This window comes from Amphiprion ocellaris, chromosome 16, assembly GCF_022539595.1.
Source record: "Amphiprion ocellaris isolate individual 3 ecotype Okinawa chromosome 16, ASM2253959v1, whole genome shotgun sequence".
Classification (NCBI taxonomy): domain Eukaryota; kingdom Metazoa; phylum Chordata; class Actinopteri; family Pomacentridae; genus Amphiprion; species Amphiprion ocellaris.
Window position 1 is genome coordinate 34,347,736 of NC_072781.1, and position 124,439 is coordinate 34,472,174.

The window sequence follows — 124,439 nt, forward strand, 5'->3', positions numbered from 1 at the left end:
TAAAAGTATAAAAAACTTACTGTTTAAATGACATTTAGTTTTAATTTATTATTGTCATTTTTCCTTCTGCTGTGATGAGAAGATTCATCTCTTTCTCTCTTTTCAACGAAATCACATTCAGAATGTAACTAAATCTGTATTAATTTGGCTTTTTAAATTTTTTATCTGTTGATTAAATTCAATTTTAAATGATCTTTCTGTTGTTGTACCGCTGACCTCCGTCCAGCAGGGGGAGACCTGCTGCCGTCAGAAACACGGTTACCGGAACTGTTAGAAGCGGTTCTGCTGTTTGTTTAGATCAGACTGGAGACTAAAGTTCTTGAGATGTTTGATCAGCAACAGCTTCTGGTTTTTATCCTTCAGGAGTTCAGCTGCAGAGCGGCGACGGAGATCTGGAAACACACGAAGAAGAACCGGAACAACACGGAGGTACAAGTACTGCATTATAGAGTACTACTACTGCATTATAGAGTACTAGTACTGAATGAGAGTACTACTACTGCATTATAGAGTTCTAGTACTGCATCATAGAGTATTAATACTGCATTATAGAGTACAAGTACTGCATTACAGAGTACTAATACTGCATTGTATAGTATTAATACTGCATTATAGAATACTAGTACTGCATTATAAAGTACTAATACTGCATTATAGAGTATTAATACTGCATTATAGAATACTAGTACTACATTATAGATTATTAATACTGAATTATAGATTATTAATACTACATTATAGAGTATTAATACTGCATTATATAGTACAAGTACTGCATTATAGAGTACTAATCCTGCATTATAGAGTACTGGTACTGCATTATAGAGTACTAATCCCGCATTATAGAGTATTAATACTGCATTATAGAATACTAGTACTGCATTATAGATTATTAATACTGCATTATAGATTATTAATACTACATTATAGAGTATTAATACTGCATTATAGATTACTAATACTGCATTATAGAGTACTAATACTGCATTATATAGTACAAGTACTGCATTATAGAGTACTAATCCTGCATTATAGAGTACTGGTACTGCATTATAGAGTACTAATCCTGCATTATAGAGTATTAATACTGCATTATAGATTACTAATACTGCATTATAGAGTACTAATACTGCATTATAGATTATTAATACTACATTATAGAGTATTAATACTGCATTATAGATTACTAATACTGCATCATAGAGTACTAATACTGCATTATAGAATACTTATACTGCATTATAAAGTACTCTGTAACTCTGTTTATTAATCTTCCAGTTTTATTGTTTATTTCCTCAGATATTAAATGTTGTTTCTTTAATTTTGGTTTTGTTTTATTTATGTTTGTAGTTTTCATAATATTCAAACTTTTTTATTTTCATACATTTTTAAATATTAAAATTAATTTTATTTAGTTCCTTTTAGTTTTACGTTTTTCATTTGTGTTTTTACTGTAATATTAATATCAGTTGTCAGTGTTAATAATATATTATCAAAAATATTACTTCTATTTTTACATTTTGAATGTTTTTTATTTGATCGATTCAGTTGCAGTTAGAAAATAAAACGCTGCTGCTGCACTTCTGTTTGCTGCAGGAGGAGCTGCAGGCGCTGATGAAGGAACTCTGTGAGGCTCTGATGCAGCAGCTGCAGCGGCTGCTGGAAGGAAAACTGCAGCTGCAGGAGATTAAAGATGGTGAGCTGCAGCAAACCTGCAACACAAAACTGCAGGACAAACCTCTGATTTTTCTGGTGTTTCTGTTTTCTCTGCAGTGGAGCCTCAGTCAGACTCCGCCCCCCCTGCAGCAGAGGAAGACGTGCAGCTGGAGGTGAACAGCCAATCAGATGCTCCCATAGGGGACACTGGCCAATCAGAGCAGGCTCCTGTGGCGTGCGGTGGGCGGAGCTTCAGCTGCAGCATCTGCAGCAGCAGCTTCTCCAGACGCTGCAACCTGCAGGCTCACCTGCGCATCCACAGCAGAGAGCGTCCATTCAGCTGCAGCGACTGCGGCCGCAGCTTCTCGGCCAGCAGCAGCGTGCGCGTCCACCAGCAGATGGTTCATCGCCTGCAGCGACCGCACCGCTGCAGCCACTGTGGGAAGTTGTTTGGTACCCGCAGCCACCTGCAGATGCATCAGGCAGCCGCCCGGCAGCCGCTGGTGTGTGCGTCCTGCGGGGAGACGCTGGCGGCGGCGTGCATCCTCAGGAAGCACCGGCTGACATGTCTGAAGGCCCGCGAGAAGTTCAGCTGCACAGACTGCGGGAAGGAGTTCTCCAAACGCAGCTACCTGTCGGCGCATCGCAGAGTCCACCTGAGCCACAAACCCTTCACCTGCTCCACCTGCGGTAAAGGCTTCACGGCGCGTCGCAGCGTCCACGTGCACCAGCTGACGGTGCACCGCGGCCTGAAGCCATTCAACTGCAGCGTCTGCGGGAAGTCGTTCACCCAGCAGAGCGGCCTCAGAGCGCACCAGCGCACACACAGTGGCGAGCGCCCGCACGTTTGCGAACACTGTGGCCGCAGCTTCTCCAGCAGCAGCAGCCTGACGGTGCATCAGCGCGTCCACACCGGCGAGAAGGCCTTCAGCTGTGACGTCTGCAGCAAGAACTTCAGCGTGGCGGCTAACCTGCGACGGCATCGGCTCATCCACTCGGGTCACCGGGCATTCAGCTGCAACGTGTGCGGTCGCAGCTTTACGCAGGCCGGACACCTGAAGGTGCACCGCGCGCTGCATGGCGAAGGCTGGGCCTTCATCTGCAATGCCTGCGGGAAGGGCTTCAGACAGCGCAGCGCGCTGCTGGTGCACGAGAGGAGCCACGGTGGCGTCAAACCGTACGGCTGCAGCAACTGTCCCAAAACCTTCTCGTCTTCCATGTCGCTGCGGCGCCACCAGCAGGTGCACGACAGCCAGAAAGCACACACCTGCCACGAGTGCGGGAAAAGCTTCAGCAGCAGCCAGGTGCTGAAGACTCACCTGCAGCTGCACGCCGGCAGCAAGGCCTTCTCCTGCGACGTGTGTGGGCGGAGCTACAGCTCGCTGAGCTACCTGAAGATGCACCGCCGCAGCCACTCGGAGGGGAAACTGTTCGGCTGTAGTCAGTGTGACAAGAGCTTCTCCACGCAGACCAGCGCAGCGCTGCACCTGCGCACGCACAGCGGAGAGAAGCCCTTCGTCTGCGAGGTCTGTGGGCGGAGCTTCAGTGTGTCACAGAACCTCGTCAGACACAAACGTGTCCACAGCGGCGAGAAACCGTTCGAATGCGACGTCTGCGGGAAACGGTTCAGTCAGAACAACAACCTGAAGACACATCAGCTGGTCCACAGTGGACACAAACCGTTCAGCTGCAACGTCTGCAGCCGCAGCTTCACCGCCAGTAGGAGCCTCAGGGAGCATCGCTGCATCAGCTGATCGTCGCTGCAGGACTCAGGTGACCTGATTGGTGGTCAGTCAGCCTCAGAACTGACTTTTTTTTACTCTTTTAATAAAAAGCTGCAAACATCTGATTTGTGCGGAGAGGAAATCCTGTTTCTCCTGCAGGAGGAAAAGTTTCATCTCTGAAATATTTACTGAATTACTTCAAACGTCCTGAAATGTTTCTGATGTTTGTTGATCCAATGCAGGAAGAAGCTCACTGCATTCATCTTGAATCAACTCTTCTGTAAATTAATTCCACCTGTTTAGTTTGGGTGCTTCATTTTCTGGAACCTTTTAAAGGTTCTCTCAGTACCTTTTAAAGGATCATAGAGAATGTTTTAAAGGATCTTAGAGAACGTTTTAAAGGATCATAGAGAACGTTTTAAAGTACCTGATCTGAAAAATGCAATTATTAACGCATGGGACAGAATTGATGAAAAATTGTTCATTCAGAGCCAAAAAGGTGCAGAAGTGACTTGCATTATGGGAGACGATAAATTAAGAAGTTCTGATCTTTTTGTCACCATTTTAAATAATATTTAATCAAATTTAGCCCTCAAAGGAAATATAAAGAACTATCAAGACTTGAACAAAAAATGCATATTTCGAGTAGTGAAAGGACTCAAAAAAGCTCAATCTGAAAATATCTGATATTCTATATTTAAATTTATACCTGCTCTTATCTTTATGCTGTGGACTGTATATTGTATAGGATTAGACTTTGCTTGTTCCATATTCAGTGTTTCAGTAAGACTTGTTTGGGTCCATATAAAATGTTCATTGTTTAATTTGGAGGAAGGTTTTTTTCAATAAATGTCAACGTTAGCCCGCGGATTTGTCCAAGTTTTAAATTTGTGTTTGAGTTTGACAGCCCTGCTCTTGTGTATGACGCTGTAATGGCGCCACTCCTCCAGCAGGGGAAGACTCACTGACGTCAGCCGCCGATAAAAGCGTCACAGAAGAAGAAGTCGGGACTTCCTGGTTCCTCCCGGGACGGTACTCACTGCTGTGTCTGCTTCCGGAGCTCCGTTCCAGGGATAGACTCCTCACGGCGCCCCGCTGCAGAACCAGAACCAGAACCGAGCAGAGTCCAGCATGAACGAGGCGGCGGGTCTCCGGTTCCGGAGGCTGCACAAACCGACGGTCATCACCGACGAACTGCCGGAGCTCCGGTACAAGGGGGCCGGGTAAGAACCGGGACAGGGCCGGAGGACCGGCCGGTTATCGATCAGAAATGATCAGAAAAATTTTTGATTTAGCGGCGGGTCAAACTGAAAACAATAAATCACAGCAGAGATTTGAGGCCCAAATATATCTGGGTTAGTCTATAATGACTAAAAAATTATCTATAATTCCAGAAAATTTGTCCAGAATGAGGAGAAACGGTCCAAGCTGACATAAAAGTTATCGAAAATGATCAGAAAATTCTAATTTCTCTTTTAGAAATCTGTATTTCTATTCAGATGATTGATCTGCAGTCGTCTGTTATAATAAACTAATAATTCTAGAAATTCTCAGAGACGTTAGAACATTTTGACAGCTGAAAAATATTTTAATCATTTTAATATTCTGAAGTCAAAATCAAACCGCATTGATTATAAACGACCAGGAAGCATCCAGCTTTATTATCAGCTCAGTACTTTCACAATAAAAGCCTGTTTCCTGTCCGTCCTCCAGGACCTACAGTGGGAAGGTATTCCAGGTGACGCTGGTGTCTCTGGGAGGATTCCTGCTGCTTCCTCTCCTCATCATCATCCTCATCCTCGAGTCTCCGATTCAACCCGACGTCTTCAGGTCAGCTGATATCAGCGGTAGCTTCTCCACAACATCTGGAGGGTTAGAGAATAATAAACATCTGGAGGGTTAGAAAATAATAAACATCTGGAGGGTTAGAGGATAGTAAATAAACATCTGGAGGGTTAGAGGATAGTAAATAATTAACATCTGGAGGGTTAGAGGATAATAAACATCTGGAGGGTTAGAGAATAATAAACATCTGGAGGGTTAGAGAATAATAAACATCTGGAGGGTTAGAAAATAATAAACATCTGGAGGGTTAGAGGATGGTAAATAAACATCTGGAGGGTTAGAGGATAGTAAATAAACATCTGGAAGGTTAGAGGATAATAAACATATGGAAGGTTAGAGAATAATAAACATCTGGAGGGTTAGAAAATAATACATATCTGGAGGGTTAGAGGATAGTAAATAAACGTCTGGAGGGTTAGAGGATAGTAAATAAACATCTGGAGGGTTAGAAAATATTAAACATCTGGGGTCCGTTTCACGAAGCAGGTTCAACAAACTCTGAGTTTAACCCTGAACTCTGAGTTGATCTACTCTGAGATAGAATACTCTGAGTTTTCGGTTTCACAACGGCTGATTTGAGTTGGTTTAATCAACTCGGAGTAGTTTCACCCGGAGTTAAGCGCGTGCACCACAACTCTGAAAAGCCAGTATCAATGGAGCGCCGATTCGACGAGTCACCATGGCAACGAGGAAGCGGAGGACTACACCGTTTGAATTGGAAATCTTAATGCGCTTATATAGCGAGTTTGAGCACGTTTTTAGAAAGAAGTGCAACACCTGCAGCTGCAAAAGAGAGGGAGACGGTGTGGGAGAACATTGCTGCCTGGGTCAATGCGTAAGTTTAAACTGTTTGACTGTGCAGTGGTTTTATCCCACACATAGCCTAAATGTCTGCATCCATATCATGTTCTGTTAAATAATTAACTCTATTTAAGCTAACACAGACTTCTCCTCAGCCAACAATATGTGTATATATATATATATATATATATATATATATATATATATATATATATATATATATATATATATATATATATATATATATACAGAGAGAGAGAGAGAGAGCCTTGATGGTTCTGACAGGTTTGTGTCCAGGGAAAACGACAAAGATGGGTAAAAGTCGTTTCAGATCCAGACACACATTTCTGACCGTCCTGCATACAGTTGTCTTACTGAAGTGCTCTGCATCTCCGACATTATATAAAAAAACTTCCATTGCAAAGAACCGTAGCACAACACACAATATCTGCTGGGATGTGAGAGCATGACTGTGGTTGGTAATGTTGTAAATGTAAGGACGGATGAGGTTGTATGTAGATTATGGACTGTGACGTAAACAGTACCGCTCTAAAAGATACTTGTCCAGAAATGCGAGAACATCTATGCGCTGATAACAATCTCCTGACGAATATTTAATTCTCTGTGCAGTAATGCTGCTCCTTCATCTACTGGATCGTTAATAAAAGGACGTCATTTTGACACACGGCAGAACTAGACTTCGCCAAAACTCGCCAGCTGACTGAATGAATGAATGAGGAAATCAAATAGCGTGTGACTGAAAGAGGGCGGAGACAGAGAGAAACTCGAGGTTTGCTGAGATAAACCTGGTCCCGACCAGGTTAGATTCATAGACTCTGTTACTATGGTAACTGACCGAGAGTTTAAGTTACCTCTCTTTGTGAAACAGGCTAGAGTTACCCCTCTGTCTCGGGTTTGAGTTACCTCCCTTTGTGAAACGGAAAACTCTAGTTTCCCTCATTTCAGGGTTAACAAACTCAGAGTTTGGCTTCATGCTGTCATTTGCGAGCATTTCACTACAAATAACAGAATTCTGTCTTGGCCTTTAATAAAACCAAATTTAAGGTAACTCTCGAAGTATAGCCGGAGTTTTTAGGTACTGATGAATCTTCACCTATTGTGCGTTTTTCAGACATCGTTCCCGTCAGTAATTTTCTAACTACACACAAACTAATGAATCTGGATGAACTAGAAGCCAACCTGAAGAAAGACCAAATAAATGTGTTTTAAAAATGTTTTATAGGTAGACTTGTGATGACACAGTGAGTCTGTTACTCTGATTTTATCCAGAATGTAAAAATCTATTTTTTATAACATCACAGCCTCAGAGCAGACAAAACTTCACGCGTCCCTACAGATCTCTGGCAGCCCCCTGGGGGGGCGCGGACCCCAGGTTGGGAACCAGTGGGTTAGAGGATAGTAAATAAACATCTGGACAGTTAGAAAATAATAAATAAACATCTGGAGGGTTAGAGGATAATAAATAAACATCTGGAGGGTTAGAAAATAATAAACATCTGGAGGGTTAGAAAATAATAAACATCTGGAGGGTTAGAAAATAATAAACATCTGGAAGGTTAGACGATAGTAAATAAACATCTGGAGGGTTAGATGTTCATGGAGGTCTAGATGCTGAGGTAGATCCATGACCTCAGCAGCTGGATGGAACAGATCTCCACCACCGACAGGAAAACCAGTTCAGACACCTACCTGGAACAAACATGAAGCAGCTGGAACCAGACCTTCTCAGCACCTCTTACTGCTGCTCTACCCAGAACATGTGGTTTCTGCTAGCAGAGAGCCGGGTCCCTTAACAAGAACCAAGGTTCTGGAGCCAACGTCTGGACTTGAATCCAGCTGAGCTTCTGGTTGAAGACCTTAAAGGTCAGCTGAATATCTAAAACCATCTGAATGAAAGTGTTCTCCAGAGAAGGTGGACCAACGTTCCTCCATGGATGGAAGAGATGATCACAGCTGAACAAACCAGTTATCAGGTTGAGGAGGTTCTCAGTAGATCTTCTAGAAATCATCATTTAAAACCTGCTTCTGCTGTTTGATGCTTTATCTGTTTAAATACTGATGATCTGGAACATTTACACAAAAGGTTTCTGTCGGAAGTACAAACTTTTCCACAGTTCTGTGTCCAGATGTAGAGAACCTCCTGAGGTCTAGAAGAGGCGGACTTCAGTCTGTAGACAAACCTGGAGATGATAAATGAAGTTTGATTTGAACTTGTTCTGGTTAATAATTAATGCAGAGAACAGAAAAACAGAACTTTATGTCCCTGAAAGGCCAAAAACACACAAACCTCTTTTCATTCAGTTTGAGGAAAGTTTCGTCTTTTTTCACCATGAATCAGCATTTTTAGACAATCTTCTAGAAATCATTTCCAGGAATGTAAAAACATCACACTTCCTGAAAGAAAATGAAGAAATAATCATTAGATTGTTTCACCAGTTTATAAAAACAGATTCAGAGAATAAGGAAAGTTTGATTTCTGAGGAGAACTTTTTTTTCCCTCAAAGACAAATGTTTAATAAATCAGACATAAATTTACACTGGAGTAATAAATGTGATGTTTTTAAAGTTCTGAGAGGAAATGTTCGTCTTTTTAGTATGTTTGCCTGTTTAAAGTTAATATTTCGTGAAATAAAAACATTCTGAATATATGAGTGAAAAAGTCTTTAATTAATAAAATCTAACTGAAAAATGTCATATAGATTATATAACAATAAAAATAAGAACAAATCCATCAGATTTTAACAGTGAAGTTACGAAGTTTTATAAAACATTTTCCCCTGTTGCCTCATGTTGCCCTGTTGCCTCCCGTTACCTCATGTTGCCCTGTTGTCTCCTGTTGCCTCCTGTTGCCTCCTATTGTCTCATGTTGCCCTATTGCCTCCTGTTGCCTCATGTTGCCCTGTTGCCTCCTATTGCCTCATGTTGCCCTGTTGCCTCATGTGGCCCTGTTGCCTCCTGTTGCCTCATGTGGCCCTGTTGCCTCCTATTGCCTCACGTTGCCCTGTTGCCTCATGTTGCCCTGTTGCCTCATGTGGCCCTGTTGCCTCCTATTGCCTCACGTTGCCCTGTTGCCTCATGTTGCCCTGTTGCCTCATGTGGCCCTGTTGCCTCCTGTTGCCTCATGTTATCCTGTTGCCCTGTTGCTTCATGTTACCTCATGTTGCCTCATGTTGCCTCCTGTTGCCTCATGTTGCCCTGTTGCCTCATGTTGCCCTGTTGCCTCCTGTTGCCTCATGTTACCCTGTTGCCTCATGTTGCCCTGTTGCCTCATGTTGCCTCATGTTGTCCTGTTGCCTCATGTTGCCCTGTGTCCTCCTGTTGCCTCATGTTGCATCATGTTGCCCTGTTGCCTCCTGTTGCCTCATGTTGCCCTGTGTCCTCCTGTTGCCTCATGTTGCCCTGTGTCCTCCTGTTGCCTCATGTTGCCCGGTTGCCTCATGTTGCCCCGTTGCCTCATGTTGTCCTGTTGCCTCATGTTGCCTTGTTGCCTCATGTTGCCCTGTTGCCTCCTGTTGCCTCATGTTGCCCTGTTGCCTCATGTGGCCCTGTTGCCTCCTGTTGCCTCATGTTATCCTGTTGCCTCATGTTGCCTCATGTTGCCTCCTGTTGCCTCATGTTGCCCTGTTGCCTCATGTTGCCCTGTTGCCTCATGTTGCCCTGTTGCCTCCTGTTGCCTCATGTTACCCTGTTGCCTCATGTTGCCCTGTTGCCTCATGTTGCCTCATGTTGTCCTGTTGCCTCATGTTGCCCTGTTGCCTCCTGTTGCCTAATGTTGCCCTGTTGCCTCCTGTTGCCCTGTGTCCTCCTGTTGCCTCATGTTGCATCATGTTGCCCTGTTGCCTCCTGTTGCCTCCTGTTGCCTCATGTTGCCCTGTGTCCTCCTGTTGCCTCATGTTGCCCTGTGTCCTCCTGTTGCCTCATGTTGCCCGGTTGCCTCATGTTGCCCCGTTGCCTCATGTTGTCCTGTTGCCTCATGTTGCCTTGTTGCCTCATGTTGCCCTGTTGCCTCCTGTTGCCTCATGTTGCCCTGTTGCCTCTTGTTGCCTCCTGTTGCCTCCTGTTGCCTCATGTTGCCTCCTGTTGCCTCATGTTGCCATGTTGCCTCATGTTGCCCTCTTGCCTCCTGTTGCCTCATGTTGCCCTGTTGCCTCCTGTTACCTCCTGTTGCCCCATGTTGCCTCATGTTGCCCTGTGTCCTCCTGTTGCCTCATGTTGCCCTGTTGCCTCATGTTGCCCCGTTGCCTCATGTTGCCCTGTTGCCTCATGTTGCCCTGTGTCCTCCTGTTGCCTCATGTTGCCCGGTTGCCTCATGTTGCCCCGTTGCCTCATGTTGTCCTGTTGCCTCCTGTTGCCCTGTTACCCTGTTGCCCTGTTCCCCTGCAGTCTGAAGGAGCCCCCCCTGATGAAGGGCTGCTGGGAGCCCAACCTGAAGCTCCGAGAAGCTCAGAGGATCTTTGAGGATCAGATCATTGGACCAGAATCCATCACCAACATCGGAGGTCAGTGGGCACATGATGAGGTCACAGGTCACATGATGAAGTCACGGGTCACATACCGGAGTCCAGTCCAGCTGTTGGTTCTGAAGATCAACAGATGTTTTCTGTCTGCAGATGTTTTCTTCTCTGGAACAGCTGACGGCAAAATCGTGAAGCTGATTGGACGAAGAATCCACACAGTGACGAGACTGGGGAAGCTGCCGTGTGGTGAGAACACACCTGTACACACACCTGTATACACACCTGTACACACACACCTAAACACACACCTGAACATACCTGTACACACACCTGTACACACACCTGAACACACACCTGTACACATACCTGAACACACCTGTACACACACCTGTACACACCCAGATTTCATGTAAAATGGTCCTTGGAGAGAAAGTCTCATTGGTCTGTCAATCTTCCTGAAGGAGGCGGGGCCAGCAGCAGCTCATTTAAAGCTACAGAAGCAGATTATAGAGTCTCTGCTGACACTTTATTCTGAAGGAAACAGGAAGTAATGTGGAGCTCTAGGTTCATTCTTTTCATAAATGTTGGGTTTGGTCTAGATGTTCATAGAGGTCTAGATGTTGGTGTTCATGGAGCTACAAGCTGCTTTCATTGAACCACTCATGGGGCTGATTCTACTGAATCTTCTCACACAGATACTGAAATAAAGTGAAGATTATTCAACACATCACAGTAGATCTCATGTTTATTGAAACACATCATGGCAATGAAACAGGAAGTCAAAGCTGCACAAACAGCATCTGTCAAGTTTTATTGTGAAACAGGAAGTCAAAGCTGCACAAACAGCATCTGTCAGGTTTTATTGTGAAACAGGAAGTCAAAGCTGCACAAACAGCATCTGTCAGGTTTTATTGTGAAACAGGAAGTCAAAGCCACACAAACAGCATCTGTGAGGTTTTATTGTGAAACAGGAAGTCAGTGCAGGTTGTTCACCTGTTGATGTCTGATGGTGTTCCAGGTTCCAGAGAGGAGGAGTCCAGCTGTGGTCGGCCGCTGGGCCTCAGGGTCGGACCCAACGAGACTCTGTTTGTAGCCGACGCCTACCTGGGCGTGTTTCAGGTCAACCCCACCACAGGTGAGTCTCCATACCTGACAGACCGTCTTCAGCGCAGACATCTTTTCTGCCTCCTTCAGCCTCTTTGTGGTCGTTTTTGTCTTGCTCAGGTGAGGCGACCCGATTGGTTGCTGGCGGTCAGGTGGTTGCCGGGCGGCGGCTGTCGTTCATTAATGACGTGGCAGTGACGCAGGACGGAAAGAAGCTGTATTTCACTGACTCCAGCAGCAGGTGGCAGCGCAGAGACTACCTGAACCTCATCATGGAGGCCACCGCTGACGGCAGGTACGAGGCCCCGCCCACCCTCCCATCTGGTGTTTCACAATAAAAGCTTCCCGCCGCTCACGTGTCCTCGTTTCAGAGTCCTGGAGTTGGACATGGAGACCAGAGACGTGACCGTCGTCATGGAGAACCTGCGATTCCCAAACGGCATCCAGCTGCTGCCGGACGAAGAGTCGGTTCTGGTGGCAGAGACCACCATGGCCCGCATCCGCAGGTATGCACCGGACCCACTGATGATGTCATAGAACACACCTGGCTGTACGTGGAGATCCGCTCTCTGTTGCCATGGAAACAGACTTCCTATGATGGCGGCCTCGTTTTCCTGAAGTCAGACTGATTGTAGATTTTAGACGAACCCGTCGCTGAGGGCAGATGGTCCATCACCTCAGAAAGAACCAGAACCACAACCAGAACTAGAATCAGAACCACAACCAGAACCAGAAGTAGAACCACAACCAGAATCAGAAGCACAACCAGAACTAGAATCAGAACCACAACCAGAACTACAACCAGAATCAGAAGCACAACCAGAACTAGAATCAGAACCACAACCAGAACTACAACCAGAATCAGAAGCACAACCAGAACTAGAATCAGAACCACAACCAGAACTACAATCAGAAGCACAACCAGAACTAGAATCAGAACCACAACCAGAACCAGAAGTAGAACCACAACCAGAATCAGAAGCACAACCAGAACTAGAATCAGAACCACAACCAGAACTACAACCAGAATCAGAAGCACAACCAGAACTAGAATCAGAACCACAACCAGAACCACAACCAGAACTACAACCAGAATCAGAACCACAACCAGAACTAGAACCAGAACCACAACCAGAATCAGAACCACAACCAGAACTAGAATCAGAACCAGAACCACAACCAGAACCAGAAGTAGAACCACAACCAGAATCAGAAGCACAACCAGAACTAGAATCAGAACCACAACCAGAACTACAACCAGAATCAGAAACACAACCAGAACTAGAATCAGAAGCACAGCCAGAACTAGAATCAGAACCACAACCAGAACTACAACCAGAATCAGAAGCACAACCAGAACTAGAATCAGAACCACAACCAGAACCACAACCAGAACTACAACCAGAATCAGAACCACAACCAGAACTAGAACCAGAACCACAACCAGAACTACAACCAGAATCAGAACCACAACCAAAACTAGAATCAGAACCACAACCAGAACTAGAACTAGAATCAGAACCACAACCAGAATCAGAACCACAACCAGAACTACAACCAGAATCAGAAACACAACCAGAACTAGAATCAGAACCAGAACTAGAACCACAACTACAACCAGAATCAGAACCACAACCAGAACTAGAACCAGAACCACAACCAGAACTACAACCAGAATCAGAACCACAACCAAAACTAGAATCAGAACCACAACCAGAACTACAACCAGAATCAGAACCACAACCAAAACTAGAATCAGAACCACAACCAGAACCACAACCAGAATCAGAACCACAACCAGAACTACAACCAGAATCAGAAACACAACCAGAACTAGAATCAGAACCACAACCACAACTAGAACCACAACCAGAACTACAACCAAAATCAGAACCACAACCAGAACTACAACCAGAATCAGAAACACAACCAGAACTAGAATCAGAACCACAACTAGAACCACAACTACAACCAGAATCAGAACCACAACCAGGACTACAACCAGAAAGAGAAACACAACCAGAACTAGAATCAGAACCACAACCAGAACCACAACCAGAACTACAACCAGAATCAGAACCACAACCAGAACTACAACCAGAATCAGAACCACAACCAGAACTAGAATCAGAACCACAACCAGAATCAGAACCACAACCAGAACTAGAACTAGAACCAGAGCCACAACCAGAACCACAACCAGAACTAGAACCACTACCAGAACCAGGGATCTTCTTACGAATATAGACATTAAATAAAATAAATATGATAATTAATCAACTACAGAGAGTAATTAGATTACATTTACACTCTAATACTACATTTACTATCTAGTACTACATTTACCATCGAGTACTACATTTACCCTCTAGAACTACATTTACCCTGTAATAGTACTACATGTAGAGTGTCCTACGTCTCTAACAGGAAGTCCCTGCAGTTAGAATGTCCTCAGATGTTCCTCTAACCTCCAGCAGATCCTGGTTCTTCTGTCCTGGTCTCTAGGGTCCATGTCGCTGGTCTAAATAAAGGTGGGATGGATACCTTCATGGACAACCTGCCCGGTTTCCCCGACAACATCCGTCCCAGCTCCAGCGGAGGCTACTGGGTGGCCATGTCCTCCGTGAGGCCCAACCCCGGCTTCTCCATGCTGGACTTCCTGTCCCAGAGACCCTGGATCAAGAAGCTCATCTTCAAGGTGAGGAGACGACCAGAGAGGAACGTCCAGACACTGAACTAATGGTGGAACTGGATGGAGACCATAGAAGCCAGTTAGTCTGGACCTCACCTGGAGGACAGGAGACACCATGCAGTGGACTGTCGTCTGATTACCTCTCAGTGTAATCTGATTACCTGAATACCTCTCACTGTAATCTGATTACCTGTCACTGTAATCTGATTACCTGAATACCTCACTGTAGTCTGATTCCCTCTCACTGTAGTCGGATTATTTGATTACCTGTCATTGTAATCTGATTACCTGAATACCTCTCACTGTAATCTGATTACCTGAATACCTTTCACTGTAATCTGATTACCTCTCACTGTAATCTGTTTACGGAATACCTCACTGTAATCTGATTACCTCTCACTAATTTGATTACCTCTCACTGTAATCTGATTACCTCTCACAGTAATCTGATTACCTGTCACTGTAATGGGATTACTTGATTACCTGTTACTGTAATCGGATTACTATCTGCAGACTGGATGTCCTGGAGGTTTCCAGATGGATCTAGTCTTGACTTTCCCTCGGTATTATTAAAGCATCCATCTAGAGGAACCTGGTAGAACGTGTCCATCTCCTCCATCTAAATGAACCTGGTAGAACATCTCCTCCATCTCTTGGTTCTCTGACGTTCCTCCTTCTCTCCTCTGCAGCTCTTCAGTCAGGAGGTTCTCATGAAGTTCGTTCCTCGCTACAGTCTGGTGGCGGAGCTCCACGATGGAGGCGTCTGCACCCGGAGCTTCCACGACCCCAACGGCCTGGTGGCGGCATACGTCAGCGAGGTTCACGAGCACGACGGGAACCTGTACCTAGGGTCCTTCCGCTCGCCGTACGTCGCCAAGCTGAAGATATAGAAGACCAAGGAGGTGGCTGGTCCACCTGATGGACATCATGAACCTGCTGGTCCCTGTAGGGCCCCCTGCAGGACGTCTGAAACATGGAACAAACTCTGAGGATCAGAAACATTCAGTGATCAGATGTCCTCACATTTCTAAACTTTATACGTGTTCTGCCTGAAACCCAGCGATGGACGGAGTTTAAAGTTTGTGTAGGACTGAGTTCAATCTAAAGTTTGATCGACTGAGTTTAATCTATAGTTTGATCGACTGAGTTTAATCTAAAGTTTGATCGACTGAGTTTAATCTAGGGTTTGTTTTAATTTGAAGCTTCTTCTTGTTGAGTGAAAATGTTCCTGTCAGCTTTAGGAGAACGTCTCGTGGTGTTTGGTTCTCTGAAGGTTTCCATCGACGCTCCGTGTCACTAAAGGTCGCTTGCTACTTAGCGCGGGCTAATTAGCTCATAGACTCGCAAACCCGCTTCCTGTTAGTGGGTTAGCTTGTTAACTCTGTGAGTATAGCACCTAATAGTCGACTAGCTAGCCTGTTAGCCTGCTTTTGTTTTCCTGTTCTCGTTGGCTAACCGGTGACCTCACAGTGTTCTTAGAGCTAACACTAACATGCTAGCTGATCTGTAGATAAAAGTGTTTCCGTTTTATTTCTAACTACTGAAAATGTGTGAAAACTTCCTGCTGATGACTTTGATCTTCATTTTAGTAAACCCAGAAACTCATCCGTTAAAGTTCAGACAGTTTGTTTGTTTGTTAGCGTGACATCAGAAACCGGTTGTTGCGGCGTTAGCATGTTAGCAGCTGGTGGTGATTTAACAACAATTTGTTCTTTTCTGACTCAGATGTTTGATTTCTGACCAACAGTAGAACTCTGGAGTTAGTGAAGGTACCTGCACAGGTGTTCATGCCGCTGCTAACTGCTAGCTAACCGCTGCTAACAGTGGATCATTCCTCCTCCAGTAACTGCAGCTGAATGTGGCTGGATGCAGTTGAATGCAGCTTTTTCACAGGAATTCTGACTTATGGTGAAAATCAGCTTTTGTCGATTTTCACCATAAGTCAGAACTCCTGCATTTAGCTGCATTTAGTTGCATTTAGCTGCATTTAGTTGCATTTAGCTGCATTCAGCTGCATTTAGTTGCAGCAGATCTACCCAAAGTTCATCCAACATGCGGAGTAAAGTGAGAGCGTTGCTGTTTCTGGAATGTCCTGAGGGTTTATAGTTTTGTCTGGAGGTCATTAATCATCACATTAGTCTCTGTCATGGTGCCCGACAAACTCCCATAATGCTCTCTGCTACACAGAAACCTCCTCAAATCCACATTTAAAGAACCGAGCTAACAGACGCTTGAACATTCAGAGCTGCTGAAGGTTCCTGAAGATTTCTGAAGGTTGGAATCATCCACTGAAGCTCCGATGGTGTTTCTGGTCTTTTATCTATTTTAAGGGCATGTTTTGTCTCCCGTCGCCTAGCAACACCAAAGAGGACTGATTGGTTGTGGTCCAGTCAGACGGTTTAAACAGGGTCCCTTCATCTGAAGATCTCATGGTTCTACACCTGAAAACCAGAAACAAACCAGTGAAATATTTCAGGTTTAAACAGAGACAGAACAGAAGAAACGTCCATCCTTAGTTCAGCTTCTTCAGCTCTTCTTCGGGGATCTCTGCCTCTAATCCAGGTCCATCTCTGATCTCCACCTTGAGCAGAGCTCCTCCATCTACCAGTGTGAAAGTCCAGCAGAAACAAACCTTTAAAACCTCTCATCTGAGGAACTGAAGATCTCTGAAGGGTTCCTGCAGAACGTCGTTGAGTACCTGAGTCAAACTGGAACAGATTTAAATGAAACTGAAACAGATTTAGATGAAACTATAACAGATTCAAATGAAACTAAAACAGATTTAAATGAAACTAAAACAGACTGAAATGAAACTAGAACAGATCTAAATGAAACTAGAACAGATTTAAATGAAACAAACAGATTTAAACGAAACTGGAACACATTTAAATGAAACGAACAGATTAAAACTAAAACAGATTTAAATGAGAAGCAGATTTAAATGAGACTAAAACAGATTTAAATGAGACTAAAACAGATTTAAATGAGACTAAAATAGATTTAAATGAAACAAACAGATTTAAATGAGACTAAAATAGATTTAAATGAAACTAAAACAGATTTAAATGAGACTAAAATAGATTTAAATGAAACTAAAACAGATTTAAATGAGACTAAAACAGATTTAAATGAAACTGGAACAGATTTAAATGAGGCTAAAACAGATTTAAGTGAGACTAGAACAGATTTAAATGAAATTAAAACAGATTTAAATGAAACTGGAACACATTAATTTGAAACGAACACATTTAAATGAAACTGGAACATATTTAAATGAAACTGGAAGAGATTAAAACTAAAACAGGTTTAAATTAAACTACAACAGACTTAAACGAAAGTCGAAGAGATTTAAATGAAACTAAAACAGATTTAAGTGAGACTAAAACATTTAAATGAGACTAGAACAGATTTAAATGAAACTAAAACATTGAAATGAAACTAAAACAGATTGAAATGAAACAACCAGATTTAAATGAAACTAAAACAGATATCAATGAAACTGGAACACATTTAAATGAAACTGGAACAGATTAAAACTAAAATAGATTTTAATGAAGCTAGAAGAGATTTAAATGAAACTAAAACAGATTTAAATGAGACTAGAACAGATTTAAATGAGATTAGAACAGATTTAAATGAAACTGGAACAGATTTAAATGAAACTGGAACAGATTTAAATGAGACTAAAACATTTAAATGAGACTAGAACAGATTTAAATGAAACTAGAACAGATTTAAATGAAACTAAAACAGATTGAAATGAAACTAAAACAGACTGAAATGAAACAAACAGATTTAAATGAAACTAAAACGTTTCAATGAAACTGGAACACATTTAAATGAAACTGGCACAGATTAAAACTAAACTAGATTTTAATGAGACTAGAACAGATTTAAATGAAACTAGAACAGATTTAAATGAAACTAAAACAGATTGAAATGAAACAACCAGATTTAAATGAAACTAAAACAGGTTTCAATGAAACTGGAACACATTTAAATGAAACTGGAACAGATTAAAACTAAAATAGATTTTAATGAAACTAGAAGATATTTAAATGAAACTAAAACAGATTTAAATGAGACTAGAACAGATTTAAATGAGACTAGAACAGATTTAAATGAAACTGGAACAGATTTAAATGAAACTGGAACAGATTTAAATGAGACTAGAACAGATTTAAATGAAACTAGAGGAGATTTAAATGAAGCTAAAACAGATTTAAATGAAACTAAAACAGATTTAAATGAAACTAAATCAGATTTAAATGAAACTAGAAGAGACTTAAATGAAACTAAAACATATTTAAATGAAACTAAAACGTTATAAATGAAACTAGAACAGATTTAAGTCAACTTTACTAGATGTAAATGAAGCAGCTGATCAGTTTTACAGTTTGAAGCTTCATCAGATGTTTCATTCAACTGAAGCTTTCTAAAATATTTCAGAACCATCCCGGGTCATTTCTGCTTTAGTCCTAGAACCTGTTAGTTTCTAGTCCAGGCTGAGTTTATTCCAGGTTTAAATGAGCTGCTGGTCATTAGAGATGTTTGAATCCTCTGCTTTGTGTTCAGCTGGGGGGGTTTTTGCACTAAAACTGATGATTTCTATTTCAAATGTTTTCTGTTGAATAAAATCTGCTGATTGGTCGGCGTTCCACCTGCTTCTGTTCAGAGTTTTAATCCAGAGCATCACACGTTCTTCAGAAAACTTCAGAACTTCCTGGAATAAATCTATGTTTAAAGGTAGAAACTTGTTGCTGAGTTATCTGATTTATTCTGTTTGATCCTAAAACTCTGAACTTGGTCTCTCCAAGTTCCTCTGATGTTCTGAGAGGAGCTCTGATGATTTTTATTGATTTATTAAATTAAAGGCAGGAATTAAAATAATCTGCTTCAATAATCATTAAATAACTTCAGGAGTTTTTCAGGTAAAAACAGCAAAAATTCAGATATTTTCAGATTTCAGCTTCTTAAAAGAAAATCTGCTGTTTTTATTCCAGTAATCTGAAAATTTATCAGATCTGAGAACATCTGAGGGACGATTTGAATCCACTGGGTTTTGTCTGTTCTACGTTCAGTCTGATGTCCTACACTTTAAATACTTCATGAGCTCCATCAGTGTTTTATATATACATACTTATATTCTATATGCAGCATTACAGGAGTCAGGAACATTTCTGTTATATATCATGTTCTATTGTGATTAATAGGAAAATGAGTAGGGTAACTTGTATTCATATATAATGTTTATAGAAATTAATCTATAATATTCTTCATATTAATCTATAATATTCTTTATATTAATATAATATTCTTTATAATAATCAGTAATATTCTTTATATTAATATAATATTCTTTATAATAATCAGTAATATTCTTTATATTAATAGAATATTCATTATATTACTTTTTTTTTCAATTGCTAACAAGCATTGGTCGAAACTGAAGTAACATGTTCAAAACTCTTAACACAGCCTGCATTTCCATCATGCATCTCAGCTAAACAGTTAATCTCGTCCGCAAAACTGTTTCCCACCAACAAACACTTCATACATGTCTCAAAATAAGCCCATTCAACCACAACACTAGCAAATAGTCTCACTTTGGAAACAAACACTGTCACTCTCAGCACACTGAACCACAAAATAACAACAACAGAGCATTACATGAAATAAATTTTCACCTTTCAAGTTAGAATGATTTATTTTTAGATAAATCAGTATTTTATTATAAAATAAGATCTTTGCACTTTGAGTGTTGTAAATTATTGTAATATATTGCAACAAGAATGAATCAGGAATGCAGCAATTTACTTCAAGAACATTGACGTATTTTCTCTGTGCCTTTGCATAGGTACTTTGGGACCTTACAAAAAATGCTGAACCGGTGCTGTCTGATCCATATTTCCTAAGGAAAAACAATCAGAAGCTACTCCTTTTATATGGTTTCTCATGAGGCCAAACACAGATCACCTGAATCGGTTTTCAGCTGACAACTACACTCAGCTGTGTTTGGAATAACATAATCTTTTTATTTATTTTTATTGGCAATATTTTACATGATTTTCAATAGATTTCAATGTGGCTGCAGCAGAAATTCCCTATGTTTTTTCCCCCATCATTTTGGTTAGATTGTGTTTTGAACTGTTTTGAACAAAGTGTGTTAGCATTTGAAAAATGTGCTGTAAAAGTATAGTGTTTTGCAGGTGGTGAATTAGTAACTGAGAAAAGAGTTGATGAATTTTGGTGACTGTGGTCACTGAATGCATTTTGTGTGAAAGCAATGGAATGTGATTCACAGTTCGGTCCACATGGACTTCTTCTTTTGCAGACTGTGTTAAGAGTTTTGAACATGTGACTTCAGTTTTGACCAATGCATGTTAGCAATTGAAAAAAAAACTGTACTCTATAATATTCCTATATCTTCATCTATAACATTCTTTATATTAATCTAAAATATTCTTTATATTAATCTAATATTCATTATATTAATCTATAATATTCTTTATATTTTTCTATAATATTCTTTATATTAATCTAAAATATTCTTTATATTAATCTATAATATTCATTATATTAATCTAAAATATTCTTTATATTAATATATAATATTCTTTATATTAATCTAAAATATTCATTATATTAATCTAAAATATTTTTATACTAATCTACAATATTCTTTATATTAATCTAAAATATTCATTATATTAATCTATAATGTTCTTTATATTAATATCATATTCATTATAATAATCTATAATATTCTTTATATTAATCTATAATATTCATTATATTAATCTAAAATATTTTTATACTAATCTACAATATTCTTTATATTAATCTAAAATATTCATTATATTAATCTATAATATTCCTGTATCTTTATCTATAATGTTCTTTCTATTCATCTAGAACACTGCGTCTTAAATTTATCTTTTTTTTCTCTGTAGTACTCTTCACACTCTTCACAAGGAGGAGGCAGAGCCTGAGCTGATTGGTCAGCATCAGCAGGTCCAGGAACCAGGAAGTGGACAGGTGCAGGAAGAGCGTCTGATGAGGTCACAGAGTCTGACAGGAAGCAGAAAGATGAAGACGCTGCTGCTGGTCACTGTGATCGTCTCCATCGGTAACAAACGTCTGTCTGTCTGTCTGTCTGTCTGTCTGTCTGTCTGTCTGTTTGTGTGTTTGTGCATCTGTTTGTGTCTTTGTGCATCTTTTTGTGTCTTTGTGTGTCTGTTTGTGTCTTTGTGCATCTGTTTAAATCTTTGTGTGTCTGTTTGAGTCTTTGTGTGTCTATTTGAGTCCTTTCAGGTTTCCAGGCGTCTTAGAAAAAAAAGATGAGTTTATCAGAGAAGCTGAATCCACCAGCTGTCAACTGCAACGTTTAGAGAAGCCGAGTTTCCTGACTCAGTGGAGAGTCCCTGAACGCAGCGTCACCACCACTTATGAGGCAACAGGAAACTACAGAGACCACAAACACAACGCAGAGTTACACTGCAACACAAAGACAGAAGACTGCAACACAAAGACAGAAAACTGCAACACAAAGACAGAAAACTACAACACAAAGACATACAACTGCAACACAAAGATATAAAATGACAAACATCTTGTGTTTCATTTTTGTCGTTTTGTGTCTTGTTTTTGTCTGCAACACAAACTGTCAGTTAGAAAATGGTCAGAATCAGTCCAGGGGTCCGTTTCATGAAGCAGGTTTAGTGAAAACTCTGAGTTTGTTAACCCTGAAATGAGGGAAACTCAGAGTTTTCCGTTTCACAAAGGGAGGTAACTCAAACCAGAGACAGAGGGGTAACTCTAGCCTGTTTCACAAAGAGAGGTAACTGAAGCTCTCGGTCAGTTACCATAGTAACAGAGTCTATGAATCTAACCTGGTCAGTAAACCTTGAGTTTCTCTCAGTCTCCGCCCTCTTTCAGCCACACGCTATTAGATTTCCTCATTCATTCATTCAGTCAGCTGGCGAGTTTTGGCGAAGTCTAGTTCTGCCGTGTGTCAAAATGTCATGTCCTTTTATGAACGATCCAGTAGATGAAGGAGCAGCATTACTGCACAGAGAATTAAAAATGCGTCGGGAGATTGTTATCAGACCACACACAGATGTTCTCACATTTCCGGACAAGTATCTTTTAGAGCGGTACTGTTTACGTCACAGTCCATAATCTACATACAACCTCATCCGTCCTTACATTTACAACATTACCAACCGCAGTCATGCTCTCACATCCCAGCAGATATTGTGTGTTGTGCTGCGGTTCTTTGCAAATGGAAGTTTTTTATATAATGTCAGATATATATATATATATATATATATATATATATATATATATATATATATATATATATAGTTGGCTGAGTAGAAGTCTGTGTTAGTTTAAATAGGCTTAATTATTTAACAGAACATGATATGGATGCAGACATTTAGGCTATGTGTGGGATAAAACCACTGCACAGTCAAACAGCCACTTAATATTTAGGCTACTTTACAATGTAAAACATGATCAAAATGAGGTAGCTCCATGAGATTATGCCGACTTCTTACCTGTTTTAAAAATGTTTTTATATTTCATCTTCAGCTTCTCCCCTGCAGGATTGCACCTAAATGAAATAACTTAATAGGCTACTATTCAAACAGTTTTCCTGTAATATTATTGTGATTTAAACTTACGCATTGACCCAGGCAGCAATGTTCTCCCACACCGTCTCCCTCTCTTTTGCAGCTGCAGGTGTTGCACTTCTTTCTAAAAACATGCTCAAACTTGCTATATAAGCGCATTAAGATTTCCAATTCAAGCGGTGTAGTCCTCCGCTTCCCCGTTGTCATGGTGACTCGTCGAATCGGGGTTCCATTGATGCTGTCTTTTTGTAGTTGTGGTGCACGCGCTTAACTCTGGGTGAAACTACTCCGAGTTGATTAAACCAACTCAAATCAGCCGTTGTGAAACCGAAAACTCAGAGTTTTCTATCTCAGAGTAGATCAACTCAGAGTTCAGGGTTAAACTCAGAGTTTGTTGAACCTGCTTCGTTAAACGGACCCCAGATCTCTCAGCGATTTTAGATTTCTGTCAGTTTTTCTGTTTTATTTGCAGAAAACTTCCATCTTTGTTTTAAACTTCATTGACAGCAGCAGGTATTTGTATGTAACTTTATTGACACTCCTCCAGCTGACGGCGTGGTGGGGGGCCTCCATCCTGGACCCTCCATGCCCGGATCTCCCTCCAACATCAGCAGCAGCGACCGCAGCCTCCGGAGGGTCGCCTTGGCCGCCGCCCACTCCTTCAACGACCAATCAAACGACGCCTTCCTCTTCAAACCATCAGCCATCCTCGGCGCCCAGCGACAGGTAAACTCACCTGGACACGACCGCACTTCTGTTAGAGGGTTTTATTAATAATAATAATGATAATAATAATAATAATAATAATAATAATAATAATAATAATACATTTTATTTATAAAGCCCTTTACAAGTAACTCAAAGACGCTCTACATAAAATACAATAAAATAAAACAAAACAGTTAATTTAAAATCAATAAACGGTAAATCAAGTTCAAGATAAAATACAGTATCACTTAAGGAAAGCAGATCTAAAAAGGTGAGTCTTTAAAAGGGATTTAAATGTGGTGAGGTTGGTGCAGTCACAGAGGGCATGGGGGAGTGAGTTCCAGAGTGTGGGGGCGGCGATGGCAAAGGCTCTGTCCCCCCAATGTCACCGGCTGGGCTTGTGTGGGATGGAAAGGAAGTTTGCGTGGGATGAACGGAGATTCCTGGGGGGGGTGTAGGGGAGGAGCAAATCGGTAAGGTAAGAGGGGGCAAGATTGTGGATGGACTTGAAGGTGAGGAGAAGCAGTTTGTACTGGATGCGGTGTGAAATGGGGAGCCAGTGGAGGTTCTGCAGGACGGGGGTGATATGGTCATGGGAACGGGTTCGGGTGAGGAGTCGGGCAGCAGAGTTTTGAATATGTTGAAGTTTATTGAGAGCTTTGGAGGTGGAGCTGAAGAGAATGCTATTGTAGTAGTCAAGGTGGGAAGTGATGAAGGCATGAATGAGGGTTTCAGCGGCTGAGAAGGACAGGAAGGGGCGGAGACGGAAATAAGCAGTTTTGGTTATCTGATTAATGTCGGGTTCAAAAGTGAGGTTGCTGTCAAATATCACACCGAGGTTGCGGATGTGAGCGGAAGGAGATAGGGTGGTGTTATCAATGGTAATGGGGGAGTGGGGAAATGGTGAGTGTTTTAGGTCCAATAAATGGTGAGTGTTTTAGGTCCAATAAAGATGAGGTCAGTCTCGTTGCAGATTAACAGGAGAAAATTTTTCCTCATCCAGGATTTAATGTCAGCCAAGCAGCTGGAGAGAGAGGGGAGGGTGGTGGTGGTGTTGGTGGAGATGTACAGTTGGATATCGTCGGCGTAACAATGGAAGTGTAGGTTGTGGCGGCGGATGATGTTGCCGAGGGGGAGGAAGTACAGGATAAAGAGGAGGGGGCCAAGGACTGATCCTTGAGGGACACCATGGGACGGGGGGGCGGTGGAGGATGTGCAGTTGTTGACCTTGATGAATTGTTGTCTATTGGTGAGATAAGATGTGAACCAGGTGAGGGCGGTGCCGGTGATGTTGATGGAGGATTGAAGGCGGGACAGGAGGATGGAGTGATTGATTGTGTCAAATGCTGCAGAGAGGTCGAGAAGGATGAGGATGGTGACTTGTCCAGAGTCTGAGGAGAGGAGGAGATCGTTGGTGACCTTGAGGAGAGCAGTTTCAGTGCTGTGATGAGAGCGGAATCCAGATTGAAAGGTTTCATACAGGTTGTTGGAGGTGAGATGAGTTTTCAACTGGGCAGCGACGACACGTTCTAATGTTTTGGATATGAAGGGGAGGTTGGAGATGGGCCGGAAGTTGTGAGGGGAGGTTGGATCCAAACCAGGTTTTTTGAGGATGGGGGAGACAGAGGCGAGCTTGAGGGGTGAGAGGACACAGCCAGTACTGAGGGAAGTGTTGATGATGTTAGAGATGAAAGGGGAGATGACAGGGAGGCAGTTTTTGAGGAGGGCAGTGGGGATGGGGTCCAGGCAGGATGTGGAGTTTTTAGTTCCAGTGATGAATTTGGGCAGGTCCAGGGGGGAAACGGGCGAGAAGTGGGCCAGGGGGGGAAGTTCGGAGGATTTGGTGGAGGAGAGGGGGGGTCAAGTGAAGTGGGAGAGGTGACAAGGCTGCTGTGGATGGAGTTGATTTTGTTATGGAAAAAAGAGAGGAATAGGTTGCACTTGTCAGTGGTGAACGAGTTTGAGACGGTATCCGGGGGGGCAAGGAGTTTATTGACAGTTGAGAAGAGGGACTTGGGGTTGCTGGAGCTGGTATTGATCAGATCAGAGTAGAAAGTGGACTGTGCATATTTCAGGGCGTCTTTGTATTGTTGGAGGAAGTCGGAGTAGGTTTGGCGGTGAACTGTCAGGTTTGTTTTCTTGACGAGACGTTCCAGCTGTCATTTATGGGCTTTCATGAGGTGGAGTTCAGGGGTGTACCATGGAGCAGAGTGGGAGAAAGTGACTAATTTGGATTTGAGGGGAGCAAGCTGATCAAGACAGGAAGAGAGAGTGTGATTGTAGTGGTTGATAAGGTCAGTGGGGTTATTGATTGATGGGGGAGGGGAGATGGACAATGCAGTGGTCAGTGAGGCGGAGAATACAGAGGGGGAGAGTGATCTGGTGTTTCTAAAAAAGATTGTCCGTTTTTCCTTGGGCAGGGGGGTGGGGAGGCTGATGTCCATAGTTATTGCTAGGTGGTCAGAGATGGAGAGATGACAGCTGGAGATATTTAGGACTGTGAGACCAGAGGAGCAGACCAGATCGAGGATGTGTCCATGGTTGTGGGTGGGGAAATTGACGTGCTGGGTGAGGTTGAGTGATTGTAGGAGGTCTAGGAAGTCAGAGGCAGATTTGCTGTGAAGGTTGTCCATGTGGAAATTGAAGTCACTGAGGATGAGGACTGAGGGAGATGTAGCTGATAGCTGGGTGGCAAAGTGGGAAAAGTCAGGGAAGAATGAGGGGTTTGGTTTAGGTGGGTGGTAAATGATAGCAGTGACCATTGGGGTGGGACCGGGTTGTTTAAAAACAAGGTGTTCAAAGGAGGGGGGAGCGGGGATGGAAAGTGGGATGGTTGTAAAGACCTGTTTGTGGATGACTCCTATGCCACCTCCTCAACCTTCTGGGCAGGGTAAGTTGAGGTACGTGTATCCGGAGGGTGTGGCTTGGTTGAGTGTGTAGAAGTCCAGTGGTTTGTGCCATGTTTCAGTTAGACAGAGGAAGTCCAGTTTATTGTCCAGGATGAATAATTGTAGAATGGGGCCTTTGCTGGTGACGGAGCGGGTGTTGAAGAGGGCAAAGTTCAGGTGAAGTGTGGATGTGTGATTAGGGGAGGGCTTCTGGGGACAAGGCTGTGGGGTCTGTGGAAGTGGGCGAAGGTTAGCAAAGTGGCAGTTTCTGATGGTGGGCTGCTGAGGTGGTCTGAAGCTGATGATGGTGGGGATTTGGCAGCTTGTTGAATTCTGGTAGAGAGGGGGTGACAGGCAGGGGGAGCCAGAGGGGGGAGGCAGTGGGTGCACTGGAGGGGATGATGGGGGGAGTTCCAGGTGGGGACAGAGGGGGGCGCTGTGGCTGGGAGGCGGTTCAGTGGAGCGTGAAGAGGAGATGGACGTAAACACTGGCACTAGTCAGTCTGAAGTGTGGACGGTGTATTGGATATTTGAGACTAAAAGTGATCTGCCGGACCTGTTTGGATGAATACCATCACTGTTAAAATATTCTGGCCTGTTCCAGAAACAGTTAAAATTGTCAATAAAGTTAATTCTGCTGGCACGGCAGAACGAGCTAATCCAGGTGTTCAGGCTGAGCAGTCTGCTGAAGCGCTCAGAGTTGTTGTTTACCATTGGTAGGGGCCGGCTAATAAAAATAGACTTTCCGCAGTCTTTCAGTAAGTCCGTCGGATTTTGAAAATCACGTTTTGTCTGCTCAGACTGGGGGTGCGCTGTGTCATTGCAGCCGACGTGAAGGATAATGCGGTGTACAGAGGAGGGGAGTGAGCGGAGAAGGAAAGGAATTTTGACAGCGATATCTGCAGCTGTAGCACCAGGGAATGACAGTGTGATAGCATTAAAGAACCTGATGTTTTTCATGATACTGTCGCCAATGATGAGCGTAGTGGGGGGCAAAGAGTGGGGCGAGTGGTGGATGGGAGGTTGTGGACTTACAGGAGAGGTGGTGTGGAGGGCTTCCAGCTGGGGTTGCGTTGGGGCTGGTGTGCAGAGGAGCCGCCGCGGGTGCCAGCTGTCCCTGTGGCTCGGTGTCGGTGAGGGGGGATGTGATGGTGGAGCGATGGAGACGTGGCGATGAGGAGTCCACAAACTCGTGTTGTAGACAGCTGCCATGATAGTCCAAATCTTTGCCAATGGACCCGGCGGAGTGGCGGCGAACCGCGTCCCGCAGCAGACGTTGTCGGAAGGTTGCGGAGGGTATCCGGGTTTGGGACCGCTGGGTTTGTTGCTCCCTGGAGGAGGACCGAGTGCTGCCGGTCGCCCGCGGAGGAGAGACCCTGCCGGTGGAGCCAGGCTGAGCCCGGGGGCCACCGCATGTTTGCGTGGAGGTGGTCTTTGCACCGGCGTCCTCCTCCGGTGACGAGGCCGGCCGATCCGCAGCGTCGGGGGGTCCAGAGCCTTTGGCGGTCCGTCGGCTGTTCGGATGGGAGCCGTGGAGGCTCCGGCAGCTGGCAGGTTGCAGGAAGAGGAGGCGTCGCCGCCGGTCAGAGTTGCGGCCGGTCAGTGTCGCCGCCGGTCAGTGTTGCCGCCGGTCAGCGTCGCCGCCGGGTTGGTGGGCCGGGGCTTGGCCGGTTGGGACAGAGCCGCAAAGCTGATGAGATTTGGTCGGGCTGGGGAGACGGTGTGGTCATTGCAGCTGCTTCTGCCACGAATGACAACCTCGGACCAGGATGGATGTTGGTTTGGGGTTGAGCAGGACGAGGGCCAAGGGCTGACGGGGACCCACGGGAGGGTGTCATGGAGGGAGGCCTGGACTGAAGCGAGGTAGCGGGACTGCTTGAAGGCGACGTTCATGCAGGATGTGAGTATATCTGATTTGATTTTTAGCTCCTCAGTTAGACGACGGATGTCTGCCTTCAGGCGGATGATGGTTGTGTTGGCTGCATCCAGTTCAGAGGTGTGGGGGGCAGACAAGGAGGAGGTGTCCGGTGGAGAGTCCCTGGCTGTGTCCGCCATGTCCTTTTCTTCTTCCCTAAAGACTCCTCAGATCTGATGTCAATGAAACGTTCTGTTCATTAATCAGGATTTTAGATTGAGTCATAAATGATCAGAACACTGAAGGTTTATCAGATGGAGAATACAAGCAACGGATTCCAGAATACTTTATGTCCTGTTTGACCTGCTACAATGAGACTCAAAATGGTCAAAAATAAGACACAAAATGGCAAAAATTAGACACAATATGGCAAAAATGAGACACCAAATATGTCCTATTTGACATGATCAGACAACCCTTGTTTTCTTCAGGTTCTTGTTCATTTTAATGCCTGGTACCACTAAAGGTATATTACCTGAAGAATCCAATGAACACAACTTTAAATGCAACTGATTCAATAATATTTTATGTCCTATCTGACATACTTCAGCTTCATTGTATTCCAGGGTATATAAGAGGACATTTCAAAGGCCTAGAGTGGTTTCCTGCTGATATTCAAGCTGTAGCATAACTCAGAAGTTGTCAGCTCTCACATAACGCCTGAAACTAGAGAATTATGTGAAGCCACAAAGGCAGCCATCATGAGTGAGAGACAGGTAGCCAAAAACCTGAAGATCTCCAAGACAGCCGTTCATTCCACCAAGAATAAACAAGCCCAGCATGGTTCTACCAAACTGCTAGCTGGTCAGGAAACGTCTTTCTACCAACCAGATGACCGTCACTCATCCGTTCCTGTCAGGAATCGTCCTCAGACCTCCAGGGACCTTAAAAATGAGTGGACACGGGCACCCGTATAGCTCAAAGTGTTAAGCGGGCGACCCATGTACAGGGGCTGGTCCCCGACGCAGCGGCCCGGGTTTGATTCCCGCTCACGGCCCTTTGCTGTATGTCTTCTCCCCAACTCTTCTCGCCTGTTTCCTGTCTCTCTCTCACTGCGCCTATGAAAATAAAGCCGAAAAAAGGCCAAAAAAAAAAACTTTAAAAAACAAAAATGAGGGGCGCTGCTGAGCAAGCAATGGAGTAGGACGCGGGTTGCAGAGCACCGCAGAGCAACTTTATAAAAAGTATTATTTTTGGCACAAATCAGTAAGGAAACTCGGTGGCGATTTAATCTCAAGTTGCCTTGTACTGAGGTAAACTGAAAATGACAGGCAAATCATCCAAAGGAAAACAAACAACCCTTTTAACCACGAGGCCTGCAACTCCTGCTCCATCCGCGGCCTCCACTGGGAGAGCCAACCCAGGTGAGGCGGACCAAGGTGCGGCCACACAGATGGACACCGAGGGTTTCAGAAAAGAGCTTCTGTTCTCCCTGCGTAAAGACTTATCAGACATTTTAAAAACCGAGATCCTGGCTGTGTTTGAGGGGGAAATGGCGGCCATCAGAACCGACATTGCTACAGTCCGAACCGAACTGAAAGAATACAGAGAATCAATCACTACCGAACTGTCGGCGCTGTGTGGCACGGTGAAAGGTATGGAAGAAAGTCTGTCTGTTTGCACGGATGATGTTTCATGTCTGCAGAAAGAAGTACATCGGCTCACTGCAGTGGCAGACGCATTGCAAAAGAAATGTAATGACTTAGAGGCGAGGTCACGGAGAAACAACGTCAGAATAGTTGGAGTTCCAGAGTCACAGGGCTGCTCTCCGGCCTCTGTATCGGCACTGCTAAAACAAGCATTTGATTTGAAAGAAGCGCCGCTGCTGGACAGGGCGCACCAATCATTGCTGCCGGTGCCGGGACGGGGGAGTCCCCCACGCGTTATTGTGGCCCATCTCCACTACTACCAAGACTGCACAAACATCCTCCGCCTCGCCCGAGAGAAACAAAGGATCAAGATGAGCGGCATGAACATCTCAGTTTTCCTGGACTACACCGCAAAAACAGCCAAAGCCCATGCTGCGTTCAATGACATCAGACGACAGCTTCGGGAGATAGAGGGGATGAAGTTCGGCATCCTCTATCTGGTCCGGCTCAGGATCACCTACCAAAACGTGGAAAAAACCTTCTCCACTCCGGAGGAGGCCCAAACGTATATAACGCAGAACATTACAGGACGTTAAACAGATGGTAATTGGGTCACTGACCAGGTAACAAACATGCAAATAAGAGTAAGCCTTTATAATTACAATTAATATTTTGTGAATTGGCAGAGTATGTACGTTTTATTTCTGTCTTAAAAAATATTACATTGCCATCTTATTTACCCTTTGCTAACTTTTTTCGCACATATAGTAGAATAAGTCTGAATGACATATGTTCTTAATCCGGTTGCTCTAATTCCAATCGATCATTTTGTGCTATTTTTGAGTTGAGTGAGGCAAAGTGAATGCAGGTAGTTCATCTTGTTAGCTCTTAATGCCAATACAGACGTGCCTTTATTTTCTCTCTCATTGTTGATGAATTGCTCTGTTGTGTTTAGCAGGGAAAGCAGCAGTTTAGCAGTTATCTCCGTGCACTTTAGTGCTTTTTTCATTTTATGGTAGAGGTGGGGGTGCGGCCTTCCACTGGTGTGGGGGTCATGCACGGGTGGGAGGGATATCCTTACTTATCATTTAATTATTTATCTTTTTGTGTTTTTTTCCCTCTCTTTCTTTTTCTCTCTCCTTTTTATCATCAAGGACACAATCTGTACTCAGGTTACTTACTAAATGAACAGGACCAATGCACTATCTTCTGGCCAAACATGTTTTGTTAGCTGGAATATCAAAGGCGTACATAATCCAATTAAGCGCAGTAGAGTTTTTACGCATTTAAAAACTTTGGGGCCTGATATAATATTTTTACAGGAGACCCATCTCCGAACTAACGAGCACTCAAAATTAAAGAAAGGCTGGATTGACCAAATACACCACTCCAGCTATGGGGATAGATCTAGAGGCACAGCCATCCTAATAAGAAAAGGGGTTCCATTTGTATCAGTGAAGACAATTTCTGATACCAAAGGCAGATATGTTATGGTTATGGGGAAATTATTTGGATTTGATGTAGCTCTAGTTAATGTCTATGGCCCAAACTGGGACGACTCACAGTACTTCTCTAACATTTTTTCAAATCTTCTCGATCCCAATATCTATCACTTGATTATAGGAGGCGATTTTAACTTGGTGTTAGAACCTAATATGGACAGATCCAATCCTAAGACCCCTAACAAGATTTTGAAATCTACAACCACAGTTCTGTCATTAATGGAAGCTTATAAATTATCAGATCCCTGGAGAATTGCTAACCCTTTTGTTACAAAATGTGAATATCACAGTATTGTGATTTCTGACCATTCTCCTGTTCAACTGGATATCAGTTTCCCAGATAACACCGTATCTCAACGTACTTGGCGCCTAGACCCACTATTACTATCTTACAAACCATTTCAAAAATTCATTTCAGATCAGATTGACTTTTTTCTTGATACCAACAGTACGCCAGGCATGTCATATACCACCATCTGGGAAACCCTTAAAGCCTTCCTTAGGGGACAAATAATCTCATATGCATCTCAGAAAAAAAAAGAACATGGCCACCGTCTGACTGAACTATCACAGAAAATACAATTGCTGGACAATGATTATGCTATTTCTCCCAACCCAAGTCTGTATAAAGAGAGACTGTTACTACAAGTCGAGTTTGACGACCCTTCCACTAAACATACAGAATGACTACTACTGAAAACAAAGCAGACTTACTATGAGCACGGTGATGAGGCTGGCAGATTATTATCCCACCAACTCTGACAAGCTTCTGCTAATCATATGATAACCGAAATCCGCACACCTGGAGGACTAATCTCTACCCATCCCACAATTATAAATGAACAATTCAAACAGTTTTACACCAATCTTTACACCTCACAGGCTTCTCCCAATCCCACAGAGATTCAGACCTTCTTTGAACGGCTCGAAATTCCAAAGATCAGTTTGGAAGACCTGACCATCATGGACTCAGATATATCAAGTGAAGAAATAGCAAAAGCTATAAGCTCTATGCAAAATGGAAAAACACCTGGTCCAGATGGATTACCAACAGAATTCTACTAGACCTTCTCAGCCAAACTGTCCCCTATTCTTAGTAAAGTTTTTGTGGAAATTCTCACTGTACAAAAATTACACCCGAACTATGACTCAAGCAACCATAATTGTTCTGCCCAAAAAAGGTAAAGACCCCCGTGATTGTGGCTCCTACCAACCAATAAGTCTACTCTGCTGCGACTATAAAATCCTCACGAAAGTTCTGTCAAAACGCCTCGAAACAATAATACCTAAAATAATAAATCCAGACCAAACAGGTTTTATACCAGGTAGGCAGTCCTTTTATAATATACGCCGTTTACTTAATGTACTGCATTCTTCCCACTCCACCCAACAGCCAGAGGTTGTAATTTCCTTAGATGCTGAAAAAGCATTTGACCGGGTGGAGTGGGAATACCTATTTACTACACTGGAGAAGTTTGGATTTGGCTCTACTTTTATTTCTTGGATTAAAACAATTTACTTGACACCAGTGGCCTCAGTACAAACCAACTCTCTGAGATCTAACTACTTTCCACTGTATCGCGGCACGAGACAGGGTTGCTGCCTGTCACCATTTCTTTTTGATCTGGCCATAGAACCCTTAGCAATTGGCTTATGAATGGATAACAGGATCAGTGGAGTGATTAGACATGACACAACACACAAAGTGTAGCTCTATGTGGATGACCTTCTAATATATTTATCAAACCCTGTGCAATCCCTACCTGTGCTCACTGATATACTCAATGCATATGGCAAAATATCTGGCTACAAAGTAAACTTTTCCAAGAGTGCTCTTTTTCCTGTTAATCACCTGGCAACAATAACAGATTTTGGTTCTTTCCCATTTAGCCAAGCTAAGGAATTTACTTACCTCGGAGTAAACATCACTCGTCATTACAAAGACCTTTATAGCCTTAACTTTAAAACCTTACTAGAACATACAAAACAAGATCTGTCTCGGTGGTGCTTACTACCAATTTCGTTGGTTGGAAGAGTGAATACAGTTAAAATGACAATTTTACCACGCTTCCTGTATTTCTTTCAAATGATTCCTTATTTTTTTGCCTAAATCTGTGTTCAAAGAAATAGATAACTTGATTTCTGCTTTTATTTGGAACAAATCTGTGCCACGAATGAGGAAATGCTTCCTGGTGGTGCCCAGGTCAGCAGGAGGCCTGGGTCTACCCAGTTTTATTTACTACTACTGGGCTGCAAATATAAGTAAGTTAACATACTGGATTTCCACATGGAAAAATAGCCAGGGCCCGGTCTGGGCAAACATGGAACTGAATAATAACTCAGCGGCTTTTCCTATTTCACTATTGAGCTCTACAATTCCTGTAGGGACGCATCCTCAAATCCCCAACCCAGTAGTAAAGCACTCTTTAAAGATTTGGTTCCAGTTTAGGAAACACTTTCAGATTAATCAGTTGAGCTTGTTTTCTCCCTTGGTGAATAATCATCTCTTTCCACCATCTCAGATTGATTCAACTTTCAAAATGTGGCATAAAAAGGGATTGGTATTTTTTTTAAAGACCTTTTTGTAAAAGGTACATTCATTCCATTTGAAACACTACAAAAAAACTATAATATCCCTAAAACTAATTTTTTTCGGTTCCTACAAATTAGAAGTTTTGCTAGTAAGTACTGTAAACCTCAAATGGCTTCAAGTAAAAATATTGACGAAATCCTGGCCTTAAACCCTTATAAAAAAAAAAGGTACCATCTCTAAGATATACACCATAATATAAAACATCAGCGCATTTTCATGGAGGAAAACGAAATCAGCATGGGAGCAGGACCTAAATATGGAACTCTCTGAGGAGTCCTGGCAACTTTGTCTACAAAATATCCACACTTCATCCATTTGTATTAGACAATGCCTGATTCAGTTTAAGGTATTGCATTGTCTACATTACTCAAATGACAAGCTTGCAAAAATATATCCTAATTTCAGTCCAACCTGCATAAGATGTCATCAGAGTCGAGCTACTACAGGTCACATGTTTTGGAATTGCCAGTCCTTGAATAGTTTCTGGAAGAATATCTCTGAGGTGCTCTCATACATGTGTAGAAAATTAATAGCTTCTCCATTCATTTCAATCTTTGGGGTTCCTCCTCCAGAAATTACTGTCCCTGCACCACAGGCAAAGGCAATAGCCTTTGCCTCATTAATGGCCTGTAGACTTATCCTTCTCCAGTGGAAATCAGATAAACCTCCCTCTTTTGACAGCTGGATTAGAGAAATGCTTTCTATGCTGCAGCTAGAAAAATTGAGATACAGTCGAGCCAACTGCCTGGAAAACTTTAGAGTGACCTGGTCTCTTTTCTTTGATTATGTGCAAAATCTGTGTCCATCTTAAAACATTCATATAACTTTGTGTCAGTGCAATTTACGATGCTATACAATTAAATGAAGGAGAACCTGTTTGTTTTATTTGTTTATTTATTTCCATGTTGACCTGATGCACTTAGTTACTCTTATAGACCCATTTATTTTAAATTCATGGTCACGGTAATCATTATTGTATCCTTCTTTTTTTTCCTTTTTTGTGTGCGCTTTTTTTTCTGTAAACCAGGGGTGGGTAGGAGAAGGGAATTGGTTCTTTGTTTATTGTAAATGTCAATGTAATGTAAAGAAACAAAATAAACTATAAATAAAGTGTTCAAAAAAATGAGTGGACACTGTGGAGAAATGGGATTTGTTTTTCAAGGACAGTTGGAAAGCGACTTGTTGAAGCTGGTCTGAAGTCCCACAGGGCAGGAAGAAGCCCTTCATCAAGGAAAGGCAGAGGAAAGCTGGTTACTCTTTGCTGGGATCACAAGGATTGGACTGTTGATGATTGGACTAAGGTTCTCTTCAGGGATGAATCCAGTTTTCAGTTGATGTCCATCCAGCCAACTTACTGGTTAGGAGGAAGCCTGGAGAAGCTACAAACCAGACTGTCTGCTCCTACAGTAAAACATGGGGGTGGATCAGTGACCATCTGCGGCAGTTTCAGTCTGGGTGGAACAGGGTGAATGAACCAGGTCATGTTTGGGGCTACTCTAGAAAACAGTCTTCTTCCATCAGCTGGAAAACTCTTTCCTGCCTCCAATGACTGGATTTTCCAACAAGACAAGGTCAGTTAAAGCCTGGATGGAGAACCAGAACACTGGAACCATGCCTTGGCTGCTCAATCACCAGATCTAAATCCAACTGAAAACCTGTGGAAAATCATCAAACGCTAAAAGGAGAACCACAAACCCAAAAACAAAGCAAATTAGTTAGAATGAGTGCAACAGGAATGGGCTGCTGTGACGGCAGAACAATGTCAGAAGCTGATGGAGAACATCCAAGACGCATGACTGCAGTCATCAGAAACAATGGTTATGAATCAGTACTAACTCCTGTGTGGATCATGGGACTAAAACAGACAGAAAAGAAAACATGGAATCCTAAAAGCTGTTTCTGGCAGAACAATGCCGTAGCTATTGATGATTGGTTATTATCTAGAAAACATGGAAAATGTCTGATATCAGCTCTGAAATTTAACTCTGATCAGCTGTTTCTGTTGTTTTCTTTATATTTGTCCAAACTAATGGACCTTTAGTGGTACCAGGCTTTAAAAGGAAACCAGAAACCAGGAAGTCTGATCATTTATCCATGACAGAAAAACACAACTTAGGATTTTATTCCAGAAAATGTTCTGATGTTCTTCTGTTCAGTGAACGGCTTCTAACTGGTCAGACTGGTCTGTTCCTAATAAACGGGTCTGTTCCTAATAAATTGGTCTGTCCCTAATAAACTGGTCTGTTCCTAATAAACTGCTCTCTCTGTTTCAGGTGGTTAAAGGTTTTCGGTATTTCTTAGATCTGAATATTTCCAGAACCGTTTGTCACAAACGAGACGAGAAGAAGCTGCAGAACTGTGACTTCCAGCCTGAAGGACCCCTGCAGCAGGTGAGTAATCTGATTACTGCTGCAGGTGAGTAATCTGATTACTGCAGCAGGTGAATAATCTGATTACTGTCTCCTGCAGACGTTCCGTTGTCACACTGACGTCTGGTTGGTTCCCTGGAAGAACCAGACGGAGACACTGCTGCTGCTGTGTAAAGCCTGAACATCTGGAGACATCTGGACATCTCTGATCTTCAGAACAAACTAATTTAGTTTCTTCTGGGTTCTGTCTCTGATCTACGATGGCACTTCTGAACTTCTGTCCTGAAAATATTAAAACTGTTGAAAATGTGAATCAAATGTTGAGGATTTTTCTAGAAAATTTGTTTTTTCTGAAAATATTTTTAAAACATTAAAATCTCCAACATTATGATTAAAATGTCCCAAAAGCATGAACGTAAAAAAGGATTTTCTGAAAATATGAACAAATAAATGGAAAATACTCGATGAAAATAGTAGAAACTGTTTAGTGTTCAGTGTTCAGAAAACGTTTCATTTCCCCAAATAAAGAAATAAATATTTGGAACCAGAACTCATGATCCTGGTCCTCATATAGGGGCTTTCGACCGGGGTGGAGCCCGTTCGGAGTCGGAGCCAGTGCCCGACTTGGCGCCGGTTTTTTGTCTTTCCACCACCGGAGCTGCGGCTCCGGGCTCCAAAAACTGGGGCTGTTTCGGGCACCAACTCGTTGCTGGGCCAGACTTGGCCAGAGTTGAGAGCTGAGCACGTCACGGGCAGGGGGCGGGGTGACATCTAAAAACATAGATGTGATCATCAACTTACTGCGCGTGTTTAACCGCTAAGTAATCAATGCAAGCGTAGTTGAAGCTAAGTAGCTAAGCTAACGCTAACACGTTTACTGTTAAGTATCCAAACGTCTTTGATAACTACCTTTCTTCTCAAACGTGATCGCCGGGCATTGGAACGGCGACGCCGATGGGTAACCCCTAACAGAAGGTTTTGCTGTTCAGCGATGGCGAGACACACTAGCAAAGCCATGAACACCACTCCAATGAAGTCCTCCATTGTTGTTGTGTGGGTTTCTGTACGGCGCGAACGCTGTTGAACGGCTACGTACGCAGTACGTACACACGTTTTGTGGTGGCGCAATGACGCAGCTCCAACTTTGCTCCTTCCGAATGGAAACACAAACCCGTTCTGGGGCGGCACGAGATTTGAACCAAAAAAGTACTGGCTCTCAACTTTGAACCAACCTAGCACCTGGTGCTCTTTGGTCAAAAGCTCCTAATAGATTCATCAAAAGGTTCTGGTCCTCGTGGATCCATCAGAACGTCGTCAGAAGGTTCTGGTTCCTCGGTTCTACCTTCATGGTTCTAGTTCTGATTATCGATCTTTAAATTCAGCATCAGGTGAGCAGATGTTGAATATGAGATGAATGAAAATGTTCACGAACATTAAGTAAATAAAGTTTATCTTTTTGAATTAAATCATAAAAATCCTTTCGCCTGAATAGACCGTTTATATCCAGTCACATATAAATATCTATATATAGATTAATATTTAGTCTTATATAAATTTCTATATATAGATTAATAACCATCCATCCATCCATTATCTATACCGCTCAATCCTCATTAGGGTCGCGGGGGGGCGGACTCGGGAGAAGGCAGGGGACACCTGGACACCTGGACAGGTCACCAGTCTGTTGCAGGGCTACATATACAGACAAACAATCACACACGCATTCACACCTACGGAGAGTTTAGAATCACCAATTAACCTCAGCATGTTTCTGGACTGTGGGAGGAAGCTGGAGAACCTGGAGGAAACCCACACATGTACAGGGAAAACATGGAAACTCCATGCAGAAAGATCCTGGGAAGGCCGGGAGGCGAACCAGGGATCTTCTAGCTGCAAGGCAAAAGTGCTAACCACTACACCTGTCATAGGTCTAGCCAGCCCCGCCCCCTTCCGACCATCTGTTCCCCTACCGGTGTGTCGCCGGTCTGTGAGGCTCTGCAGCTGCTGATCAGTGGATTCGGTGCAGCTGCGGGAGCCTCACACCTGCAACTGATTCCATCTGCTGCTATATGGACCGGCTTCACACAGCAGGGGACGGCAGTAATGCAGTACTGCTGGTCTCCAGTCGATGAGATGCCGCTACAGCGCGGAGCCACTGGAGCAGCCTGTTTCCCCTGCCTTCCTTAGTGGAAAGGACGAGGACCCCTGCCCCCCCCCCCCCCCCCCCCGGACTGCCCCGATCAGCCGGCATGAGCCCCGGACTGTTGCTCCCCTGGAGACTGACTTCCCCCTCCCTGGCATTATAGCTGTTTTGGAATTAGTTTTGTGAACAAAGACCTGTTTTGGTTGCCACCCTGCCTGCCGCCTGCTCTGTGTGCACTCACCTTGGGTTCAAATCCCCCCTCAAACCGTAACAATGCCACTGTGCAGTCCAGATTAATAACCAGTATTATATAAATATTTATATATAAATATCCAGTACATAATTAATATATAAATATTTATATATAAGTATGTATTAATAAAAGTAAAATCTGTATTTCTGCAGGATTAGAGTGAAATGTCTCATTTATTTATCTATTTATTTATTTATTTATTTATTTAATTTATTTATTTATTTATTGTTTGAGCTCAAATCTAAGGTCTGAGAAGGAAAACTATTTATTGTTCTAATGTGAGAGATCTACACAGAAATCAATCACCAGAGATTCGGATCAATAATTAAGGTTTGAATGATTGGTTTCAGTCTGAGATCTCCACACATCCAGCATCACTTACTACATTTAATATCACTCTGCAGTACCTGAAATACACAGAACTACATGGAAATACTGCAGTACTTTACTAGAAGTACTTCACAGCGTCTCTGATTCAAACTCTTCTGCTGAGTGAAATAAAACCTCCTAATAAAGAGTCAGTCAGTGTTCAGATCCGTACCGTCATCCAGCTGCAGGATGTTCTACCTGAGGTTCCACCGTCAGAGGAACCAGGAAACAGCCAGAAAGACAGCAGATGGAACCACTAGACCAGGGGTGTTCAACATGCCGCCTGCGGGCCAGAAGCGGTCCTCCAGAGAGTCCAATCCGGTCCTCAAAGTGTAAAAATTCCAGAGAAGACATTAACTGCAGATTGTAAATTAGTAAAACTATAAATTTAAAATCATTTCTAGACCATGACAAGTTGTTTGGATCATATAGTAAAATACTAGATTGTTCATTGTTCTTTTGTCATTTTGTGTCTAGTTTTTGTAATATTTTGTCTTGTTTTTGTTGTTTTTTGTCTTTTTTTGTCTATTATTTTGTGGTTTTGATCCTCCAGTAAATCCTCTCTGGTTCAGTTCCAGATGACTAAATGTTGTGTTCCTTTGTCCATACTCTGTGGTCTGGAAGTTGTAATGTGGAAATGATAAACTTGAATTTATTTTTCATAAATTTCAGGTTGTTCATGATGTTTCGAAAAAAGATAATTCCTTAAATGTTAACATTTTAGCACTAAACCAAAGGAACCATTAGGAGTTGAGGTTATTTAGAGGTTATTATGCTGTGGTTTTACTGGTTTTACTGGTCCAATGTGGAATCTAGACTAAGATGAGTTTGACTCTCCTGGTCTAGAAGCTAGCAGGTTGTGGTCCAGTAGAGGTTGGTTACCTGAGCTTCACCTGTCTACAGGTGAGCTCCACCTGCTACCGAAACTCTTCAATACAGCTCAGGAACCATCAGAAATCGAGAACCACCAGAGAACCCGGATGCTTCTGGGAGGTTCTGGATGGAGAAGAAAAGAGACGAGCTTTAAAGATGTGACGTCATGATGATGCCGGAGCTGTGATTGGTCAGCAGGTCTGAGGGTGAGAGCTAGAGTCGGTACCCTGATGGAGGCTGGAGAATGCTCTGGAGGTCTCATCTGAGGGGCTTTAGGACCATGAGAAGGAACTGAATGAACACACGCTCTTTATTTAACATTCACACACACACACACACACACACACACACACACACACACACACACACACACACACACACTCCTCCTCCAAACTTGCAGCTCTCTCTCTCTTCCTTCCCCCTCCTCCTCGTCTTCGTCTTTATCGTCTCCCTGCAGGAGAACCAGAGAACATCTTCGAGCAGACGGGCACCTGCCTGCCCGCCTTCCCCTCTCCTCTGTCGGCTGTCTCTCCCGGAGCTCCGGGCTCTACCAGCGGCCCCTCCTCGGCTCTGTGCGACGCTGGGAACGCGCTGAGGGCGGCTGGAGGACGGAGGAGGAGCCGCTGCTGCTGATGGATGTTCGGATGGAGGCTCCGGAGGCTCACCTTGGGAGGTGAGTGTGCGCGTGCATGTGTGTGTGTGTGTGTGTGAGATCACCGGGATGACGTCAGACCCGGTGACTGTCGGTATTCAGGTTCAAGATGAGATTTTAGCACATGCATGATTTTATATGTGGGCTGTAAACATGCGTGCGTGTGGGCTCGTGCACGTGTTGGTGGGATTTCCGGCGGCATTGAAGCTCAGCTTTATTATTAATGTCTGTGGATTATTGGATCAGGCTGCAGGCCGGTGGAATATTAACCAAAAATCACAACAGGAATACTGCAGATACCTGGAGTATGAGTAAAATGTCCCTCAGAGTACACGATATTACACAGGGAACTGTAGTACTACTACCAACAGGAATATTGCAGAACAATCAGCTGATTAACGGTGACTCCATCAGCGCTGTTCAGATAAAATGAGATTTATTACAGAAATATGAACATGAATTTATGTTTTATGAAATCCACCAAAGACATTTTAAAGTCTCACTAACTGGAAAACACACATTTAAATATGAAGTTATTTCATTATTTTTGTTTATTAAACAGGAAGTAAAATTAAATGCAGGATCAAAGTGAACAGAAAACTACAGAAATATTATCCAAAGATTAAAGATGCATGAAGCTGCATCAACTCTATGAGATCACAGTGCAAACATGTCCCCACAGTGCAGACATGTCCAGTTACCTGATGGTGTTTCATGTTGTTTTCCACTCAACCTGCTTTTACAGGAGAGTTCAGTCTGTGATGCCTGACTGCTGATGACCTCTGATGACCTCTGATGACCCTTGACCTCTCTGACAGACACCTCTGAGAGGAGTTGTGAGGATGGAGGGAGGAGAGGAGGCGGAGTCCTCATCTGGAGTGGGAGGAGCCTCACCGCGAGGACAAAACGGCCTCATCAATACCCGGGGTTTGGGGGCGGAGCCTCAGCTATCGGTGTACTCTGCGCCTCAGTACCAGGGTCTTGTGGTTAGTGCCTCCTCTCAGCAGGAGCGTAGTGCTGCTCCTCCTCAGCTCCTCAACCCCAGTGCTCTCCTCCCCCAGGTGGCGTCGGAGCCCTGCCTCCGGCCGGCCGCCAGCCTCCTGCTCTGCCCGGACGGAGTGCTGAGGGCCTGGGGGGAGGCTGGGGGAGGAGACTGCTGTGAGACCACCTTCATCGAGGGGCTGGGTCCGGACAGCTCCTCTGCTCCTGCTGCCTCCACTAAGGAGGTGCTGCTGTTCGCTGACGGGAAGTTTCTGGAGTTTTCTGGTGACAAAGCAAAGGTTCATACGCTGTCATACGACATTGACGACGACGAATTTCAGGAACTGGAGGTGAGAAGAGAGGTCGACGTTCCTGTCTTCATGGTTCTGTGATTAAAGTAGAACATAATTAGTTCATCCTGAGGGATTCATTCAGTTATCTGGTAGCGCCTGCTGCTGGTGAGCTGCAGGACTGCTGATGCCCACCAGGTGCTGCTGTGAACACCATATACACCAATAAACATAGAGTTAACTAACCTAGCTTAACTTCCTGTTGCTAGCATCAGTTCAGTTCATGTGTTTATTCCATTTAAATTAGTGGTTTAATGTGGTTGATAGAGTGTGAAAGCAGCACACTCTATCAACAGCAGCAGCTCTATTTAGCTGAAAACCACTTCAACCTAAAACCTCTAACTAGGCCTAACAGCTAACTGGAGCTAACTGAAGTAGGAGCTAACTAAACTGAGAAGCTAACTGAACCTAGGAACTACATTAAGCTAAAAGCTAATGGAGGCTAGCTGACCTTACTAAACCTAAAATAATCCTTGAAGCTAACTGCATATAAAGGATAACTGGAGCTAATTAATTCTATAAGCTAAGTGAACTTTAAAGTTAGCTGAACCTACATGCTAACTGGAGCTAACTAAACCTAGGAGCTAACTGAAGCTAGCGGCTATCTAAACCAAGAATCTAGCTAAACTTGTAAGCTAGCTGAGTCTGAAAGCTAACTGGAACTGACTGAACCTAAAAGCTAACTGAACCTAAAGCTAAATAAACATACAAACTAACTGGAGCTGAAAATGCCTAAAAGATAACTGAACATAACAGCTAACTGAACCTAAAAGCTAACTGAACCTAAAGCTCGCTGAATCTAAAGCTAACTGAACCTAAAGTTAACTGAACCTAAAGATAAATAAACATACAAAATAACTGGAGCTGAAAAAGCCTAAAAGCTAACTGAACATAACAGCTAACTGAACCTAAAAGCTAACTGAACTTAAAGCTAGCTGAACCTAAAGCTAACTGAACCTAAAAGCTAACTGAACCTAAATGCTAGCTAAACCTAGAAGCTAGCTGAACCTAGAAGCTAGCTGAAATTAGAAGCTAAATGAAACTGTTCGCTTATTATTCAGACCTTGTTGACAGTCTGAGCTCAGCTAAAGATAAGACCTGATGAACGTTTCCATACGTTGTAAAGTCTTCAGTGTTTAGCTTAGCTTAGTGCAATAATCAAACACCGGTGGCAGCTGTTAGGTTAGCTTAGTGTGATAATCAAACACTGGTGGCAGCTATTAGCTTAGCTTAGTGCGATAATCAAACACCGGTGGCAGCTGTTAGCTTAGCTTAGTGCGATAATCAAACACTGGTGGCAGCTGTTAGCTTAGCTTAGTGCGATAATCAAACACCGGTGGCAGCTGTTAGCTTAGTGCGATAATCAAACACTGGTGGCAGCTGTTAGCTTCGCTTCTTGGTGGTTAACAAGCTAATCCCAGGTTTTACTGAGCTTCTCAAACTCCACAGATTACATTTGGTTATGTGAGCTATTTACAATTTTAGCTTAGCTTAGCATAAAGACTGGAAGCATAGAAAAACTGTTAGCGTGAGACACAGGAAGCTTCCAGCGCTGGATGCAGAATGAGAATGAGCGCTAACAGCCAATCACTTTAGAGACGATTAGCTGCACCGCTATGGTTCCAGACCAGGAACCAGAGAGAACCTTCATCAGGTGTTAGAAACAGACCAGGAACCAGAGAGAACCTTCATCAGGTGTTAGAAACAGACCAGGAACCACAGAGAACCTTCATCAGGTGTTAGAAACAGACCAGGAACCACAGAGAACCTTCACCAGGTGTTAGAAACAAACCAGGAACCAATGAGAACAGACAAATTTTACCTCATTTTGACCATTTTTAGCTCATCATTGCTGCTGGAGGAACAGCCAATCAGAGTGGTGCTGGGCGGAGCTTAGTGTCCCACTAGACAGATGGTTGTTTCAGGAACTCGGTCATTGAAATGTGAGGTTCTGGTGGCAGGTTTCTACGTCAGACGTGAAGTTGACATCCTGAGTGCTGATTGGCTCCTGCTGTGTTTCATCAGAGTGATTACTCCAGCGAATCAGAGAGCGAGGACGCCTTCCTGCTGATGCCTCCCAGAGATCACCTGGGCCTCAGCGTCTTCTCCATGCTCTGCTGCTTCTGGCCGCTCGGCATCGCTGCCTTCTACCTGTCGCACGAGGTGAGGATCATAATCAGTAACCAATAATCTAATCAGTAATCAATAATCAATGATCTGATAGTACAGTAAAGGTACCTGGTGGTACTTGGACCTATCTGAGTACTGAGTGCAGTACTGGAAGGTGTTTTTACTGCAGTACTGTCTGAAAGGATCTTCTGCTGTTTATTTTAGAATTACAGAAAGTAAAGATTCAGCTTCCTGTTTGGTTTAAAGGCGTCACAGGAGGAACCTTCAGGGTTTCACAGCTTTTATTTACTCTGAGCAGTTTGTCTGGTTCTAACTCACCGTGGTTCATCTTTAAGTCCTGCAGCTCTGAGGAACCAAAAGGAAGAAGGAGAACTCAGAGACGTCTTGATGGAAACCAGAAGGAAGAGACTTTTCTTTAGGTATTATTGAACAAAAACCTGGAACCATCACGTCTACCATGGTTCCTCAGGTGTTAAACTCTTAACTAACGTCTCCTCATGCTGTAGATGTTGAACTATGTCTGTTTTTATTATTTCTACAAAAGGTCTAACTCGACTCTGTGACTTTTCAAAGTAAAACATGCCTTTAAAACCTGCCAGCGGGTTTTAAAGACATGTTTTACTTTGAAAAGTCACCAAAATGTCTCCATTTATCAGCTTAAAACTGTAATAACAGAAGAAAAATGCTCATATTTTCTACTTCCAGCTGGTCCTTGAATGCATCATGTGTGGTTCCTTCAGAAGAATGAACCACATCTGAGCTTTAAATGGTGACATTTCATTAAAATCACCAACTACCTCCATGTTTCCTCTCCAGACTCATCATCTGTAGATGTTCCTCCATGCTGGATGGATCTCCAACTACTTGAATTATATGGAAAATTATCTTTAAAACATGTAAAACACATCTTTAAAACCCACTGGCAGGTCTTAAAGACGTGTCTTACATGTGCTGGTATCTTCTGCTTGGTTCTGGTGGTTTCTAAAAATGTGTTGGTATCTTCTGCTTGGTTCTGGTGGTTTTTGAGGACGTGCTGGTTCAGAGGGTGGATGTTGTCGTCCTCCAGCTGACTGCAAATCAGTTATATAAAGTGTGTAGGAGATGTTCTATTAATGTCGTCTCTGCTGCTGCCTCATGCTTCCATACTGCTGGATGGGGGTCAACACGAGGTTCAGGGCCCTGCAGAGGGTTGCCACATGGTTCCCATCTGATCCCCACAATGACAGCATCAATCAGCCAGAGAACATGTGGAGAACATGTGGAGAACCAACAGACCAGAAACCACTGAACTCTTTTAATTTGACAGTTCCAGATCATTTCCTCCTGGAGGCTTGTTGGGATCATTAAACCGTTGCAGTGATGTGCAGCAGAGTTTAAAAACACAGACAGGCTGAAAACATGGAGATAAAAGAACATCTACAGGATGAGGAGACCACACTAGCTCAGAGTTTAACACCTGAGGACACCTATAATAATAATGGATTTGATTTATATAGGGCTGCACAGTGGTGTAGTGGTTAGCACTTTGGCCTTGCAGCGAGAAGATCCCTGGTTCGCGTCCCGGCTTTCCCGGGATCTTTCTGCATGGAGTTTGCATGTTCTCCCTGTGCATGCGTGGGTTCTCTCCGGGTACTCCGGCTTCCTCCCACAGTCCAAAAATATGCTGAGGTTAATTGATCATTCTAAATTGCCCGTAGGTGTGAATGTGAGAGTGATTGTTTGTCTCTGTATGTAGCCCTGTGACAGACTGGTGACCTGTCTTGGGTGTCCCCTGCCTTCACCTGAGTCAGCTGGGATAGGCTCCAGCCCCCCCCATGACCCTAGTGAGGATTAAGCGGTGTATAGATAATGGATGGATGGATGGATAGATTTATATAGTGCTTTTCTATTAAGGCATACTCAAAGCGCTTCACAACGAATCCATTATTCATTCACTCACACAATCTCACTCAGCGGTGGTAAACTACGTTTGTAGTCACAGCTGCCCTGGAGCAGACTGACGGAAGCGTGGCTGACAATCTGCACCTACGGCCCCTCCGACCACCACCAGCATTCACACGCATTCATACTCCAGTGTGAGTAGCAGCACTGGAGGCCAGGTGGGTAAAGTGTCTTGCCCAAGGACACAACAGCACATGACTAGGACAGAGCGGGAATCGAAACGCCGACCTTTCGATCATTGGACGACCCGCTCTACCACCTGAGCCACAGCCGCCCCGAACCTGGACTGTGGATGATTTTTAACAGTAGTTTTCTATATAATTCAAGTAGTTGGAGATCCATCCAGCATGGAGGAACATCTACAGATGATGAGTCTGGAGAGGAAACATGGAGGTAGTTGGTGATTTTAATGAAATGTCACCATTTAAAGCTCAGATTTGGTTCATTGTTCTGAAGGAACCACACATGATGCATTCAAGGACCAGTTGGAAGTAGAAAATATGAGCATTTTTCTTTTGTTATTACAGTTTTAAGCTGATAAATGGAGACATTTTGGTGACTTTTCAAAGTAAAACATGTCTTTAAAACCCGCTGGCAGGTTTTAAAGGCATGTTTTACTTTGAAAAGTCACAGAGTCAAGTTAAACCTTTTGCAGAAATAATAAAAATAGAGCTAGTTCAACATCTACAGCATGAGGAGACAACATTAGTTAAGAGTATAACACCTGAGGAACCATGCTAATAATAAATAATAATGACGCCGATAATAATATTAATAATAATAATAATAATAATAATAATAATAATAATAATAATAATAGTAATAATAGTAATAATAATAATAATAATAATAATAATAATAATAATAATAATAATAGTAATAATAATAATAATAATAATAATAATAATAATAACACAGCGTTTTTATGCTGTGAACATGGCATTCTCTGAGCCTCAGTCAGCAGCATCTTGTTGTGGACAAGGTTTCCATGGCAACTACACACCTACAGCTGGGAGAGGAGGCAAGCTGGTCGCCGTTGGCAATGCTTCCCACTGTGACATCTGTCAGAGAGCCGCAGGAGGCCCCGCCCACTCCGGCCACAGATCTGACGGCTGATTGGTTAGAGAGTGTAATTGAATCTTGCCGGAAGAGAAGAAGCAGCTAATCAGGTTAAAGAGTTAATGAGCTCGTTAAGAGACTCAGACCGGCTAATGGAGCCCAGATAGACGGATGGACGTCAATGAGCAGACAGAGTGCATGAAGGCAGCGTCAGAACATCTTCAGGGTCAGTTAGATGAACTGCAGATGGAGATGGAGGCAGATCAGTTTACCCTGATGGATGCTACCTCGTCTTCTTCTCTGCTTCAGGCTGTTTTTAGTCTGACTTGTTGATTTGATCGTCCTCTTCGTCAGAATCTGTTTCATCCGGCTGCAGGTTGCCATGACAACGGAGGCATCTTTTTATTTTTAAAGTTATTTTTTTGGCCTTTTTGTCGGCTTTTTATTAGATAGGCGTAGTGAGAGAGAGACAGGAAACAGGGGAGAAGAGTCGGGGGAAGACATGCAGCAAAGGGCCGCGAGCGGGAATCGAACCCGGGCCAGCTGCGTCGGGGACCAGCCTCTGTACATGGGTCGCCCGCTCAATGCGTTGAGCTATACGGGCGCCCGACAACGGAGGCATCTTGATAGATTTCACGTTAATAAAATAAACAGAACGTAAATAAAAGCAAACAAACATCCAGAAATCAACGGGAGACGATCAGTAGGTCCATCTAGAAGTCCATGGGATATATCTGCAGACATTTTATTAAATGTAGAAAAACTAATGTTTTTATGTCCATTATGATCATGTCTTTACAAATTCCAGCATTATTTATTATGGAAAGAATCATTTATTAATAAAAAATGACTGGATATCTCTAAAACATCAACTAAATAACCCTCTGAATTTAATACCAACCACCTTCTAATGAGCTAAACAATAATAAAATGAGCTGATTCAGAAATAGTTTGGATTGTGTTCTTTTATTAAGTTGAGATAATCATGACAGATATTTCTTTTTTGGCAATATATCAAATTTTATATTTAAAATAACAGATGAAATCCTTTTCCACTAAATTCCCCGTTACAAAAACACCTCTCCAGGAAGTCACATGACCTACTCTACATGATGTCATTTCCTCCTGAAGAAAAGACTGGCCAGACTCCAAGGCTTTCTGACTTACTTAATATAAAGGAGTCAAAAGGTTTACTACAATATGTTTAGAAATCAGTTGTATTTATAATATTTAGAAGACTCTTTCTCTAAAATGCCATGTGGTGTTTAGTTATAGGCGGCCATGTTGATTTTAGGCCTGAAAACAGCAAAAATGTTGACTATGATACTAAAAGTCCTGCAGTTATATATTTACCTGGTTAGTTTTTCTTCACCCCCCGTCGAATCGCCACCTTATCGCTGTGGAGGGGTTTGAGTGTCTCTGTGATCCTGGGAGCTATATTGTTCGAGGCATTAGCCCCTGGTCGGGTCTCCCAAGACAAAGTGTACCTGGGGGAGAGACCAGACTACAAGCGATTCAGAAAACCCCCATGAAAACACAGTAAGGTGAAGCCGCTACCTCACCCAGGTTAGGGAGACTGGGGCCTTCCCCTGGAGCCAGGTCTGTGGGGGGAGCGCATCGGAGTGCATCTAATGGCCGAGCCTTGGGGCCCCATGGGGCCCGCTTGGGCACAGCCCGAAGAAGAAACACAGGGCCACCACCCAGTAGGTCCACCATCTGCAGGACAGGAAATCGAGGTCGGCTGCTATGCCCACCAGGCAGTAGGCAGGAGGGGGCGTCTCAGCGCACCGCCCCCTGGTGGCGTAGACTAACTCTGGGGATGTGGAATGTCACCTCACTGGTGGGGAAGGAACCTGTGCTGGTGGGGAGGAGGAGCGATATCAGCTAGATGTAGTTGGGCTCACCTCCACGCACAGCAAGGATTCTGGAACCAGAATCCTGGAGAGGGGTTGGACTCTCTCCTTTTCCAGAGTTGCCCAGGGTGAGAGGCGCCGGGTGGGTGTGGGGATACTCACGAGCCCCTGGCTGAGCACCGCTTTGTTGGAGTTCTCCCTGGAGAACCAGAGGGTCGCCTCTCTGAGGGGAAACTCTGACTGTTGTCTGTTCTTATGCACCGAACAGCAGCTCAGAGCATTCGGCCTTCTTGGAGTCTCTGGGTGGTTCCTGGAAGGGGTACCACCCGGAGACTCCATAGTTCACCTGGGGGACTTCAACGCTCACGTGGGCAACGATGGAGAAACCTGGAGGAGGAGATTGGGAGGAACGGCCTGATCTGAACCTCAGTGGTGTTCTGTTATTGGACTTCTGTTCTAGCCATAGACTGGTCATAACAAACACTATGTTGGAGCATAAGGTTCTCATAAGTGTTCCTGGTACCAGAGCACCTTAGATCAAAGGTCGATGATGGGCTTCATAGTTGTATCGTCAGACCTGCTGCCGTATGTTTTGGACACTCGGGTAAAGAGAGGAGCAGAGCTGTCAACTGATCTCCACCTAGTGGTGAGTTGGATCCGGTGGTGGGGAAGACTGCCGGACAGACCTGGTAAACCCAAACGTGTAGTGAAGGTGAACTGGGAACATCTGGTGGAGGACACTGTCTGTGGGGTTTTAAACTCCCACCTCTGGAAGAGTTTCTCCTGCATCCTGGGAGAGGTTGGGGACGTGGAGACTGAGTGGTCCATGTTCAAATCCTCCATTGCAGAAGCAGCAGTTAGGAGCTGTGGCCTGAAGGTCCCTGGTGCCTGTCGTCCTGGCAACCCAAAAGTGAGGGAAGCCATCATGAAGAAGGAGGCCTTTCAAGCATGGCTTGCTCGAGGGTCTCCTGAAGCAGCTGACAGGTACCGGTCGGCCAAAAGGGCTGCAGCTGCAGCAGTTGTGGAAGCTAAATCTCGGGTGTGGGAGGAGTTTGGAGAGTCTATGGATAAGGACTTTCGGTTGGCCTCAAGGAGGTTCTGGGAAACCGTGTGGCGCCTCAGGAAGGGGAGGCAGGGCTTTACTCAGGCAGTCTACAGTAGGGGTGGAGAACTGTTGACCTGTACTGGGGACATTGTTGGGTGGTGAAAAGAACACTTTGAGGAACTCCTGAACCCTGTAAACACATCCTCTGTGGAGGAGGCAGAGCCTGAAGACTCGGGGGGATCTTCATCCACGGCCGTGGCAGAGGTCGCCGAGGTAGTTAAGAAGCTCCTCGGTGGCACCAGGTGTGGACGAGATCCACCCTGAGAGGCTGAAAGCTCTGGACATTGATGGACTGTCTTGGCTGACACATCTCTACAATGTGGTGTGGACATCAGGTACGGTACCTGTGGAGTGGCAGACCAGGGTGGTGGTTCCCATTTTCAAAAAGGGGGACCAGAGAGTGGGTTTTAACTACAGGGGTATCACACTCCTCAGCCTCTCCGGAAAAGTTTACTCTAGGGTGCTGGAAGGGAGGCTCCGACCGATTGTTGAACCTCAGATTCAGGAGGAGCAATACGGATTCCATCCTGGTCATGGAACGGTGGATCAGCTCTTTACTCTTGTGGAGCTGCTGAGGGGGTCATGGGAGTTTGACCTGCTAGTTCACATGTGCTTTGTGGATCTGGAAAAGGCCTATGACCGTGTCCCCCAAGGGGCTCTGTGGGGGGAACTGAGGGAGTATGGGGTACCAGGCTCTCTGATACGAGCCATTCGGTCCCTGTACAACCAAAGTGAGAGCTGTGTCCACATACTCAGCACAAAGTCAGACTCATTTCCAGTGGCTGTTGGACTCTGCCGGGGCTGCCCCTTGTCTCCGATCCTGTTTGTGATCTTCATGGATCTCAAGGATCAGTCGGGGTGAGGAGGAAGTGTCAGGTTTGGGGACCTCAGGATCTCGTCTCTACTTTTTGCAGATGATGTGGTTCTGTTGGCTTCCTCAGACCTTCAGCAGCACTGTAGCGGTTTGTGGCCAAGTGTGAAGCGGCAGGGATGCGGATCAGAACCTCCAAGTCCGAGGCCATGGTTCTCTGATGGAAACCAGTGGATTGCTCCCTCCAGGTTGGGAGGAGTTTCTTCCCCAACTGAAGGAGTTCAAGTATCTCTGGATCTTGTTCATGGAGCATTAGATGGACAGGAGGATTGGTGCAGTGTCAGCCGTAATGAAGGCGTTGTACCAAACCACCGTGGTGAAGAGGGAGCTGAGCCTCAAGGAGAAGCTCTCAGTTTACCATCCATCTACGTTCAAACCCTCACCTATGGTCATTAGCTCTGGGTAGTCACCCAAAGAATGAGATCGTGGATCCAAGTGTCTGACATGAGCTTCCTCCGTAGGGTGGCTGGGCTCAGCCTTAGAGATAGGGGGAGAAGCTCAGACATCCAGAGGGAGCTCAGAGTAGAGCTGCTGATCCTTCACCTCTAAAGGAACTAGCTGAGGTGGTTTGGACATCTGATTCAGATCCTCCAGGGAGACTTCCTTTGGAGGTTTTCTGAACACGTCCTCCTTGGAGGAGACCCCGGGGTAGACCCAGAATCCTCTGGAGGGATTATGTATCTCATCTGGCCTGGGAAACTTGGGGATCCTCCAGGAAGAGCTGGAAAGTGTTGCTGGGAGGAGGAATGTCTGGAATGACCTGCTTCATCTGCTGCCTCCATGACCCAACCCCAGATAAGAGGAAGAAGATGGATGATGGATGGATGGATGGATGGATGGATAGATGAATGATGGATGGATGATGGATGAATGATGGATGGATGATGGATGGATGGATAGATGGATAATGGATGATGGATGATGGATGGATGGATGGATGGATGAATGGATGGATGGATGGATGGATGATGGATGGATGGATGGATGATGGATGATGGATGGATGGATGATGGATGAATGGATGGATGGATGGATGGATGGATGGATGATGGGTGGATGAATGGATGATGGATGAATGATGGATGGATGATGGATGAATGGTGGATGGATGATAGATGAATGGATGATGGATGGATGAATGGATGAATGATGGATGGATCATGGATGGCTGATGGATGGATGACGGATGGATGATGGATGGATGAATGGTGGATGGATGATGGATGGATGGATGGATGGATGGATGGATGATGGATGAATGATGGATGGATGATAGATGAATGATGAATGGATGATGGATGGATGGACAGATGGATGGATGAATGATGTGTGGATGATGGATGCATGGATGATGGATGGATTCCTTCAGTTTGTCTGAATCGCTGCTTTAAAAACACAACCACAAACTTTTTAACCTCCGAATAAACGGTAAATGTTCCGTGTTTAAATGTTCCATGTTTAAATGTTATGTTCCGTGTTTAAATGTTCCGTGTTTCCGTGTTCCAGACCAACAAGGCGGTGTCTAAGGGGGACTTCCACCTGGCCAGCTCCAGCTCCAGGCGCGCCCTCTTCCTGGCCGTCCTGTCCGTCACCATAGGGACGGGGATCTACGTGGGCGTTGTTGTGGCGCTCATCGCCTACCTGTCCAAGAACCACCACTGATAACCATGATGACACAGAGAGTCCCCAGCAGCCCCTCCCTCCCCCTGCTGTCAGGTGGAGGTGAGGTTCCTCGGCAGGTCGGCATCCTGCGTGGAGGCGGATCGGCGGGTCGAGAGCTCAACAGGTGGAGCTCTCACCTGCAACCTGTCGGCCAATCAGATCGCAGGATCTCTGAGGCGGAACGAAGAGGAAGTTTGTTTGTTGTGATTTAAAGAAATGACTGAATTTATTTAATCTGCATGAAAACCGAAGACATTAAATCCACAAACTGTCCTAAAACACTGATTACAGACACGCTGTTTACTCTGTTTGTTGTTTACTCTGTTTGCTGTTTACTGTTTGTTGTTGTTTATTCTGTTGTTGATGACTTTAAATTGATGCTTTAATCAAACTTTCACTGTAAGAAGTCATAAATTTGCATTTTCTATCAGCTGATCATTTGACGAGTCATTTCTGATGGTTTGGGACCAGAATGTCAAAACAACATCGACACAACGTCCTTCATTGATTGATTGATTGATTGATTGACTCATTGATTGATTGGTCGATTGATTGATTGACTGATTGATTGATTGATTGATTGACTCATTGCTTGATTGGTGATTGATTGATTGACTGATTGATTGGTAATTGATTGATTGATTGATTGATTGATTGACTCATTGATTGATTGATAATTGATTGACTGATTGATTGACTGATTGATTGATTAATTGATTGGTGTTTGATTGACTGATTGATTGATTGATTGATTGATTGATTGATTGATTGATTGATTGATTGATTGATTGATTGATTGATTGATTGATTGACTGACTGATTGTTTGATTGATTGATTGACTCATTGATTGATTGATTGGTTGATTGATTGATTGATTGTGTGTCTGTTCGGTGAAACCAGGACGTTCCTTCAGTCTCCATGACGATGTCCAGAACAAACTTCTTTGATGCTGCAGCTCAACTCCTTCTGAGTTTTTTCTTCATTTCATTGACTTTTTTATTGATTAATTGATCATTTGATCGGCGTGTTTCCAGTGAAACCAGACAGAAGGAAAACATCAGCGTGTGATAGAACCCACCCAGCTGGGAGCGGAGCGTGAACGAAACCAACGCACCATTAGATGATCAGCTGACATTTAACCCCCGCTTCTCCCATTGACCACAGTTCCATTTCACAGTTAGCTCGATGCTAAGCTAACGTTTCGCTAACGTGTCTGTCTGAGCAGCCAGATGGAGCCACACCTGAGTTCACTAAACATCTGATACAATCATCCATCCATCCATTATCTATACACCGCTTAATCCTCACTAGGGTCGCGGGGGGTGCTGGAGCCTATCCCAGCTGACTCGGGCGAAGGCAGGGGACACCCTAGACAGGTCGCCAGTCTGTCGCAGGGCTACATATATAGACAAACAAGCACTCTCACATTCACACCTACGGGCAATTTAGAGTAATCAATTAACCTCAGCATATTTTTGGACTGTGGGAGGAAGCCGGAGTACCCGGAGAAAACCCACGCATGCACAGGGAGAACATGCAAACTCCATGCAGAAAGATCCCGGGAAAGCCGGGACGCGAACCAGGGATCTTCTTGCTGCAAGGCGAAAGTGCTAACCACTATTCCACTGTGCAGCCCCTCTGATACAATCAGTCAGCAGAATTATTTTATTTATTCAGATTTCACTGAAACATGAAGAAATAAAGAATTCAATCTGTCTGCATTATTTCTACATCCTGAATGTCCAACTAATGTTTCAGGAACTAAAGAAGAAGAACACCAGAAAAAATACAAGAAAACCAACACCAGATTCAGAGCATCAGACACAGAACTCAGAGAACCCAGCAGAACAAGAAGAACCCAGCAGAAACCAACAGAACCCAGCAGAACCCAGAGAACAAGAACATCCACTTGAAAACTACAAGAAATAGAACAAGAAAAAGAAAAAGAACCTGAAGAAAAAGAAATAGAATCACAAGAAAAAGAAATAGAACTACAAAAGGGGGAAGAACAAGAAAGACTACAAGAAGTAGATACACTAAATTGTTAGCCTAGCTTAGCATAAAGACTGTAAACAGGGGGGACTGTTAGCCTAGCTTAGCATAAAGACTAAGCAAAGGAACTGTTAGCCTAGCTTAGCATAAAGACTGTAAACAAAGGAACTGTTAGCCTAGCTTAGCAAAAGACTAAACGGGGGAACTGTTAGCCTAGCTTAGCATAAAGACTGTAAACAAACGAACTGTTAGCCTAGCTGAGTATAAAGACTGTAAACAAAGGAACTGTTAGCCAAGCTTAGCATAAAGACTGTAAACAGGGGGGACTGTTAGCCTAGCTTAGCATAAAGAATGTAAGCAAAGGAATTGTTAGCCTAGCCTAGCATAAAGACTAAACGGGGGGGGACTGTTAGCCTAGCTTAGCATAAAGACTGTAAAAAGGGGGGACTGTTAGCCTAGCTTAGCATGAAGACTGTAAATGAAGGAACTGTTAACCTAGCTTAGCATAAAGACTATAAACAGGGGGAAATGTTAGCCTAGCTTAGCATAAAGACTGTAAACAGGGGGACTGTTAGCCTAGCATAGCATAAAGACTGTAAACGGGGGGACTGTTAGCCTAGCTTAGCATAAAGTCTAAACAGGGGGAGACTGTTAGCCTAGCTTAGCATAAAGACTGTAAGCAAAGGAACTGTTAGCCTAACTTAGCATAAAGACTGTAAACAGGGGGAACTGTTAGCATAGCTTAGTATAAAATAAATTATGTTGTATTATAATACAATATTAATCAAAAAATGAATCCATAGAAGAAAAGGCTAGTAACAGTAGAAAAATAAAGACAAATAAGTAAGAAAAGTGTTTAAAGCAAAGGAAAGTCACTTTTCTTATTTGTCTTTCTTTTTCTACTGTTACTAGCCTTTTCTTCTATGGATTCATTTTTTGATTAATATTGTATTATAATACAACATAATTTATTTTATACTAAGCTATGCTAACAGTTCCCCCTGTTTACAGTCTTTATGCTAAGCTAGGCTAACAGTTCCTTTGCTTACAGTCTTTATTTTATTTTATTGATTCATCTTTATATAGCCACTTTCATCTGCTTATTCTTTCATAGATTTATTTTTGTAATTTGGCGCTCTCACTGTTCCATATCAACCAACAAACTCTAAACCAAGTCTGTCAAGTATGTCTTGTCGTTTTGTGTCTCATTTTGTAATATTTGTCAGATTTTTGTTGGTTTTGTATTTTATTGTCTGACTTTTGTCATTTGTTCATGTGTTTTTCGTTTTGTGTCGTTTTTGTCGTTTTTTGTCTAATTTTTGTCCTTTGTTCATTGTTTTTGTCAATTTCTAAGTTTGTGTCTAATTTTTTGTCCTTTTTTATTTTGTTTCATGTCGTTTGTCTCATTTTGTGTGGCTTTGTTTCTCACTGTTGTAATTTTTGTAATATTCTGTCTTCTATTTGGTTGTTTTTATGTCATTTTGATGATAAATCTTTGTTCTTTTGTCGTTTTGTGTCTCATTTTTGGAATATTTTGACTTGCCTTTGTTTTTGGTTTTTTTGGTCTATTTTCTGCACTAAAACAAGGTAAAAAATGTTGAGTTGTCGTTATTTATAGATTATTATGCTGTGGTTCTACTGGTCCGGTCCACTGGAGACCAGACTGGACTGGATGTGGAACCTGGACTGGGATGATTTTGACCCTCCTCTTCTAAACTGTAAAGAACGGTAATGTTATTTTCAGCCTGCAGGCGGCGCTGCTTCATCTGGGGTGGTCCTCCATGAACACGCAGAAGAAGAACGTTTAAACTATCCGTAGAAGAAGAGCCGGCGGTGACGCTGTTTTCGTCACAGTGCGCAAATGCGCATCCAAGAGTGCGAAGCTGCGGCGGACAGCGGCAAAAGCAACACGAGCAGGCTGGGAACCGACACATTAGGGCGGAAGAGAAAACAGCGCTTCAGGGGGAAGACTCAACACAGCGAGAAGCTCTGGGACACGGCAGGTAAGGCTCACCTGGTCGGCCGGAGCGTGTGTGTTAGCGGAGCCGCCTTCCTGGTTGACCCGGGCGGGTACTGGACAGGCCCGCCGCCCTGACAGCCTAGCTGCTGTCCAGCACCAGACTGCGTTCAGAAAGCTGCTGATTTAGATGAGAAGCTGTTTAAAGCCTCAGTGTTTAGAGAGATGATGAATTTTAACCCAGACGGGCTCAGATTAGAATCTGAACCTGAGATCCTCCTGACAGGAAGTTTTTTTGGCTCTGAATTTACCAGAAGATTCTCTGAAATCAAACTAAAAGTCTGGTCCGTAAAGAACAAACAGAATGAGATCGAGCTACATCCAAACATCTGCTGGTTTAGTAGAACCCGGTTTAGAACCTTTATGGAACCAGAACTGGACGAACATTTAAGAACTTTTAACCCGGCAGAGGATCCACTTGCCGTCCGTCCGGTGTCACGTTAGCATCAAAGAGACGCAAAGTTCATCCAAACTCGGGGCATTTTATTGTTTTTAGCAGCCTGAATTCAGCAGAAAATCCTGTGGAATCCGACAGGTGTCTCAGGTAAAGCTCAGGTGAGCGTTAGTTCGGTTCACGATCATTTATACGTTAAATTTTGAGATCTTGAAACGGATTTTGGTGTGACTACGGCTAGCTGGCGGTAACCTTAACAGGTGACAGCGGTACCTAGCTAACCAACAGCTAGCCAGAAGAGGCTAGCTAGTTAGCCAGCAGCTAACCAGGTGAACCAGGTGTTTACTGCAGGGTTTGTTGTTCAGGTGAAGCTTAGCCGCGCGGACTGCTAGCTGACTAAAGTTAGCAGCTGTGTTAGCATGTTGAAAATCCAGGAGCAGACTATTTACTGGAACTACAGAACCGTTCCTCCTGTTAACTCATCGGTGAATTGGTACCGACTAGTTCCTGTTGGGTCAGGATCACTTACTGGCAGTCTCCAGGTGTTAGACTGATCCCGGAGCAGAGCGCGGAGGTCCGGCCTCAGAGGAACCGTGTCTCCAAACCGAAGGTATGTCCTGGTAGACCTGAAACAGGGACCAGACTAAAACCTGGAACTCACACAGGCTGAGGTTAAACTGTGGGACCCGTCTAATGTCTCCAGCTGCTGATGGACTTTAGTGTGAGGACTCCTCTGGTGTCTCCTCTGATGTCTCCTCGTCGTGTCCAATCACGTGTCTTGTCCCCTCTGTCTCCTCCTCTGTCTCCTCTGGTGTCTCCTTTGCTGTCTCCTCTGGTATCTCTGATGTCTCCTCTGGTATCTCTGATGTCTCCTCGTCATGTCCAATCACATGTCTTGTCCCCTCTGTCTCCTCCTCTGTCTCCTCCGTCTCCTCCTCTACCTCCTCTGGTGTCTCTGATGTCTCCTCGTCGTGTCAAATCACGTCTTGTTCCCTCTGTCTCTTCTGATGTCTCCTCTGTCTCCTCCTCTGTCTCCTCTGGTGTCTCTGATGTCTTCTCGTTGTGTCAAATCACATGTCTTGTTCCCTCTGTCTCTTCTGATGTCTCCTCCTCTGTCTCCTCTGTCTCCTCCTCTGTCTCCTCTGGTGTCTCTGATGTCTCCTCGTCATGTCCAATCACATGTCTTGTTCCCTCTGTCTCTTTTGATGTCTCCTCCTCTGTCTCCTCTGTCTCCTCCTCTGTCTCCTCTGGTGTCTCTGGTGCCTCCTCGTCATGTCCAGTCACATGTCTTGTCCCCTCTATGTCATCCTCTGTGTCCTCCTCTGTCTCCTCTGGTGTCTCTGGTGCCTCCTCATCGTGTCCAGTCACATGCCTTGTCCGCTCTGTCTCCATAGCAACCATGGTTGGCGAGCGCCGGAATGGGAACCTGCTGGTCCAGCTGGGCCCGCGGCTGCAGGCATATCCTGAGGAACTGATTCGCCAGCGCCGCACCCACGACGGCCAGACGGAGTACCTGATTCGCTGGTGCCTCGTCACCATCGATGACGGCTCCAGCTCGGGGGGCGGAGCCGGCGAGGTGGGCGGGTCGGGCGGCGGCTCCGGTGTGGGCGGGTCGGGCGGCTCGTCGTCCGGAGAAACTAAGCCGGAGAACATCCTGATGTGGATGTCCACCGAGGACGTCTACGCCAACTGTCCCACCCTGCTGGGCAAGAGGAAGACGGACTCGCAGCGCCCCCTGCAGCCGCAGGAGACGCAGCGCGGCGCCGATGCGGTCGACGGAGGTGGAGAGCTCCCGGCCGACGTCACATTCGACGAGGTGGAGCTGTCGGACATGAAGGAGGACGTGAAGAACCTGGTGTGTCGCGCCAGGAAACAGATGGCCAAGAAGAGCGACTTCTCCATCAACATCATGCACACCATCCACGTACTCAGCGCCTATGCCTCCATCGGTTCACTGGTCGGCGTCTTCAAGGAGACCGGAGCCCTCAACCTGCTCATGGAGCTGCTCTGCAACAAGGAGACCCAGACCAGGCGCAGCGCCGGCAAGATGCTGCGGGCGCTCGCATCACACGATGCAGGTAAACCTCACCTACACCCGGCCAATGGCACGAGTCCGGCCGGCCTTCGGCAGACATTTTCAGAGTATTTTTCCATTTGTCATTCTCATCCCTGGTGTGAGGACAGTTGCGTGTGTGTGTGAGGACAGGTGTATCTGAGCTCTTAGACCAGACTTTCCATCAGAACCAGTTTATTGAGCTGAACTTTGTGTAACAGGAAGCATGAATCAGCAGATCTGCTGATGTGACCACATTTAGGTGGTTCTCTAAGGTTCCTCCGACAGATGTTCTCTAAGGTTCCTCCTACAGATGTTCTCTAAGGTTCCTCCTACAGATGTTCTCTAAGGTTCCTCTACAGACATTCTCTAAGGTTCCTCCTACAGACGTTCTCTAAGGTTCCTCTACAGACGTTATTATAGGTTATTATAGTTCCTCCTACAGGCGTTCTCTGAGGTTCCTATTACAGATGTTCCTCCCCATGTGACCAAAACCAGCTCAGAGCAGCAGAACATCTGGAGGTTCAACTGGAGAACTGTTCTCCTGATTCCAGAGTTCAGACTGAAGCTAATGTTCCGTTACTGAACTACATTTAAAGCCTCATTTTACTGAACAACTGCTGTAGATCATTACAGAATCAGGAATAAAGTTCAGCTGATCAACGATCAGATCCAATTTTTAACATTTTTCTAACGATCTGTATTTTAAAAATGGATTCCTGAGGAAATAAAAGAAAAACTGTTGTTGGATCCAATCTTCAGCATTTTAGTTTGTTCTGAACCATCTGTATGGTGTTAACCAACTAAACGGTAGAATTAAACCCATTAGTTAGAGCTAGACTAGTTAGAGGACTAAAACTACCCCTTAGAGCTCCATGACTAGTTAGAGAATGACTGAAACTACCTGTTAGAGCTGCATGACTAGTTAGAGGACTAAAACTACCTGTTAGAGTTCCATGACTAGTTAGAGGACTAAAACTACCCCTTAGAGCTCAATGACTAGTTAGAGGACGACTGAAACTACCTGTTAGAGCTGCATGACTAGTTAGAGGACTAAAACTACCTGTTAGAGCTCCATGACTAGTTAGAGGATGACTAAAACTACCTGTTAGTTAGAGCTCCATGACTAGTTAGAGGACTAAAACTACCCGTTAGAGCTCCGTGACTAGTTAGAGGACGACTAAAACTACCTGTTAGTTAGAGCTCCGTTGCTAGTTAGAGGACTAAAACTACCTGTTAGAGTTCCATGACTAGTTAGAGGACTAAAACTACCCCTTAGAGCTCAATGACTAGTTAGAGGACGACTGAAACTACCTGTTAGAGCTGCATGACTAGTTAGAGGACTAAAACTACCTATTAGTTAGAGCTCCATGACTAGTTAGAGGATGACTAAAACTACCTGTTAGTTAGAGCTCCATGACTAGTTAGAGGACTAAAACTACCCGTTAGAGCTCCGTGACTAGTTAGAGGACGACTAAAACTACCTGTTAGTTAGAGCTCCGTTGCTAGTTAGAGGACTAAAACTACCTGTTAGAGCTGCATGACTAGTTAGAGGACTAAAACTACCTGTTAGAGCTCCATGACTAGTTAGAGGACCACTAAAACTACCTGTTAGAGCTCCATGACTAGTTAGAGGACTAAAACTACCTATTAGTTAGAGCTCCATGACTAGTTAGAGGACAACTAAAACTACCCGTTAGTTAGAGCTCCATGACTAGTTAGAGGACTAAAACTACCCCTTAGAGCTCCATGACTAGTTAGAGAATGACTGAAACTACCTGTTAGAGCTACATGACTAGTTAGAGAAGCTCCTAGTTCATCAGGTTTCTCCAGCAGCTGATTGATTGGTTTGGTTCTATCAATAAACATTCATGTAGTAAATCCACCAATAGTTAGAAACCAAACACTTGAGAGCGACATACGAACACAGACAACCAACGTCAACACAACAACACATCAGCACAACGCTGACACAACGCTGACACAACGCTGACACAACGCTAACGCAGTGATGCTACTTTTCCAGGTTTTCCAGCTGCAGTCGTCCGTCGGGTTCTTTAGTAAAGATTCTGAGGATTATTTTATGGTTTCATCAAACAGCTGTTTGGTCTCAAAAGTAGTGAGAAATGCTGCAGGTGTAGTTTCAGGTGTACTCCAGATGTAGTTCAGGAGTTTGAGGTGTAGTTCAGGTGTTTGAGGTGTAGTTCAGGTATAGTCCAGGTGTAGTCCATGTGTAGTTTCAGGTGTAGTACAGGTGTAGTTTCAGGTGTAGTACAGGTGTAGTTCAGATGTAGTTCAGGTGTTTGCGGTGTAGTCCAGGTGTAGTTCAGGTGTTTGAGGTGTAGTTCAGGTGTAGTCCATGTGTAGTTCCAGGTGTAGTTCCAGGTGTAGTCCAGCTGTAGTCCAGGTGTCGTTTCAGGTGTAGTCCAGCTGTAGTTTCAGGTGTAGTCCAGGTGTTCCATTTGTAGTTCCATTTGTAGTTCCATGTGTAGTTCCATGTGTAGTTCCAGGTGTAGTTTCAGGTGTAGTCCAGGTGTAGTTTCAGGTGTAGTCCAGCTGTAGTCCAGGTGTGGTTTCAGGTGTAGTTTCAGCTGTAGTCCAGCTGTAGCCCAGCTGTAGTCCAGGTGCTGATGTGTTCCTGTCCTCTGCAGTCGTCCGTCGGGTTCTTTAGTAAAGATTCTGAGGATTATTTTATGGTTTCATCAAACAGCTGTTTGGTCTCAAAAGTAGTGAGAAATGCTGCAGGTGTAGTTTCAGGTGTACTCCAGATGTAGTTCAGGAGTTTGAGGTGTAGTTCAGGTGTTTGAGGTGTAGTTCAGGTATAGTCCAGGTGTAGTCCATGTGTAGTTTCAGGTGTAGTTTCAGGTGTAGTTTCAGGTGTAGTACAGGTGTAGTTTCAGGTGTAGTACAGGTGTAGTTCAGATGTAGTTCAGGTGTTTGCGGTGTAGTCCAGGTGTAGTTCAGGTGTTTGAGGTGTAGTTCAGGTGTAGTCCATGTGTAGTTCCAGGTGTAGTTCCAGGTGTAGTCCAGCTGTAGTCCAGGTGTCGTTTCAGGTGTAGTCCAGCTGTAGTTTCAGGTGTAGTCCAGGTGTTCCATTTGTAGTTCCATTTGTAGTTCCATGTGTAGTTCCAGGTGTAGTTTCAGGTGTAGTCCAGGTGTAGTTTCAGGTGTAGTCCAGCTGTAGTCCAGGTGTGGTTTCAGGTGTAGTCCAGGTGTAGTTTCAGCTGTAGTCCAGCTGTAGCCCAGCTGTAGTCCAGGTGCTGATGTGTTCCTGTCCTCTGCAGGTAGTCGGGCCTACGTGTTGCTGTCTCTCAGCCAGCAGGATGGCATCGAACAGCACATGGACTTTGATAATCGCTATACTCTGCTGGAGCTGTTTGCTGAAACCACGTCTTCAGAGGAACACGGCATCTCCTTCGAGGGGATCCACCTGCCTCAGGTAGCCGAGGTCCTTCCATCCTGATCAATGAACCCTAACCCCAGTCTGACGAATGTAGTATCTGACCTAGGGCTGGGCGATATGGCCTAAAAAAAAAATTCTCAGATTTTTTCACAAAAAATCCAGATTCACGATTTATCCGATTTAGTTTTTTGCCCCCTACCTAATCTCTGCACGCCGGAGTCCAGTCTACTTAATGCAATTGAGCTGCAGCCCTCTTCGGGTAAACACACCGGATCGCAGCTGGAAATGCGCTGCATGTGGCATGCTGGTCTGTTGCAGTGCGTTTCCAGCTGTGATCAGGTGTGTTTGCCTGGAGAGGGCTGCAGCTCATTTGCATAAAATAGACTGACTTCTACTTTATGCAAATTGCATGCGGCGTGCGGAGATTCCACGCATCGTGAAACTGTCCTCAAACTTCTAAACTAGGCGTCAGTGACCTAAAACGAGGACAGATTTAGCTGCTGCAGATTATTTCTCGCTTCAAATGCTTTCAGAAATACTTTTCGCTGACGTGTTTTTGAAATAAAAGGGAAAGTTTGCGGCCGAGCCGCTGTGTTTATCCAACTTGTCTGCAGGACTGTCCAGCTGAAAGCTCGGTGACGTGACCACGTAGCAGCCTGCTGTTGCTCAGCGCTGTCATGTGACCATGTTGTGGTTCGCTAGTGACCGCCGTCCGTGTGATTTTCAGATGTGGTGCGTTGCCGTGCAGGAAAATAGCATCTAGTGGACACGAGCCTTTAGATCTGCACCGCTCGCCGCCATGTTGTTTGTGTATCAAGTGCGGGGGGGAGGGAGGCGTGCACTCTGAACTACGGGAGCCCAGCGGGAAGGCGTTGGTGGCGGATGTTGATGAGAAAATCGATTTTCATTAAAACAAATCGACATGAAGTACAAACTCGACTTAATCGATAAAATCGATTTATCGCCCAGCCCTAATCTGACCCGTTTACCTGACAGTACACACATCAGGTACATGAAAGTTAGGTGGAAGCTCCAGTAGAACACTGTCTGAAATGTAGTACTAGAGGGTAAATGTAGTACTAGATGGTAGGATGTAGTATTAGATGGTAAATGTAGTATTAGAGGGTAAATGTAGTACTAGAGGGTAAATGTAGTATTAGAGGGTAAATATAGTATTAGAGGGTAAATGTAGTACTAGCAGGTAAATGTAGTACTAGAGGGTAGGATGTAGTACTAGAGGATCGGATGCAGTACTAGATGATAGGATGTAGTATTAGAGGGTAAATGTAGTATTAGAGGGTAAATGTAGTACTAGAGGGAAAATGTAGTATTAGAGGGTAAATGTAGTATTATAGGGTAAATGTAGTACTAGAGGGAAAATGTAGTACTAGAGGGTAGGATGCAGTACTAGATGATAGGATGTAGTACTAGATGGTAGTATGTACTGCAGTAAACCTGTTTTCTCTCCATGATGTCAGTAAATGTAGCTCAGCTGTAGTTCCTGGTTGTTCCACCAGGTGGAGCCTCTTCCTGTTTAATCCTGTAGAGACCAGACCTCCAGCCAGCAGGGTGCGCTGAGTTAACCTTCTGTCCTTCCAGATCCCTGGGAAGCTGCTGTTCTCTCTGGTGAAGCGCTACCTGTGCGTCACGTCTCTGATGGACAAACTCAACACGGCGGGGGTGGAGTCAAGCTCTGACAGACAGGACTCCAGTCCCTTCCCCGCCTCCTCCAGCTCCGCCCACCAGGCCGAGCACCTGCGCGTTCAGCGGGAGTTCGACTTCACCATGGCGATGGCCAACTTGATCTCGGAGCTGGTCCGGGTGATGGGCTGGGACCGGAACCGCCAGCCGCCCGATAGCTCTGCCCACCACCCGGCAGGGGGTGGGGTCAGCGGCGAGGAGCAGGAGGAGGTGTCCCGGCCCGTCCTCAGGTCCATCTTCCAGCCTCGGTTCTGTGCCTCGCCCGTCGCCCTTGCCGTTAGCTCGGTGGCGGCGTCAGCCTCCACACCGCCAAAGAAGAAGATGGGAAACGGGTTCAAGACGCGGTCGGACTTCGCCAGCCGCTCGGCCTACGTGGAGTATGTCCAGGACAACCTGAAGAGCGGCATGATGGTCCGCATGCTGGAGGACTACGAGGAAGTCAGCGCCGGGGACGAGGGAGAGTTCCGCTACAGCAACGACGGATCCCCACCTGTACAGGTGAAGAAGCACTGGTCCACCTGGTAGACCAGCGGGTAGACCACCAAGGTAGACCAGCGGGTAGACCAGCAAGGTAGACCACAAGGTAGACCACCATGTAGACCAGTGGGTAGACCAGCAGGTAGACCGGTAGGTAGACTAGCAAGGCAGACCAGCGGGTAGACCAGCAAGGCAGACCAGCAAGGCAGACCACCATGTAGACCACCAAGGTAGACCACCGGCTAGACCAGTGGGTAGACCAGCAAGGCAGACCAGCAGGTAGACCACCAAGGTAGACCAGCAGGTGGACCACCAAGATAGACCAGCGGGTAGACCACCAAGATAGACCAGCGGGTAGACCACCATGTAGACCACCAAGGTAGACCAACGGGTAGACCACCAAGTCAGACCATCAAGCTAGACCAGCAAGGTAGACCACCGGGTAGACCAGCGGGTAGACCACCATGTAGACCACCAAGGTAGACCAACGGGTAGACCACCAAGTCAGACCATCAAGCTAGACCAGCAAGGTAGACCAGCAAGGTAGACCAGCAAGGTAGACCAGTGGGTAGACCAGTGGGTAGACCAGTGGGTAGACCAGTGGGTAGACCAGTGGGTAGACCAGTGGGTAGACCAAACGCTGGTTGCAGCGTTTTAAATCCAGTTTTTTCTCCTATTAGAATCTGTTTGGTGATGAAATAAGAATGAGTCTCAGAGTTCCTGGTGTCTTCAGATGGTCCAGGTTCCTGTCCACCCACCTCCATGCTGAGATAAAATTCACCCAGAAGGACCTTTTAAAGGTTCCTCTGGTGGATTATCAGAACCAGAACCACATCCAGGGAACCAGTGATTCTAGAACTTCATTAAACTGCTGCAGTTTTCCTCTTCTGACTGATCCACTGAACTATCAGGATTAGATTTATTACCTCCAGTCTACCAGCAGGTGGCGCTGCTGCTGCTGATAACGTGTCTCCTGTGGTGTCCAGGTCTACTGGAACTCCCTGTCCAGAACCTACTGGGTCCACTGGCACATGGTGGAGATCTTGGGCAGCGGCAGCAGCAGTCAGGCTGAGAAGGAGACGCAGGAGAAGGCCTCGTCACTGACGGAGACGCTCAAACTCACCGCAGGTAGGAGCCAGCTCCTCTAGGAGGCGCTAGATAGCATCATCTGGTGATCATCTCCATCAGAGCTGCTCCTATAGGAGGCGCTAGAGAGCTGAGAGCATCATCTGATGGTCATCTCCATCAGAGCAGCTCCAGCTCTGAGTCCCTGTAGTTTGGCTGTTTGATGAGAAAGACTCTCTGATGTCAAATTAAAACATAAAAATATAAAATCTAAAACCTGAAAAGGTTCCAGAGGTTTTCTGGTCCTCCAGTCAGAGTTTAGTCGACGTTATATACGGTAAACTCCATCAGTTTGGATCGATTCTAAACCACAGACTGGTTCAGTGTTCTTCTAAGCGTTGGTTCTGCTTCTGTAGTGTCCTCCTGCTGTAGATCTGAGACCTTCCATCCTTGTTGTCCTCAGTGAGCCAGACGTTCTTCTCCAAGCCTCCTGGTGGACTCTACTCGCTGCCTTACCTGTCTGAGGGGCTGCAGGTGGAGCCGGCGGCGCTGAGCAGAGCCGAGTGGTGGGAGGTCCTCTTCTTCATCAAGAAGCTGGAGCCCAAGCAGCAGCAGGAGGTCAGCGGCATCCTGCTGCAGAACCTGGACGACCAGGTAGGAGGTTCTGACCCTCCCTGAGGAGGTTCTGACCCTCCCTGAGGAGGTTCTGACCTGCTGTGATGCCTTCAGGTTCATTACAGCTCACCTGTGATGTCATCCAGGTGCAGCCAATCAGGTGTCGTTGGTCCAGGATCAGTGAAGTTAGCAGGAGTCGTATTAATGTTTAAAATAAGAGAGCATAATAAGTAGATCAGGGGTGTCCAACTGGGGCCCATGGGCCAGAAGCGGTCCTCCAGAGAGTCCAATCCGGTCCTCAAAGTGTAAAAATTCCAGAGAAGACATTAAATGCAGATTGTAAATCAGTAAAGCTATACATTTAAAATAATTTCTAGACCATGACAAGTTGTTTTGATCATATAGTAAAATATTAGATTGTTCATTGTTCTTTTGACGTTTTGTGTCTCATGTTTGTAATACTTTGTCTTGTTTTTGTTGGGGTTTTTTTGTCTTTTTTTGTCTTTTATTTTGTGGTTCTGATCCTCCAGTAAATCCTCTCTGGTTCAGTTCCAGATGACTAAATGTTGTTCCTTTATAGACACTCTGATCTGGAAGTTGTAATGTGGAAATGATAAACTGAGGCTGAATGTTGATGAAACTGAATTTATTTTTCTTCATAAATGTCAGGTTGTTCATGATGTTTAATAAAAAGATAATTCCTTAAATGTGAACATTTTTGCACTAAACCAGAGGAACCATGAGGAGTTGTGGTTATTTATGGGTTATTATGCTGGGGTTTTACTGGTTTTACTGGAGGTCAGACTGGACTTGGATGACTTTGACTCTCTTCAGATGGTCTTCGGTGGTTTTCAGCTCCATCATTTCCTCCTTCTGCCCCAGGAGGCGGAGCTTGACGACTCATCTCTGATTGGTCTGTGCGTCCCTGGCGACGTTGCCAAGAAGCTGCTCCACTACCTGAAGCAGAAGCTTCCGTCGTCGTGCCTCAGCGACCTGCTCTGCTCCCACTCCTTCCTCAAGCACTACCTGAGGAGAGGAGGAGGCATCCTGGAGGACGAGGAGCTTCTGGGTGAGTCTGACTCCGCCCCCTCGCCGTCCCACGTTCCTGTCCTCGCCGCCTCCCGTCTCACTGTGCTTTGTCCCGCAGCCCAAGGCTCTCTGGCAGTGGCGGGAGCTCCGAGCTTCTCCTCGTTGTCCTCGGCCTCAGCCTCCTCGTCCTCGGCCATGGGCTCCGTCTCCAAGAAGGCCAAGAAGGAGCCTCCACTGGACGCGGAGACGGACAGCGAGCTGCCGACGGAGGACGACAGCAGATACCCCGACGACCTGGAGGACAAGATGAAAGGTGGGAGAACCATAGGAGCCAGCTGCTGATAGATTCTACCCTTTACCCTGACCCTAACCCATAAATAAAGAGGAGCAGCGCCCCCCAGTGGGTGACTGGTAGATGATCTGACCTTTAAACTCGATGAGGAGCAGCGATCATCTCCTAAAACGTTTGGATGAAGTTTTTCAGGGAACTATCTGACCTTTAGTTTAACCCTTGTGTCGTCAAATTGACCCATTTTGAAGTTTGAAAATGTGGAAAAAAATGTTTTCACAGTGAAGACTTCACATTTTCAACATTTTTGTAAAATTTTTGAACACTTTTTGGTGCAAAAAAAGGAATGCTAAAAAAAATGTTTAAGAACATTCAAAAAAAAAAAAAAAAAATCAACCAAAATCCGGATTTTGGTTGATTTTTTTTTTGAATGTTCTTAAAGAAAATATTAGAAGTTTCACTGATATATGTAATCACTTTAGATATGTTTTTTGAAAATATTTACTTTTTTTTTTTGAGTTTTTAACATTTTTATTTCTTGCCAAATTTGGAGATTAAAAAAAAACTTTTAAGGGGAACTTTTAAGGAATTTTTGAAATTTTAAACAATAAATACAACAAACAGTTCACTACATATGATAAATACAATAAAAATGAATGTAATCAATACAATAAACATAATAAATATAAAATGTAATAAATATCATAAATAATCAATAAAATAAACATGAATATAAAATTAATAAATCCACTAAATAGTCAACACAATAAATATTATAAATATACTATTAATAAATATAGTAAATACAATAAATGGTCAAAATAATAAATATAATTTTAATGCATTTAATAAATTCAACAAATGGCTAAAACAAGAAGCGAAATATAAAATTTAATAGATATAATAAATAGTCATTAAAAGAAATATATTAGCATATATAGTAAATCGTCAAGAAAAGAAACATAATATTAATAAATGTCATGAATACAATAAATAATCAACACAATAAACAATAATTCTAAACATAAACAAAATAAATATAAGCATAATAAATGTAAACATAATAAATGTAAACATAATAATTATAAACAAAATAAATGTGAACATAAATAATTATAAGCAAAATAAATATGAACATAATAAATATAAACATAATAAATGTAAACATAATAAACTAAACATCATAATTCTACATTTAAATTTAGCGACTCTGACTGCTGACAGTGTGAACGTTTCATTCATGTCGGCGTTCCTGCTGTGAATCTGTCCTGCAGTGTTCAACAACCCGCGAGTTCAGGGGAAGAAGACGGTTCTGGAGAAGCTGGGCGAGGTGGTGGACATCCTGAAGAAGGCGTGTTCGGATCAGAACCAGCAGCTGGCTGCTGTCCTGTTCATCACCAGGCTGCTGGAGGAGAAAGGAGCTCAGGAGAAGAACTCCATGAGGAGCGACTCGGCCCAGACTATACGGTAGGAACCGCTCCAGGAAATACACTGAGCCGGGATCAGATCCAGTAAATACACCTAGCCGAGGTCAGATCCAGGAAATACACCTAGCCTGGATCAGATCCAGGAAATACACTTAGCCCAGATCAGATCCAGGAAATACACCAAGCTTGGATCAGATCTAGGAAATACACCGGGCCAAGATCAGATCCAGGAAATACACAGAGCCAGGATCAGGACCGAGTCCGACTCAGAAAACACAGAGTCAGCAATTCTACAGCACATTGAACACAACAGCAAAAAGTCCACACGAAGAGGGAGAAACAACGTTAGTTTAAATAAAGTTCTGAGCCTGTTGTAACTCTGGGTCAGTTTAAATAAAGTTTTTTGTCTTCCAAGGATAAGGTTCTGAAGCTGCTGTAACTGTGTTAGTTTAAATAAAGTTTTATTTTTTTGTCCTCCAGGGATAAGGTTCTGAAGCTGCTGTAACTGCGTTAGTTAAAATAAAGTTTTATTTTTTTGTCCTTCAGGGATAAGGTTCTGAAGCTGCTGGTGGAGCTGCTTGGCTCCGCCTCCAGAGACATGGTTGTGAGCACACTCAGACTGACCCACCTGCTGATGCTGAAGTATGAGTGGAGGGTTTCCTTTGCCACGGAGGGCGGAGTCAAAGCCGTGCTGTCCTGCATGCAGGAGTTCTCGTCTGTGACTCATGTGCAGCAGCTGGCGCTGGCGGTGAGATGAATCCTGACCAATCAGCTCTCGGTAACCCGCCGCCTGGCCCTGATCTCACCCTGTTTCCTTTTCCTGTAGACTCTGAAGGTCATCACCGGCGCTAGCAAACACGACCTGCGCAGCGTCGGCAGCAGCCCGCCGCTGTCCGAGTCCGGGACCCAGATGATGCTGGAGATCTTCGCCAGCATCGGGTCGGCCACGCCCGAAGGCTCCAGAGGGCTGCTGGCCGCCATTCCTGCTGCCATCGAGCTCATGTTGAAGACCAAAGGGTGAGTCTGTTACTAATCAATAAGCAGTAATCAATAGTCAGTCACATATAATCAGTCAACAATGACCAGTAATCAATAATCTATAGTCAGTAATCAATAATCAGTCCTCAATAATCAGTCATCAATAATCAGTAATCAATCAGTCATCAGTAATCACTCATCAATATTCAGTAATCAATAGTCTGTCATCAGTAATCAATAATCAATCTGTCACCAATAATCAGTAATCATTAATCAGTCACTAATAATCAGTCATCAGTAGTCAGTAATCAATAATCAATAGTCATCAGTCACCAATAATCAGTAATTAATAATCAAAAATCAGTCATCAACAATCAGTAATCAATAATCAGTAATCAATAAAAAGTCACCAATAATCAGTAATCAATAATCAGTAGTTAGTAATCAGTCATCAACAATCAGTAATCAGTAGTCGGTTATCAGTGGGGATAGACCAGACTGATTATTGATTATCTGCTGCTGCAGCCTGTCAGTGATTATTGATTTCCTGTCCAGCTGCTGGCTGTCAATGATTATTATCGATTTCCTGTCCAGCTGCTGGCTGTCAGTGATTATTGTTTAATGATTTCCTGTCCAGCTGCTGGCTGTCAGTGATTATTGATTAATGATTTCCTGTCCAGCTGCTGACTGTCAGTGATTATTGATTAATGATTACCTGTCCAGCTGCTGGCTGTCAGTGATTATTGATTATTGATTTCTTGTCCAGCTGCAGGCTGTCAGTGCGTAACGGACTGCTTGTCATCATCATGCTCATCTCCAACCATAAGAGTCTGGCTGAGCAGCTGGTGGCCTGTGACGTCACGGCCATCCTGAAGAAGTGTCTGATGCTGTCCAGAGCTGAGACCATGCTGGCCATCATCGCCCTCAACCACATCTCCATGGTGCACAAGCTGGACAGCAAAGGTGGAGCTGAATGTCTGAATCATCACAAGGATCACTTTATCCTGCTGTAGCTGCTAACACTGCTAATGGTAGCATAGGAGCTAATGGTAACATAGGAGCTAATGATAGTATAGGAGCCAATGATAGCATAGGAGCTAATGGTAGCGTAGAAGCTAATGGTAGCATAGAAGCTAATGATAGCATAGGAGCTAATGGTAGCATAGAAGCTAATGGTAGCATATGAGCTAATGGTAGCATGGAAGCTAATGCTGGCATATGAGCTAATGGTAGCATATGAGCTAATGGTAGAAACTAAGCTAATTGTATGAAATAAGCTAATGGTAGCATAGAAGCTAATGATAGCATAGATGCTAATGGTAGCATAGGAGCTAATGATAGCAAATGAGCTAATGGTAGCATATGAGCTAATGGTAGCAAGTAAGCGAATGGTAGCAAATAAGCTAATGGTAGCATAGAAGCTAATGGCAGCATAGAAGTTAGTGGTAGCGTAGAAGCTAATGGTAGCAAACCAGTGTGTGTGTGTGTGTGTGTGTGTGTGTGTGTGTGTGTGTGTGTGTGTGTGTGTGTGTGTAGAGTGTCGTGAGCAGCTGGACTTCAAGGACACGGAGCTCCAGATGTTGGTAGTCAGTCTGAAGGAACTGACGTCCACCAAGGAGGTGATTCAGACTCTGGAGCAGCTGCTGTGTGACGAAGCTCTGCAGCTGGAAGAGGAACGCAACCAGGTGGACACACAGACACACACAGAGACACAGAGACACACACACGGACAGACACACAAAATCCTTAGAACATCTGTTTCTTCATCTCCAGTAACTTTATCAATGATCAGAGTTCTACTTTCAGACTGGGAATATTTCCAGAGTTCCAAGTCCTTGAAGTCCATAGAGGAGAACGTCCCCTGGCGAAAGTTCTAGGGTAGACCTACCGACAACTGGAGAAAGTTCTAGAGTGGATAGAGTAGGTAGGTCTACTCTAGAACTTTCTCCAGTTGTCGGTAGGTCTACTCTAGAACTTTCTCCAGTTGTCAGTAGGGCTACTCTAGAACTTTCTCCAGTTGTCGGTAGGTCTACTCCAGAACTTTGTCCAGTTGTCGGTAGGTCTACTTCAGAACTTTCTCCAGGGGACATTCTCCTTTCCTGCTTCCAGGTTAGTCTCACTTAGAACATTCCAGGTTCTTGAAGTCTATAGAGGTGGGTCCAGATTTATCACTTTTTAATGGACTTTTCCAGAACCTCATCAGTGCAGCAGATAGAACCATGACATTTAGGAGGAAAAACACATCTGAGTTCTGGTAGAAACTGACTCCAGATCAGTTTAAATCCATCCAGGAGTCTCAGTCTGAACACTGGATCTGGTTTCTGGTCAGTGTGATCTTTTCTTTCACCAGCTGAGCATCAGTATTATGGGATGTATCCGAGTTCCAGCATTTAGAAGCTTGTTTCTCCTCAGAATTAAAGGTGTCTCCAGATGATCCAGGTTCCTGTTCTGACCAACCACCTATCAGCACTAAAGTTTACCCACAGTGACCTGTTTAAAGGTTCCTCTGGTGGATTATCAGAACCAGAAACACATCCAGGAAACAGTGATTGATTCTATGACTCTAAACTGTTCTCACTAGGATCCATCCCATAATATGATGATCACAGCTGGTTACAGACACTAAGATCCATCCCATAATATGATGATCAGTTAGTTACAGACACTAGGATCCATCCCATAATATGCTGCTCCTGAGGGTCCTCATGTCTCCGTTAGCTGGAGTTAATGCTGGTCCTGTGGTGCTAGCGGCTGCTTCCTGTCTACCTGTCCAGGTGAGCAGCAGTCGGGACACCTACCAGGACCTGGTGCGTCTGATGGAGCAGCACCGAGCCGACCGGGCTGCCCAGCTGTCCATCCTCAGGTACCGACCCGCCTCACAGAACCGCTGCCGCCGTAGTAAGACCTCGTCTGATTGGCTGTTTGCTTCCACAGGATCCTGAACAAGTTCCTGGACAGCTACCAGGAGGATGTCCTGCCGTGGCACGAGAGCATCGAGCCCTGCCTGTCCTCCATGACGGCCTTCATCAACGACCGAGAGGTGAGCTCAGGGTTCTGATCCCTGGATCTGGATATCTGCTGATACCGATACTAGATACCGATACCAGAGCTGGGTTTGCTTTAATATTATTATTATTATTGGTTTTATATGAGGCTGTTTAAACTCCTCTCTACAGGTGGTATGATGTGTAATGGATGCATGTGTGTCCTAAAGGCAGCTGGAGGTCAGCATAAGGTCAGAAAAACAGGGAATCCTGTTAGCAGGAATAATCCCATCCTGAAAACAGATATTCAGCTGTAAGGGTTTCACACTGACTCTCAGTATTTATTAAACCCAGGACAGAGACACACGAAGGGTGAACTCCTCTAACACAGTTTGTTAGAAGATAAAAACATCTGGTGTTCCCTGAAGACTTTTCATCTCTTCAAACAAAGGCTAATTTCTCCATTTTAAACCCATTTCACCAGCTGGACCTGAATAAAATCTCTTTAAAACCGGAAAAATGTGGAGTAAATTCTCTAATTATCTTAACATCAAAATGACTTGAAACTTGTCCAAAAGTTGTCAGAAACTGTCTGAAATGACCTGAAACTTGCCGAAAATGAGTTTAAAGCTGCTTAACCCTCCTGTTGTCCTCATTTTGAGGCACCAAAAAATATTGTTACCTTGTCTGAAAAAATCCAAAAATTTCACAAAAAAAATTCCCCAAATTTCTGAAAATGTGCAAAACCTTCAGGAAGAAAATTCCAATAATTCCTTAAAAGTTTCCCTTAAAAGTTTTATTTGAAAAAAAAAAAAAAACTACTTTGACAAGAAAATTCTTGTAAATATTTTCAAAAAATGAGTAAAAATCTTCCAAAAAAATCCTAAAAAATATCCAATGTGATTCCATATATATCAGTAAAACTTCATCCAGCGAATCCAGCGAATTTCGCTGGATTTTGGTTGATTTTTATGTGAATGTTCTTAAAGAAAATATTAGAAGTTTTACTGATATATATGGAATCACTTCAGATATTTTTAGGATATTTTTTTGAAAGATTTTTATTCATGTTTTGAAAATATTTACTTTTTTTTTTATTTTGATTTCGTGACAAATTTGAGGATTTTTTAAAAAAATAAAACTTTAAAGGGAAGCTTTTAAGGAATTATTGGAATTTTCTTTCTGAAGGTTTAGCAAATATTGTATAAGTTTGGGGAATTTTTTTTTGCAGAATTTTTGGATTGTTTTCAGACAAAGTAACAATATTTTTTAGTGCCTGTAAATGAGGACAACAGGAGGGTTAAACACATTTCAGCAGCTGGACCTGAATAAAATCTCTTTAAAGCCGGACAATTGTGGAGTAAATCCTCTAAATCACTTAATGTTTAGCCCTCCGATTATCTTTGACTCCATTTAACGTCTCTAAATAAATGATCGGCATCGTTTTTTCTTCTTCATATTTAATGACCTTTCGTATGAAATTAACGTGATGAGATCTATGAAACCGCAGAAGTCCAGAAAGATATTTAGTCAACCTGTCGGCAGTTTGTTAGACGATAAAAACGTCTGGTGTCAACTCAAATGAAAAACTGTTGGTTAGAAATGTTAAGTATCTATAAAAGAAGCTCACAAAAAAAGGCTAATTTCTATATTTTACACACATTTTAGCAGCTGGACCTGAATAAAAATCTCCTTAAATCTGGACAAATGTGGAGTAAATTCTCTAATCTTATCATTTAACAGAGGAGGGTTGGTTTGAGGTGTTTCTAGTGGAAAGTATTTCCACACAGAAAGTTGGTTAGCCACAGTGCCGCTCAGTGCTGGTCTGAGCAGCTGGCAGGGAATTACAGTGGAGTCATCTCAGCAGACAACATGAAAGCACAGACGCAGATCATGGATCGGAAATCTCCAATCCATGAATTACATTGGTATCGGAACCCGATACCAGTTCAGATCAGATCGGCCCAATCTCTAGCTGCACCCCAGAATAAACAGAATAATGCACGTCAGACCATTCTACACCCCAGAATAAACAGAATAATGAGCAGTCAGACCATTCTACGCCCCAGAATAATGAGCAGTCAGACCATTCTACCCCCCAGCATAAACATGTAACCTGCTGTGATGCTCCACAGGTGGTCCAGCTGTTCATCCGCTTCCTGTACCGGCTGGCGTCGCTGAACAAGGACTACGCCGTGGTGATGTGTCGACTCGGCACCAAGGAGGCTCTAGTGAAGGCTCTGGACAAACACAGCACCAACCTGCTGCTGGTCACCGAGCTCAGAGACCTCATCACCGACTGTGAGAAGTACGCCAGCCTCTACAAGAAGATGACCACCAGCGTCCTGGCAGGCTGCATCCAGGTAACACAGGGGGTGGAGCCTGCTTTCACCTGCAGGCTGATGTCACATGACCAGGACTCAGAAGGATTAGAATATTTAAACACTGGAACCAGGTTCTACTGATGTTGGAGAAATGTGGACCACTGTGGCCGTTTCTCAATTCTAAGTACGCAAGTCCGTACTCACGTACTTGGCGAGAACGTACTTCCGAGTCCAGACTTGCGAGAACACATCGAGGCTAAAGTGCAATTGGAACACCAGTGTACTTGATGACGTCACCGCCTCGGTTCATTCATAGACAGTCTATGGGTTCATCTGCTCTGGTTATTTTCACCGAGAAAAACAACCAAATGGAATCAGATATAATAACACAGCCTTGCATGTTCACGTTTTAATATTAAAACACTTACTATGTAGATATAGGATATAAGCTCGTTATAAATCTATTTTTAATGTTTTAGAGCTCCTGATTTATTAACAGCTGTAGTTTATGATGAACTGAACCGTCTCATTCTCAGTTCTATCAGTGGATCCACTAAAACTTTTCAGAAACTGATTGCTGAAAAAATACTGAACCTTTACGAGGACAACTCATGAACAGGGATGGATGGTTTACAGTTTTATTATTAACATGACTAAAATACATGAGTCTACATTCTACATCCAGAGCTGCTGTTTGTCCTCCAACATCCAGAGGTTTATAGTCTGACAGATACACAAACATCACTACACTTTAATGTGATCACCAGGACTTTTGTATGCTGAACATCATCACTGATTAATGAGAGAAGAGTTAAAGTCAGCTGCTTTACTCAGAACCTTATTACAGGTGAGCTCCTACAGGTGAGCTCTTCCTCTGCCTGTCAAGTAATAAAACAGAAACCATTTCGAACATCAGCAGCATCTGATCAATCAGTTCTGATGTTAGAGGAACATTTACTTCTGGCTTCAACAATTCAATTTGTTTTTTGAACACAGTTGAATAATATTTAATTGCAAAATGCTTAAATACATTTCAGCATTTTATCTCCTTCAGTTTCCATGAACAGCATCCTGCTGGTCCAGATGCTGACGATGGAGCTGCTGATGTTCTGTCTGTGGAGTCTCCCAGCAGTCAGAGAGGATCAGGGTTTCTTCAGATGTTCCTCCAATAAAATATTATTAAATGTTATTTTTAATGCACAGTAACAGTCAGAAGAAGAGAACAAAGTTGTACTACAGGTTATGAAGACAAGACAATAATTCAGATGCACACAGTCGGTGATCGAGTAAAACATTAACATTATGCTATGAATATTAACTTTAACTTCTTTCAAGCCCATTTTTCTCTGAACAATAAAAAAAATACACCGTGAGGCCAAAGTGTGACCGTTAGATAAACGTAAAACTACTTATATCCCCGTTTAACCACTATAGAACCGTTAGAGCCAGCAGCAGATTATAAAGTCTTGCCGACATCAGGCTGCTCTCGACAACTACAGTGAGGCTGACCATCCGGTCATAGCCATTTAACCTGTACGCTCACATCTCCGAAACCGTTGGAATAAATTTTTAATCAGGTTTTATCTGATAAATTGACCACATATTTGACGTTTACACAACTACTTTCTCACCTGAAATAATCTGAAAACTACATTTTGTATCATAACAATAGTATTCCCAAAAAAACTTCTGTTACCTCTGAAAGTTTCGTCCTCGGCCTTTGACCGCCGGTCGGCGCGAAATGCATTATGGGTTATTTGGCCGCCCCAAGTCCGCACAAGTCTGGTCCGATGCAGTCTCGATAAATGTGGGTGGAGCCAGAACACTTCCGGATATTACTTCCGTTCTCGGTCAGATGCGTTCTTTGAATTGGAACAGCACTCCGACTGATGACGTTTCACGAGAACGGAAGTACGGACAAGAACGCATGTTGAGAAACGGCCTGTATTTTAGTAGAAACATGGATCCATCCATAGATACACACTTACAGGAACTCTGGAGACACTAGACCAGCCTGGGAATATTTCCAGAGTTCCAGGTCCTTGAAATCCATAGAGGAGAACGTCCCCTGGAGAAAGTTCTAGAGTAGACATACCGACAATTGGACAGTTGTCGGTATGTCTACTCTGGAACTTTCTCCAGGGGACGTTCTCCTTTCCTGCTTCCAGTCTTTAAGTTTAGTCTCACTGAGAACATTCCAGATCCTTGAAGTCCATAGAGGTGGGTCCAGATTTTACACCTTTTTTTTCTATTTTCAAGGTCCAGTAATCCTTCAATAATGTAATTTTAGATCATGTAGGTGATGCCTGCCAGGTTTCAGGTAAATTTTGAGTCCTTTCAAAGAGGGTTTTTAACTAATTTTGGATATTTTTTAGTAACTTTTGACATATTTCAAGTCTTGTTGGACAGATTTTGCCAAATTATGGATAGGTCTTACTAATTTTAGACTGAGTTTTAGTTTGTTTATTTGGACAATTTTGGACAAATTTCAAGTCCAAATAGCAAGAACTGGAGCCTTGTCTGATCAGACTTTAACACATCAGATTCTACTGATTTTAGAGCCTCAACAGTTGGACAAATGTGGACCAAAGACCGGATTTTAGTATAAAACATGGGTCCATCCATAGATATACACTGACAGGGACTTCCTGGAGACACTAGATCAGCCCATTTGCAGTAATTAAAGTGTCCTCTGCAGGCATTCTGGTCTGATATAAACTGTTCTGTTGGTTTTATTTCTGCAGATTATGAACCTTTAACTGGATGCTCAGGTGTGAAAACATGAAATCCATCTAGATTCGTTCCGGACGCTGTAGAAGATCTGGACCTTTAGACAGGATGATCAGGATTTCAGAGGATTTTCTGATTCATTAGTTTTTATTTCTTGGATATTTTTTCAATTAGGTTTTTTTAATGTTTAGAAGATTGTTTTAGCGTTTAGAGTCTGAATCTGGTTCGTCCTGAGAACAGCTGAAGGTCTGGATCTTCTCAGTGTAACTCTGCTTCCTGTCAGATGGTGCTGGGTCAGATCGAGGAGCATCGCCGAAGCCATCAGCCAATCAACATCCCCTTCTTCGACGTGTTCCTCAGGAACCTCTGTCAAGGTGAGTGTGTCTGTGGGTTCTGCTCCGACACCTGAACCCGTCTGAATGCTAACTCAAAGCTGCTTCAGGTTCCAGTGTGGAGCTGAAGGAGGACAAATGCTGGGAGAAGGTGGAGGTCTCGTCCAATCACCATCGAGCCAACAAACTGACCGACAAGAACCCCAAAACCTATTGGGAGTCCAACGGCTGCACCGGGTCGCACTTCATCAACATCTACATGCACAAAGGGGTCGTCATCAGGTAGTCCACCGCTATTGGTCCTCTGGGGAGCTTAGCCCCACCCACAGCAGTAGTTTTGATTGGCCTAGCAACACACAATAAAGACAGATCTGTAGAATAATGAGCACTCAGACCATTCTACACCACAGAATAAACAGAATAATGATCCGGATGTGTCCCTGCTCAGACAACTTGCCATCCTGGTGGCCAGTGAGGACTCGAGCTACATGCCGGCCCGAATCCTGGTTCTGGGAGGAGACGACCCGACCAACATCAACACGGAACTGAACACGGTGAGTCCAGGAGGAAGATCCCTATCAGACGTGTTGGTTGTTGGTCCGGTCCGTCACCGTGTGTCTGTCTACAGGTGAACGTGACTCCGTCGGCCAGCCGAGTGGTTCTGTTGGAGAACATGAGCAGATTCTGGTCCATCATCCAGATCCGGATTAAGAGATGCCAGCAGGTCAGATCAGAGTTCTGGTGTCATCAGGTTCTGGTCCTCCCGCAGGTCCTGACCTCCCTCCTCCTTCTTGCAGGGCGGCATCGACACCCGGGTCCACGGCTTCGAGGTTCTGGGTCCGAAGCCAACGTTCTGGCCCGTCTTCAAGGAGCAGTTGTGCTGTCGGACCTACCTGTTCTATAGCACCAAGGCCCACACCTGGTGCCAGGAGGTGATGGAGGACAAGACGCAGCTGCTGCAGCTGTTCAACAAGTACGGATACTGCAGGAATACAGTTGAATTCAAACAGCTTCTGCAGGTCTTCAAGCTTCAAACCAGAACCTGATGATCTTTATTAACATATGTTTGTGTGTGTATTGTGTGCGTGTATTGTATTGTGTGTGTGTATTGTGTGATGTGTCTGTATTGTGGTGTGTATTGTGTGTGTGTATTGTGTAATGTGTGTATATTGTGTGTCTGTATTGTGTGTCTGCAGACTGAACAGCGCTCTCAGACATGAGCAGATGTTTGCTGATCGTTTTCTTCCGGATGCTGAAGCAGCTGAAGCTCTGGGACGAACCTGCTGGGAGGCTCTGATCACACCTATAGTCCACAGCATCACACACACAGGTACACACACACACCTGTAGTCCACAGCATCACACACACAGGTACACACACACACCTGTAGTCCACAGCATCACACACACAGGTACACACACACACCTGTAGTCCACAGCATCACACACACAGGTACACACACACACCTGTAGTCCACAGCATCACACACACAGGTACACACACACACCTGTAGTCCACAGCATCACACACACAGGTACACACGCACACCTGTAGTCCACAGCATCACACACACAGGTACACACACACACCTGTAGTCCACAGCATCACACACACAGGTACACACGCACACCTGTAGTCCACAGCATCACACACACAGGTACACACACACACACCTATAGTCCACAGCATCACACACAGGTACACACACACACCTGTAGTCCACAGCATCACACACACAGGTACACACACCTGTAGTCCACAGCATCTCACATACACTATACAAATATAAAAATATTTTCTGAATAATATTTCTGAGTATTGTGGGTACTGGGACCTCTTACCTGTAGCTCCTCCAAGTGTTACAGCTCCAGGTGTTCCAGGTAGTGTAGCTCCAGGTGTTGTAGCTCCAGGTGTTGTATCTCCAGGTGTTCCAGGTATTGTAGCTCCAGGTGTTGTATCTCCAGGTGTTGTATCTCCAGGTGTTCCAGGTATTGTAGCTCCAGGTGTTGTATCTCCAGGTGTTCCAGGTATTGTAGCGCCAGGTGTTGTATCTCCAGGTGTTGTATCTCCAGGTGTTCCAGGTATTGTAGCTCCAGGTGTTGTATCTCCAGGTGTTGTATCTCCAGGTGTTCCAGGTATTGTAGCTCCAGGTGTTGTATCTCCAGGTGTTCCAGGTGTTGTATCTTCAGGTGTTCCAGGTGTTGTAGCTCCAGGTGTTCCTGCAGGTGTTCAGCCACACTGAGGCTTCATGAATAATAAAGTGATTTTTTTTATTTTGCTGTTTCCTGTTTTCCCAGAATCCTCGGCGTTCAGCCCGTTGTCATGGTTACTCAGCGAGTACCTGGATAACGCCGAGTCGGCTCGCCGCTGTAAGAGCCGGGCAGCCATCTTTAACTCCAGAGTGCGGCGGCTGACTCACCTGTTGGTCCACGTGGACACGAGTCACAGCGAGGGGGAGGAGCTTAAACCGCCTGTCAAGTCCAGTGAGTCCTTTAACTTTATTTGCCCCGCAACCAGCTGGTTTAAACCGGTTCTGACTGAAACACCAGCTCTAATTGGTTATTGATTAGTTAACTGATAACTGGCTCTGATTGGTTATTGACTAGTCAGCCGTTAACTGATACATGATGAATAAATCATTGTTAGTTTAATATTTCAGTCGTTTTGGACTAAATTACACATCTGATGTTTTTACTGACTCATGATTTAATCATCAAATACCAGAAAAAATAGAAAGTTAATAAACGTGAGAACAGTAGTTAATGAAAAGTTATCTATTATTTTAATTAAAATCATAGATTTATTCTTAATGAGATTATAGATAGGTTGATGAAATCAAAGAAAAATATATGTTAATAATTTAAAATAATAAATTAACATAAAATAATTTGAAATTGGGGATAAAGATAACAATCATCTCAAATTTAAAAAAATATAATACAATATTTCAGTTAATAATTACTGAAAAATAAAATACTTATTTAGAAAAACAGCAATAATAAATAAAGTTAAAAGACAATTGTAAAAAATACTTTACTACTACTAAAAAATAGTTCAGATAAATAAAATAATTCTTATAAATTGTAAAATATTTGTTAAAAATAAAGAATTTTATAAAAAGTAATCAAACTACGAGCTATAAAACATAGATAAAAGTAGTTTGAGGTTTATTTTGAAGGTCCGAGAAGCTCTGCCCTGATGACTAAACATTGAGTTAGTCGCTGCTTTATGAAAACAGAAATGATTTCCTGGTGTTTCTTCTTGGTTAGTCCTGGAAGTGCTGAGTGTCTGAGATGCTGAACTAAAGTTTGTTCTGTTTCCAGAAGGTCTCAACAGAAGCAAAGAGCTGAAGAGTAAGTAGAGTTCAGAGGTCTTTCTGTCTTTCTGTCTCGCATCTTGTGTGTCCACATGAGGACCGGCGGCATTGCAGCGCCTTCTGCTGGTGGCTTCAGTCAAACAGGAAGATGCTTTGAGTCATTTCTAATCACTGAACATGTTTGTAGCTCATTAGATGCCACTGGGGGAGCGCTGCACTGAGTTAATCATCCAGTCTGGTGTCTTCCACCCCTCTGGAGAAGCTGAGGGTTTAGATGTGTCCAGCAGGGGGCGCTGTGAGCTTCCTCCTCCTCGTCTGAACTGAAACATCAGCTTCCTTCAGACCACTGACCATCAGGACGTCTCCGCTCCATATTTTCTTTCCATTGGACTGTTTTTAGAGCATCACTGACCTGTTTCTTTCCAGAGTAGAAGAAGAACTGAAGTACTGTTTTTTCTTTACGTTTCTGGCTGCTGCAGTTCACGTCTCATTTTTCTGATCACATCCATCGACGGCCGTCTCCAGAGAACCGACCGTTTTTTCGTTTTGTCTTCCAGATGGTAAAGAAGGTAAAAACAAAGACTCCACCGCGGCTTCCTCCTCCACCTCCTCTTCTTCAGCCAAGCCCAAAGTGAAGAGCAGCAGCAGCATTGCAGGCATCGCCCTCTGCTGGCAGGAAGTGGTACAGCGACAGGTGGGTCTCACTTCCTGTTCCACTCCATGATCTCCACCTGTGGAGGTGTGACTCGGTGACTCCTCCCCCTCAGGTGAAGAGGTTTCTGGAGTCAAGCTGCAGCCTGCCGGACTTCGTGGAACGTTATCGAACGCTGTACCTGCGGCTGAAGAACGCCATGGAGGAGCTGTTCGGACAGCAGACTGCCTTCGTCCTCGCACTGCGACATGGATTCTCTGCTGCGCTGCTGCAGCTGTCCATCCTCAGAGCCATGCATGTGAGTCCGGCAAACATCTGGATGAAAACTAAACATTCTAATGCTAACCGCAGCTTAAACCAGACTTCAGTTTGATGGTTGGACTCTGACTAAACTCAGCTAGAAATCCTGGTTTAAACCCAGGGTCACCATGAACGTATATTCTAGTTTAAACAAGTCTTAATGTGGATGTGAATCAGCCTTAGATCAGCCGTAAACCAGCTTAGATCAATCGTAAACTGGGCTTAGATCACTCATAAACTGGGCTTAGATCAGTCGTAAACCGAGCTTAGATCAGTCATAAACTGGGCTTAGATCAATCATAAACTGGGCTTAGATCAGTCGTAAACTGGGCTTAGATCAGTCGTAAACCTGGCTTAGATCAGTCATAAACCGGGCTTAGATCAGTCATAAACCAGGCTTAGATCAGTCATAAACTGTGCTGAGATCAGTCGTAAACTGTGCTGACATCAGTCATAAACTGGGCTTAGATCAGTCATAAACTGGGCTTAGATCAGTCATAAACTGGGCTTAGATCAGTCATAGTGTTAGGGTTCACTTAATAACTGAATATTCGGATCTCAAAATTAATATCCGGATACCACCGTCAGGACTGAATATTCGGATATTCGGGTCCAGCCCTAAATGAGTCGTACCTGCAGCTCAGGTGTTCACCTGTGATGTCATGTCATCCTGCAGGTGAGCGAGCGTTTTGCTCAGTACATCGATCAGATGATCCAGGCCTGCGGAGCGGCGTCCGGCAGCGTGGAGACTCTGGAGCGGCTGCAGCAGTTTCTGGAGCCGATGCTTTTCCTGTCAGGCCTGGAGCTCGCCAACACCTTTGAGCATTTCTACAGGTCTGATCTGCCCCAGAACCAGAACCAGAACTAGAGCCAGAGCAGGTGCTGATGAGTGTGTGTGTGTGTGTGTGTGTGTGTGTGTGTGTGTGTGTGTGTGTGTGTGTGTGTGTGTGTGTGTGTGTGTGTGTGTGTGTGTGCGTGCAGGTACTACCTGGGCGACCGGCTGCTGGCTCAGGGGAACGTCTGGCTGGAGAGTGCCGTCATTGACCAGATCGGCAGCTGCTTCCCGAGCCGCTTCCCCCAGCAGATGATGAAGAACCTGAGCGAGTCGGCCGAGCTGCAGCAGGAGTTCCACCTGTACCGGCTGCAGCAGCTGGACCGGCGCCTGCAGGAGCACGACCAGGTCAGCAGAACCCCACAGAACCTGCAGGCCTTCAGTCCATCTGGGCCCGCTGGAGCAGAACCTCATGAGCTCTTTGTCCTTCGCTTGTTGCCGTAGATGATGGAGGACGAGTTGGCGGAGTCAGAGGACGAGGCCGAGGTCCAGGTTCTGGTTCTGTCTCCGCGCTGCTGGGCCGTCTCCTCTCTCTGCTTCCTGGATGAACCAGCTAAACACTTTCCGTCAGAACTATGCTCCTACCTGAACCAGTTCACCCAGTTCTACACCCACAGTCAGTACCAGTTCACCCAGTTCTACATACACAATCCGTACCAGTTCACCCAGTTCTACGTACACAGTCAGCAGGTTTAACCCTGTCCCTGACCAGGACTAGTTGTGTATTAACCAGCTAACCTGTTGGTTCCTGTCTCTGACGGTCGGTCCATGTCTCTGACAGTCGGTCCCTGTCTCTGACAGTCGGTTCCTGTCTCTGACGGTCGGTCCATGTCTCTGACGGTCGGTCCCTCTCTCTGACGGTCGGTGCCTGTCTGTGACCGGTTGGTTCCTGTCTCTGACGGTCGCTTCCTGTCTCTGACGGTCGCTCCTTGTCTCTGACGGTCGGTTCCTGTCTCTGACTGGTTGGTTCCTGTCTCTAACAGTTGGTTCCTGTCTCTAACGGTCGGTTCCTGTCTCTGACTGGTCGGTTCCTGTCTCTGACTGGTCGGTTCCTGTCCCTGACGGTCGGTCCCTGTCTCTGATGGTCGGTCCCTGCCTCTAACGGTTGGTTCCTGTCTCTCACTGGTTGGTTCATGTCTCTGACGGTTGCTTCCTGTCTGTCTCTAACAGTCGGTTCCTGTCTCTAACGGTCGGTTCCTGTCTCTAACGGTCGGTTCCTGTCTCTAACGGTCGGTTCCTGTCTCTGACCGGCTGGTTCCTGTCTCTACCCGGTTGGTTCCTGTCTCTGACCGGTTGCTTCCCGTCTCTACCCGGTTGGTTCCTGTCTGTAACAGTCGGTTCCTGTCTCTACCCGGTCGGTTCCTGTCTCTACCCGGTCGGTTCCTGTCTCTAACGGTCGGTTCCTGTCTCTCACGGTCGGTTCCTGTCTCTGACCGTTGGTTCTTGTCTCTGACGGTTGGTTCCTGTCTCTGACCGGTTGGTTCCTGTCTATGACCGTTGGTTCTTGTCTCTGACCATTGGTTCCTGTCTCTGGCCAGTTGGTTCCTGTCTCTACCTGGTCGGTTCATGTCTCTAAGGGTCGATTCCTGTCTCTCATGGTCGGTTCCTGTCTCTCACGGTCGGTTCCTGTCTCTACCCGGTCGGTTCCTGTCTCTGACTGGTTGGTTCCCTTCTCTACCCGGTTGGTTCCTGTCTGTAACAGTCGGTTCCTGTCTCTACCCGGTCGGTTCCTGTCTCTACCCGGTCGGTTCCTGTCTCTACCCGATCGGTTCCTGTCTCTCACGGTCGGTTCCTGTCTCTGACCGTTGGTTCTTGTCTCTGACTGTTGGTTCCTGTCTCTGACTGGTTGGTTCCTGTCTATGACCGTTGGTTCTTGTCTCTGACCATTGGTTCCTGTCTCTGACCATTGGTTCCTGTCTCTGACCAGTTGGTTCCTGTCTCTGACCAGTTGATTCCTGTCTCTACCTGGTCGGTTCCTGTCTCTCACGGTCGGTTCCTGTCTCTACCCAGTCGGTTCCTGTCTCTACCCAGTCGGTTCCTGTCTCTAACGGTCGGTCCCTGTCTCTAACGGTCGGTCCCTGTCTCTAACGGTCGGTCCCTGTCTCTAACGGTCGGTCCCTGTCTCTGACTGGTCGGTTCCCGTCTCTAACGGTCGGTCCCTGTCTCTAACAGTTGGTTCCTGTCTCTGACTGGTTGGTTCCTGTCCTTAACGGGCGGTTCCTGTCTCTACCCGGTCAGTTCCTGTCTCTACCCGGTCGGTTCCTGTCTCTAACGGTCGGTTCCTGTCTCTAACGGTCGGTTCCTGTCTCTAACGGTCGGTTCCTGTCTCTAACGGTCGGTTCCTGTTTCTGACTGGTCGGTTCCTGTCTCTAACGGTCGATCCCTGTCTCTGACGGTCGGTTCCTGTCTCTAATGGTTGGTTCCTTTCTCTGACTGGTTGGTTCATGTCTCTGACGGTTGGTTCCTGTCTGTCTCTGACCGGTTGGTTCCTGTCTCTGACTGGTTGGTTCATGTCTCTGACGGTTGCTTCCTGTCTGTCTCTGACCAGTTGGTTCCTGTCTCTGACTGGTTGGTTCCTGTCTCTACCCGGTTGGTTCCTGTCCTTAACGGTCGGTTCCTGTCTCTACCTGGTCGGTTCCTGTCTCTACCCGGTCGGTTCCTGTCTCTACCCGGTCGGTTCCTGTCACTCACGGTCGGTTCCTGTCTCTCACGGTCGGTTCCGGTCTCTCACGGTCGGTTCCTGTCTATGACCGTTGGTTGCTGTCTCTGACCGGTTGGTTCCTGTCTCTACCTGGTCGGTTCCTGTCTCTCACGGTCGGTTCCTGTCTCTACCCGGTCGGTTCCTGTCTCTAAGGGACGGTTTCTGTCTCTAACAGTCGGTTCTTGTCTCTGACTGGTTGGTTCCTTTTTCTAACAATTGGTTCCTGTCTCTAACGGTCGGTTGCTGTCTCTGACTGGTCGGTTCATGTCTCTGACTGGTTGGTTCATGTCTCTGACGGTTGCTTCCTGTCTGTCTCTGACCGGTTGGTTCCTGTCTCTACCCGGTCAGTTCCTGTCTCTACCCGGTCGGTTCCTGTCTCTAACGGTCGGTTCCTGTCTCTCACGGTCGGTTCCTGTCTCTCACGGTCGGTTCCTGTCTCTGACCGGTTGATTCCTGTCTATGACCGTTGGTTCCTGTCTCTGACCGGTTGGTTCCTGTCTCTACCTGGTCGGTTCCTGTCTCTACCTGGTCGGTTCCTGTCTCTCACGGTCGGTTCCTGTCTCTCACGGTCGGTTCCTGTCTCTCACGGTCGGTTCCTGTCTCTGACCGGTTGGTTCCTGTCTATGACCGTTGGTTCCTGTCTCTGACCGGTTGGTTCCTGTCTCTACCTGGTCGGTTCCTGTCTCTCACGGTCGGTTCCTGTCTCTACCCGGTCGGTTCCTGTCTCTAATGGTCGGTTCCTGTCTCTAACAGTCGGTTCCTGTCTCTGACTGGTTGGTTCCTGTTTCTAACAATTGGTTCCTGTCTCTAACAGCTGGTTCCTGTCTGTAACAGTCGGTTCCTGTTTCTGACTGGTCGGTTCCTGTTTCTACCCAGTAGGATCCTGTCTGTAGTGGTCGGTCCCTGTCTGTAACGGTCGGTTCCTGTCTCTAACGGTCGGTTGCTGTCTCTGACCGTTGGTTCCTGTCTCTAACGGTCGGTTCCTGTCTCTAACTGTTGGTTCCTGTCCCTAACGGTTGGTTCCTGGTTCCTAATGGTTGGTTCCTGTCTCTCACCATTGGTTCCTGTCTCCAGGTCAGTCCATGTACAGTCTCAGTCACTCCAAGCCTCGGCGGCTGCAGTGGACGTGGCTCGGACACGCTGAGCTGCAGTTCGGCTGCTCGACGCTGCACGTCTCCACACTGCAGATGTTCATCCTGCTGCAGTTCAACAACCACCAGGTAACACACAACAGACACACACACACACACACACACACACACACACACACACACACACACACACACACACACACACACACACACATAGAGAGACAGACAGACATACATACACGCACACACACACACACACATAGACAGACACTGGGTCTGGGTCTTAGTGCCCTCCCTCTTCCTGACCTTAGAGTGACTCTCATGTTGTTGACTGCTGAGTTGTTGACTGTTGTGTTGCTGACTGTTGTGTTGCTGATTGTTGTGTTGCTGACTGTTGTGTTGCTGACTGTTGTTTTGTTGACTGTTGTGTTGCTGACTTGTGTTTCTGACTGTTGGTTGTGTTGTTGAGTGTTGTGTTGCTGACTGTTGTGTTGCTGTTATGTTGCTAACTGTTGTGTTGTGTTTCTGACTGTTGTGTTTCTGACTGTTGTGTTTCTGACTGTTGTGTTGCTGACTGTTGTGTGGCATTGCTGCCTGATGTTTTTTGACTGTTGTGTGGTTTTGTGTTGCTGACTGTTGTGTTGTTTCTGATTGTTGTGTTTCTGACTGTTTTGCTGTTGTGTTGCTGACTGTTGTGTTGTTTCTGACTGTTGTGTTGCTGACTGTTGTGTTGTTGTATTGCTGACTGTTGTGTTGTGTTGCTGACTGTTGTGTTTCTGACTGTTGTGTGGTGTTGTGTATCTGCAGGAGGTGTGTGTAGAGTCTCTGCTGCAGGTGACGGGTCTGTCTGCTGCCGTTCTGCTTCACGCTCTGCAGCCATTGGTCAATGACGGTGGCCCGCTGACCTGCAGCCCTCCAGAAGATCCTGGTCAAGGTGAGTCATCGCTGCCCCGCCCCTTCTATAGACCCCACCCCCTCTCCGCCTGACTCCACCTCTCTGACTCCGCCCCTCCCGTCTGACTCCACCCCTTTCTATTTAACTCCACCTCTCTCTATCTTACTCCACCCCTGTCTGACTCCGCCCACTCCTCCACCAGGTGTGCTGTGCCTGAACCAGCAGGTGGCGTCCCTCAGTGAGGACGGCGTCCCGACGTCCGTCCGGTTGCTGCCCAGACAGACGTACCTGAACGTGGACGAGGACGCGGCAGGAACTCTGGAGAGGAAGAGGAACTACATCTACTGCCTGATCGTCCACATCATGAAGCAGGAGAAGGAGATGCACATCGACAACCTGGTCTTCAAGGTCAGAGGAGGAAACACTGCCTGCAGTTCCCTGTTGGTCTGAGTCAGTCCTGGAGAACCAGGACCAGGAGGAGGTTCTGGTTCTGTAGAATCCAACATGTGGAATAAATTAGTTTTAATTAAATATTACAGATTTCAGCTCCTGATCCTGGTAAAACTAAAAAAGTTTTGAAGCTGAAAATACATTGATTTCTCTCATTTCTACCTGATCAGTGTTGTTAGTCCACCATGAAACACTGTCCGTCCGTCCGTCAGCAACATTCCTATATAACGGACTAACAGATTTGGGTGAAATTTCCAGGGAAGGTCAAAAATGACTCAAGGACCAAGTGATTAGATTTTGGCATGGATGCGGCTTATAGTCTGTATCCACGGCTTTGTTAAAGATTTCTGTATCATTGCCAGATAGCAGCACGGCGTCACTGTAACCATGACAGCAAGTGAACACTACGTGATCACATGATTGTGATCCTGCTACAAATCCACCACTGAAGACTTATCAGGACTTATCCATCAGAAATGATCCAAGGAACAACTGATTAAATTGTGGGGGAGTTTCTGAGTCCCATCAATTCCCGCCACCTGCTACATATTTAGGTCACGTGATCCGGTATCCGTACATAACGTACACATGCAGAACACACGCCTGTGATCAGGTCATCTTGTTTGTGGGTACATCTATATTAAATGGAGCCGTGATTTCTGATCATCAATAACTAATAATCAGAGGCTGCATTTCTGCCTTATGGGGGAATGAGCAGCCTTGGAGGAGGACTGAGCTCTGAGGGCTTTTCTAGTTTTGTCGTTTTCTGTTCGCACTGAAACTAAAAACTCTGAGTCTTTGTCACATGACTGCAGGTTTTTTGTTTCCTACAGAACCTGTCTGATACTAGAAGTTTACTTTTGGTGAATCTTTAATGAGGTGTTCAGAAGAAAATGATTTTGCCGAAACTTCAGCTCAGATTTGGTTTCCAGCAAAATAAATAGGAACACGGTTTTCAAACCAGCCGCTGAATCCATGAATTCTCCAGGTTCTGATTAAGTCCTTGGTTCTCCTCCAAGTTCTGATTAAGTCCTTGGCTCTCTGCTAGGTTCTGATCAAGTCCTTGGTTCTCCTCCAAGTTCTGATTAAGTCCTTGGTTCTCCTCCAGGTTCTGGACTCATGTCAGAAGCAGGAAGCGTTGCGGTCCCCGGGCGGAGGCAGCTTCAGCTGCAGCACCGGCGATGTTCTGTCCTGCATCATGCATGTCATCAGCAAAGGCTGCATCCGCCGCAACGAGGACAACCCTCACATCGTGGAGTTCCTCCCCGAGGACCCGTCCACGCCACAGAAAGGCCAGGCCCAGTTCTCCTTCAGCCGGGCCGACATCCAGAAGGACGGCGCCGACAGCCGGGCCGACATCAGGTGTGACCTCTGACCTCACAGGGAGTAAAGCTAACCTCTGGCTCGTTAGGATGATCACTGATCAATGATTGGATTGATTATTGGCAGAGCAGGTCTGATCCCTTTAATAAACTTTAACGCTGATCAAACTGAGCTTTTATTAAATCAGTTCTTGTGTTGGGTCGAGGAACGAACCGACTGCTGATGTTCCCAGAATTAGTTCTGATTCCAGATCAGTAATTAAATATTTGGTTTCTTCCGTGTAAATATCAGACATTAAATTCTCCGTTTCTATGAAAGACGTGTCTTTTTGTTTTGTTTCCTTTAATTTTCCTGATTCTGTCTCAGACGAAACTCTGAGCTCCAGTCTTTTCCAGCTGCCAGAGTGAAGCTGTGAGATGTTTCCAGGTTTGTTCTGGTCAGACGGAGGTTTTTTCTTCTGTAAACTGAGTGTTCAGGATCTGTGGACGTTTGGAAACACGACTTTCAGCTCAACCGTCCAACGACTGATCGATAATCAATAATCGTTGATCAGCTCCAGCTGCAGGTTGTAGTCGGGTCGGCCAGCAGGCGGCGCCGCAGGACCGGCTCAGTGTGTAGTAGTGTGTATAGTTGTGTGTATAGTTGTGTGTGTGTGTTGCAGTCTGGTTCCGACTCCGCGGCGGTTCGAGGACGGAGTTCTGGACGCTGTTCTGTTCTCCATGGGACGGACAATGACGCAGGAGGAGGTCCGACAGCTGATGCAGAGGACGGTCCAACAGGTGAGGTCTGACACCAGGTACCCTCAGGAACTATCTGGGTACTCAGTAATCAGATTACTTCTCAGGAGACTACCAGACTACTTCTGGGACTCAGACATTCATCCAGAAATGTCTTCAACACCTTCTGACCTCATGCAGCCCCAGATCATCACACTCCCACCTCTGTGCTTCACTGTCAGGACTCTGCATCCACTGTGGTGGTCCTGGTCAGGTTCTCACCAAACATCTGGACTCTATCTGAGCCCAACTAGTTTATCTTCATCTGACCAAAGAATGTTCTCCAACATCCATCAGGCTTCTTCTCATGTTCTTCAGCAAACTTTCATCTGGAAGTTTAGTTCTGAGCAGCAGCCAGGTTTAGTTCTGGTCCTCCGTCCATAGAGGTTGATGTTCTGAAGGTTCCTTCACACTGTCTGAGCTTCACACGAACTCTGGTTTCCATTGAGAACCCCTGAACCAAATCTGAAGCAGCTGCTGTCTGTTTTTACAGCTGGATGGAGAAAGTAGTTCACTGTCTGTGGAGTCATTTTTGGAGCTCTGATTAGTGGTACTATGACTCCTTCTAGACCTGATTAGTGGTACTATGACTCCTTCTAGACCTCCTGATTAGTGGTACTATGACTCCTAGACCTCCTGATTAGTGGTACTATGACTCCTTCTAGACCTGATTAGTGGTATGATGACTCCTTCTAGACCTCCTGATTAGTGGTACTGTGACTCCTTCCAGACCTGATTAGTGGTACTATGACTCCTTCTAGACCTCCTGATTAGTGGTACTATGACTCCTAGACCTCCTGATTAGTGGTACTATGACTCCTTCTAGACCTGATTAGTGGTACTATGACTCCTTCTAGACCTCCTGATTAGTGGTACGATGACTCCTTCTAGACCTCCTGATTAGTGGTACTATGACTCCTTCTAGACCTCCTGATTAGTGGTACTATGACTCCTAGACCTGATTAGTGGTACTATGACTCCTTCTAGACCTCCTGATTAGTGGTACTATGACTCCTAGACCTCCTGATTAGTGGTACTATGACTCCTTCTAGACCTGATTAGTGGTACTATGACTCCTTCTAGACCTCCTGATTTGTGGTACTATGACTCCTTCTAGACCTGATTAGTGGTACTATGACTCCTTCTAGACCTCCTGACTAGTGGTACTATGACTTATTCTAGACCTGATTAGTGGTACTATGACTCCTTCTGTTCATCAGGTAGACTGGTTGGAATCACAGCTGGACTCTGAGTGGTTCTCTGGTTCTACCTGGGAGCTGACCTCTCCAGGTGATCTGTGTGTTCTCAGGTTTCAGGGACTCTGAGTCTGGACCTGGACCGGGCCGAACACCTGCTGGTCCACTGCAGGTGGAACGTGGACCTGCTGGTGCAGCGCTACACAGATGACCCTGATGCCCTCATCTTGGCTGCCGGCCTCAAATGTCGAAACCCGCAGCCCCCTCCAAGCCCCGCCTCCACCTGCCCCGTTTGCCTCGGGCCCAGAACCGGAACCCTGGAACCAGTTCCGTCTCTGAGCTGCATGCACTACTGCTGCCGGGTGGGTTACTGATCCCTGAACACACTGTTATTGATCCCTGAACATGCTGTTACTGATCCCTGAACACGCTGTTATTGATCCCTGAACACGCTGTTACTGATCCCTGAACACGCTGTTACTGATCCCTGAACATGCTGTTACTGATCCCTGAACACGCTGTTATTGATCCCTGAACACGCTGTTACTGATCCCTGAACGCACTGTTACTGATCCCTAAACACGCTGTTATTAATCCCTGAACACGCTGTTACTGATCTCTGAACACGCTGTTATTGATCCCTGAACACGCTGTTATTGATCCATGAACTGTTACTGATCCATGAACCGTTATTGATTGATCGACTGTGATCAGATGTTCACATTGTGTGTCTCTCATCTCCATTGTGTCTCTGTGCTACAGTCGTGCTGGCAGGAGTACCTGACGGCGAGGATCGAGCAGAATCTGGTGATGAGCTGTAACTGTCCAATCACAGACTGCCAGGCCCAGCCCACCTCACGCTTCTTCCTCAGCATCCTCACCGACAAGGACACCATCGCCAAGGTAACAGCGTCAGCCGACCTCTCATGGGTCGTCCCGTAGGTTCCCATGTGTCACGTGACCCGTGTTCCCTCCCTGCAGTACGAAAACGCGCTGCTGCGGGGCTACGTGGAGTGCTGCTCCAACCTCACCTGGTGCACCAACCCCCAGGGCTGCGACCAGATCCTCTGCAAGGAGAACGTGGGCAGCATGGGCACCTGCTCCAGGTGCTGCTGGTCCTCCTGCTTCAGCTGCAACTTCCCAGAGGTAGAACCACAACCACAGTAGAACTACAGTAGAACCAAAACCACAGTAGAACAAGAACCAGAACCACAGTAGAACCACAATAGAACTACAGTAGAACTAGAACCAGAACCATAATAGAACCAGAACCATAGCCATAGTAGTACCAGAACCATAGTAGAACCTAAATGACATCTGTAACTCTGTGACTTTTGCCCCAGGCAGTTGCCAGCTGTTACCCCTGTGTGCTATCTGCCTCCAGCTGTTACCTCTGTGTGCTTTCTGCCCCCCAGCTGTTACCCCTGTGTGCTATCTGGCCCCCAGCTGTTACCCCTGTGTGCTATCTGCCCTCCAGCTGTTACCTCTGTGTGCTATCTGCCCCCAAGCTGTTACACGTGTGCTATCTGCCCTCCAGCTGTTACCCCTGTGTGCTATCTGCCTCCAGCTGTTACTCCTGTGTGCTATTTGCTCTCCAGCTGTTACCCCTGAATGCTATCTGCCCCCCAGCTGTTACCTCTGTGTGTTATCTGTCCCCCAGCTGTTACCCCTGTGTGCTATCTGCCCCCAAGCTGTTACCCCTGTGTGCTATCTGCCCCCCAGCTGTTACCCCTGTGTGCTATCTGCCCTCCAGCTGTTACCCCTGTGTGCTATCTGCCTCCAGCTGTTACTCCTGTGTGCTATTTGCTCTCCAGCTGTTACCCCTGAATGCTATCTGCCCCCCAGCTGTTACCCCTGTGTGCTATCTGCTCTCCAGCTGTTACCCCTGTGTGCTATCTGCCCCCCAGCTGTTACCCCTGTGTGCTATCTGCCCCCCAGCTGTTACCCCTGTGTGCTATCTGCCCTCCAGCTGTTACCCCTGTGTGCTATCTGCCTCCAGCTGTTACTCCTGTGTGCTATTTGCTCTCCAGCTGTTACCCCTGAATGCTATCTGCCCCCCAGCTGTTACCCCTGTGTGCTATTTGCCCCCCAGCTGTTACCCCTGTGTGCTGTCTGCCTCCAGCTGTTACCCCTGTGTGCTATCTGCCTCCAGCTGTTACCCCTGTGTGCTATTTGCCCTCCAGCTGTTACCCCTGTGTGCTATCTGCCCCCCAGCTGTTACCCCTGTGTGCTATCTTCCCCCCAGCTTTTACCCCTCTGTGCTATCTGCCCCCCAGCTGTTACCCCTGTGTGCTATCTGCCCCCCAGCTGTTACCCCTGTGTGCTATCTGCCCCCCAGCTGTTACCCCTGAATGCTATCTGCCCCCCAACTGTTACCCCTGTGTGCTAACTTCCCCCCAGCTGTTATCTCTGTGTGCTATCTGCCCCCCAGCTGTTACCCCTGTGTGCTATCTGCCCCCCAGCTGTTATCTCTGTGTGCTATCTGCCTCCAGCTGTTACCCGTGTGTGCTATCTGCCCCCCAGCTGTTACCCCTTTGTGCTATCTGCCCCCCAGCTGTTACCCCTGTGTGCTATCTTCCCCCCAGTTGTTACCCGTGTGCTATCTGCCTCCAGCTGTTACCCGTGTGCTATCTACCCCCCAGCTGTTACCCCTGTGTGCTATCTGCCCCCCAGCTGTTACCCCTGAATGCTATCTGCCCCCCAGCTGTTACCCCTGAGTGCTATCTGCCCCCCAGCTGTTACCCCTGTGTGCTATCTGCCCCCAGCTGTTACCCCTGTGTGCTATCTGTCTCCAGCTGTTACCCCTGTGTGCTATCTGCCTCCAGCTGTTACCCCTGTGTGCTATCTGCCTCCAGCTGTTACCCCTGTGTGCTATCTGCCCCCAGGCCCACTACCCCTCCAGCTGCAGCCACATGTCCCAGTGGATGGACGATGGGGGCTACTATGAGGGGATGAGCATGGAGGCTCAGAGCAAACATCTGGCTAAGCTCATCTCCAAACGCTGCCCCAGCTGCCAGGCCCAGATCGAGAAGAACGAGGGCTGTCTGCAGTAAGAACACACCTGGACACACCTGTACACACCTGGACTAACACACACCTGAACACACCTGTACTCCCTAATGGTGATGTCGTCTCTGTCCTCAGTATGACCTGTGCCAAGTGTAACCACGGTTTCTGCTGGCGTTGTCTGAAACCATGGAAACCAACACACAAAGATTACTACAATTGCTCCGCCATGGTTGGTTCAGACACGGTCACGTGATCCAACCATCCAATCAGAGCCCGTCTGGTAACTTTCCTGTGTTTCTGCTGCAGGTGAGTAAAGCAGCGCGGCAGGAGAAGAAGTTCCAGGATTACAACGAGAGATGCACCTTTCACCACCAGGCCAAGGTAGAGCTGCAGCTGCTGGTGGTGTCCTTTTTGTTGTTGTTGTCCTTTTTATTGTTGTTGTCCTTTTTATTGTTGTCCTTTTTGTTGTTGTCCTTTTTGTATTGTTGTCACTGTTGTCCTTTTTGTTGTTGTTGTCCTTTTTATTATTGTTGTTGTCCTTTTTGTTGTTGTCCTTTTTATTGTTGTTTTTGTTCTTTTTGTTGTTGTTGTCCTTTTTATTATTGTTGTTGTCCTTTTTATTGTTGTCCTTTTTTATTGTTGTTGTTGCTGTCCTTTTAATTTTTGTTGTCTTTTTTATTGTTGTCGTTGTTATCATCATTATTATTATTGGTATTATTAAGCTCCAGGTGATGTTTGTTTGGATGCTTCCAGGATTTTGCCATCAACCTGGAGAACAAGGTGTCGTCCATTAATGAAGCTCTGCAGATGAAGTCTCTGACCTTTGTCATCGACGCCTGTAAAGTCCTCGCTCAGGCTCGGAAGGTACCTTCATGGTCCTCAGAGGTCCTGTTCTGGTTACCTGCTCAGGTGAGTTTGCTGACTGCGCCCTGCTCTGTGTCTCCAGGTGCTGGCCTACTCCTGCGTCTACAGCTACTACAACCAGGAGACGGAGAAGATGGGCATGATGGAGCAGCAGACGGAGGCTCTGGACCTGCACACCACCGCCCTGCAGATCCTGTTGGGTGAGAACCTGCAGCCTCCATTACCAGCCATCACTCAGAGGTTTAAACTGGTCTGACTGGGTTCACTGGTTCTGTCCTCAGAGGAGACGCTGCTGCAGTGCACCGACCTGGCCTCCTGCATCCGGCTGCTGAAACCGGAACACCTGAACACTGGATTGGAGCTGATCCGACGCATCCAGGAGCGTCTGCTGGCCATCCTACAGCACTCCACACAGGTACTAGTCTGGAACCAGTCTGGAACCAGTCTGGAACCAGTTCAACATAAAGTTGTGTTCAAAATAATAGCAGTCCCACATCACTAGTGAGATAAATCACTGTTTTTGTGAGAATTTCAACTTCTACACTGCAAGTAAGTCTCTAGAAGGTTTAGTAAAGGTATAGAAAACCAACAGACCCAACAGGCATGACGTGCATCTGCTGATTCTGTGAAACTGAATAATTAACTGAAAGGGGTGTGTTCAAAAAAATAGCAGTACTGAGTTCAATTAGTGAGGTCATTGATGATGTGAAAAAAATAGGTGTTAAACAGGTGGCCCTTATTTAAGGATCAAGGCAACTGACGCTGCATATGCTGGCTGTGCATTTATCCTTGAAAAACAGTAAAATGGGTCATTCAAGACACTGTTCAGAAGAAGAGCATTCTTTGATTAAGAAGTTAATAAAAGAGGGGAAAACCTATAAAGAAGTGCAGAAAATGATAGACTGTTCAGCTAAGATGATATGAAATGCTTTAAAATGGCAGCCAAAACCAGAAAGGCCGAAATGACCAGAAACCAGAAACAACTATTCGAATGGATCGGAGAATAACCAAAATGGCAAAGGCTCAGCCAATGATCAGCTCCAGGAGGATCAAAGAAGATCTCAGGTTGCCTGTGAGTACTGTAACAATCAGACGACGTCTATGTGAAGCCAAGCTACCAGCAAGAAGCCCCCGCAAAGTCCCATTGTTCAAAAAAAGACGTGCTGAAGTGGCTACAATTTGCCAAAGAACACACTGACTGGCGTAAAAAGAAATGGCGTAATATTTTGTGGACTGATGAGAGTCCAAAGTGGACCCACTGTCTGTGGGTCTAAGGACCACAGAAAGTTTGTCAGACGTCCTGCAAACACTGAATTCAAGCCACAGTACACGGTGAAGACGGTGAAGCATCACGATATGGGGATGTTTCTATGGTGTTGGTCCTATTTATCACATACCAGGGATCATGGATCAGTTTGAGTACATCACAATACTGGAAGAAGTCATGTTGCACTATGCTGAAGAGGAAATGCCCCTGAAATGGGTGTTTCAACAAGACAATGACCCCAAACACACCAGCAAGGGAGCAAAATCATGGTTCCAGACAAACAGAATTCAAGTAATGGAGTGGCCAGCACAATCCCCGGACCTTAATCTCATAGAAAACTTGTTGGGTGACACAAAAAATGCCGTTCATGAGGCAAAACCAAGAAATGCAGAGGAATTGTGGAACGTAGTACAATTGTCCTGGACTGCAATACCTGTTGACCGGTGCCAGAAGTTGGTCGACTCTATGCACCACAGATGTGAAGCAGTTATCAGAAACATGGAGGAGGTTCTGTTATGTTCTGGGGCTGCTTTGCTGCATCTGGTACAGGGTGTCTGGAATCTGTGCAGGTACAATGAAATCTCAGGACTATCAAGGTATTCTAGAGAGAAATGTGCTGCCCAGTGTCAGAAAGCTTGGTCTCAGTCGCAGGTCATGGGTCTTGCAACAGGATAATGAGCCAAAACACACAGCTAGAAACAGCCAAGAATGGCTAAGAGGAAAACATTGGACTATTCTGAAGTGGCCTCTATGAGCCCTGATCTAAATCCTATTGAACATCTGTGGAAGGAGCTGAAACATGGCGTCTGGAGAAGGAACCTTCAAACCTGAGACAACTGGAGCAGCTGCTGATGAGGAGTGGACCAGAATACCTGCTGAGAGGTGCAGAAGTCTCACTGACAGTTACACAAATGGTTTGATTGCAGTCATTGCCTCAAAAGGTTGTGCAACAAAATATTAAGTTATTTTTGTCCAGGCCTGTTTCATGAGTTTATTTTTTAAAATAATTCTGTTGAACCACGGTTCAAAAGCAATGTCTGATTTTCATTGGTTAATTTTCATAGAATTTTTATTTATTATTACTTTTGTCAGATTCAAATTATTTCTGTGACCATTGTGGGTTTTTCTTTCATTAACCGAGGGGTACCAACAATTTTGTCCACGTGTGTAACTGTATAACCAGTCTGGAACCAGTTCAACATATAACCAGTCTGGAACCAGTCTGTTTGGACCCACTGATGGTTTAAACCAGGGGTGGGCAAACTTTTTGGCTCAGGGGCCACATTGAGTTTTGAAATTCGACAGACGGGCCAGACCAGCATCAGATGGATGGAGATTGTGCAAACTAATATGAATTACATGTTAAAGACATTACTGACAAAGTAAAGAATACTCGCATTCAGTTTTCGTGGGAACAGTGTTGCTGGTCACCCTTTTTTGCCAGTGCATCAAAGTCTGGTGTCAATTTGATTGTGGCGATTCTCAGGATAGATCTGAGGTTTTCATCAGTTAACTGGGATCTGTGGTGTGCTTTGTTGATGTTCATCACGCTAAACGGCTGCTCACACACGTAGGTAGATCCGAACAACACCAGCATCCTCTGTGCCACCTTCCAAATGTTTGGAAACTTGGCTTCACTTAGTGATGTGTAAAAGTCATTCAGTTTAAGGGAGCTGAACCTCTCCTTTAAGACTGAGTCATTTTGAAGATCGATCACTTCCAACTGCAACTCCTGAGGTGCTGTTTCTGAGTCTTGTGACGAGGGACATGACACCAGCTGAAGTGACTTGTCAATTTTTTCACAATCAGAGAACCAACGGCAGAATTCTCCGTGTAGGTTGTGTAGTAATTCCTTATATTTCTTCACATTGAGTGGCCTCTGTCAGCGTCGCCAGTGTAGGGAAATGAGCGAAGGATTTTTTGACATTTGTCTTGCGAATAAAGTCAGTTTGGTTTTGAAGGCTGTCACATTTGTGTACATTTCGTGCACAAATTGATCTTTCCCTTGCAGCTTCACGTTCAGTTCATTCATGTGCGTCAGTATGTCCACAGCAAAAGCAAAATCACAGAGCCAGTCTCTGTGGCGCAGCTCAGGGAAATCAGCAGTTTTCCCGATTAACTCCAAAAATGAGCTTATCTCGCCTTTGAGCTCCCACACTCGCTGACATACTTTCCCCAAACTTAACCAGCCGACATGAGAGTGGTAAAACAAGTCCTGGTGATCAGCATCAGTTTCTTAAAGAAACTTAATGAACTAACGATGCTGAAGCCCTCTCGATCCTATAAAGTTAACGAGTTTTACGACTGGCTTCACGGCATGATCAAGATGCAAACCAGACTTACAGAGCGCTTCCTGATGGATTATGCAGTGGAGGAAAATCACATCCAGCTCAGGGTTTTCCTCCTTCACTTTATCCTGGATTCTTTTGAGCAGCCCGATGTTTTTTCCTGTCAAGTTTGGCGATCCGTCCTTGGTGACATTGGCGAGTTTACACCAAGGCAGCTTCAGCCTCTCGATGACCCCAGACACCCTGTCGTACAAGTCCGCTGCTCGTGTTTCCCCCTTCATGGATTCCATGGTCAAAAATTCATCCGTTGTCTCAAAATTGTCATTAATCCCTCTAATAAAAATTAAAGGCTGAGCAGTCTTTTATGTCATTACTTTTGTCCAGTGCTAATGAATATAACTTGAAGGACTCCGCTTTTTCGTTCAGTGAGCTGGCTAAGTCTTCACAGATTAGTTCAACACGGCGAGTAACTGTCCTGCGTGATAAACTAATTTTTTCTAATTTGTTTCTGCTCTCTGGACACAGGAGACCTGCTGTCTCTACCATGCATTCTTTCAAAAGCTCCCCTTCGGAGAAAGGCTAGCTAGTCTTTGCTATTTTGAATGCTAGCAAATCACTTGCCCTCGTGCTTGACTCTTGAATTGTAGTTTGTCGAAAAAAAGCATTTTGCTGAGTCTGTAAACTGGCTGCCAACCTCTGAGCCGTAGCTGTCCGTTCTTGTGCTGACTGGTTGCTAGCGTAGTTAGCATGCTTCGTGGAAAAGTGTCGGCTGATATTGTATTCTTTAAAAAGCGCAACAGTGTCATTGCAAATAAGACATACAGCCTTTGAACGGACTTTAGTGAAAAAATATTTAGTAGTCCACTCCTTCTGAAACACTCGACACTCACTGTCTGCTTTTCTTTTCTTTGATCCACTCCTTGTTACAGCAGCTCAATGCAGTTGTAAAGTGGAAGACGAGAGAATAAACCAAAAAAGGTCACTTGTGTCTGGAGTGCGCCATCTAGTGGGGTCAACAGAAACGCCGGGTTCTGCAGGAGAAGGCCAAATGAATGTGGTCTTTACTGTAATTTCATCAATTCTAATATTGACCAAATTATTTCGTGGGCCGGATTGAAAAGCCCAAAGGGCCGTATGTGGCCCGGGGGCCGTAGTTTGCCCATGCCTGGTTTAAACTGACAGTTTGTGTGTTGATCAGTTATTGATCAGCTGTTTTTGTGATCAGGACTTCAGGGTTGGGTATCAGTCCAAGAGCAGCCAGGAGGCGGAGTCTCCACAGGCATCCAACCTGTCCAACCACACCGACGCCAATAAAGTGTGAGTAGCTCACCTGTCCTTGCATCTGTCCTCACATATGTCCTCACCTGTCCTCATCTTTCCTCACACCTGTCCTCGTCTGTCTTCACCAGTCCTCACCCCTGTCTTCACACCTCACCCATGTCCTCACACCTGTCCTCACACCTGTCCTCACACCTGTCCTCACACCTGTTCACATACCTGTCTTCATCTGTCCTCACACCTTTCCTCATCTGTCCACACACCTGTCCTCATTTGTCTTCACCGGTCCTCACACCTGTCCTCACACCTGTCTTCATCTGTCCTCACACCTGTTCTCGCCTGTGCTGTTGCCATGGTAACAGTGATGTACCTCTGCGTCCTCCAGGTCCAAGTCGGACCGGGCGTCGGACTCCGGGGACTCGGACAACAACAACTACACGGGGGAGGAGGGCGGTGAGGAGGCGGAGGACGAGGACGACGAGTACGACGAGGAGTATGTCCCCGAGTGGCACGAGGACTACGACGAGGACGACATAGACGAGGACGACTTCTTCTCTGACGACGACGAGTCCGAGAACCTGGAGCGGGACTTCAGCCCCTTCGACTGAACTGGACCGAGCCGGTCGGGGAGGACAACCACCTCCTCGTCTCATCTGCTGCCGTCTGAGGACGACGGAGACGATCACAGCAACGTCCTCCTGAAGGCCCCGAACACAGCTGCACTCGCTTCACTTCTGTTTCACCTTCTGTTTCCCCTGAGTCCAGTTACGGGAGTGGACGAGGAACAAACTGCTCCGAGATTCAAACAGTGTGAAGCTGATTTAAAGCCTCCTTAACCCGTGAAAAGTTTGAATTAAGACTAAAGCTGGTTGAAAATAAAATTAATGTTGTTCTGAAACTGGTTTCAAAACATTTAAAGAACAGGATGCTAACGATAGCATCTGAGACCAGTTTAAACCAGATTTAGTTCAGTCTGAAACTAGATTAATCCAGTTTGAAATGAAGCCTTTTAGAAGGAGTTCTCGTTTCCAGATTTTCTTTTTCCTCCAGGTCTGATCTCAGAGCAGTTTTCCGGCGTCTCTTCTGTACCAACCCGCCTGGACTCGGTTCCGGTTCTGGATCTTTTTGAGCGGACGTTTGTTACTTTGTGATGATTCACGAAACAAAATGTGTTTGTTTGCTGCTTGTTGGGTTTCAGTGACGGACTCTGGAGCCGGACTGAGGTCCAGCTCTGTCCATGTTCTGCTGTAGAACCTTTAGTTCTTCACGTTCTGCCTTGGTTCTGTTCTGCTGGAGGCGGCCTTCATTTGACACTCGTGTAGATTTTCTGGCTGAGTTTTTTTACGAGCTGCAGGATGTTTCTATGCATCTGGAACGTGTCCATCAGCCTCCCAAGTATCACTGCAATAACCGAAGACTGCTGCGTCCCAGAAGAACCCATTCAGACCCGAGTCCAGAACTTCTTTTGAGGTTCCAGCTCCTGTTTTGCTGTAATTTTGAAAGATCCTATATTCATATTGTTGATGTTCTATAATGTTCTTTCTGGTTTATTTGCTGGAGTCGAGCGACTTCAGCCGGCAAAACTCAATAAAAGCTTTTTCTGCTACGCTGCAGATCGACTCTCATTCCAGAACCTTCCAGAACCATCTTGCTCAGATGTTCCCGCTCATGAAACCAACTGGGGTTGATTTAGTGTCAGAAATACCTGAAGTGACACACATGAAACACGGATGTTCAGATTTAGTCTGATTTCAGTTCAGATTTAAATCCAAGATAAAAACTTAAAACTGGAAGAATTAATTCCACATCCATTCTGACACCAGTTTGATGTCCAGGTTTAAACCAGTTGAAACTGGTCTGGCCAGCTTGGCACCAGTCTGAAACTGGTTTAAAACCAGTCAAAGACTACTCTGAAACCAGTTCAGTCCAGCTTTAAGCCAGTCTGAAACCAGTTTAATAGTGTTTCTGTCCAATGTGAAATGAGTCTGAAACCAGTTTAAAGGTGTTTCTATCCAGTGTGAGACCAGTTTAAACATCAATGTGATTCTGGTACAAAACCAGTCTGAGATCCAGAAACCAGTTTGACTCCAGAATAGAACCAATCTAGTAGTGGTTATCACGTTCGCCTAACACGTGAAAGGTCCCTGGTTCGAGACCGGGTGGAAACATGAGATGTATTTATAGGGGCAGTGGTGGCACAACGGTTAAGTCTCTGGACTACTGATCAGAAGGTCAGAGGTTCAAGCCCCGATGTGGCCACTGTCGGGCCCTTGAAGGCCCTTAACCCTTCCTGCTCCAGGGGGCGCTGTACTGTGGCTGACCTGCTGCTCTGACTCCCCCAATTCGGGAGAGATGCGAAAATCAGAGTTTCCCCTCATGGGATTAATAAATAAATAATAAAATAAACAAAACAAAAACGTATCAACAAAGTTTTCTGTTAGAGTTTGTGTTTTTCTAAGTTTGACTCCAAGATTTTAAATACTTTCATTTACTGCAAATGAATATCTACTCCAAATGTCTCACTAATAATCATTATCAGCCTTAAAAACCCACAAAACACCCCTCTATACTGGACCACACTTAGTACAGTCCGGTTCCCCCTTCTATAAATCTGCTTGGAATCTTCCACTTCCTGTTTGTCAAAGTGGCCTTCTACCTGGACAGGTTTTGTTGGAGCTCATGCAACAAACATTTTGGGTAACTGCACTTTAATATGGATGGATGACGTTGAATTAGAGTCTGTTTTAATGAGACTGAGTTCAGATGTGTAGCTCTGTCATTAAATAGGAAATTATTTCTCAGAATTCACAGAGAAAAGTCTGAAATGTTTGCTAGGTTAGCGTCCCACATGTTCTTTGGCTCAGCTAAAGCTAACTCTCTCCAACTTCTGGATCTCTTGAGTTGCTTGTTGCTTGGTTTCTAAATGTTTTTGACACTCGGCCCCAAAGATTAAAACCTTCTACGGCTCACAAGCTGCAACAATTCACACATTATGAGTTGAACCCTCAGTTCCAAGACTTTCCAAAGCCTCCACACCTCTTGAGTCCTCAGGACCTGAGCTTTCACACAGTCTGAGGGCTGAAATTTTCTAAGTCCCACAGTAGTTCTCTGTTAGATTGAACCTTCAGACAGTCCAAGGACTGAAATCCTAAAAGTTTTTGAGTAGTTCTGTTAGTTTGAACCTTTAGACAGTCTGAGGACTGAAATTTTAAAAGTTTCTCAGTAGTTCTCAGTTAGTTTGAACTTTCTGGTTAACAGAAGCCTTAAAACTTGTGACCATGAGTCTTGATTTCACATTTAGATCATCCATCTGAGTTCTTCTCAGACCTTCACCTGTGGGTTTTTTAGAAATCCTCAACAAACTTTGATTCTCTTCACTGAACAGTAAAGTTTGTGGAGATCAGAAGGTAACATTAGTTTGATCGATGCCTTCAACTACTAGTAGACTTTATCTGGAAAGCAGTTTTCTGAAATGAGTTCTTAGTAAATCTGTCCACAATCAAACCAAGAACATAGAAGGAGGAAATGTTTGAAGAAACAACTTGATGTTTTCATTTCAGACTAGAAAACGCTTTAAAACCTTTATCTGTTTTTACTCTTTTTCATCCTTTTATTGTCTCTTCTGTTTAATTTGATCTTCTAAAGTCTAACTGGTGTCTTTTCAAATGTTTTGTCTTTAGTTTGATTCTTCTTAAATGTTTGGTTTTGCTCTTTTCTCACCTTTTATTCTTTTCTAATGTCTGGTTTGATTTCAAAATGTTTGGTCTTTTTAATGTTTAATTATTTTTTCAAATGTTTTATCGGCTTTTTTGAAAAATTTCCTTTTCTTTCCCAGTGTTTAATTTTTCGATTAAATCTTTAAGGTTTTTCTTTTTAAATGTTTTACCACCTTTTAATGTTTAATTTTCTTTTTAAATGCTTCATTGTATTTTCTGTTTAATTCCTATTTAAAGTTTTATTGTGTTTGAGATTTAATTTTCTAATTAAACCTTGAATTTCTAATTAAATATTTTGTCTTTTTAAAGGTTTAATAATCTAATTAAATGTTTTGTATTTTTTTAAATGTTTAATATTCTTCTTTTTAATTGTATTTTTTAAAAATGTTTCATTGTCTAAAATATTTCATCTTTAATGTTTAATATTTTTGTTTAAAAATTTTTGTTTAATTTCATAATTACATGTTTTGTATCTTCTGTTTAATTATCTAATTAAATATTTTGTCTGTTTAATATAATTTAATTGTATTTAATGTTTTTCTTTTTAAAAGTTTTATTGTATTAAATGTTTTTTCCTTTGATTTAATTGCTTTTTTTAATGTAATTTATTTCTTTAATCTTTTTTTCTGTCAAGATTTTAACCCCAACCTTAAAAATGAGACAAACCCTTAAATCACAATGAAAATATTTCTGTTGTCACAATCATGAGTTAGTCAATTATTCAGTTTATCAATTCAACTTTATTTGTTCAGCACCTTTCACACAGATGACAAAACTAAACAAAGAGGAAAAAACTATGCTAAAACTATGATTAAAACTCAAAAACATACTTAAAGATTTAACATGGTAATAAAATCTGTTGTGTCCAGGGGATGGAGGGAGTTTATTGAAGTCTTCTTGGGCTCACATGGGAAATCATTTAAAATATAAACTTGATATTCAGTCTAAGGAAACTGGAAACTGCAGAGTGACAGAAGAACCAACAATATCTCCTGTTTTCTCCTTTAATGAGTCGACTCTTCTTGTGCTTTCAGACCAAAGAACTACAGACTCTTCACAACCTGCTCAAACTCTTGGTACAGGACCTCACCACACGGGTCAAGAAGGTTTCTGTCTCATTTCTACTCTGAAGCTCACCTTCTCCTGCTCAAACTGCTGACAAATGTTTCTGCTGCTCTAAAGTCTGGTCTCCAGAACTTCCTAAAAACTCTCAAAGTCTCTTCTGCTGCAGGTTGCTTTGTAGAACTGTTCCAGAAAACCTCACTAAACCACATGGAGGAGCCTCAAGATAGTCGTCCAAATGAAACCGTACAAAAACCAAACTAGCACAACCCAAACGCTAAAGTCTCCTGCAGCCTACCAGAGAACCTCTGAGAACAGAGAATCAGGACAGGAACTCTTACCTTCTGGACAACCAACGCTGGTTCTCAAACAAGAATACAGAATGTGTCTGACCAGAAACCTCTAAAGACTCACTACAGCCAAGATAAAGACACAACTCAGCTGCAACAAATCCACTAATCACTGCACACATTAGCACCATGTGCTAACTGTGGCTAAAGAACCACATTTACCAAGACAACTATCCAGTACAAAGTCCTAAAACACACCAAGAAACACATTAAAGACGATTTTACTGCTGGAAGCTGCAAGCCAACGCCTAAAGAACAAACTAAAGCAACAGAACCAAACCCAGTTCACTTGTGAAGAGAAACAGAGGAAATGTTTGTCTGCAGCTAAATAAAGCAGGAAGACACTGAGCTGCTCAGGTGTTCCTGATAACACCAAGCAGCCACCTGGACAGCCAATAGGAACACAGCTTACTGGAAGTCCAGAGGGCTGGCTTAGTCAAGGAAATTTACTTTAAAGTTGAAGCAGAAAGTTAACAAAGAAAGTTGAAAACCACCTTCTGATACCTGAAATCTCTGAGTTTTCACACAAAGAACACCTGAACATGTCAAACTGGTTCCATAGTAGAACCATCATTGTAAAAACATCATAGTATGGTGTGTTGCTCCAAAAACATTAGGACCCGGCTGTCTAGGGTCGCCGAGGAGCAACACAAAAACAGGACAAACGCTGGTTTCCAGGGGGTTAGGAGGATATTTATTTGAAAGAGGAAGTTTACAACAACACAACATGTGAGCAGAAAAATCACAAAGTCTGCCTTTAGTTCAGCTGAAAATATTAGTTTTTGTCTTTTTTATTGACCAAACTTTTCAGGAAGTAGATGAAGAATAATTAAAGCTCTCATGTAGAAGTCCAACTTATTTTGGATCCTTGTGGAGAGTTTAATCTTAGAGTTTGTAAAGCTGTTGAGTTTTTAGCGTCACATGGATTGTTTTGACATTTAATAACTGAGTCCTGAAATAAAATTAAGGGGGCTGCACAGTGGTGTAGTGGTTAGCACTTTCGCCTTGCAGCTAAAAGATCCCTGATTCACGTCCCGGCTTTCCCGGGATCTTTCTGCATGGAGTTTGCATGTTCTCCCTGTGCATGCGTGGGTTTTCTCCGGGTACTCCGGCTTCCTCCCACAGTCCAAAAATATGCTGAGGTTAATTGATCATTCTAAATTGCCCGTAGGTGTGAATGTGAGAGTGATTGTTTGTCTCTGTATGTAGCCCTGTGACAGACTGGTGACCTGTCTTGGGTGTCCCCTGCCTTCACCTGAGTCAGCTGGGATAGACTCCAGCCCCCCCATGACCCTAGTGAGGATTAAGCGGTGTATAGATAATGGATGGATGGATGAAATAAAATTACAGTTGTGGATTTCTGTCATTTAGTCTGGACTAAACAAATAACAGCAGCATAAATCTCAAACATCAGAGCCTGGATTGAGGTTTCTCACTTGATAATGATCAAAACATGAAATTTAGGTTGGTTTAAAGGAATATTCCACCTTAAATCTTTGAATGTTGACCTAAAAGGTTGGTTTCAGGAAGTATTCCACCTACAAGGTCCTCACACATCCACCTTAAAGGAACATTCCACCAAAAATTCTTGGACATGCACCTAAAATGTTGCTTTAACCGAGTATTCCATCCAAAATCCTCAAAGAGACCTGAGGGGCTGGTTAAAAGGAATATTCCACCTAAAACCTCAAATATAGACCCCAATGGGTGGTTTAGAAAAAAATCCTTCAATGTAGACCAAAAAAGTTAGTATGGAGGAATATTCCACCTGAAATGTAGACCTGAGAAGTTGGTTTGAAAGAATATACCATCCTAAACATCCTTAAATGTAGACTAAAAGACGGTTTGGAAGAAAATTCCACCTAAAATCCTCCAATGTAGACCTAAAAGGTGAGTTTAATGGTATATTCCACCTAAAATTCACTACTGTAGACCTTGGAGGTTGGTCTGATGGTATATGCCACCTGAATGTCAGAATGAACTGAGCTAGAAAAGCTGCTTTGAGCTGCAACATTACGGTCTGACAATCCAACACCATCACAGTTTTCATCTGGTTGTTTTGCTCCAACATGCTGTGAAGTTCAGTTTTTACCTGAATCAATACAGAGATTCTATTTCCAACCAAGACTGGAATAAAAATTAGAATGTTATGAGGTTATTAATGCAACTAAATCCTTTCAGATGGAAGGATTTACTTCTAAGTTCTAATTCAAGTTTCAGTTGGAGCTCATTGCATTCACAAAGAAAAACAGCGAAACCTTCATAGCAACATTTAATAAACCTAAAGCTTCCCTGTTGGCTCATTGGTGGAGTTTGTTACTGAGCATCTGAACCTTAAATCCAGTGAGACGACCATCTTCAGTCGAGGCCAGTCAGAGAACTTCAAGACCTTCCATCAGCTGGACCAGATGTGGCATCATCTCCCTCTGAACATCTGGATGACAGGAGAAAAGACAGAAATCAAACACAGATCACAGAAATACAATTTATTCACTTTCATCATTTTATAAAAGTAGCATGAACTTTATTAAAACTTGACAACATCAGTAATGAAAGTAAATGTTTTTATCTCATGTTGAAGCTAAATTTAAAGTCAATTTTAATGACAGTTTATCCTGAGAGGAGTGAGAATGAAGCTTTTCTTTCCTTTTTAGAATATTCCCTCAAAATATTCTGTTTATTATTGGCTTTAGAAGCATTTTTCTTTACTTATTTATTTTTAGATATCTCAGACTGATGGACTTTGCTGGTTTGCAGATAATTTCATGTACAATGACAATAAAGATCTTCTATTATAACATATTTTGCTAAAACAAGAACTGAAACCTTCTCAACCATCTCTCAGTCTGCAAAATTCCAACTGCAACAAAGAATTATCTGATGTAGTTATCATTATAATCTTTACTGAACCAGCCCTGGAATTAATAAAAATCTGTATATGGATCTGATTTTCTCTGATGGAACCACTAAAACTGCATCCAATAAAGTAAATCTCTTCTGCACTGCACACATTCTACACTTTTGTATAACTCTGGATGTCAGAGTAAAGGCAGACAGGTCCACCAATCAGCCACAACATTCTGACCACTGACAGCTGAGGAGAACATCATCCATCATCTTGTTCTAATGCAACGTTCTGCTGGGAAACCTTGACGTTCATGTGGATGTTTGACATGTACCACCACCTAAACACTGCAGGACAAACAACCCCCTAGTCTCCATGGCAACAGTAGTCCTTGATGCCAGCTGCCACCCTCAGCAGGACAAACTAAAACTACTCAGGAGTGGTCTGAGGAACACGACAGAGCTAAGCTGTTCACCTGGGTTCCACACTCCCCACATCCACATCTGATGGAGCATCTGTGGGATGGTCCAGGATCAGCCTGGTCTAGGTAGGACCCACCCTGCAACCCACAGGATCCACAGAATCCACAGGACATCCCTAGAGGTTCTGATGAACCACTGGGTCAGAGGAGTTTTAGCAGCATAAAGGGACCAACACAGTATTAGTCAGGTGGTCAGAATGTTCTACTGTTATACTGTCATGCTGATTATATGATTAGTAAATGTTACCATCAATTATAACGTCCACATTGATCAGGAAAAACACTATCAGTTCATTCAGAAACTATGGGGTTAAACCTAAAAACACAGACATCAACAGCAGTTTGTTTCAAAGCACAACACCAGCTGGTTTTCACTAAAGAAGCTTTCAGAGCAACAATTAAATGACAGTTTTGTTCTCATTAAGTTCACAGAGTCAGAATCAGCCAAAATAATGTAAACACACATCAGGAAATGAAAAACTTTTATAAATATTTCATTTGTATCAGTACTTCTGTACATATAGATTCCTCTTTCTAAGTTTGATCAAATCACGATAACTCTGTGTCCTGTTGTACGATGTTTTCCCAACAGATGGCGCTACCCTCATGAATGGAGCATCAACAAGTGACATCTACAACACAACAGAAATGTCTGGAAGCCAGTGGCCTCCACTTTGAGCACCTCTTGTAATTGTAGAGGCCAAAGATAACTTTTATTAATCTCCTGATGTCTGAATAAATTTGGTATTGAAATATTTATGCAAGTTTTCCTTTTCCTGATGTGTGTTAACTGTTAAGTAGGTAGCAAAAGGCTCAGGAGCAGGAAATGAAACAGAAGACAGACAAACATTTTAACAATGCTTTTATTCACAACAACGAATGTCTTTGTTCATGAACTGGAACTAGAACCCAGGAAACACAAAAACTAACTACTAAGGAAACTGAACGAGAAGCTCACTAGTGGCACGGAGGAATGTTTTTCAAGGAAATGAAAAACAGAAAACTATGGTTAACCCATGTATGGCAACAAAGGCAGGATAACTGAAATACAAAACTACCCAGCCTAGAACCCAAATAACTCAGACAGATCCCCCAGACTAAAAACTATTTTATGCAAGGCATAATAGAAGACTAAGGTTTAATACAGTACATTACTAGAAGAACTAAACGTATTAAACAACTCTTCACTATAGTCTGGTGATACTAGGACTTGAGGACTTACCTAACGAATTGGAAAACAGTCTCTTGGCTTGACTTCGTCCGGCACTCTCCCTCCAAGTATTCGACGCAGGAATGGTCATTTGGCATCCGTGGATCCAAACGAGGTAGGCGTTTCCTTTGAGTCCTTTTTCCAGGTGTAAGCAGCTGTTCCCAGATAGAAGCTGGCGACAGGTGGAAATCCTCCGGGGAAGAAAACGGAATCTTTGGCTGAACGGAGAACCAGCAGTAGAAGGAACCCAGGCAGCATAGCAGGCAGCTCACTAAACACAGAAAACAGAGTTACTAGGAGCACTAACACTGCATGAAAGTAGGGATTTTTGTCTGTAAACAGCACTGAACATTCCCGTGGAATTTCAAGTTAATGGCAGTTTGCAGGCAGCACAAAAAGCTACCGAGAAATGCCAGGAATTAACGTGGACGGCTGATGTCCCAGGGGGGGAGCTTTCCAGTGTCAGTGAAAATGCTGTGAGCTATACAAATGCAAATCAGAGTGGTGGGTGTGGAGGTGTAAAGTAGGGGGGTTGGTGGGTTTGGAGGTGTAAGGTAGGGGGGTTAGGGGTGGGGGTTGACTTTTCACACTTGCATTAGTTTTTTTAAGAGAAAAAGGACACAAACAAAACTATACAGTTTATACTTTATTTGAATCAGGGTTCATACAGCTTTTATAAAAGTAAATAAAAGCACATCACAGGCACTTTTCAACACTGTCAAAATCCTAAATCTCAAACACCATGCAGAGCAGCATGACTACAGTCACCTTTTCTCTTATGTTGCTTTCCTGTACAGTGGATGTGTTTACCACACATCTTCCAGCAATGCCCTCAACAGGTAGAAATGATGATGGACATGAGGTGTCTTTTCCCCTCAAGTTCCAAACTTCTACCGACTTTCTATAAAAATGTCTGTTGGGATGGTGATGAAGCCTGGAAACTCCTGCAATTACACGTCTATATATAGTACTCTCTGACCTGACATTAATAGCTATGAACTGCTTCATAATGGCTGGTCTTGTTTCTGTCAGAGGTTCAAGGATGGATTCCTTAAAAAACACCATCTAGCAAATACAGACCTGATCAAAATCTTAAGACCAGTTGAAAAATAGCTAGAATTTACCTTTTGCACATTTGGATCTTAATGAGGTTTTAAGTAGAGCTACAATATGCAAAAGCAAGAAGGGGGAGTGAGACAAAAAGCACTTTGAAAAAGTAATTTATTGAAAACAAGAGGTAAACTGAAATAGGCTGTTTATCAGCTGATCAAAAGTTTAAGACCACAGGCTATAAAAGCCCAAATCTGCTCAAAATTATCATCTTCTGTCAGGCATTCATACGGTCATGCCCTCCTGATGGCTAAAGCTAAGAACCTTTCTCTTCTTGAACGTGGTCGGATCGTCGAGCTGCATAAGCAAGGCCTCTCGCAGCATGCCATTGCTGCTGAGGTTGGACGCAGTAAGACAGTCATTCTAAATTTTTTGAAAGATCCTGAGCATTATGGAACAAAAAAGTCAAGTGGTAGACCCAAAAAAATTACACCTGCGCTGAGCCGGAGGATCCGATTGGCTGTCCGTCAAGACACAGGGCGGTCCTCGACCCAAATTAAGGCCCTTACTGGTGCCGACTGCAGCACAGTAACCATCAGACGGCATCTGCAGGAAAAGGGTTTCAAAAACAAAAAACGAATTCAAAGACCTCGTCTCCTACAACGCCACAAAACTGCCTGTTTAGACTTTGCCAGGGAGCATCAAACATGGGACATTGACAGGTGGAAAAAAGTTTTATTCTCTGATGAGAAAAAATTTCACCTTGACGGTCCAGATGGCTTCCTACGTTACTGGCATGACAAGGAGATCCCACCTGAGATGTTTTCATCATCTGGGTGCTTTTTCATTCAGTGGAACACTGGAGCTTCAGGTGGTGCAGGTCGTCAAACGGCGGCTGGTTACGTGCAGATGTTGCAGCAGGCATCCCTCATGACTGAGGGCCCTCGTCTGTGTGGTAACAGCTGGGTTTTTCAACAGGACAACGCTGCAGTTCACAATGCTCGCTTGACTAAGGACTTCTTCAGGGAGAATAACATCACTCTTTTGGACCATCTCGCATGTTCCCCTGATTTAAATCCCATAGAGAACATTTGGGGATGGATGGCAAGGGAAGTTTATAAAAATGGCCATCAGTTCCAGACAGTTGATGCCCTTCGTGAAGCCATCTTCACCACTTGGAGCAATGTTCCCACAAGCCTCCGGGAAACACTTGCATCAAGCATGCCCAAAGCAATTTTTGAAGTGATTAACAAGAACAGTGGAGCTACTCATTACTGAGTCCTACTGAGAACATTTTTTGTTCTGGTTTGGAGAGTTTTTTGTAATTTTTTTGAGCGATGGTCTTAAACTTTTGATCAGCTGATGAACAGCCTATTTCAGCTTACTTCTTGTTTTCAATAAATTACTTTTTCAAAGTGCTTTTTGTCTCACTCCCCCTTCTTGCTTTTGCATATTGTAGCTCTACTTAAAACCTCATTAAGATCCAAATGTGCAAAAGGTAAATTCTAGCTATTTTTCAACTGGTCTTAAGATTTTGATCAGGTCTGTACATATGCTGACCTTTCTGCTCTAAATCTGTCATTCAAATATGTTACAAGTTTGCATGAAATGGCAAAATGATCAACTGTAGTTACAGTGTTCAGGGTTCATCTGATGATACATTATCAACACTGCATGCACACTACCAGACAAAAGCTTGGACACACCTCATTCAATGGTTTTTATTTATATGTATTATTTATACATTGAGATTAATACTGAATATTAACTCTTTTTGTTTACAACATAATTCCATATGTATGTATGTACTGAATGAGAAGGTGTGTCCAAACTTTTGACTGGTAGTGTAGATCAAGCTCATCTAGGATGATATGACAGAGGCATCACAGTAAAGGGCAAAGCCTTTTCTTCTTTTGATCAAAGAAGTTCATCTTGCAGGCGTAGAGAAAATCTGTTGACCTGGAGAAGTCGGCATGTTACTTTAAGGAATGCTGCATCACTGACGTCATCACGTTAGAGTTGCTCGTCCAATCACACGCGTCGTCTCGCAAGAACCGCGCGATACACGAACAGACAAAGAAGTCGTCTTTCTGAGTTTCTACAATGGCGGCCCGGTATCGCCATTCCGACTCACCACAAACTCCTCGCATAGAACAGCCTGGACATGACCGACTGGTTCCAGTCAGACCCGCGACAGACACTGAGAAGAAACTATTGAGCGTTATCAGCCGGCTGTCTGGTCAGAGAGGACCGCTGGAGGAGAAGCTGGAGGAGAGGATAGCCGCCATGGAAGCCAAATTAAACACTTTCTCCAGCGGCGAGGAAATTCAGCGGAAAAGAGGAGAGCACAGTCCTAAAATTGCGGTAAGAATATATTCCATTTGTGGGATATTTTTAGTGAGTTTTAGCACAATGCTCTGAATTGGTAACGTTAAGCAGTGATAGCATGTAGTCCTCCATCTTTGTTAACAAACGTGACTTTATTTTTGCCTTTTTGTACTTTTAGGAACAAGGGTGAGACTGTTTATTCTTTTTTCTTTTTCGTTTCTTTTTTGTGAGAAAAATGTTTACTGTAAGCATGTATAATAATTCTTTGTCAGCTGAATGCACGCAAATTGTTGTACTGTAGATTGTAAACAATTCATGCATCCATTCAAATTGTCTGCTAATTTAAAACTGTTTTAAATGACTTTACAGTTGACTCTGCAGTTATTCTGCTGTGAGTAGTAAATGAATGTTCTGATTTATTTTCACAGACTGGGCTCACCTCACAATGAGACAGTCAGGACATATTTAGTTAAAACTTTGGCTGAAGTCCAGATGTGGAGGATGTGGAGACAGACGTCCTTCTATGTAAGTATCCTGTTTAAAATTGTTCTAAATTTTTCGATTTCATCAACAGCAACAAAAGCTAACAATAGCAGGAAATAATAATAATAAAGCTAATAACGGCTTCATTTAACTGTTTTCCAGCTGCTTGTAAAAAGCATTTTGAAACTCTACGGAGGAACTACCGCTACAGTCAACCCAACATGGCGGATCAGGCGGAGGCCATGAAGTCTTCTGCCCCGAGTCGCCACAGAAGAAAGTGGGTAAGAGATATTAGTTTGATTCATTACATTGTGTGTTTTATACAAAATGTGGTTAGAATAGTATTGCTGGTCACTATGACATTATTTTTCTGTTAAATTATGAAATGTATTGATTTCCTGTACTGATTGTGTTCACAGCTGCTGGATGCCAGGAAGACAGTCCTTGCTCCAGATGAAGAGGACTTCTGGAAGGGCATCACAGCTGACATGATGTCAGATGAGGAGGACGGCAGCGTTGACGGGGTGCGTGGATGGATAGTACGGCCTCCATCCTTCCACAGCCAGGAGCTAGCCAACCTGTGTGCAGCCCTACAGGCTGGAGGCTGATGTAAAGTACACAGCTCTACATCACAGGCGTTTTCACAATGGACAGCCGTCTGATAGACTGAAGCCACTGAAGTACAACACAGCAGCAGCCAGAAAACATTTTAAGCCAGAGCTGATGCTTGAGACCAGCCTGGAGTGAGAGATGAACTTGGTCAAAATTTTTTGTAAATTTTTTGTTTTTAAAGACAGTTTATTTTAATTTTGATTTCGGATTTCTGGAACTCTGGACTGTTCAATAAAGCTCTTGTTTTTCAACATGTCTCAACATGTCATATTTTTTCCCTTCCAATAAATTAATGTCATTGATTGTAGGATAGCCCATTGGATAACAATATCAAGTATGCGGGGGGTGGGGATTTGACCAGTAGCAACAGATCTTTCAACCAATCATGACACAGTTTTTTTTCTGTTGTCATGTCTTGTTTCATCAGATTTGGTGTCCTGAGTCATGCTAGACAGGCAGTCTAGATGCTAATTAGTTTTCACACCTCTGCCATGCCCCAGGTGTGAAGTCTCACTCCCCCCTTGCCCCACACACCCACCCTCCAACTCCACAAACATGATTCATTCAAGGTATTTCTCCTCACCCGCCAACTAGGAGTTCATAGCCTGAGAACAACCAATAACTGTGGGGAACTTAGTAGGTTTTCAGTGATTCACAGGGTCGATAATCTGGCTTTTCATGCAGTGGGCTGGTGGCAAAGACAGTTCTATTCCCCATACTGACTGGAGTTTAGACAACGGTCCAGCTTCGAACGACGGATGCAGTCTACTTTTATGGAGACGTCAGAAGACCAATCAGGCAGCTCCCACCTGCACCTCATCTGCTGATTACAATACGCCTCACCTGTAGCCAGCTTCACAGCACACACACCTAGGAGAGAGAGAGAGCAGGGCCAGAGGAGGAGAGAGCACCACCACAGCCCACAGCCTTAAACTGTGGCTGTGACATCAACATTATTTTGGCTGACTCTGTATGATGGGTTTCTGACAGGTCACCAGGCAACATCTTTTTATAATAATGACAAACATACCTGCATTCTACAGGAGTGATTTTCCTCACGTGCAGGTAAAGATGTGTGAGGAGCTTAGAGATGACAGGAGCAGGAGTCATCCTCACTAATTCAGCTTCCACCTAGAAACAGAAAGACCACAAACAAACACACTGATAGACTCTCAAACGTTCAACCTCACAGCCTCAAAATATCTGTTTAGGAAGTGTTGTGTTTCTAAATTCTGCTGAAAGCATTGACAGACATTCTCTTACAAGGTTGTGTAAAAAGCAGCCTGTCCTCTGAGCTACTGACAAATCTTCCTGAACAAAGTTTCTACATGTAAATCAGCTCAACAAAAACTAAAGCCTCAGTCAGAGATAACAGGTATCGCAAATTAGAAACAACTTTCTTTGTTAACTCAGACTTTCTGCTTCAACCTCACACAGGTGTTCAGCGGTAAGTTAGCCACCTGTGTTCAACAGCAGCCAGAGATGCTAGCAGACATGCCGACCATAGATATATATAGAAGACTAGATATGCTAGCACGCTGTAGCAGCCGGCTAAGCTACATGCCTACGTGGCGGCCATCTTGGAGAGGGCGATGTTCCCATTCAAATTAATCCATGTACATTGAAAATGAATCTTAATTTGCTCATTTCTCAACCGATTTTCATGTGGTTTACTTTATTGTCAACGTCAAAACATGTGCTATTAATACAGAACATTTGATTTAAAAAAACGGAAAAAGTCTTTCTACATTCAGCCATTACAGACATAAATGTAAAATTTACATTGTAAATACTTAGATATATAGCTATATGAACAAAAAAGAGAAAGATAAAAAATATACATATATAGAAAATATGTTTTTGGATGAAAAGATTTAATTGTAAAGGTAAACATCCATCCATTATCTATACACCGCTTAATCCTCACTAGGGTCATGGGGGGGGCTGGAGTCTATCCCAGCTGACTCAGGTGAAGGCAGGGGACACCCTAGACAGGTCACCAGTCTGTCACAGGGCTACATACAGAGACAAACAATCACTCTCACATTCACACCTACGGGCAATTTAGAATGATCAATTAACCTCAGTATATTTTTGGACTGTGGGAGGAAGCCGGAGTACCCGGAGAAAACCCACGCATGCACAGGGAGAACATGCAAACTCCATGCAGAAAGATCCCGGGAAAGCCGGGACGCGAACCAGGGATCTTCTCGCTGCAAGGCGAAAGTGCTAACCACTACACCACTGTGCAGCCCTAAAGGTAAACAAATAATAACATATTTATTTATCTATATCTCTCTCTCTACAGCTATAGGCTGTTATATACATATAATATGGAGATAGAATAGAACAGAATAGAGTTTATTGCCATTTACAAGAAACAGCTACATTGAACTGAAAAATTAAGCATGACAAAAATAATTTAAAATACTTAGACATACACACAATTGACATATAATGAGCATATAAATGCTAATAGCATGAAAGAAGCGATACAAGCAGATAGTATTATTTATTTAGATACAAACACAAGTAGGGTGAATAAAAAGTGTGCATTGGGTCACAGTGGGTTGTCTATAAAGAAACAGTAAACATGTAAATTTTCATGAAAATAATGAAACTCAATAAAACTGAGTTGCTGCATCCTTGTCAATGATGCACCTCCTCTTCCAAGATGAGCTAGGAAGTTAAACAGTGATGAAATGACACCAGGTCTAAGCTGACAAACCTGCCCAGCCCTGTCAAACTCATCAGGTTTAAAATGATCACTGCAGAGCAGCCACTCATCGTTTACAGCAAACCCCTCTCTCCTCAGAGCTGCTTCCACTTCCTCCTCAACCCATAGTCTCTGAGAAACCTACATGGAGTAAGAAAAGTAGACAGACAAGTAAATAAGTCTGTACACAACATATTAAAAAAGAAATCATGCTCATAAATTAAGTACAAATAACCGAATTAGCCAATATACTGGAGACCAGAGTTAGTTAATTTGATAAGTATAACCTTGTTTAGTAACATTTCAATTATTTGAGAGCATGAAGTTTGGTTAACACCTGTGCAAACTACTGTTAAATCTACTTGCCTCCTAAATTCATGTCCGAAGCGTGAAGACCTGAGAAGTGAAAATGTGCTAAATAATGCTAACTATCACAGCTAATAGTGAACTGTGTTATCTTTAGCTAAACCAGGCGGATAGATGGGTTATCCAAGTTTTTGTTCTAAATGAATTGATTGAACATTTCAGTTACTTTTCAACTACTTAAACTGAAGTTGAGCAGAATTAAGTAAATAATATATTTTTCCTGATATGTTTGACAGACAATGATACAGGGAGGAGACACAGAGCACTTTTTCATGAATAGAAGTCGGTAGGACAGAGCAGGACAGAGCAGGACAGACTGACAGCTCCAGAGAGGACCAGGATCAGTCTGAATGCAGCCAGGGACCATCATGTGTTGTTGAGCCAAACATCCAGGACCAGAGCAGCAACCATCAAGCTCCAGGTGAAAATACAGACATGAGAAAAGCCATGCACTTGTATTTATACCATATACTATTATTTATTTGTTGTTCTGTCATAGTTGGGTGAATTAAATGACTAAATTACCAACTCTAAATGATTAAACTGACGGCATTGAATTCTGTGCAGTTTCTAATTGTGTCTTTGTTAAATGTCTGCAATTTATGCCACATTACAAAATTGTATTTTTTAAAATAAATGTAACGTTGGTTAAAGAGGTATTAACTCTGTTTCAATCCATACCTTTAGATGCACCAGTGGAGGAGCCGGATACTTCTGACCCTGATGACTGTTCAGAATGGGATGGCAGCAGCAGCAGCAGACACGTACCAAATACTGGGCCTATATTTGCTATACCTAAAGGTCCCCAAGGTGATTATTCAACACAAAATGTAATTAATGTACCATTTAGCAACATTTGAAGCTTGAAGACATCAGTATGCTATTTGAAAATGATCATTGCTCAACAATGACCTAGTCCTACACTATTTTAACAACGTCTGTGAAGATTTATTCTACAGACTAATTTTGAAACTTTTAAATATTAACAGATATTTCTCAGACAAGAGTTGCAGGCCCTATGCAGCCAGTCTTGACAACTTTCCCTCTCACACAAGGACGGAGTAGATGGAGAGCCTTTAACAGCTGCTGGTACAAAGACTACACGTGGCTTGAGTATTCTCAATGCCAGGACACTGCACATTGTTTTGTATGCAGGCAATTCTCACTCCCTTCTGCTCCTGAGACCACATTTTACTCAAGTGTGGGATTTTCTAACTGGAAAAAAGTCATGTACAAGAATGGAGGGTTCCAGATGCATGCCAAAGCAGAACACCATCTGAATGCTATGGTGGCATGGACAGAGTATAGACGGGGGAATGAAAATAATACATCTTTACTTCAATAAATGGATAAAACAATACCAAAAAAGGTGGAAGAAAATAGAAAGTATATAAAGACAGCTGCTGATGTCCTGCTCTGCACAGCCACCCAAAACATTGCACAGCGTGGCCACCGAGAGGCAGAAGGCTCCGGCAACAAAGCGAACTTTTTGGCCATTTTAGGACTGATTGCCAAACATGACCCTTTGGTAAAACAAATAATGGGGCACGGCAATGCTAAATATACAAGTCACAACATTCAAGTAGTGAGATATTAGAGGTGCTGGCTGAAATGGTTAGGAAAGACATTGTTGAGGAGGTAAAACAAAGTGGGGCATTCAGCATCCTTGCTGATGAGACAAAAGACTTCAAAAAACAGGAGCTAATTTCATTAGTGCTCAGGTACGACTACAAAGGAACAGTACCTGAAAGTTTCCTGCATTTTGAACATGCTGATAAGCTTGATGCCGCTGGGCTAACAGAAAAAACTGTGACTAGCCTCCAAAAATATGGATTGGAATAGAAAGAAGAGCTGGTTGGGCGAGGCTACGATGGGCCTCTGATTAGCGGTAGACCAACGGTGTATCTGCACGGATACAGTCTCAGGCTCAGCAAGCTTTTTATGTGCACTGTAATGCACATTGTCTCAGTTTGGTGATTGTGGACACTGTGAAAGCACTGCTGGAGGCATAATGCTTTTTTTCTTTGATGCAGCGCCTGTATACATTTCTATGTGGATCATATGTACACCAGAAGTGGCAGGACATACAGCGTGGAATGTTTCAGGATCAGCCTCCAGAGTTGCCCAGACTAAGTGATGTTAGGTGGACTTGCAGGTTCCATGCTTGCTGAAACCTCATGGACCGGCTTCCAGCTGTTCTCCATGTCCTCCGTGACATTGATGATGAAAACAGGGGAGACAGATGTGTAGAAGCACGTGGACTAAGTGGGCAGATAGACCTAAACTTCATTGACCTTCTGGTAATTTTTGGTAGGATACTGGGAGACACCAAGTTTCTTTCTGATGTGCTGCAATCACCATCACTGGACTTAGCCAGAGCTGTCCACCTCATTGAGGCGCTACAGGACACATTGGAGCAACACAGAGATGAAGTGTTTTTTGGAGAGCTGTGGACAGAAGTACTAGACGTTGCTCAGAAATGCAACATTAACACAGAGAGCGTTTCCGAAAGGCAGCCGAACATCAGCTCTGCTCTTCATGAATCTGTTGTTACGTCCACAGTTGGTCAGAGAAACAGAGATAAAGACTCTTTCTGTCACACTGTTTTATCCTATCTTAGACACTGTGAAGGCTGCGCTAGAGAAGCGTTTTTCCAAAACAAACTGTGACATCATGAAGGGGATTCAAGCTGTCAACCCCAAAAGCAACAGCTTTTTGAAGGAGACTCCTCTGTTGTGTTTGGGAAGTATTTACAACACAAACCTGGATGATGTTAAGCATGAGCTACATCAAGCCAAACGGATCTTGGATAGAAAGAAGGCAACTTGAATGAAGGATCTCACCAGTTTGCTTGAGTTCACAGTTTTCTTGGAAGCATTCAGTGAAGTCTTTTTTCAACTCTTCAGACTGTGCAAAATTGCAGTTGCCCTCCCTATAAGCACAGCTGCTTGTGAACGTAGCTTTTCAGCACTGAAACTAATAAAAAATCACTTGTGCACCACCATGAACAATGACAGACTGAGTGACCTTGGGGTGCTCAGTGTGGAATCCAACAGAGCCAAGGCCTTGGATATGGATGAGTTCATCAGGTTGTTTACTAGCCCACATGGAAATCACAAAATACAGTTGTTTTGAAGTGGTTTTATCTCTTAAAAAAAGAGAACTTGAACTAGACTGATTACTTTGCACAGCACTAAAATGCTTCAGAACCAGAGCTGAGCACGAGGTACTTATTAAGACTAAATAATGTTGCTCACTGTGAAAGATTATTGAGAGCAGCTTTGTCTGATTTCTATGCAGAACACTGATGTTTGATGAGCTGTGCACTATTAAATGACTTAAGAATATGGAGTATTGCTACTGTTTATTGTTCTCAGGTTTACTATTAAATGTATAGAGTGTTGCTTATTGTATTTTATTGTATTTTAAAACTTACATTACTGCACAGAACATTTCAGATTATTTTACCACAGATCAAGGGAACAGATTGTTATTGGTCACTGTGTAGTGGGTAGTTCTCATTCTGATTTAGACTGATTAGCATACAGAACCCTGTGATGTTTATGGTTTACAGCTGAGAACTGGTTGCTAAAAGTACAGAACATTATTTCTTGTTTTATGTGTGATAATTGGCAGTAAACATTCTAAGAAGTGGAAATTGACAGGGTTGTAATATTGCTGTTCTTGCACAATATTTGTCACTTAATTGCCCTCAGGATGCTGTCGTTGAGCTACCAGTTTTACATAACAGGCAGATGTTGCAGCTAATGATGCTGTAATTTACATAAACAAGGAAACAAGTCCATCATAATTTGAATGTTAACAGTCCAAAATGAAAAGGTCATATACAGCTTTCCTATTGGGTTAAAGAGCGAAAAAAAAAACATGAAAAATACTTTGTAAAAGCGAGAGGTCGGTAGCAGCTTTCATTTTTTCTTACAACTTTTCGGTGGCCCCCCCAAAAGATCTGTTGTACCCCCCTGTGCCCTCCCACTAAAATTAATCTGGATCCGCCTCTGGACTGGTGGAAATGGGCAGCTGGAAGCAGTGGGCTGGAGGAAGGTCAGCAGCAGCAGCATCCCACAGATGGAGATTAGGCCAGTTGGTGGGAGAACCACCACAGATCTGAAGCATCCAGCTCTGGGACCAGGGACAAATCCCTCTACCAGAGTCCTCTAGGCTCCTGTAGGCCCCTGTGCTGACTGAAGAATAAATTGATCTCTTTAGAACAATGATCTGCTCCAGTCCTGAAACTAAAGTGTCTCTACGGAGGAATCAGAGCGATGGACCCAAACTGTAGAAGGCTTTGCTCCTGGTGCTGACTGACTGGCAGAAAGACTGTCTGTCCACCAGTCAGACGGTCTGTCCACCAGGCAGATGGACAAAGGGACATTACGTCCTTTATGCCCCAAATAAAAAAGTGAAAGCAGTGAGGTCATGTCAAGGGGAGGAGAGCTGAGGACCAGGAAGAGGGAGAACCAAAGGGACAACCAGAGGGAAAAACCAGAGGGACAAACCAGAGGGACAATCTAATACTGCACCATCAGGTTTGTGATGATGCATTAAGTAAATAAATATATAACTGTAGCTGTAAACTGTTTACCGTTCATGTTAAAGTTTCACTCAGTAGCTCAGACGCAGGAAAATGAGAGAGAGGCGAGAGAAATGCAGCAATAAGAGTTTATTCACAATACAATAATGCACAGAAACTACAAATCCCTACAGTACACAAAAAAAAAAAAAAACGGAAGAGTAACCGGAACTACTGGGGGAACAAAAACCAAAGATCTATTGCACCTCTAATGGCAGGAGGACTAAACGAAAACTTCAACTGACTGAAACTGACCCACGGCAGGTATAACCTGGGCAGGAGAACTCAGATACTCTAAACTAAAGTCGTCAATACTAGAATCTGCAAGAGCTAAGGACATACTCAAACGAGAGAGCTAAAAAGGCTCATGGCGTACTTCATACGAATCAGAATAAACTGTACACTAAGGAACTTGTCTATAAGCAAAGTGACAACAAGGACTATGACTAACTTGACTAGAAACTCTTAAGTAAACACTATATACAAGCAAATCTGATCGCAAATGCAAAACCTATAACTGGAATAACTAAGGAAAGCTAAGAGCGCCAAAAACGTAAGGCAAACCACTAGAACTAAAAACTAATAACCTGACCAATCAGCTCGGACTGGTGCACAGCCAGCAACTAGGAAGAATGGGGGCTGAGGCTCAAAAGGTGGAAGCGGTGGCTTGGAGGTGGGTCAGTAGATACCGGCTGGCTGGTGAGCAGGTGAGTCCAGAAATCCCAGAGGCAGGTGATCACATGAGGAAAAGGCAGTCCAGGCTGAGAGGGGAAGAGACAAAACCACAATTACTAGAATTCACAAGAATAAGGAACGGTGGAATGACTCAGTCAGCACTGACTAGTAACATCAACAATCCAGCGAAGAATGAAAAGAAGAGTCCGGTTATATGGTGGAGAAGTTGAAGCTGATTGGCTCTGCAGTGTCTGCTCCCACTTCAGCTGATTACTCTGATGAGGATTTCCTACACCTGCCGCCACCGTCTCAGTGCCACACATTCCTAAAAAGGAAACACAACAAAGGGAGGGTGGAGCACCACCTAGAACCTGCAGAGGCAGGCCTGACAGTTCATCTCTCCACAGATATTAGTGAGTCCAGGAATGATGTAAACTCCTGAAGATGAATCCAGAAGGTCTGGATCTAAACCATAGACTGTTTAAACAGTCTATGATCTGAACGTATCTGAGGACAGGAGACATCTGGATCCTACTGCTGGACTAATAGGATTCTGAACATCATTAAACTAAAACATTTTAGTTCCAATGTTCCTGATGTTCCACATTTAACACCAGCCCCTCATTGTTTCAGATGATGCATTTACGTAAAAGCAAACAAAAAACATTTGATTTTAATATAAAGTAAAATAAAAATATTTTAGTGCTTAAATATCATTGATGTCATTTTTTATGTGCCCCTGAGATTAAACACTATAGTAGTATTAGTAGTAGTAGAGGTAGTATAGTAGTAGTACTAGTAGTAGGCAGATATAGTATATAGTACTAGTACTAGTAGAGTTAGCATAGTACTAATAGTAATAAATGTAGTGTAGTAGTACTAGTAGTATTAGAGATAGTACAGTACTAGTACTAGTAGTATTAGAGATAGTACAGCACTAGTACTAGTAGTAGTAGCGATAGTATAGTAGTAGTACTAGTAGTAGTAGAGGTAGTATAGTACTAGTACTAGTAGAGATAGTACAGTAGTAGAACTAGTAGTAGTAGAGATAGTATAGTAGTAGTACTAGTAGTAGTAGAGATAGTATAGTACTAGTACTAGTAGTAGTAGAGATAGTATAGTACTAGTACTAGTAGAGATAGTATAGTACTAGTAGTAGTAG

The 124,439-nt window shown here is 44.2% G+C and overlaps 6 protein-coding genes across 11 annotated transcripts; all 6 read left to right on the top strand.

Annotated features, from left to right (window-relative positions):
* Positions 1–268: 268 nt before the first annotated feature.
* Positions 269–4,467, top strand: LOC111578738 (oocyte zinc finger protein XlCOF6-like). Of its 3 annotated transcripts, none has more exons than XM_055018688.1 (4): positions 269–429; positions 1,597–1,696; positions 1,774–3,429; positions 4,334–4,467. In XM_055018688.1, the coding sequence occupies exons 1-3, from the start codon at positions 325–327 to the stop codon at positions 3,408–3,410; spliced, it is 1,842 nt and encodes a 613-aa protein (XP_054874663.1). In that variant the 5' UTR covers positions 269–324; the 3' UTR covers positions 3,411–3,429; positions 4,334–4,467. The 3 variants fall into 3 exon arrangements, with proteins under 3 accessions (XP_054874663.1, XP_035811144.1, XP_023141445.1); XM_035955251.2 differs by having other exon boundaries at positions 4,331–4,462; XM_023285677.3 differs by lacking the exon at positions 4,334–4,467 and having other exon boundaries at positions 1,774–4,250.
* Position 4,468: 1 nt separating this feature from the next.
* apmap (adipocyte plasma membrane associated protein) lies at positions 4,469–18,964 on the top strand. Its single transcript, XM_023285683.3, has 9 exons — positions 4,469–4,603; positions 5,094–5,210; positions 10,431–10,546; positions 10,658–10,750; positions 11,523–11,639; positions 11,729–11,903; positions 11,980–12,114; positions 14,114–14,306; positions 14,990–18,964. The coding sequence occupies exons 1-9, from the start codon at positions 4,512–4,514 to the stop codon at positions 15,188–15,190; spliced, it is 1,239 nt and encodes a 412-aa protein (XP_023141451.1). The 5' UTR covers positions 4,469–4,511; the 3' UTR covers positions 15,191–18,964.
* Positions 18,965–20,586: 1,622 nt separating this feature from the next.
* Positions 20,587–36,818, top strand: LOC111578742 (cystatin-F). The gene is made up of 5 exons (XM_023285682.3): positions 20,587–20,603; positions 21,254–21,429; positions 23,484–23,662; positions 36,405–36,521; positions 36,601–36,818. Exons 1-5 carry the CDS (start codon positions 20,587–20,589, stop codon positions 36,679–36,681), a joined length of 570 nt encoding a protein of 189 aa, XP_023141450.3. The 3' UTR covers positions 36,682–36,818.
* Positions 36,819–40,479: 3,661 nt separating this feature from the next.
* On the top strand, positions 40,480–54,856 carry LOC111578740 (synapse differentiation-inducing gene protein 1). 2 transcript variants are annotated; one of them, XM_055018263.1, is made up of 5 exons: positions 40,480–40,811; positions 41,536–42,121; positions 44,147–44,284; positions 44,587–44,670; positions 54,502–54,856. In XM_055018263.1, the coding sequence occupies exons 2-4, from the start codon at positions 41,633–41,635 to the stop codon at positions 44,668–44,670; spliced, it is 711 nt and encodes a 236-aa protein (XP_054874238.1). In that variant the 5' UTR covers positions 40,480–40,811; positions 41,536–41,632; the 3' UTR covers positions 54,502–54,856. The 2 variants fall into 2 exon arrangements, with proteins under 2 accessions (XP_054874238.1, XP_023141448.1); XM_023285680.3 differs by lacking the exons at positions 44,587–44,670; positions 54,502–54,856 and adding an exon at positions 52,587–53,172 and having other exon boundaries at positions 40,486–40,811.
* Positions 54,857–56,577: 1,721 nt separating this feature from the next.
* On the top strand, positions 56,578–102,403 carry LOC111578744 (cullin-9). Of its 3 annotated transcripts, none has more exons than XM_055018378.1 (45): positions 56,578–56,738; positions 58,541–59,224; positions 62,484–62,638; positions 64,202–64,801; positions 65,767–65,908; positions 66,309–66,499; positions 67,343–67,529; positions 67,608–67,802; positions 69,053–69,245; positions 69,752–69,953; positions 70,032–70,222; positions 70,950–71,146; positions 71,720–71,868; positions 72,958–73,046; positions 73,118–73,223; positions 75,303–75,530; positions 78,505–78,595; positions 78,664–78,835; positions 79,002–79,107; positions 79,182–79,277; positions 79,351–79,526; positions 79,750–79,883; positions 80,852–81,037; positions 81,878–81,907; positions 82,428–82,564; positions 82,638–82,820; positions 83,499–83,656; positions 83,804–84,002; positions 84,099–84,270; positions 87,430–87,575; positions 88,254–88,380; positions 88,544–88,749; positions 89,900–90,153; positions 90,776–90,893; positions 92,200–92,448; positions 92,849–92,989; positions 93,068–93,232; positions 94,972–95,135; positions 95,231–95,324; positions 95,402–95,476; positions 95,849–95,959; positions 96,042–96,159; positions 96,241–96,374; positions 100,740–100,831; positions 101,178–102,403. In XM_055018378.1, exons 1-45 carry the CDS (start codon positions 56,597–56,599, stop codon positions 101,398–101,400), a joined length of 7,908 nt encoding a protein of 2,635 aa, XP_054874353.1. In that variant the 5' UTR covers positions 56,578–56,596; the 3' UTR covers positions 101,401–102,403. The 3 variants fall into 3 exon arrangements, with proteins under 3 accessions (XP_054874353.1, XP_054874354.1, XP_054874355.1); XM_055018379.1 differs by having other exon boundaries at positions 81,881–81,907; XM_055018380.1 differs by lacking the exon at positions 81,878–81,907.
* An 11,160-nt stretch (positions 102,404–113,563) lies between these two features.
* On the top strand, positions 113,564–115,180 carry LOC111564015 (uncharacterized protein C14orf93 homolog). Its single transcript, XM_055018293.1, has 4 exons — positions 113,564–113,870; positions 114,263–114,359; positions 114,480–114,598; positions 114,737–115,180. Exons 3-4 carry the CDS (start codon positions 114,539–114,541, stop codon positions 114,923–114,925), a joined length of 249 nt encoding a protein of 82 aa, XP_054874268.1. The 5' UTR covers positions 113,564–113,870; positions 114,263–114,359; positions 114,480–114,538; the 3' UTR covers positions 114,926–115,180.
* The last annotated feature ends 9,259 nt before the right edge of the window (positions 115,181–124,439 follow it).

What these genes read in the sequence shown, in the direction of transcription:
- LOC111578742 (XM_023285682.3), top strand. An exon ending in CACTGTGATCGTCTCCATCG is followed by an intron (nt 21,430 to 23,483) that starts GTAACAAACGTC and finishes ACACTCCTCCAG; the next exon opens with CTGACGGCGTGGTGGGGGGC. An exon ending in CTGAAGGACCCCTGCAGCAG is followed by an intron (nt 36,522 to 36,600) that starts GTGAGTAATCTG and finishes TGTCTCCTGCAG; the next exon opens with ACGTTCCGTTGTCACACTGA.
- LOC111578738 (XM_055018688.1), top strand. Translation starts at nt 325, where the DNA reads ATGTTTGATCAGCAACAGCTTCTGGTTTTTATCCTTCAGGAGTTCAGC. An exon ending in AGAACCGGAACAACACGGAG is followed by an intron (nt 430 to 1,596) that starts GTACAAGTACTG and finishes TGTTTGCTGCAG; the next exon opens with GAGGAGCTGCAGGCGCTGAT. An exon ending in GCTGCAGGAGATTAAAGATG is followed by an intron (nt 1,697 to 1,773) that starts GTGAGCTGCAGC and finishes TTTTCTCTGCAG; the next exon opens with TGGAGCCTCAGTCAGACTCC.
- LOC111578740 (XM_023285680.3), top strand. Translation starts at nt 41,633, where the DNA reads ATGGAGGGAGGAGAGGAGGCGGAGTCCTCATCTGGAGTGGGAGGAGCC. An exon ending in ACGAATTTCAGGAACTGGAG is followed by an intron (nt 42,122 to 44,146) that starts GTGAGAAGAGAG and finishes GTGTTTCATCAG; the next exon opens with AGTGATTACTCCAGCGAATC. An exon ending in CCTTCTACCTGTCGCACGAG is followed by an intron (nt 44,285 to 52,586) that starts GTGAGGATCATA and finishes TCCGTGTTCCAG; the next exon opens with ACCAACAAGGCGGTGTCTAA.
- apmap (XM_023285683.3), top strand. Translation starts at nt 4,512, where the DNA reads ATGAACGAGGCGGCGGGTCTCCGGTTCCGGAGGCTGCACAAACCGACG. An exon ending in CTCCGGTACAAGGGGGCCGG is followed by an intron (nt 4,604 to 5,093) that starts GTAAGAACCGGG and finishes TCCGTCCTCCAG; the next exon opens with GACCTACAGTGGGAAGGTAT. An exon ending in TCAAGAAGCTCATCTTCAAG is followed by an intron (nt 14,307 to 14,989) that starts GTGAGGAGACGA and finishes TCTCCTCTGCAG; the next exon opens with CTCTTCAGTCAGGAGGTTCT.
- LOC111578744 (XM_055018378.1), top strand. Translation starts at nt 56,597, where the DNA reads ATGCGCATCCAAGAGTGCGAAGCTGCGGCGGACAGCGGCAAAAGCAAC. An exon ending in CCTTCATCAACGACCGAGAG is followed by an intron (nt 73,224 to 75,302) that starts GTGAGCTCAGGG and finishes GATGCTCCACAG; the next exon opens with GTGGTCCAGCTGTTCATCCG. An exon ending in TCGACAACCTGGTCTTCAAG is followed by an intron (nt 88,750 to 89,899) that starts GTCAGAGGAGGA and finishes GTTCTCCTCCAG; the next exon opens with GTTCTGGACTCATGTCAGAA.
- LOC111564015 (XM_055018293.1), top strand. Translation starts at nt 114,539, where the DNA reads ATGGCGGATCAGGCGGAGGCCATGAAGTCTTCTGCCCCGAGTCGCCAC. An exon ending in GTCGCCACAGAAGAAAGTGG is followed by an intron (nt 114,599 to 114,736) that starts GTAAGAGATATT and finishes TTGTGTTCACAG; the next exon opens with CTGCTGGATGCCAGGAAGAC.